This window comes from Mustela putorius, unplaced genomic scaffold (genome assembly GCF_011764305.1).
Source record: "Mustela putorius furo isolate JIRA1106 unplaced genomic scaffold, ASM1176430v1.1 tig00000095_pilon_pilon_pilon, whole genome shotgun sequence".
NCBI lineage: Eukaryota > Metazoa > Chordata > Mammalia > Carnivora > Mustelidae > Mustela > Mustela putorius.
The window spans coordinates 22,337,058-22,476,063 of NW_025421280.1; the positions used below are offsets into that span (position 1 = coordinate 22,337,058).

General features: G+C 45.8%; 7 protein-coding genes across 20 annotated transcripts; 6 read left to right on the forward strand and 1 right to left on the reverse strand.

Moving 5' to 3' along the window:
- The first annotated feature begins 366 nt into the window (after positions 1–366).
- NICN1 (nicolin 1) lies at positions 367–4,926 on the forward strand. The gene is made up of 6 exons (XM_004760650.3): positions 367–608; positions 1,779–1,955; positions 2,216–2,329; positions 2,771–2,842; positions 3,179–3,283; positions 3,358–4,926. Exons 1-6 carry the CDS (start codon positions 477–479, stop codon positions 3,397–3,399), a joined length of 642 nt encoding a protein of 213 aa, XP_004760707.1. The 5' UTR covers positions 367–476; the 3' UTR covers positions 3,400–4,926.
- AMT (aminomethyltransferase) lies at positions 4,888–10,184 on the forward strand. Of its 2 annotated transcripts, none has more exons than XM_004760652.3 (9): positions 4,888–5,025; positions 5,635–5,802; positions 6,299–6,379; positions 7,265–7,396; positions 7,807–7,885; positions 8,196–8,341; positions 8,428–8,608; positions 8,980–9,135; positions 9,236–10,184. In XM_004760652.3, exons 2-9 carry the CDS (start codon positions 5,689–5,691, stop codon positions 9,412–9,414), a joined length of 1,068 nt encoding a protein of 355 aa, XP_004760709.1. In that variant the 5' UTR covers positions 4,888–5,025; positions 5,635–5,688; the 3' UTR covers positions 9,415–10,184. The 2 variants fall into 2 exon arrangements, with proteins under 2 accessions (XP_004760709.1, XP_004760708.1); XM_004760651.3 differs by lacking the exon at positions 4,888–5,025 and adding an exon at positions 5,076–5,533.
- Positions 10,185–10,491: 307 nt separating this feature from the next.
- Positions 10,492–13,815, reverse strand: TCTA (T cell leukemia translocation altered). Of its 5 annotated transcripts, none has more exons than XR_001180848.2 (4): positions 13,390–13,815; positions 13,011–13,113; positions 11,244–11,902; positions 10,492–11,023 (listed from the first exon to the last, which is right to left on the reverse strand). XR_001180848.2 is itself a non-coding variant. In XM_013060681.2 (4 exons), the coding sequence occupies exons 1-3, from the start codon at positions 13,610–13,612 to the stop codon at positions 11,860–11,862; spliced, it is 369 nt and encodes a 122-aa protein (XP_012916135.1). In that variant the 5' UTR covers positions 13,613–13,815; the 3' UTR covers positions 10,492–11,388; positions 11,823–11,859. The 5 variants fall into 5 exon arrangements, 4 of the variants coding, with proteins under 4 accessions (XP_012916135.1, XP_004760712.1, XP_012916136.1 ...); XM_013060681.2 differs by having other exon boundaries at positions 10,492–11,388; positions 11,823–11,902; XM_004760655.3 differs by having other exon boundaries at positions 10,492–11,902; positions 13,011–13,065.
- Positions 13,816–14,041: 226 nt separating this feature from the next.
- On the forward strand, positions 14,042–71,470 carry RHOA (ras homolog family member A). 2 transcript variants are annotated; one of them, XM_045079925.1, is made up of 6 exons: positions 14,044–14,220; positions 19,164–19,241; positions 60,369–60,525; positions 63,350–63,470; positions 68,723–68,853; positions 70,222–71,470. In XM_045079925.1, exons 3-6 carry the CDS (start codon positions 60,370–60,372, stop codon positions 70,393–70,395), a joined length of 582 nt encoding a protein of 193 aa, XP_044935860.1. In that variant the 5' UTR covers positions 14,044–14,220; positions 19,164–19,241; position 60,369; the 3' UTR covers positions 70,396–71,470. The 2 variants fall into 2 exon arrangements, with proteins under 2 accessions (XP_044935862.1, XP_044935860.1); XM_045079927.1 differs by lacking the exon at positions 19,164–19,241 and having other exon boundaries at positions 14,042–14,220.
- Positions 71,471–72,508: 1,038 nt separating this feature from the next.
- On the forward strand, positions 72,509–73,660 carry GPX1 (glutathione peroxidase 1). The gene is made up of 2 exons (XM_004760658.3): positions 72,509–72,819; positions 73,106–73,660. The coding sequence occupies exons 1-2, from the start codon at positions 72,568–72,570 to the stop codon at positions 73,463–73,465; spliced, it is 612 nt and encodes a 203-aa protein (XP_004760715.2). The 5' UTR covers positions 72,509–72,567; the 3' UTR covers positions 73,466–73,660.
- Positions 73,661–82,658: 8,998 nt separating this feature from the next.
- Positions 82,659–134,983, forward strand: USP4 (ubiquitin specific peptidase 4). 7 transcript variants are annotated; one of them, XM_004760659.3, is made up of 22 exons: positions 82,669–82,828; positions 85,747–85,874; positions 90,312–90,442; positions 91,581–91,707; positions 92,777–92,922; positions 93,052–93,113; positions 111,013–111,153; positions 111,979–112,096; positions 116,870–117,043; positions 118,646–118,804; positions 119,614–119,838; positions 120,578–120,661; positions 121,747–121,841; positions 124,123–124,314; positions 124,975–125,063; positions 128,438–128,665; positions 129,804–129,874; positions 130,135–130,253; positions 130,610–130,759; positions 131,710–131,813; positions 133,773–133,861; positions 134,221–134,983. In XM_004760659.3, the coding sequence occupies exons 1-22, from the start codon at positions 82,728–82,730 to the stop codon at positions 134,380–134,382; spliced, it is 2,895 nt and encodes a 964-aa protein (XP_004760716.1). In that variant the 5' UTR covers positions 82,669–82,727; the 3' UTR covers positions 134,383–134,983. The 7 variants fall into 7 exon arrangements, 6 of the variants coding, with proteins under 6 accessions (XP_044935878.1, XP_004760718.1, XP_004760716.1 ...); XM_004760660.3 differs by lacking the exon at positions 111,013–111,153; XM_045079941.1 differs by lacking the exons at positions 82,669–82,828; positions 85,747–85,874; positions 90,312–90,442 and adding an exon at positions 90,643–90,763.
- Positions 134,984–135,135: 152 nt separating this feature from the next.
- On the forward strand, positions 135,136–138,917 carry CUNH3orf62 (chromosome unknown C3orf62 homolog). 2 transcript variants are annotated; one of them, XM_004760663.3, is made up of 4 exons: positions 135,136–135,491; positions 135,891–136,308; positions 137,210–137,301; positions 138,370–138,917. In XM_004760663.3, exons 2-4 carry the CDS (start codon positions 135,896–135,898, stop codon positions 138,633–138,635), a joined length of 771 nt encoding a protein of 256 aa, XP_004760720.1. In that variant the 5' UTR covers positions 135,136–135,491; positions 135,891–135,895; the 3' UTR covers positions 138,636–138,917. The 2 variants fall into 2 exon arrangements, with proteins under 2 accessions (XP_004760720.1, XP_004760719.1); XM_004760662.3 differs by having other exon boundaries at positions 135,136–136,308.
- Positions 138,918–139,006: the final 89 nt, after the last annotated feature.

Below are 139,006 nucleotides of genomic sequence, written 5' to 3' on the forward strand. Positions count from 1 at the left end.
CCAACCAGTCGCCCCTCGCTATTTATATTCTTTTGTGAATTATCTGTTCAAATCCTTTGTCCATTAAAAAGGGGGAGGAGTGTTCACACATATTTTTGCGATCAATGTCTGCCGGGCCCCATGCTCATTAGTGTTCTTATATGCTTTAAACAACCACCGCCCTGCACAGAGGTACTAACGGAGCAAGATTTGGCCCGCGGAGACTGACCAGGATCTCTTCCATTCCGCTACTCTCAGACGTTTCTGGGCAGGGCTCACCGCGCTCGAAGGCTCGCGCCATGATTGGCTGAAGGAGCACTTCCTCAAGCACTTCCGACTCCCGGCCGGCACAGGGCATCAGTAATTGGCTGGGCTGACCCAGCGCGAGTCTCTCCGGGAGTTGTAGTTCTTGGGGGGCTCTGCTGGGGACGCCGGGAAGGGCCAGTTACTGCAGGGGCCAGGAGCGCCAGTTGGGCTTGGTCGAGGCAGCTGAAACTATGTCCCGCGTGTCGGTGCCCTGCCATGTGAAAGGCACCGTGGCCCTGCAGGTGGGCGACGTGCGAACCTCCCAAGGCCGGCCTGGTGTGCTGGTCATCGATGTCACCTTCCCCAGCGTCGCGCCCTTCGAGGTGAGCAAGCCCCGTGGGCGCGACCGGGGCTCCTGGGCGGGGCTAACCTGGGAACTCGGGCGTGTTCCAGGCATTTAATTTTTTACCGAAAGCCTCTGCAGTGTCCTGGCCCTTGCAAATCAGTTAACCATTTATTTATTACTTCAGTTATCGCATATTTACGAGACTGCCGTTTTCTGTCGTGTTCTCTTCAACATCTCTTCCCCATGTCCAGAACAGGGCAAGCATAGAAGTGCCAAGGAAGTAGGATGATGGTGGAAATGCAATTGTGAACCAGAGAGAGGTGAAAGATCACTTTGTTCCTGACCACTGGGGTGGGGATCATTAGACAATGCTTTACCCCAAAACCTGCCTCTGGCGCGTTCCCTACAGTCCCTGCTGGAGGTCAGGTAAAGCGCATTCCTCATCCGGATCATCCCAATGGCTCCAGTTTCCAGTCTCCAGTTGCCGGTCCACATCTGCCGGCTGACACTACGAGAGTGACTGACACTACAAGATCTCAGCACAGAGGACAAAGTCCACTTTCTAATGGCTTGACATTTGGAGCCATTTGTGCCCTGCCTGCCTTTTGACCTCATGCACTTTGTCCTGTGGTGTGTGGTCCTCTCCAAGCTGTTCCTTACCATAAGCTTCGAAACTTCATTATAGGGCTCAACCCTGTAAATATTGATTCAGTAGGTCTGGGGTGGAGCCTGTACATCTATAGTAAAAACAACAACTTACTTGGGTTACTCTGATGAATGTGCAGTGATGAGGATTGCTGTAGTCAGGCTGAATCACTATGGTTTCAGGAGGGGCCAGGTTTTCTCAACCTTTGGTGCCCCTTTGCTTATGTTACTTTTACACTCTCTCTTTTCCGGTCCACTTGGTGAACTCCTCCTTCTTGAGGCCTCATCTGTACGTTTTTCTGCCTCCTCCAGAGTTAGGGTTCTGGCAGCATCTTAGACCTGTGAGAAGATTTACGGTCATTGATTATTTGCATGACCTGCTCCTTTGGACTGTGAGCTCTTCTAGGAGAGTGAAATTGTCTTTGGGCCCCAGTGGATGTTTGTTGAAATTGTTAGGTTGGTGGAAGAATACATTCCTAAGGGGAGGAGAAGATGGTATGTTTGAGCCTCTCAGGCCCTGGGGCTAGGTCTGATTTGTCATGGTGGGTTGTGTGCGCTCTAGTTACAGGAGATCATGTTTAAGAATTACTACACAGCCTTTCTGAGCATCCGTGTTCGCCAGCACACCTCAACGCACACCCCACCCAAATGGGTGACCTGCCTGCGGGACTACTGCCTCATGCCTGACCCACACAGTGAGGAGGGAGCCCAGGAGTATATATCGTTGTTTAAGCACCAGGTCAGCTGGGACTCAGCATGGCTGGGGAAGTCCAGAGAAGGGCTCACAGGAGGATTGGGGATGGGCCAGGATACCTGGAGGGAAGAGGGGAGGCAGGGCTGGCCTGGGCTTGCACCTTGGAGGGATTACTGGTGTTTTTTATTTTCCTTCCTAAAGGCCTGGGGAGGCAGCATCTTGGCTCCTTGCTGGTTGGGAGGCTCTTGGGCAGTGAGCTTGGGCCTTGCTGGGTCCTTGTGTGTGTGTGTGTGTATCTATGTCAGATGCTGTGTGACATGGCCAGAGTACTGGAGCTGCGCCTGATTCTTCGACAGCCATCACCACTGTGGGTGTCTTTCACAGTGGAAGAACTGCAGATTTACCAGCAGGGACCAAAGGTAAGTGACCAGCTCAGAGCTGTTGGTTGGCCCTTTCCCTAGAAGGCTCTTAGCTATGGCTAGGAGAGCTGGGTGTGGGGTCGGGAGTGGACAAGACTCAGAAGGAAATTAGCCAGGAGGGAATACTGGAAGCTAAGGGTGAGAGGAGAGGTCATGTCCTCATACCCCTGAACTTTTGAGGCTACCTACCTCTCTCAGAGCTTGAGCCTTCAGGTACTGGGAGATACTTCTGTTCCTGGGGCCTTCTGCATAGCAGAAAAGCTTAAGTAATCTCTAAGCTCTTAGGTAGTCTGATGGCCCCTTGGACCTCATGGACCTCTGAACAGGGTTTTCTCAGTATCTGAGGCTCAGGTGCCCTCTGTCTTCTCTGAGGACCAGGGAATCTGGTGTTTGGGCTTTTCCACTCTGTCTCCTTTAGGGGAGTATGCCTTTGCTTTGCAGAGCCCCTCCATGACCTTCCCCAAGTGGCTCTCCCACCCAGTGCCTTGTGAGCAGCCTGCTCCCCTCATTGAGGTAAGCCCTCATCGTGGGTCAGAACCTTGTGTGCAAAGCTCTTGTGTCCAGCACGGGCTCAGGTGGGCCTCTTTCTACAAGAATCTGAGGTTGGACCCAGAGCCCTTCATTCAGTCTGTGCCATCTTCCTCTTGGGTGGTCCATGGGCTTTGAGGCATCTCTCAGTGGGGCTGGGCAGCCTCCCGCACATTGGGCCCCAACCTCATGTTTCACAAGTCATCTGGGAATGTTTCTGGTCTCTCTTGGTGGGCCGCATAGCCCAACTTGGTCTCTCTGGAGCTTTAAGGGCACTGCTGGGGAGATACCCATGGCCACTGACCCCTCCTTCTGGAGCAGGGTCTCCCAGACCCCAGCAGGGTATCCTCCGAGGTGCAGCAGATGTGGGCGCTGACAGAGATGATCCGGGCCAGTCACACCTCCACAAGGATCGGCCGCTTTGATGTGAGTGAGTGCTTCCCTCTGCTTCCTTCCCGTTGCTCCGAGCGGTTCAGATCTCATGGTCTTTTGTGTTGCAGGTGGATGGCTGTTACGACCTGAACTTGCTCTCCTACACTTGAACCATGGCTGTTAGCCAAGACGTTGGCCTTCCGTGCCCACCCAGACCTGGTTTGGGCCACCAGAGGCTGGAGTGTTTTCCCTGTGCATTCCGAGTGTTGCCTGCATGTCCACTGGGTCTGGGCCATGTTCACAGATTCAAGATTCCTGGGGGCTCACTGTGTTGCTTCAGCATGAGCTCTCGGCAGGGGTGTACTCTGTCCTCATCCGACTGCAACCCGAAACTCCTTTTACTACCCTAAAAACACTTCAGTTCTACTTACTAAGATTCCCCTTGTGTCCTCTGCTCCTCCGGCCAACATGCACACTCCAGTCTCCTGCCTGCTGCTTCACCCTGAGTGCACTGGGTTGGGGTGATCTACTAAGCGTGTTCTCACTATTGCTGGAAGGCTGCTACAGCCTTTACACCCACTTACTTTGGAAACGAGATCAAAAACAGGAGCCCATTTCTTCTTTCTGCGCCTCTGCGCCCTCTAGTGGTCTTCTTTCCCTTTGTATTATGCCCCTAAGAAGAAATTTCTGGTCTTCACTCCTGCCCGCCTAGGGAGCAAAGCTGGAGATTTGGGCAGCCTGAACCCCTTGGTCTCTGAGCTGGCTCCTTGGTATGTGTCCAGATGGGTCTGCCTAGCCAAGCTGGGCAGATGCCTCTGGCAAGGCCGAAGTCTGAGAAGGAGTTCTGCGACCTTTGTGCCCAAAGTACATCCTTGTCCATTCTCCCACCTACCCCCTTCCAGGAATCATTCTCTAGGATAAAAGAGAGGTGTGGGTCCAGGTGAGCGCTGTCCCTGGTGTCTTTTAAGAGGCTGAGGTCTGCTACAACCCCATGCTTGCTGCTGAATAAGGCAGGCTGCCCTTACGAGAAAAACTTCCTTTTCCATTTTTTCCTGTCTTTGCCCCCAGGGGCTATGATGCAGCAGTGCTGTTACTTGTGCTAGACCTGGAGAGTTGGACATTTGTGTGGCTCAACAGCTTTCTGGAGGAAGATCAGATCCCTTCCGGTGGCCACTCTCTGCTCTTACCAGAATTTTTTTTTTTTTTTTTTAAGATTTTATTTATTTATTCGACAGAGAGAGATCACAAGTAGGCAGAGAGAGAGGAGGAAGCAGGCTCTCTGCTCAGCAGAGAGCCCGATGCGGGACTCGATCCCAGGACCCTGAGATCATGACCTGAGCTGAAGGCAGCGGCTTAACCCACTGAGCCACCCAGGCGCCCTCTTACCAGAATTCTTGCAGGTGTTGCCTGCAGGATCATTTACTTTAGCCCTGTTCAGTTTTTGCTAAGAGGGTAATGACCACAATCCTGTGCTCAGGGAGTAGCAGCCCTCAGAGAGAGTGCATGTGTGAGACTGAGAGAGAGAGAGAGAGAGAGAGTGTGTGTGTCTCAGAGAGTGGGGGGGGGAGGTTCCTGGGGATATAGTGTGTAAGAATGTGGGGAGGTCCCTGGGGTTGGTGGCAGGGACTGCACTCCACTGATACCCAGCACAGGCCCTAATGTGCAGCAAGATCAATAAATACTTGTGGAATGCGTGACTGCTGGCTGCCTGTGTCTTCCCAGTGGGAAAGCTGGAGACCCTCGCTAGAGGCGGGGTTGCTGAGGAGCTCAGCCTGCAAGGCTAGCTCCACCCTCGTGTATCCTCTCCACCCCCGTCCCCTTCTCCCATGTGACCCTACACTCCTCTTGTCCTGAATATGCAATTAAGGCCTTTTGGCCCTTTGTAGAACTTTGACCTTTTGGAGGCAGGGCTGTCCGCAAGGGGAGGCCTAGCCCCCAGCTCTGTCTCTGAGCAGCTTAACTGGTTTGGACAGCCTAATTGGCCCTGGAAGATCAACTAGAAGCGCCTGGGGCTCTTTCCCTACAGCTTTGAGTCCCTGCTCACTGCTCTAAAGCCCCGCCTGCCCTTGGGGCAGCCTGCCTTTGGGGCTACCCGCCCCTTCTGATCCCCTTTGTGGGAGAGAGACCTGTCCAAGCAGAGCTGGGACTACATCTCCCAGCGTGCCTGGCAGCGTGGTGGCCTCTGTGTGCCGGCCGCACCAGTTGCAGGCAACAATGCAGCGGGCAGTGAGCATGGTGGCCCATCTGGGCTTGCGGCTGCAGGCACTTCCATCGGCCCTGGGCCGTCCGTTCAGTTGCGCACAGGTGGGATCGAGGGTGCCGGGGGAGGGTGCCAGTTTTGGAGGTGGGGGAGGGAAGAGGGTGGAGGTCGGGACACTGGTGGCCCTTAACCCAGCCACCCGCAGGACGTACTCCGCAGGACACCACTCTATGACTTTCACCTGGCTCATGGCGGGAAGATGGTGGCGTTTGCAGGCTGGAGTCTGCCTGTGCAATACCGGGACAGCCACGTTGACTCACACCTGCACACACGCCGGCACTGCTCGCTCTTTGACGTGTCCCACATGCTGCAGGTGAGCCAGGGGAGCATGCCGGCTGCCCAAGTCAGGGCTTCCTCCCCATCTACAGTGGAGCAAGCCTCGGCTTTGTGGGGATCCAGATTCCAAGGGCCACCATCCTCGCAGAAGAGGTGGACGTCCCCGGTGTCCTAGACTGTGGCCCCCAGGAAATTAACTCAGAGGGTCTCTTGGTTGTCTCTTCTTTAATCTCTTTAGCCTGCTCCCACTCAGTGGCGTGCCTCTATGTCCTGGGTTCCCCAGGGCTGGCACCCATTCCCATCGACTCTCCTGGGTGTTGGTTTGGAAAAGGGGTAATTCAGGGTGGTGCTGGACCCTTTCAAGTTCCCTAACCTTCTCCATTGCACCCACTCCTGTATTGGGGGATGTAGGGGAGTCAGGTGGGGCTCTGCCACCTGCAGAGTTAAAGGACTGCTCAGGCGTTTTGGCTGGGTTGGACGGAACTGTGGGCAGTCCTTGCCCAGTGGCATGAGGTTTTTGATCTCTTTCCCAGACCAAGATACTTGGTTGTGACCGAGTGAAGCTGATGGAGAGTCTAGTGGTTGGAGATATTGCAGAGTTAAGGCCAAACCAGGTGGGCCCCTCTTCTCTTGTATTTCTGCTCAGTGTCTGTTCTCAGTCTTGAGCCAGCAAATGGGAGGGGTGGGGGTGCAGCAGTGGCTCAGACATAGCTTCCCAGGGCTTGTGGTCTTGGGCAGTGGGGTCCCTGGGTATGTCCAGACATCCAGTTATCTGCAGGGAGGGGGCTTACTCCATCCTTAACAGATCAGGCTGGGAAGCCAGAAACCCAGGTTTATGTCATTTTGTGGCCTTTCATGCTGTCAAACGCCTTGCAATGCAAAGGTAGCCCCTAAATTAGCGGCCTCACCATCACCAACAGCTTCTTAGGAATACACTCTCGGGCCCTGTTTCAGACCTGCTGAATCAGAACCTGTTTTAACAAGATCCCCAGGTGATTCATGTGATCTCTCAACCTCAGGCTCCTTCCATCGAGTGGGGAGGCTTGTGAGGCCGGCCTCAGTATTTTGGCATATTGCTGCGGCACTTATGGTATCATCAAGATGGACTTTGAAGTCTCCGTGTTGGGGTTTGGGGCATGGACTGAGTTGTCTCAGGTCTAGGTGGGATGAAGCAGCGAGTCCTAGATGCCCTGGATTAAGTGTGAAATGGCGCTCAGTATTGATTGGGGAAAAGTGCAGAGGCCCCATCAGATCAGGGAGGTCTCCAAAGATGGGGAAGGGGTAAAAAACTTTGTCGGTGCATGAAGATCCAAATCCTGGGCTGGGCAAGGGCCTGGGCTTACCTAGCCTTCCTGCTTGCCCCTCCTCCCCTCCCAACCCTTTGCCTGAGGGTTCACGAATTGGTGGTGGCTGGCTGTGTGTGCCCAGGAGTGAGTGTGACTCATACTTGACCTGGGCTTCCTGGACCTGGAGGCAAAGACGTTCCACTTTGGCACTAGGGGACACTGTCGCTGTTCACCAATGAGGCTGGAGGCATTTTAGATGACTTGATTGTGACCAGCACCTCTGAGGGCTACCTGTATGTGGTGTCCAACGCTGGCTGCTGGGACAAGGACTTGGCTCTCATGCAGGTACAGCCCGTCTGTTTCTAGGTACCCTGTCTTCTTTGCTCACAGAGCAGCATCCTTGCTGTCCAGGAAAGACCTGGCAGGGACAAGGGGCTTCGATCATACCTCTTTGAGTTGAGTGAACAGCAGGCCAGAGTGGGCCCTCCATGGAGAATACCAGGTTTCAGTGATGGGGGAGTAGAGCAGGCAAGACTGGCCACGGCTCCCAGGCGAGCATCCTCTGGTGAGGGTGGAAGCCAGAGCCTCATGTGAACACGGGCAGACCCGGGCTTGGGGCATTCCTACCAATTAGTTATATAACCTTGTAAGATGGGAACCAGCCTATTCTGCCCAGCTTTTCAGCTCCCAGCCCGCCGTAGGTGCTCAGTAAGCGGTCCCAGAAGCTGATGTGGTGTTTGTGTCTTTCCTTTCAGGACAAGGTCAGGGAGTTTCAGAACACGGGCAGGGACGTGAGCCTGGAGGTGGTGGAGAATGCCTTGCTAGCCCTGCAAGGTGAGCAGGCCAGGCTGGGGTTGGAGCCGACCTTTGCCTCGCTGGCTTTTTTGACTGTTCAGCACAGGGGCCATTCCAGAAGGAAGGTGTGGATGGTGTGCTATTCGTGGGCCATAATTCTAAGTTTGGAATTAGGCCTTCCTTCCATGTGCTGTGAGGCTCAGGGGCTGTGGGCAGGAGCATCTTCTCCCACCTTGAGCCCTTAGTAGGACTTGCTCAGGTCTTATTCTGGCCCCTGAGTAAAGGCTGTGGTCCAGCTTCGAGGGGAAACAGGGACCTGGACTCTGGGTCACTGGTTCCCTGGGCTCAGGCCCCACAGCGGCACAGGTGTTGCAGGCCGGTGTAGCAGAGGACCTGAGGAAATTGCCCTTCATGACCAGTGCTGTGATGGAGGTGTTTGGTGTGCCTGACTGCCGTGTAACCCGCTGCGGCTACACAGGAGAGGATGGCATGGAGGTAGGTCAAGAAGTGGGTATAGGGTAGGGGACAGGGGGACAGGTCTCTGGAGCCATTGCCCACCTGCTCTGTGGTGTCTCATGCAGATCTCGGTGCCGGCGGTGGCGGCAGTCCGCCTGGCAACAGCTCTGCTGGAAAACCCAGAGGTGAAGCTGGCAGGACTGGCCGCCCGGGACAGCCTGCGCCTGGAGGCAGGCCTCTGCCTGTATGGGAATGACATCGATGACCACACCACGCCTGTGGAAGGCAGCCTCAGCTGGACATTGGGTGAGTTGGGCTGGCACTCAGGGATAGAATCTTGGAGACTAGTGTGGCCAGCCCGTGACTGCTCCCAAGGCTGTGTACCCTGGAGCCCGTGACTCAGCCTCCCTAAGCCTCCTTTCCCTGAAGGTGCCACTACACCTTTGCTCATTACATGCTGAGGATCTTCAGCCGGCTGAGGTGGGCAGCACAGCCTCTAAGACCTGGGGACAGGACGTGGGTGGCTGACTGCATGGCAGGGAGGAATGGAGCTTTGGGGAGCCTGAGCAAAGGGGTCTCACTGCTGGATGGATGTTACTTTGGGGTCCCTGTAAGGAAGACCTCCTGTGGCCAGGGGTCTATGGACTGTGGCTTAATCCCAGTGTGTCATGCTTCAGGGAAGCGCCGCCGAGTTGCCATGGACTTCCCTGGAGCCTCAGTCATTGTTGCTCAGCTGAAGGGCAAGGTGCAGCGGAAACGTGTGGGGTTAATCTGCGAGGGGGCGCCAATGCGGGCACATAGCCCCATCCTGAATACGGAGGGCACTGTGATTGGTAGGTGGACCAGTGAAGTTGGAGAGCCCTTGTTCCTTCCCCAGGAGGGTGGGCATTGGACTGGCATGGTGATGCTGACATATGGCCTTTGCTCACACAGGTACTGTGACCAGTGGCTGCCCCTCTCCCTGCCTGAAGAAGAATGTGGCCATGGGTTATGTGCCCAGTGAGTATAGCCGGCCAGGGACCCCACTGCTGGTAGAGGTGCGGCGGAAGCAGCAAGTGGCCGTGGTCAGCAAGATGCCCTTTGTGACCACAAATTATTATACCCTCAAGTGAAAGTGGCTTGGGGCAGGGCCTCTCCCATCTAGGAGCCTGGACCTGGAGGACATTCTGTAAGGGTTAGTCACAAAACTGAGGTTGAATACACTGGGGCGGTGGTTGATTCTGGTTGTCTGGTTGAGGGGGGCCCATCCCACCAATCCTACCCCTTCGTGTGCCTCTCCAACTTCAAGATCCCATTTCTGAGCAAGGGACCAGCTCATGAAATGTTAACCTGTGCCCCCACTGACCCCATTCTTGTCTGCCTCCTGGAGGGTTACGAGAAGCTTTCTGGCATCTCTCCCTTCCACTCTGCCAGGTGCTGGCTGTGGAGCAGAGGCTGACATTTAGGAAGGGGATAGAGCCTGCCCAACCTACCTCACCATGGTTTCTCACGCTGCGGAGGGGTTATTACATTGGGTAGTGCCGGCCATCTTCTTCAGTTTACTTTCCATGAATGCAAACTGCTGCCTCTCCCTGGGTAGGAATGATTCCTGACTCACCGAGGGTTGGCCCTGTAGGGCTGCTGTGCCTGTGTAAACTTGGGGACAGCTGAGGAGGAAAAGACTCACTCTTCCACATTCCCAAGTTAGCCCAGCCTGCTGCCCAGTTGCAAACCATGCTGGGCTCACCACCGGTCCTGAGCCCCAGGGCTGTTGTAGGACAGGCAGGGCCTCCTCCTAGACTTGACTTACCCTGGCTGACCTTTGCCCCCGGGGCCCATTCTGGACTCTGCCGACTTCTTAAAAAAAAACAACAAACATTAAATGAGTTTCCTTTTCTTCTTGCTTGCTAGTCTCTAGCTTCATTGTCCTTTGGCCACATGGTTCCTGGGGTGCCAGGCCAGTGCCTGCTTGTCTGGCCTCTGAGGCAGGCTCAGAGTGGGTTCTCCCTGAGAGGGGCGGGTCTAGAAAAATTAATGAGGATAGTGCCCCTCCTGTCAGGCACTCACCACTGCTCCTCTAGGGAGCTGAGCCTCTCCACCTCTGCAAATCATTGCATCCTGGACGCTGAGTGGCAGTAGCCCCACTGTTCCCGCTCCAGTTTCCCCTGTGCACGCGCACCCTTGTCCTGTCTGAATAATCACACAGCCAGTGCACTTCCATGTTTAATAAGCCACATCCTCAGTGAAACCGGGGGTGAAACATGAGGCCCTGATTCTGTGAGGTGGTGTCAATGGGTAGGGCTGGGGCTGCAAAACAGTCATCCTAACCAGCCAGGAGGTAGCTCCCGAGTAAGTCCACGTATACCAGTTCAGTGTGGGCCTACGTCCAGTGCACCTCTGCTGCCAAAGTGGCCTAGCCAAAGGCTGCCAGATAGAAATGTGACCTCTAATAGAGAAAGCAGGTGGTGGGACACTGAGGTAGCTGGTGGCCCAGCAGAAGCAGGTTGGGAGTGTGGCCTTCAGGAAAGGAGGCAGTTCTAGCAATATGCTGCTTTTAGAAACTGCATTGTGCCACCCACACCTTTGGAAGCTCCCCTGGTCCGCTGTGTAGGTGGCAGGCCTGTGGCTCTTTCCGGTTGAGGGTTCTTGGGGGCTGAGATGGTGCTTGTGGGGAGGAGCTGAGCCTGTGGCTTCTTAGAATGAAGCTGCTTTAACTCCAGGTCAAGATGGGAAGCGATGTAGCTGCGGGGCACAGTAGCACAGGATCACTCCTCCTTAACTGCTCAGTATCTCCCTGGGAGGGGGCAGGGTATGACCCCATGGGCACTTTAAGCAGTGGGGGGTGGAAGGTCACCCCTCGAGGCTCAGCCTCTTTCAGGCACCCAGCTTGCCAACAAGGACTGAGAGGACTATGAATGAGTTCATATCCAGGAAGAGACCATTTCCATAGCCTGACTCACACCTGGAAAGCTCTGGATGGGCCAGGGAGGTGCATGTTTGGTGCCTCCAAGTCCGGGCAGCGCCAGCTCCCCCTGCCTTCCACTGGAATGGCCAGCTAAGTAACAACAGAGGATAAGGCTATGTCTAGTCCAGAATTCCTTGGCTCCCTGCCAACAAAACAAAAACAAATTCAAGAAACCTAGAGCTTAGGGGAAAATGGGCTTCCCTTACAAATTCCAGAGATGGTCAACCTCAGGTTTCCTCTCAGGACGAATTTCTATGGGGTCACATCCCAGGGGGATGGGAAGGGACAAGAACAAGCCACAGCAGAAAATGGACTGCTGGCCTCCCCAACCCAGACGCTTCTCCTGAGCTGACTCCTGAGAGAGGAGGGAGGAGCATGCCTTCTCCTTAAGGCACCCAGATCAGGGTAGAGGCAAACTTGACTGGCCCAATGCCTGGGCCTGCTGGAAGCAAGGCCAAGGGCAGTGGAGGCCCAGGCCTGTAAGCACTGGGGTACTCCCTGCCCCCAAGCCTGATCTCCCTGCCATTGTCTCTTGGGTCTGGGTAGCAGCAGAACCCAGTGTGGGAACCAGCAGACCCGGTGATGTCCCTGGAGATCCCTCTGCTGCCTTCCCTTATTCTCTGTGGGTTTTGAGAGGTTCATTTGCTGTTGTTTCCCTAAAAATGATGGAGAGAAGAGAGGAGTTATTCCACAGGCAGCCCAACAGTCCCTAATTGGCTCTTTCTAGCCCTTCAGTGGCTGAGGGGGGCTCAATAAGGCCACACTACAATCTAGACCACTCTACTGAGTTCCCATATCCCACACTGGTTCCCCTACCTTTCTCCTCTGACACGTTCTTCCTCCTAGTTCCTTGCCTTATCGTGATGTTCCTGTCTTTCCCCAGTTGCCCAGGACCTGGGCAGTGGCAGGCCTCTTAACTAGACTCATGCCTTCTCTACTGGACCCCATTTATTGGCATTTATAAAGACAGATTTGATCAGGCCATAGCCTTGCTGAGTCCTTCAGTAGCTTCCCAAGATTTAGGATAGGGTTTCATGGTCCCTTCACGTCTGACTACAGTGTCCCAGTCTTGTCTAGTCTAACTGTATGACACACTTGTTCTTGCCCTGGCTTTTGTGCTATCCATTCTTGGTCTGGTACACTTAACCACTCCCCAGCCTTTGCCCTCAGCTTAGCTGTTTTGGAAGAAAACTCTGACTGGCCTCACGCCCTGCTCTTCTGCCCTTCCCTTTTATTTTTTATTATCTATTAATTTTTTTTGCTGCCCTCCCTTTTAAATCTCTGGCTCCCCCTGTAAACAAGGCCTGAGTTGTCCTTTTCTTTGGACCTAGTGTGGCTGCTGTCATATGGTAGAAGCTCAGAGATTAGTTGAATGAATGCTCTGATTAGTGATTTGATGTTTTACAGATGACAAGGCTGACCCTGATGAGGCCAGTCAGTGCAATAAGGATAATGCAATAAGGACAGAGGCTCCTATCTTCCTAATTGAGGGGCCTGCAGCAGAGTGGAACCCAACAGACTTGCCACTTCATCTCTGAGATCACTACCAGTCTCACAGGTTGCTGAACAGGCTACTGATGGGCTGTTCACAAACTGGTGTCACTCAAAGCCTGAGCTCTACTTGCAGGCCTTGGAGCTTGCTGTAAAAGCCACTAAACTGGTGGACTCCTGCTCTGAGAACTTCCTGCCCCTGTCCCTGTTCCCAGCACAGGTGTGTCCTCTGCCTGCCAAGCATGGGGTTGCCATGGGCACATATGTACTCACCATGAAGTGAAATGCGTGGAGCCATCAGGTGTGGATCCGTTCTGGCCGCCCAGACCTGGGGGCAGGAACACATCCAGAGCTGCAGCAGGCAGGGGGTGGGGATCTGAGCAGGTATCAGCCCAGGTGAGTTTAGAGGCCAGTGGTGTTGTCTGGTGGAGTCTCGTGGGGGCCCTAAAGGGACTAGGAGTATTGTCTGATGGCGGTTCAAGGGAACAGTTACAATGTGATGGGTGTACCGCGGTTTCTGGCATGGAATGGCATGTTGGCAATGGGTCAGGGTACAGCGTTAAGTTGTGATAAGGTTCTTAGGGGACCAGTGGTAGTCTAGGGGGTTCTGGGGAGCCCAATGGTAAGGTCCGGTGGGGGTGGGGAGCCTCACCTGGGCGGTGATACAGCCCTGTCACCGTGCTCCCGTAGAACCCCCACGCCAGCTGGATGCCCAGGAGACTTAACACCAACCACAGTAGCAGCAGCTTGAAGAGAGTCACGCGCATGTCCTGCGCCTCCCACTCCCGCAGGAACTCGCTGCCCAGGGTGCCTAGCGCGCCTAGCACAGTGGTCGGCAGAGCCTGCAAAGACTCCCCAGACCAAGGCTCCGCCATGACTGGCCCATGCCCCACCCGGGGACTGTCATTGTAGTCCCCACTGCGCAGGCGTCTGGACTTCCGGGGCCAGGCCCATTAGTGCGCACGCGTAAAGCAGGCAAGGAGCGCCTACTTCGCTTGCGCGAAGAGTTGGCAGTTTGGGGAGGAGTACTAAAACCGCGCACGCGCACTAGCCCCACCCTGCTTGCTTAAAAGATGAGTGAGTCGGAGAGCATAAAATAGCAACCAGGTCTTTTATAGCCCCGGAGTTCCCGTGATGCCCCACGCGGCTGCAGTGATTGGTTGAGCGCCTTGCTTTTAGGGCGGGGACGCGCTCCTGAGCAATCGTGGCTGAGCTGTGAGTGCGCGCGCGTGCGCGAGGCCGCGACTGGGCCTGGCTCGAGCCCGCTGGCACGCGGGGGCGCGCACGTCGCTTCCCCGCCCTCCCGCCGCCGACCGCCCTCGCTCGCTCGCGCTCCCTGCTCCCCGCCCGCCGCCCGCCGTCCTCCGTCGGTTCTCTCGTTAGTGTGCTGCCGTCTCCTTAGCCACCCGCCCGTCTCCGAGCTTGCGACTCGCGGACAGGCGTCCTCGGCGCAGAGAGACCGGACTGCGAGTCGTCGCCTAAGGTAAGCGAGAGGGTTCCCTCCTGGCGCCGCGGCGCCCCGGGCCCGCCCGGCACTCTTCCGGCCGCCCGCCCGCCGCCCCGCCGAGGCCGCGCCCCACCTGCTGCTCTCAGCCGGCTGCCCCAGGGCCCCAGCCCTTGCCCCGGCCCGGGCCCCGCTCCCCAAAGCGGCGGCCCCGCCCGCGCAGTCCCCGGAAGCGCGCCCCGCGGCCTCCCGCGCCCCTTCCCCCGCCCGGCCAGGCCTGGTGGAGCCCTAGCCACCCGCCCGCGGTCCCCGGCTCTTCCTCTCTCAAGGCTGTGCCGGCCAGGGCGGGGGCTTCGAGCCGGGCCGGGAGACCGCGCCGTACTGCCGGCCCTGGCGAAGCGCGCGTGGCTGTCGGGAGTTGAAATGGGAAAGAAACTCTTTACAACTCCATCTTGGCTTTTTACATTGAATATGAAACATGGATCACCGTTTTATACAGGGTGAAGTCCAGTTATGTTTTGGGTAGATTTTCTTCTTAAATGAAGTATTCCCGGAGAGGTGTAAGTAAGGTAGTGTTGAGATCTTACGGGTTAGGATTCTGGGGTATTGAAAAGGGAATATTCCAGTTGAAAACATTTTTTTTTTCATGATTTAAACTGTGCTACATCGAAATAGAGTATTAATTTGCAGTTTTGCTTAGTATTAAGTTAGTACCTTGATAGGAATCACCTAAACAGCTGTCCGTAGTTACCGATTGAACCCAGTTACAAGCCGTCTTTATTAAATAGCACTGTTTGCACTCAAATCGATTTGGTCAAAACAATGTTTAATAGTTTATGGTGGAAAATAGGCATTTTTTTTGGCCTCAGAGTTAGTTTCACTTGTGTTTTTTAGTGGTCCTGATTTAAAATTTTTACCAATATTGGTGACTTGTTTCCTTCTCTTTGTGTTTTTAAGTTTGTCTTTGAAGTAAATGTTTCTTGCAGGTGTGCAGTCAGATCATAGTGCTCTCTGCCAGATCTGAAGGGAAAAAATACTTGAAAATTTTTCTTAAAAATGTTATATGTGGTGAGAGTTTTTCAGTCATTTAGTGTCAGATACCCGAATGTGTAACGTTTATATACCGTTTCATGATTATCACTTTAGATACGGCTAAGTTGATGGAGATACTGGTATGAACATTGGGTACAAGTGACATTGTTTGGCCTGGAAGTACAAGACTAATTTCTCATTGTGAAGGATAACTTATTTAAAGATCTCTTTTGATAAATTGTCTGGAGACTAGTTCCATCTACTTTTGTAGAGCAGTGGTGGCTCTTGGGGACATAACAAAATAGAAGAAAACTTGCTTTAAGTCAGACTAGTCCTAGAGTTATGGCTTCTGTCCTCATAAAAATTGGTACTGGATGGGGCGCCTGGGTGGCTCAGTGGGTTAAGCCGCTGCCTTGGGCTCAGTTCATGATCTCAGAGTCCTGGGATCGAGTCCCGCATCGGGCTCTCTGCTCAGAAGAGAGCCTGCTTCCCTCTCTCTCTCTCTCTGGCTGCCTCTCCGTCTACTTGTGATTTCTCTCTGTCAAATTAAAAAAAGAAAAAAAAAATTGGTACTGGAGGAAAGAAAAGAATAAGAATCCACCAACTTTTTCATAGATCCAGAATTTTAGACCCAAAAGGAAATTTTCAGGCCTTATGTGGCGCAGCCCCATTTGCAGATGAGGAAGTTGAGTCCCAGAGACTTGGTAAATTACCTAAGATGGTTTGTCTAGTCAGGTGCAGGTCAGAACTATTTTCTCTTCAAGGGATTCTCTTTGTACTCTCAAACAGCTTGCTTAGAGTTAGGTAAAATTCAGGACTTAACTTACTTCTAGTGTTTTCTTCTTTTATGTATTACTGATTTTATATTTGTTGAGTCTGAAAAATTCATTTTCTAAACAAATTTCAGTCTTTATCTTCACAACATTCTCCTCCCTGAAACTGGTTGGTTCTGCAGCAGTTGATTGAAATACATAAATGAATATGTAGGGTCCTTGGTTGCCTAGTTGTAGCTTTAGGTATTTGGTTTTTTGTTTTAAGATTTGGTTATCCATTTGAGAGAGAGTGAGTGTGAGTGTGGGGAAGGGTTGAGGGAGAGAGAAGCCTAGCAGACTACTCCCTGAGCTTGGGGCCAGCTTGGGGCCTGATCCCAGGACCCCGAGATCATGATCCGAGCTGAAACCAAGGATCTGATGTGTAACTGACTGCACCAGCCAGGGACCCATGGGTGTTTGGGTCTTCTTGAGGGAACAACTTCTTCCAACGGGAGGCCCAGACTCCCCTGTTCCAAATCCAACTAATTAGGTCAGGTCAAGATGTTATCATGTGACTGAGGGCTCTTTTGCCTGTTGATTTGAGGTGGGATGGAGAGAAACTGCACATATCAAGTAAATAGTTTCCTGTGCGTGTGGTGGTAGTTTGTTGGAGTGTTCTCATAGTCTGATTTTTATTAGGAGAGTGAAAACAGGTAGATCTTGAGGTGTTTCCTGTCCATGGAGTATAGTTCAGTTCAGGCAGTGACAGGAGGAGGAGTTGCTGCTTTGGGACTTCTTAGTTGTCTAGAGCTGAGAGATTTATGTTAACTCTGTCAGAAGAAAGACTGATACTTCAACTTCTAAAAAGAACTAATTTGGGCATGCTGAGCTTGTATGGACAGCACTTTGGGTTTAATTGCACTAGTGATAATGATAAATGGTACGTAATCACTGGATTTTAATCACATATATTTGTACTTGTGAAAGGTACCTAAAAGTTATTTTACCTTCACATACCACTCAGTTTATCCTTTATCTTTGGCCAGTGGAACTTAGTTGGCCTGCACCTACACCTTAATGTAACTAAATTTTAAACATGTGTTAATGTGTTTTACTATACTGTGCTCTTTGGGAATATGTTCACTGTTAAGTATTTATGAGATTAATAAATTAAAATTTCCAAGATAGTTTAAAGTTAGTAATTACTGTGAAATTCCTATTTCAAGTGTTTTTATTTCAAATGACTCATTTTTCATCTGTGGTGCTATAATTCTAAGTGAAGGCCTTATATACTCATAATTATGGTTGTCGTGACAGAAAATCAGATAGGCATTGAGGCTGCTCATTCTGTTGGTGTTGGTCTGAATTTATTGGCGCTTCCTCCAGATGATCCTAGTTAACATTTTATAGTTAATAATAGTCAAAATATGAGATAAACTCTGTTATATTGCAGCCAGTTTATCCCAGATTGAGTTTTTTTTTCTTTAATGAAGAGGGAGGATAAAGGAAATATGTTTAAGCATATTTATAATAGTGTCTCACTATTCAAGTGAAGGGAAAGAGAACATAACTGAAATGTTTGGAGTGGAGTAAATGGAGAAGTGGAAGGTAAAATGAAATTAGAGAGGTGGGTAGGGACCATATCATGCAGGGCCTTTAGGATATGGGAAGTTCTTTGGGTTTGTTCTGAAAGGAGAAATCATTGTTTGTTTTTTTATTTTCTTTTCTTTTGTTTTAAGATTTTATTTATTTGAGAGAGAGAGTACACAAGCAGGGGGAGTGGCAGGGAGAGGGAGAAGCAGGCTCCCCGCTGAGCAGAGAGCCTGGTTTGATGCAGGGCTTGATCCCAGGACCCTGGGATCATGACTTGAGCCAAGCTGAAGGCAGATATTTAACCAACTGAGCCACCCAGGCACCCCTCATTAGATGTTCGTTAGCCGAAGAATGATAGGATCTGATATTAAATAACTAGAATCACTCTCCAAGAGTAGGAGTAGATCTGAGTCCATGCTGACTTCAGAGAGTAAACTAATATATATATATTTTTAAAATACTAATTTGTATTAGTATTGTGCAGAGAGAGCACAAGCAGGGGGGAGTATTAGGCAGAGCAGTCAAGGGGAGAAGCAGCCTCTCTCAGCTGAGCAAGGGGCATGATGTGGTGATCTGGGATCATGACCTAAGCCCGAAGGCAGACGCTTAACTGAGCCACCCAGGCGTCCCAGCACTAAACTAATATTGATCATTTTTGACAACAATATTAAAAAATTATTTTTCTTGACCTAATGACTTTACCCTAAGTTTTTGAAGCCATTGATTTTCTGACAGTTGTCTTTCAGCCTGTAATTTCTCTGTAATGCTTTATTAAGAAGAATGTGTAATAAGATAAAACAAGTTATTCAGGGGTGCCTGGGTGGCTCAGTGGATTAAGCCTCTGACTTTGGTTCAGGTAATGATCTCAGGGTCCTGGGATTGAGCCCCGAATCAGGCTCTCTGCTCGGCAGGGAGCCTGCTTCCCCATCTCTGCCTGTCTCTCTGCCTACTTGTGATCTCTGTCAAATAAATAAATAAAATCTTAAAAAAAAAAAAGATAAAACAAATTATTCAAATGTTCATGGTAGTCTAGGAGGTAGGATTAGATGTGTTCATTTTAAGATTCTTTTAACTTTGCTATGTGGTTGAAAATTATATGTTGGAAAATTAATTTACATAGGATTCATTTGCTTTTGATTTTTGCTTTGAAAAGGGCAGTATTATAATATTCACAAGATAATGTTGATTGTGAGCATTTTATTTTATTTTATTTTAATATTATTTATTTATTTGACAGAGATCACAAGTAGACAGAGAGGCAGGCAGAGAGAGAGAGAGGGAAGCAGGCTCTGCGCTGAGCAGAGAGCCCGATGTGGGACTATCCCAGGACCCTGAGATCATGACCTGAGCCGAAGGCAGTGGCTTAACCCACTGAGCCAGCCAGGTGCCCTGTGAGCATTTTATTAACTGAGGGAAGCTATTACTTGTACAAATGTGATTATTTGGTGGTATATCAATCAAAAATTAAATTCTACACTTTTTCTCTCTCTTGGATTCTAAGTTACTTCACAGAACTTTGGGCAAGCCTATTTACACACTGTGGTTTTTTTTTTTTCCCTTGTCAAATGAATAGACATAATTACTGATATTTTTATATTTTTATAGTGCCTTTCATCTGAGAAGTTCAAGGCACTTGTAGAACTTCTGCCGCACAGGCCGTGGGTCTTGCAGCACATTTGTAAGGTATGTAAATAGACACCTCTTCTTTTACTCCCTTTTTCCCATGGAAGACAGATTATTATATAAATGTTAAGTTCTAGGGAAATGTGGTTGAATTACTGCTAATGATTCTCTTCACCAGTCTCGAATTCTTTATCTTATTCCATACCTTTTCTCTCTGGTCTTATTTTTTTCTCTCTCCATACGGTACTCTTCTAACTTCCCTTTTTACTTCTAAGTGATCTTTCTTTCTTTCTTTTTTAAGATGGGGTGGGGGAGGGCATAGGGTGAGAGAAAATCCCAAGCAGGCTTCATGCCCAGCACAGGGCCCAACACGGGTTTTGATCCCACAACCCCAAGATGATGACCTGAGCTGAAACCAGGAGTCAAACCTCAACTAACTGAGCACCCAGGCACCCTCAGATATTTCTTTTTTTCTTATTTATTTATTAAAACATTATTTTGTCAGGGAGGGGCGCCTGGGTGGCTCTGGGTTAAAGCCTCTGCCTTTGGCTTGGGTTGTGATCTCAGGGTCCTGGGATCGAGTCCCGCGTTGGGCTCTCTGCTCGGCCGGGAACCTGCTTCCTCCTCTCTTTCTCTCTGCCTACATGTGATCTGACAAATAAATAAAAATCTTAAAAAAAAAGATTATTTTGTCAGGGAGAGTGAGAGAGCACAAGCAGGGGGAGTGGCAGGCAGAGGGAGATGTAGGCTCCCCAGTGAGCAAGAAGCCCAATATGGGACTTGATCCCAGAGCCCTGGAATCATAACCTAAGCTGAAGGTAGATGCTTAACCTACTGAGCCACCCAGGCCTCCCAAGATATTTCTTTTTTAGATGAAGATACATTTCCTGAGGAGATGGACTCGTGTGTTATACACATACTCTTTTACTTCTGGGCCATTCCCATTTTACTCCTTCTGTTTTTCATTTTTAAGTTTTCATTTATTCTGTAGTCTGGTTATCATACAGTTTATCCAGAGCTTGTGCTTCAGGTTTATCTAATAATAGCAATTAGCTAGCTAGAGAATGAAGGTTAGAGGACAATCTTCCCTCTTAACAGGGGTCAGAGACATATTGGCTTAGTTGGGAGCAATGTTAACAGCTGGTATAAAAGCCCATCCAGGGGTTGTGTAGATATTTAAACTAATTACAAATGAAGGACATAGGAGTGTCTTTTTTTAAAATTTATTATTTTTTAAAAGATTTTATTTGTCAGAGATTGAGAGAGAGAGAGAGAAGGGGGACAGCAGGTAGAGGAAGAAGCAGGCTCCCTGCTGAGCAAGGAGCCCAATGCAGAACTCCATCCTAGGACCCCGGGATCATGACTTGACCTGAAGACAGACACTTAACTACCTTAGCCACCCGGAAATCGAAGTATCTTAATTGATACCATGATAAATATCTTGGCTGAGTACTTTTTTTTTTTTTTTAAGATTTTATTTATTTATTTGACAGACCGAGATCACAAGTAGGCAGAGAGGCAGGCAGAGAGAGAGGAGGAAGCAGGCTCCCTCCGGAGCAGAGAGCCTGATTCGAGGCTTGATCCCAGGACCCTGAGATCATGACCTGAGCTGAAGGCACCGGCTTAACCCACTGAGCCACCCAGGCGCCCCGGCCGAGTACTTTTTGATCAGCTTTCATTGTTCTCTTTGGGTCTGAGGGAACTCTATGTATGGAGAAGTGAGGTGTGAAGAGGATGAATATGTTTTGGTGAGATAGGCTACTGACCAGTGAAGGCATATAATAGTGGTTTTGGTTGGCTTTGAAATCCTCCTTGGCATGGTAAGAAGAATGGCCAAGTTAGGTTGTGGTTTTGTCATTCATTTGTTGAACAAGTAGTTCTTGAATAGCTATTATATGTATATGTCAGACACTGTCCTGGAACACATCTGAAGAAAACAAAGAGGGTTCTTGCTCTCTGGGTGTCTGACTGCCTCGGTTGGTAGATGCAACTCTTGATCTTGGGGTCATGAATTTAAGCCCCACTTTGGGCATAGAGCTTACTTAAGAAAATAAACTGTTTCACATAAAAAAAAAAAAAGTCCCAGTCCTCAAGAAGGTTTTTGTTTATTTGTTTTACAATATCTTTATTCCTAAAAATATGAACAGTTGGTTTGGAACTAAAAAGTCTATTGGTTTTGAATCTGACCTACTTTTCTCAATATCATTGGCAAGTAGACGAGATAGGGTGCGTTCAGGGTGGTATGGCCGTAGACGCCTGCCTATCATTGGCAAGTAGAAAGCACATCAGGTGTTAGTAATCATAAAAATATTAATAGTCCTGCTTTTGGGATTACTGTTCTAGTAGGGAAGTCTGGTGATAGGTAAAGGTTGGGCTTACCTTTTTTAGGGAACAGCAAAACTTAACTGGCCGGAGCCTAAAGAGCAAGTGCGAAGAATGGGAAGAAATAAACTTTTACTGATAGGCAGGGGCCAGATCTTGTAGGAATTGGGAATTTAGAGTTTATTCAGATTGTGTTGGAAAGCTATTAAAGGGTTTTTATGGGAATGGTAATAATGTCTGATTTTATATTTCTAGCTGATGTATAGAGAGTAGACTATAGGGTGGCAAAAATGGAAGGAGGGAGACCTATTGGAAGCTATTTATTTGAGAGAGAGTGCATTCTAGTGTGGAGAGGGAGAAAGAATCTCAAGCAGATTTTGTACTGAACTCAGTATGGGGGGAGGGGGGTGTCTGTCTCATGACCCTGAGATCATAACCTGAGTTGAAACCAAGAGTCAGATGCTTAACTGACTGTGCCACCCAAGCCACCCCTATCGGGAGCTTTTTAAATCCAGTGACAGGTTAGGAGCTTGGACAAGAATGGTAACAGTGGAAGTGAAGGGATTTACAATATATTGTAGAGGAGTGCTCATAGGCTTTGCTGATAAATTAGAAGATGTGGCTTCCTAATCTCTTGATCCATGACAAGATTAGCTCACCGCAGTTACTAGGCATAGGAAGACAACTAGCCCAGGACCCCTGGGTATGTACTCTATTGTTGTCCACAAGACTTGATTTCTCCTTTAAGTACTTTGTGTAATCCATTAGAGTGGTTTGATTAATGGCCTCCCCTGTAAGGGGGAAGACTATGTTTCAAAGTTTTCTTAACTGTGTATTTCTACATCATTGTATTTATATAGTGAACATGTGCTTTCAGAGTGACAAGGATTTTATTGGTAGGAAGCAAAAAGTTAACATGAATTTCTTTCTTTCTTTTTTTTTTTTTTTTAAGATTTTATTTATTTATTTGACAGACAGAGATCACAAGTAGGCAGAGAGGCAGGCAGAGAGTAAGAGGAGGAAGCAGGCTCCCTGCTGAGCAGAGAACCCGATGCGGGGCTCTATCCCAGGACCCTGAGATCATGACCTGAGCCGAAGGCAGGGGCTTAACCCACTGAGCCACCCAGGAGCCCCAACATGAATTTCTTTACTGCCACCTGACTGAATTAGGATAAACACAGCGTGTTTGGTGTTTGCATTTTCTTTTTGTTTGTTTAACTGTAGGAGTTAGTATGTTGGTACTTTGGTTGTAAGATTTTTGCCATCTTTTTTTTTTTTTTTTTTAGAGTTTATTTATTTTTTTGACAGAAATCACAGGTAGGCAGAGAGGCAGGCAGGCAGAGGGAGGAGGAAGCAGGCTCCCTGCTGAGCAGAGAGCCCGATGCGGAACTCGATCCCAGAACTCTGGGATCATGACCTGAGCCGAAGGCAGAGGCTTAACCCACTGAGCCACCCAGGTGCCCCTCCTAGCTACTTTAAAACACAAAGATTTAATACTTTTACTTTAAAAATTTGTTTTGACTTTAAGCATATGGTTGAAAATTCTACTTTTGTTCTTTGTTTTTTGTCTCTTTCCCTCTGCTCCTCCCCCTGCTTGTGCTTTCCCTCTCTCTCTCTCAAATAGATAAATAAAATCCTTAAGTTTATAATAAAAGATGAGAGTAATTGGCTGGCTCAATTAGTAGAGCATGTGATTGATCTGGGGACTGAATTCAAGCCCCACATTATGTGTAGGGGTTGCATTAAAAAAAAGGCAGGGGACACCTGGGTGGCTCCGTGGGTTAAGCCTCTGCCTTCGGCTCAGGTCATGGTCTCAGGGTCCTGGGATTGAGCCTTTTAACGGGCTCTCTGCTCAGCGGGAAGTCTGTTTCCCCCCTCTCTCTGCCTGTCTACTTGTGATCTCTCCTTCTCTATCAAATAAAATCTTAAAAAAAGTATATTCTTCCTACTCTAGAGCATAGTCCTCTCATTGTATTGCTTTCTTTGGGGCTTTAAGAGTATTTTCTTGGGGCACATGTCTGGCTTAGTTGCAACATTCAATTCTTTTTTTTTTTTTAAGATTTTATTTATTTATTTGACAGAGAGAAAGATTACAAGTAGGCAGAGGGGTAGGCAGAGAGAGAGGGGGAAGCAGGCTCCCCGCTGAGCAGAGAGCCTGATTCGAGGCTTGATCCCAGGACCCTGAGATCATGACCTGAGCCGAAGGCAGAGGCTTAACCCACTGAGCCACCCAGGCGCCCTGGAACATTCAGTTCTTGATCCTGGGGTTGTGAGCTCGAGCCCCGTGTGTAGAGATTACTTTTTTTTTTTTTTTAAAGATTTTATTTATTTGAGAGGAAGGGGGGAGAGATTGGAGGGGTAGAGGGGCAGAGAGAGAAGCAGACTCACTGCAGACCCAAAAGCCCAATGTGGGGCTTGATCCAAAGGTAGACACTTAACTGAGCCACCCAGGCACCCCAAGATTACTTTAACATTTTAAAAATATATATATTTTTTTAAGATTTTATTTATTTATTTGCCAGAGAGAGATGACAAGCAGGCTGAGAGAGAGGGAGAAGCAGACTCCCTGCTGAGCAGAGAGCCCGATGCGGGGCTCTATCCCAGGACCCTGAGATCATGACCTGAGCCAAAGGCAGGGGCTTAACCCACTGAGCCACCCAGGCGCCCCTTTAAAAATATTTTAATTAACTTATTTTGTTTAGATTTTATGTATTCGGGCTGCATGGGTGGCTCAGTCATTAAGCATCTGCCTTCGGCTCAGGTCCCAGGGTCCTGGGATCCAGTCCTGCATTGGGCTCCCTGCTCAGCGGAAGCCTGCTTCTCCCTCTGCCATTCCCCCTGCTTGAGTTCCCTCTCTCACTGTGTCTCTCTCTGTCAAATAAATTAGTAAAAATAAAATCTTAAAAAAGATTTTATTTAAGAGAGAGAATATTTGTGGGAGAGAGCACACAAGCAAGTGGGAGAGGAAGAAGAAGGCTCCCTGCTGAGCTAAGAGCTGGACTTGGGTGTTGATCCCAGGACGCTGGTACCATGACCTGAACTGAAGGCAGGCACTTAACCAACTGATCACCCAGGCTACCCCTAGAAAAACTTTTTAAAATATATTATTTTGGAGCAAGGAAGTTGATGAAGCATGTACATGAAATAGTACAAAAGGAGTGGGCATGAAAAATAAGCCTTTCTCCCATTTCAGCCTCCCTAAATCCTTTAGAGAGAACCTTCTGTTTCTTGTGCGTCCTTCTAGAGATACTGTGTCTGTATGTATGTTACATATTTTTCCTTTTTTTAGGTGCACACTATTTCACATCACAGCGTTAGAGATCTTATTCTTTCTCCTTAACAGTAGGTCTGGGTGATTATATGGCAAGATACTTAATAGGATACACTGTGGAAAATAGTTTGGCAGTTCCTGGTATAGTTTGTTTGTTTTAAGATTTTCTTTGTCAGAGAGAGAGGGAGGGAGAGCACACACGCAGGGGGAGTAGCAGGCAGAGGGAGAAGCAGACTCCCCACTGAGTAAGGAGACCGATGCAGGGCTCAATCCAGGACCCTGGGATCATGACCTGAGCTGAAGGCACATGCTTAGTGACTGAGCCACCCAGGTGTCCCTGGCAATTCCTCATACGGTTATATAAAGAGTTAACATACAACCCAGTAATTCCATTCCTAGATCTATATCCAAAGGATTTGAAAACATGTACTCAGACATGAGTTGTACATAAATGTTCATAGCATCACTATTCATATAGCCAAAAGATGGAAACAATCCAAATGTCCACCAGCAGATGAGTGGATAAATAAATGTGGTTATGTACAGAGAATAGAATGTATCAGCTGTTTAAAAAGATGAAGTACTAATACCTGCCAGAAAATGGATGAACCTTTAAAGTATTGTGCTAGGGGTGCCTAGGTAGCTCAGGAGGTTAAGTATCTGCCTTAGGCTCAGGTCATGATCCCAGGGTCTGGGATCAAGCCCCACACCAGGTCAGCGGGGGGGCCTGCTCCATCTCTCCCTGCCTGCTGCTTCCCCTGCTTGTGCTTTCTCTCTGGCAAATAAATAAGTAAAAGCTTTTAAAAAAAAATGCTAAATGAAAGAAGTCAAACACAGAAGGTCATATGTTAAAAGATTTCATTTATATGAAATATCTAGAATAGCAAATCTATAGAGACACAAAGCAATTTAGTGGTTGCCAGGTGTTAGGAGAGGGGAACTGGAGATGGATTGCTTAATAGGTATACAGCTTTCTTTTGTGGTAATTCAAATGTTTTGGAACTGGATAGACTTGGTTGTTGTACAACATTGTCAGTGTGCTAAGTATCACTGAACTGTTCACTTTAAAAAGGTGAACTTTATATTGTGTATATTTCACCTCAATTTTAAAAAAGAAAAAAAGTTTTAAATAGATGTAAGCCTCACCCTGAAGAGTTTTCAACTGCTAATCGTATAGAGATAGAGGAATAGAGATGTTTGTGGCAGAATGCAGGGTGTGTATTGTCATTGCTGAAACACCTAGGCAGCTGGACTACCTCTTGGTTTATTCTTCTCTGTATGGCAGGTCTCCAGACAGGCATTGTCTTGTAGGCAATGTGAGTGGAGGATTAGGCTGCACAACGTCAAATCCTGATTCTGCCCATTCATTTAAGGTTAACCCTGGAATATATACATTTTGAGGTGAATGGTAAGATGTGTTATTTAGGAAGCCAGATGTGTTATTTCCTCCAGCCCCAAAGAAGAATTTAAATCTGGTGTTGTTCTCATTTGGCCATGTATTACAGGCTTTGTGGGGTTTTCCTCTGCCTTTATGTGCCTTAGGCCTGGTGCTCTTCATCTCTAAAGGCCTTTGAACTGACATCAACCCTTGACAACTGCTTGATCAAGGTGACAAAACAGCGACAGTACCAGGCTCAAGGGCATTATGAAATGGACAGATGGTTTGAGTCTTTTTGCCAGAAGTCTCCTGTGTTGTCTGCAGGTTAAATAAATGGCTTTATGTTTTCAATTTAATTTCCCAGTGTTTAATGGTGTGGGTAAACCTGAAGTTGATAGGACAGGTTTCTACTCAGCACTGTGAAACAGTTCCAGTGTAGTGATTTTCTCTGACTTAATGAAGTGGTATGTATTCTGTTTATTTTAGATGTGGTGTTTTTTTTTTTTTTTTAAGATTTTATTTATTTATTTGACAGAGATCATAAGTATGCAGAGAGGCAAAGAGAGAGAAGGGTAAGCAGGCTCCCCCCTGAGGAGAGAGCCCGATGTGGGGCTTGATCCCAGGACCCCGGGATCATGACCTGAGCTGAAGGCAGAGGCTTTAACCCACTGAGCCACCCAGGCGCCCCTTAGATGTGTATTTTAACAAAGGACGAAAACAGTAAAATGTAAGGTATTGGAGAAGGGAGCGCCTGTGAAAATCTGCATTTGAAATCAGGTTTATTGTTTGAACAAAAATTAGATTTCTAATTTGGTTGTTACTTTTAGGGTTGTCAGGAGAAGTCTGTGTTTTGACCTTTATTTTCACTTTCATAATTCTAATAGCTTTGCTTCCAGAGAATACATTGTAGGACATCTTTTTTTTTTTTTTTTTTTAAGATTATTTATTTATTTATTTGACAGAGAGAAATCACAAGCAGACAGAGAGGCAGGCAGAGAGAGAGAGAGGGAAGCAGGCTCCCCGCCAAGCAGAGAGCCCCATGCGGGACTCGATCCCAGGACCCTGAGATCATGACCCGAGCCGAAGGCAGCGGCTTAACCCACTGAGCCACCCAGGCGCCCCTGTAGGACATCTTTTAAGCTTTAATGGGATTCATGTGTGTTTAGGTACAGTATGGGCCTTGTGGGAAAGTTGAGATTTTAAACCGCTGAAATTGTATCATTGTGTTCTAAATAACTGAAGCTTGCTTTCTTAAGCTTTAAATTTCATTTTATTTCTGGTTTTTTTCCCCTTCTTGCAGTATCTGGGACTTAAGCTTTGCTGTGTAATAATTGAGGTCTTTCCTTCTAAGGGAAAGAGTTTTTGAGTTCTGTCCTTGGAGTGTGTTGGCCTGCTTTAGGACTGGCCAGATTTGCACTTCTTTCGCTCCCCATTTTATACTTCTGAGTCTGATTTACAGGGTTTTCTGTCTCCTATGTCCTGTCATAGGCTGCACCTCTTTCTCACCCAAGCATGCGTTTTTCTAACTACTGTGAATTCAGCTACTGGCCAATTAGACTTATTTATTAAGAGTTATTTATAAAATAAGAGCAGTTGAGTTCATAGGAAGGACCTGAGTTTTAACACTCCTGTTACAGATAACTTAAATTTCTGATTTATGTGAGGGTTTTCTTTAATTCTCTGAGGGCAAATTCTTGAACTGGCTAATACAAGTGTCCTAGGAGATAACCTTACCACTAGTGTACACAGCTGATGTTGTAACTGTTTTTTGTTTTGTTTTTACTGTTTTCTTTTTTAAAATCTCTATTCAGCAAATTGGTTTTATAAAGCTTCTTTGCTCCTGGAAATGTATTTTTTCAGTTTTTTATTTGAACACATAACCACTGTGTGCTTACATCTGTGCTTATCTGACAGTGGTGAACAAGACAGATACGATTCTTATATTAATAGTTTGGGAGGAATAAACTTTGGAGGTATGTGATGAGGCAGAGAGAAATGTTTGGTGCTGGGGGAGTATCCGAGGGGCCTGATGTAAGTTGGGAGCTCAGGGAATCTCCTGAGAGCTAGTGACTTAGCCTAAAGTATGAGTTATCTTAGTGGGGGGAAGGGTAGGTGGGGTGCATTCAGGGCAAAGGAGAGAAGGAAGAAATCATGGCTTAATAGCTTGAGTTATAAGATATATTGTTTTGGCTAAGAGTGGTTATATTCTTTGGGTCTTATAATTTCATAAAACAGTGTCTTGGGATTTACAGATTTTCTTACTGCAATATGACATTTTGTGTCCAGGTTTCACCCAAAGTGTTTTTTGCATAGTTTGCATTGACACTACACCCTCTTGCGGAAACTGACATTGACAAAACCTGGGATTGGGAGGACGCTTTTTTTTTTTTTTTTTTTTTAAATTTATTTGACAGAGATCACAAATTCAAGAATTTGCCTATGGCAGAAAGAGGAAGGGAAGCATTCCCTGCTGAGCAGAGAGCCCAGTGCGATGCGGGGCTCCATTCCAGTACCCTGGGATCATGACCTGAGCCAAAGGCAGAGACTTTAACCCATTGAGCCTCCCAGGTGCCCTGTAGGATCATAATTCTTCTATGTGAAGTTCACAGGATTAAGTTTAAGACTGTACAACTTTTGCATTTGTAATAGTCATTAACAGTAACAGTACTGATTCATATGGACTTTTTTTTTTTTTTTTTTTTTTGTCAGAGAGAGAGAGAGAGAGCGAGCACAGGCAGACAGAGTGGTAGGCAGAGTCAGAAGGAGAAGCAGGCTCCCTGCGGAGCAAGGAGCCCGATGTGGGACTCGATCCCAGCACGCTGGGATCATGACCTGAGCCGAAGGCAGCTGCTTAACCAACTGAGCCACCCAGGCGTCCCCATATGGACTTATTTAGAGAGAGAAATAAGACATACTAGTTTTTCTTACCCACGGTTTCTGTTACCTGTATTCAACTGTGGTCTGGAAGTACTGATCCTCTTTCTGACATCTCTCAGAAAGTCAGTGGTAGCCTAATCCTGCATCACAGTGCCTACATCATTGACATCACTTCATCTCGTCACATAGGCACTTTATCATCTCACATCATCACACAAAGGGTGAGTGCAATATGATATTGTGAGGGGGTTGGGAAAGACTACAGTCACATAACTTATTACAGTATATTATAATTATTCTATTTTAGTTATTTAGTCTCTTACTGTGCGTAATTTATAAATTAAATTTTATCATAGGTATGTATATATGGGAAAAGCATAGTATATAGAGTTTGGTACCATCTGTGGTTTCAGGCATCCACTGGGGGTCTTGGAATTTATCCTTTGCAGAGAAGGGGTTACCACAGGATATAAAATTTCAAACTGGATTATATAATTGAGGCATATGGATGTTAAAAATGTAAGTTTTGTGAATTTAACTTCTCATCTATTGTGTCCACTGTTTAACGAGTACAGTAAAAAAAGAAAAAATTATGTTATGTCCAAAGCTGTGCTGTATTAAGTGCTTTTATTTCTTGGGTCGTTGAGAAATGGTAGAAAACTTGCTGTAATCATCACTGCTTCTTTTGCATAATTAGTTCCTTTGAAGAATTATGAGGTAAAATTATAATTATCTTAAGTATGCTAAATTAATCATTTTAAAGCTGTGATTATTTTATCTGCATTGAAATTTATTCATTATCTTCCCAAAATATTGTAAAGATCTTGATCCAGCAGAAGCATAGTTACGCAGTTGAATTATTTCTACTTCTGTTTCTTGGCTGGAGAACTGTTTTGTGCCTGCCTATAATGAATGTTTGGCTAATAAACATATAATACATGCATTGTAACCTAGTGCACCATCTGAAGCATCTTTGGTGGTTTCTTATCTGCCAAAAATAAGCCAAAAATTACGCACAGAGGCAGATTTACTGTGAGTCTAATTAAGTATTAGAAAATGTGTAGTCCCTGAACAAGTTACTGAAATTATTCAGCTAATTTAGGTTTTAGAAGTCAAATTACCGTCAGCCCTGAAGTTTGGTTTAAATGAACACCACACCCAGTCTCCAATTTACCTAATTTAAAGCCTTTTTTTTTTTTTTTTACAATTTCCTAAGAGAAAAAGCAGGAGGGGTCCAGTCCATTTCTCTGAGGTAACAGCATGTTTCAAGGAAAATCAGACTTGAGGGCATTAGAAAAGGTGCTTTAAAAGTGAGAAGAAGGTGATTGTGTGTGTATGTTTAAAACAAATTGGCATTGGGGTAAGGATTTTTTTTTTTTTTTTTTTTTTTTTTTTTAAGATTTTATTTGCCAGAGAGAGAGAGAATGAGCACACCAGCAGAAGAGAGGGTCAGAGGGAGAGGGACCCTGGGATCCTGACCTGAACCAAAGGCAGACACTTAACTGACTGAGCCACTCAGGCACCTCAAGGATTTTTTTTTTAAAGTTTATATTTATTTATATGAGAGAGCATGCTCAGTGCACAACCAAAGGGGAAGAGCAGAAGGCGAAGGAGAAGCGGATTCCTCTCAGAGCAGGGGGCCTGACATGGGGCTCCATCCCAGGACCCTGGGATCATGACCTGAGCCGAAGGCAGACGCTTAAGTGACTGAGCCACCCAGGCTTGCTAGGTTAAGGATTTCCATAGCCGCCTTTTGGAAAGTTATGAAAACCACAAACTCATTTGATGGCGAAACCTGAACTGATGAGAGGTTGTTTAGGCTTTATCTTTCTTAGTATAAATGTTCATTTATTTTACTGAAGTATTAACACACTGGGTATGTTAGGGAGTATTTTGCATTTGCACAGCATATTATCTTTCTAAAACCTGAAAATTTCTGAGTTTGGAAACCTCTTGTCCCAAGGCTTTGGATGAAGCATTGTGGGCTTGTAATTCCAGACAGTGAGAGATAAGCTAAATAATAATTTTACTTTTATCAGTAGGAAAGAAGAGGGTGGGATAAGGTATGGATGTGATACACGTACTTTGGGAAAACTAATTAAAGTTGACTTTTGAACAAATGGGAGTGCAGCTTGACTCCCTGAAAATGAAACTAGTAGCCTACATTGATTGGAAGCCTTAGTGATAGCATAAACAGTCAATTAAGACATATTGAGTATGTTAATACAGTATTATATATTGTATTCTTAGAGTAAAGTAAGCTAGAGGATAAAAGGATGCTAAAAAAATCATGAGGAAGAGGAAATAATACTCTAATGTAAATTTAGTACTCTAATGTAAATCTGCATGTAAGTGGAACAGTGCAGTTCAAACTCATGTTGTGTATGGGTTAACTATATTTGCTAGGTAGAAAAATTTAGGAAATTTTAGGAAGAACAACATTCTTTTCAGGTCAGGCCATAATAGTACAAGCTGCTCTTCACGTTCTGGACAGTTGGAATTTGGAGGAATTTGCCATTTATCCAAAATAAGACCTAAATAATAATGAGAAACATTTGTTGAACACTGACCTATTTTCAGTAGGTAGTCTGTTTTTGTCTGATTTAATCTTCATATGAACCCTTTTTAGAAGATTTTATTCTCCACTTGACACATAAGGAAACTCGTTGTAATGGGACATAAAGCTAATAAGTGATAGAGCCTGGATTAACTCTTAGGTAGTATAGCTTCTTTACCACTACTGTTAACTGGCTATTATCCAATAACTGTTGCTGTCTATAACTGAAATTAATTTCTAGAAGAATCTTTTCGTATGGCTTGTCTGGGACCTGTCCATATAATGAATATTTCTTTTTCTTTTCTTCTTCTTCTTTTTTTTTTTTTTGTAATGAGTATTTCTGATTTTACTGAGTGGTGCATTTGGTAGATGCTGTATGTTCGTTAGACACACATAGGATGGGACTCAGATTTTGAAACCCAAATACACTTTTTGGTCAAGTAAGGTTTTTGGTAGTGTTTTGGGTGGGGTAAGAATCATCTGGAACTCTTTGAGAACATGTGTCGGGTGGCCCCTCCTAGAATGTGTGGTTGAGGTAGGGATTGGAGTGCATGTGATGATCACATCTTCCTCTAGCTATAGAGAATAGTCAAGCTTATTCATTTACAAGTTAAGATACAGTGATTGTAATGCAGTTTCAAGGCCTTTTCTCTGCTTCTTGGAGACCCGTCCTAGAATACAAGAAAGGAATCCTAAAAGACCCTGAAAACACTTGTCCTTAGAGTTGCGTGGGTGGCCCGGTCCATTAGTGCCTACCTGCAGCTCAGGTCAGGATCTCAGGGTCCTGGATTTGAGTCCCAAGTCTAACTCCGTGCTCAGCGGGAAGTCTGCTTCTTCATTCCCTCCCCCTTCCCCACTTGTAGCTTACTCTCAAATAAATCAGTAAAATCTTTAAAAAGAAAGGATTAAATAGTTATTCACTAGATAGGGAAACGTTTCAGTTTTGAAAAACACCACTGTATTCAGGTAACCTTGAATTTGCTCTAATTTTCACTGCTTTAGCTATTAATAAATTATTTTTGATCTTCCATAATGAATCTCTTCAGTAGTTGAAATTGCTGCTCTACAGTATTCTAAGAAAGGGGCACCTGGCTAGCTCAGTTTGTAGAACGGGTGACTTTTTTTTTTTTACCACCCCCCCCCCCCAAGTTTTATTTTATTTGTCAGAGAGCACAGGCAGAGGGAGAATCAGGCCCCCTGCTGAGCAAGGAGCCTGGTGTGGGACTCAGTCTCAGGACCCTGGGATCATGACCTCAGCTGAAGGCAGATGCTTAAGACTGAGCCACCCAGGTGCCCCTGTCTTCAGCACTTTTTGCCATATCTAAGATGATAAGGCAGATATTTAGTCTTCTTCCCCCCCCCCCACCTTTATTTTGTTTCATATATGCACTTATGGGCTAGGGAGTTTTATATACAGTAGTTTATTACTTGTAAGTCTTATTTGAAAAGAAGTAACTTCCTACTTGAACAATGAGACTTAAGGCCAATTTTGAAAAGAAGGGAAGTGCTTAGAGGAAGTAAATTTGAAGGCTATTGTCTAATCTTAGTAACTTGAGATTTTGAAAGTTTTCTTTCAAAAAGTTAAATTAACTCTTTCTTATACCAATGCATTTTTTTCAAAAGTTTATTTATTTTTAGTAATCTCTACACCCAGCAAAAGGCTCAGGCTCATGACCATGAGGTCAGAAATTTCATGTTCTTTTGACTGAGCCAGCCAGGTGCCCCTACACCAGTGCAGTTTTTTTTTTTTTTTTTTTAAGATTTTATTTATTTATTTGACAGAGATCACAAGTAGACAGAGAGACAGGCAGAGAGACAGGAAGGGAAGCAGGCTCCCGGCCAAACAGAGCCCAACTTGGGGCTTGATCCCAGGACCCTGGGACCATGACCTGAGGCTTTAAGCGATGAGTCACTCAGGTACCCACCAGTGCAGTTTTTAATTCATGAATTTAGGAAGGCTAGGTTTCTTATCCTTGATTCAGTCAGCAAACACTTCTGTTAGGTGCTGGTTTTAACTTTGTCAGGTGTTATAGGGAATATAAAAATGAAGATACAGTCTTTTTTTTTTTTTTAAGATTTTATTTGTTCATTTGACAGAGATCACAAGTAGGCAGAGAGAGAGAGAGGGAAGCAGGCTTCCCGCCAAGCAGAGAACCCGATGCAGGACTTGATCCCAGGACCCCGGGACTATGAACCGAGTGAAGGCAGAGTCTCAACCCATTGAGCCACCCAGGCACCCCGAAGATAGTCTTTTTTACTGGAATTTACAGATAATAGACTCCAACAATTAAAACAATAGCTGTTGGGCGCCTGGGTGGCTCAATGGATTAAAGCTTCTGCCTTGGGCACAGGTCATGATCCCAGGGTCCTGGGATTGAGCCCCCACATTGGGCTCCCTGCTTGGTGGGAGGCTTTCCCTCTTCCTCCTGCTTGTGCACTCACAAGCGCGTGTGCTCGCTCTTTCTCCCCCCCCCCCGTGTCAAATAAATAAATAGAATCTTTTAAAAAGAATTTATTTATTTGATGGGGCACCTGGGTGGCTCAGTGGGTTAAAGCCTCTGCTTTCGGCTCGGGTCATGATCCCGGGGTCCTGGGATTGAGCCCTGCATCGGGCTCTCTGCTCAGCGGGGAGCCTGCTTCCTCCTCTCTGAATGCCTCTCTGCCTACTTGTGATCTCTGTCTGTCAAATAAATAAATAAAATCTTAAAAAAAAAAAAAAAGAATTTATTTATTTGAGACTGAGAGAGACAAGAGCCGGGGCGGGGTTAGGGGTGAGTAGCAGAGGGAGAGAATCTCAACCAGACTCTATGCTGAGTGTGGAGCTATGGGGCTAGATATCAACCTTGAAATGATCTGAGCTGAAATCAAGAGGCCTGTGCTTAACCAGCTGAGCCACCCAGGTGCCCCTCTCCTGTTTTTAGGTAGTACCACCACCTTTAGCTCAAACTTTGTTTCTTTTCCCCAGCTTTGCTGTCAAATGATGATCTTGCTTTTTATTTAATTGAGAAAATGGAAGCAGTTAGAAGGGTCTGCTGCTACCTCTATTCACTTGCCTATGTTTGGCTCTTGTGGTATGCTCCCTCTTCTGTTACAGTGGAGCGGTCCCTTAGGAATCGATAGTTCATATCTTGGGTCATCCCACCCACTTGTGTGCTAGATGTGTTCCCCTTAATCTCAATACTTTGCTGTAGCAGTTCTTCCCTCTTCTGCCCCAATTCGGCATACAGTCCACTGGCCAGACCTTAATGACCTCACCTAGATGTATCAGAGGTCAGGAAATGTAGTTTTTCTCATTAGGAGCCACGCGACCAAAAAGGAGCGTGATAGATAATGAGGCAGACAACAGATAGCCTCTGCCACATGTTCCAGACTATTTTTTTTCTTAATTAAAAAAAACTTTGTTGATAACAAGTTTTATGAGGTATAATTTACATACCATACACTTCACCCATTTAAAGTGTGTAATTCAATGGGTGTTAGTATATTCACAGAGTTGTATAATCAATTTTAGAACATTTTCATCACCTCAGAAAAAAACTTTATAGCTGTCATTCCTTTGTGTCTCCATCACTACCCCCAGCCTTAGGCAACCATTAATCTTCCTGTCTTTGCAGATTTGCCTACTCTGGACATTTCATATAATGCAGCCACATAATATTTGGGCTTTTGTGACTGGCTTCTTTTACTTACCATAAAGTTCCCAAGGTTCATCCATGTGGTAGCATGTAGCATGACTTTTTGAAAGAACATTTTATACCACCTTCTTGCAACCCTCATCTCCATCCAGCACAGTCTGCTACGCTTTCTTCATGGCCAGCTGAACACGTTTCCCATGTGCTGCTGGAGGCCTTTAGTTGCTATGTCTATGCCCTTTTACTAGCCATGGAATATGAACCCATTCCTGGAAATGTCTTCATCCTTTCTCTTTGTGCTGGTTGTCCTCAGAGCTTCCTGACTGTAATCTTTGGCTTCTTGATGCCTACCTTTTTCACTTTTCTAGTAGTCTGTATACATAGATCACTTCTCATTCCATACATTTGAGGGCTATGCAGTTTTTACCTGTAATTACAACTTAACCTGGGCTATAATCTTTCGGCTGGTTGGGAGTGGGGGATATGTCTGGGGTTAAGGAAAAGCCTGTAGGTTGTACTCCTTCCACCTCACCCTTTCATTAGGCTTCACTCTCCTCCCGGGCACACTCAAACCCTCACCATGGTCTTCTCCTCCCTATTCAGTTCGCCTCCTAGCCATCTGTCATGCTGCTGCAGAGGGTGTCTTTGTAAATTACAATCTGATTGTGCTGTTTCATTGGCCTTCCCTTGCTTACAGAATAGAATACAGGTTGCTATGCATGACGTTCCAGATCCTCCAGTCCAACCATAACTCTCATTTCTAGCTTCATTTTCTAATAGTCTCCTCTCTGAATTTTTTTTTTTTTAAGATTGTATTTATTTATTTGACAGAGAGACCACAAGAGAGGGGATACAAGCAGGAGGAGTGGGAGAGGGAGAATCAGGCTTCCTGCTGAGCAGGGAGCCTGATGTAAGGCCTTATCCTAGGAATCATGACCCAAGCCGAAGTGATTGAGCCACTCAGGTGCCCCTCCTCTCTGAATTCTTATATTAAGGGTCATTGAGGTTATTTGCTTGGGCTGCTCCTCACATTAGGAAGTATTCCTAAGCTGCTGTTAACTCTTCACAACTCCTTTCAGAGTACTTGATCTTATTCCTCAAGGTCTAGGTCTAGGTTACCTTCTCTGAAGCCCTCTGCAGAATTGCTTACTTTTTTCTTTATTCATACCAGAGAGGACGAATTTCTATTGTAGCACTTAATTACATTGTATTTTTTTCTCTAAGACTGTCTTCCAGATAAGGCTGCTCTTTAGCACCTAGAACAGAGTGGCCCATAGAATACCCATGGTTTGTGTTAGGCTGATCCAAGTGTAAGGGAATTGAGACAAGGCCACTGGACCTGGCAAGAAGGTGACTGCCATTGGACTGAAGTAGTGGGTGGGAGAGCAACTTGGAAGACGCATGAGGGGTGGGTGGAAGCGCCTGCCAGAATTTATCTTTAAGTGACCTGATAAAATGTGTTCTCAAAAATCTATAGAATGAAATTATGAGTATGTTTCCTTTGGCAGATCCTTGTAGCATGCCAAAAAAAATTTTTTTTTGTTTTAATAATTCCATGTCTGCCAAACAGCCTTGGGAGAATTGTTTAGAAGAGTGCTGTCTGGGAGACTGTGACAGTGGACCTGTTCAGTATCTGCCCTGTCCAGTACTAAAGTCCTGTGTGTCCGTGGACCATTTGAAATGTGGCCATTGGGCCCAAAGAAGTAAATTTCAAAATTTCAACTAATTTAAATATTAATTAAGAAATAGTCACATGTGACTAATGGCTACTATGTTGGGCAGTGAAACTGTGACAGTACCATCTCTGGGAGTGAATGCAGCCCAAACATTCTGTCTCTTGTGTTCAAGTGCTTCAGACAATGACTCTCCTCCCCATGTATGTGGGTTTTTGTTTTTGTTTCGTTGTTTTTTCACTTTTTTTGTGTTCCAGTTTGTAACTATCCTAGAAGTCTTCAGCTTCCTCTGCACTTACATATGATTCAGATATGAGGGAAGTCTTTCTTCACAGTGTTGAGAAGAGCTTCTCAACACTTCCTTTGAAAGGTGGATCGAAGTTAAAATTTTATTTCTGTATATAGCAGCCACTGGTAGATTACACAGTGGTTTTTTTGTTTGTTTCTGGTTTTGTTTTGTTTTTGTTTTTTCCATTCAGCAAACACATGTAGATAGCCTAATGGTGTCTGGCATTGGTAGTGTAAAGATGAATAATACTACCTTTGTCCTAAATCAGCTTTCAGTCTAGTAAAGAGTCTTGATTAAGTATAAATGATAAGTAAGTGTGAAAATATTTATGAAGTAAGTTGTGTGGGTTGGGAAAAGGAAATGGTAGTTATCAGGAAAGAAATGACTTGTCATTTTGAAAGGTAAATATTTACTAGATAGACAAGAGGTGGGGAGGTTTCCTAGGCAGAAAGATGTATGTAGGACCAAATATACCTTAATTTTATAAAATTGTATTGTGATGCTAAGATGATAATGGAATACAGTGAATTGGACCCTTTACCTGAAGACTTGGAGGTGACTTTAAACTTCAGAGAACTTTGTTGGAAAACATTGATTCTGGGTCACCTAGGTGGCTCAGTCGGTTAAAGCTTCTGCCTTTGACTTGGGTCAGGATCAAGCCCTGGGTCCGGCTCTCTGCTCGGCAGGGAGCCTGCTTCCCTCTCCCTCTCCGCCTGCCTCTCTGCCTACTTGTGATCTCTGTCTGTCAAAGAAAGAAGGAAAGAAAACGTTGATTCTGTAGTGCAGTCCTAAAAATGCAGAAGGTCTCTTTGTGATCTAGGTTTTTTAAAAAAATATTTTATTTATTTTAATATTTAATATTTTATTTATTTGACAGAGATCACAAGTAGGCAGTGAGGCAGGCAGAGAGAGAGGAGGAAGCAGGCTCCCTGCTGAGCAGAGAGCCTGAAGCAGAGGCTTTAACCCACTGAGCCACCCAGGTGCCCCTGATCTAGGTTTAAATTAAATTTCTGATCTTTGATCCTTGACCTTATTTTTTTGTCTTTTTTTTAAAACGTCTTTTGTTTTATTTAAAACTTTTATTTATTTACTTGACAGAGCACAAGCAGGGGGAGTAGCAGTCAGAGGGAAAGGGAGAAGCAGGCTGCCTGCTGAGCAGGGAGCCTGATATGGGGTTCCATCCCAGGACCCTGGAATCATGACCTGACCTGAAGGCAGATGCTTAACCGACTGAGCCACCCAGGCACCACCCTCCCCTGACCATCTTTCTTACCTAACTCTAGGTGAAGTTCTTATTAGCTACACTAGCTTCATTGCTTGGTAAAGTCAACTTTGTTGGCAGTTATTAGGGTTGTTTTGTTTTGTTTTGTTTTCAGATTTTATTTATTTACTTATTTTTAAGGATTTTATTTATTTGACAGAGAGAGACACAGGAAGAGAGGGAACACAAGTAGGGGGAGTGGAAGAGGGAGAAGCAGGCTTCCTGCTGAGCAGGGTACCCAATGTGGGGCTCGATCCCAGGATCCTGGGATCATGACCTGAGTCAAAGGCAGACGCTTAATGACTGAGCCACCCAGGCGCTTCTCAGATTTTATTTTTAAGTAATATCTACACCCAGCATGGTGCTCAAATCCATAACCCTGAGATGAAGAATCACATGCTCCACTGACTTGAGCCAGCCAGGCACCCCAGCAGTTAAATAGTTATTAATGATGGGTGTCTAAACATACAGAAGCAGGTACTTTGCATTTTCTGTCATTGAAATGGCTCATGAAGCCTGTAGGTTCCTAACTTTGAGCAGCTTTCTGTTCATCTTTGTTCCAGTTAAATTGTAATTAAAGTATGCTTTTTAAACCCCGAATGGCAGCAGTATTTGCAACAACTTGTTATCTGCACTTGTCACTCTGGGCTCTTTGAAGATGTAAATTTTTTGCTTTGATTCCGTTTTCCCCTTTGATTGTCTGTTCTTTCATATTGGTAACCATGTTTCCTTTTTTCTTTTCTTTTCTTTTTTTTTTTTTTAAGATTTTATTTATTTATTTGATAGAGTGCACAAGTAGGCAGAGGCAGGCAGAGGGAGAGGGAGAAGCAGGCTCTCTGCTGAGCAGGGTGTCAGCTGTAGGGCTCCATCCCAGGACCCTGGGATCATGAACTGAGCCAAAGGCAGCTGCTTAACCAGCTGAGCCATCCAGGTGCCACCTTTTTATTTATTCATTCATTCATTCATATCTATCTATCTATTTATTTATTTTAAAAAGATTTTATTTATTTATTTGATAGGCAGAGATCACAAGTAGGCAGAGAGGCAGGCAGAGAGATAGGAGGAAGCAGGCTCCCCGCTGAGCAGAGAGCCCGATGTGGGGCTCAATCCCAGGACCCTGGGATCATGACCCAAGCTGAAGGCAGAGGTTTTAACCCACTGAGCCACCCAGGCGCCCCTATTTATTTATTTATAAAGAAGCCCAGGTACCTGGGGCTTTATCTTTAAAAAATATATTAAAATAATGTTTTTATTTTTTATGTAATTTAGATTTTTTTTTTTTTTAATATATACAGTATACTGGTCTCTGGCCTTCAGAGCTCTCTTGCTGTACCAAATCATCTGTGTGGTGATGTTTCCTTATGATAGCACAAATGGAGTGATGCTGAACCCTCAGTATAAACTACCTTACTCTGAATCCTGGAAAAAAAAAATTTTTTTTAAGATTTTATTTATTTATTTGGCAGACAGAGATCACAAGTAGGCAGAGAGGGAGAGAGGAGGAAGTAGGCTCGCCGCTGAGCAGAGAGCCCGATACGGGGCTTGATCCCAGGACCCTGAGATCATGACCTGAGCTGATGGCAGAGGCCCAACCCACTGAGCCACCCAGCCCCCCCCCCAAGTTAATTTTTGTAATACAAATTCCAGTTTCTTTTGATTCTCTCAGGTAGGTGTAAGGAAGACTACTGGATTGTGATAATACATAAAGTGTGACAGGCTGGACTCTTTTCAGTTGCATTTGCATTTTATATAAGAACTTATAAAATCTAAGTAAACACCCTTATATGATTACTACATGAGAGAGAAACCTTCCTTGACTATTCCTTGGCCACTCTAAATAACTTAAATAGTTTGTGCTTGGGGAAAAGGAAAAGGCATGGGAGGTACATAAAAAAATAATAAAGAAAAAGACTAAACTCTCAAAAAGTCTTAAGATGTCAGAGGGAAGCAGTAAAGAAAACAATGGTAGGGCGCCTGGGTGGCTCAGTGGTTAAGCCACTGCCTTCGGCTCAGGTCATGATCTCAGGGTCCTGGGATCGAGTCCCGCATCGGGCTCTCTGCTCAGCAGGGAGCCTGCTTCCTCCTCTCTCTCTGCCTGCCTCTCTGCCTACTTGTGATTTCTCTCTGTCAAATAAATAAATAAAATCTTAAAAAAAAAAAAAAAAGAAAACAATGGTACATGAGGCACCTGGGTTGCTCAGTGGGTTAAGCTTCTGCCTTTGGCCTAGGTCATGATCTTAGGGTTCTGGGATCTAGCTCCACATCAGGCTGTCTGCTTGGCAGGGAGCCTGCTTCCCCTTTTCTCTCTGCCTGCTTGTGATCTCTCTCTCTCAAATAAATAAAATTAAAAAAACAACAACAGCACAACAAACATCCCCAAAGCTTCCCTGTGCCTTATTCCTATCGTAAGGCACTCCTGGGCTTGTTTGATTTCTTTCACTATTGATTAGTTTTGCCTAGATTTGAGTTTCTTTGGTGGATTTTATTTGGGCCTGGTTTATTTTAACAGTCGTTCAGAGATTCACCCAAGTTGCTTCAGGTAGCAGTTGGTTTACTTTTCACTGCTGTGTAATATTCTGCTATTTGGTACAACACTATGTCCACTCAGCTGTTGACTGATGATGATTTCTATTAGAAAATCTTGCACGTGCATTTGGTATATTTATTTACTGAACATTTCTGTGGGTTTATACCGAAGATTGAATGTTGAGCTTTAGTACACACTACTAAACAGTTCTGCAAAGTATTTGTACACTCCCACCAGCACTAAATATAAGTTCCAGTTAATTCATATCCAGCAGCACTTTTTTTTTTTTAAGAGTGAGAAGGGACAGAAGGGAGGAAGAATCTTAAGTGGGCTCCATGCCAACTTGGGGCTCCATCTCATGACCTTGAGATCATGACCTGGGCTGGAATCCAGAGTTGGACACTTAGCCGCCTGAGCCACCCAGGTTCCCCCAACAGCACTTTTTACATTTTAGCCATGCTGATGGGTGTGTGGCAATATCTCATTGTGGCTTTAAATTTTTTTTTTTTTTTAAGATTTTATTTTAGAGAGCATGTGTGCATGGGGGACGGCAAAGGTGAAGGAGAGGGACAAGCAGACTCCATGCTGATCATGGAACCTGACATGGGGTTTGATCTCATGAGCCTTGAGACCATGACCTGAGTGGAAATCAAGAGTCAGATGCTTAAGTGACTGGACCACCCAGATCCCCTTTATTGTGGCTTTAATTTGATATGATGACTAATATTTTTGAACACCTCTTCCTGTTTGTTGGCCATTTTAGAAAGCTGCTTTTGTGAAAAAGGATTACTTTGGACTAAGAAGTTTAATGATTGGGGAAGTAAGATGCCTATGAAATATACTAAGATGTAGATCAAAATTTTATAATAGAAGCCAAAAGAGTGGCAGAGTATCTCAGATGATCACTAAGAAGCAGATAAAAAGATTTCAGAGAAATTGTAAGATCACTCAAAATTAGCTTTGGGGGGCGCCTGGGTGGCTCAGTGGGTTAAGCCCCTGCCTTTGGCTCAGGTCATGATCTTGGGGTCCTGGGATCAAGCCCCACATCTGGCTCTCTGCTCAGCGGGGAGCCTGCTTCTTCCTCTCCTCCTCACTGCCTGCCTCTCTGCCTCCTTGTGATTTCTGTCTGTCAGATAAAAAAATAAATAAATAAATAAAATTAAAAAAAAAAAATTAGCTTTGGGTACCTGGTGATGGGTGCTTCATTTTACCTGTACAGTGAAGATACACATACAATAAATCAGAGGTTCTCAAGGTTGAGTACGAGTCAGAATCACGTGGAAAGTTATTTTATCTTGAGTATGAGCAGTGGGGAGGGGCAGAGGGAGGCAGAGAAGCAGACTCCCCACTGAGTAGGGAGCCCAATATGGGACTTGTTTTCAGGACCTGAGCTGAACGAAGGCAGACAGACGCTTAATGGGCTGAGCTACTCAGGCGCCTGGTGGGCTTGTTTAAACCCAAATTAATGGACCCACTTTCAGTACTTCTGGTTCTATAGATTTTTTGTGGGAGCTGAGAATTTGCATTTCTGTCAAATTGTCAGGTGACATTGATAGCACTAATCTGAGGACCACTTTGAGAACTACTGACTGGAGACTCAGGATTCTTAAGGAAATAGCTAGTTGAGGGGCGCCTGGGTGGCTCAGTAGGTTAGGCCGCTGCCTTCGGCTCAGGTCATGATCTTGGGGTCCTGGGATCGAGCCCCACATCGGGCTCTCTGCTCAGTGGGGAGCCTGCTTCCCTCTCTCTCTCTCTGCCTGCCTCTCTGCCTACTTGTGATCTCTACCTGTCAATAAATAAATAAAAATAAAAAAATCTTAAAAAAAAAAAAAAGGAAAGAGCTAGTTGAATTGTCGTGGATAGATATTTGCCTCAATAAGATTATTTTGTTAATTGAAAACTAATGATTGAAGGATTAAAAATATAAGGCATTAGGTCAGTCAGTAGTGCCATACAGTATTTGCTTTTTGTCCAGTCAGCAGTGCTTTTAATTTCCAGTCCAGTTAAGCTAGGAAGACTAGAATGCTGTGTACTAAACTCTAGGCTAAATGGACAATTCAGAAAACCCTCAAGAAGCTATTTAGACAAATATGAGTCTACATTATGGTCAGAGAAACATGAGAAAATCACCGAAGACTGCTGTGTGAAGTGGAGAGGACTGAATATTAATGCATGTTTGTGGTTTACCTGTTCGAGTGCAGGAAGCAGCCCCTCTTAACTGCCGTAAATGTCTGATGGACAGACCACTCCCACACTGCAACTAGATGAGCAAGGCAAGTAGGAGTGCAAATAGGCTGTAGTTAGACTACAGGAAATCATTAGACTTGTAAAAAGAGGTGTAAAAGGGTTGGCCACCACTTACCAGTCTTACTGTAGGAGAGTTTCCTGCAGTGCAGAAAGCCACAACCCTTCCTTGACATCATCTGTTCCCCAGTGAGAGTAAATAAACTTGAGACACTAGAGCCAAGAGTTGCTAACTTCATAGCAGCTCAAATATACTTTTGGTATCTGGCAACTCTGTCTTCTTCTTTTTATGTAAATGACATTCTAAAAAGAATTTGCAAGCAAAAAAAAAAAAATCACAAAAGGCTAGAAAACTGCCTGGGAAATGCCAAATAAAGGTAACATAGTTTTAAAATCCAAAGACTTTTTCTTTTCTTTTTAAGTAATCTTGGGGCACTTGGTTGGCTCAGTCAGTTAATCGTCTGCCTTTGGCTCAGGTCATGATCTTAGGATCCTGGAATGGAGCCCCCTCTCTGTGATCTCCCTCTCGCTCTCTCAAATCAATAAATAAAATCTTTTTTTAAAAAAAGATTGTTTAGGGGCGCCTGGGTGGCTCAGTGGGTTGAGCCTCTGCCTTCGGCTCAGGTCATGATCCCAGGGGCCTGGGATCAAGTCCCGCATGGGGCTCTCTGCTCAGCAGGGAGCCTGCTTCTCCTCATCTCTCTCTCTGTCTCTCTGCCTATTTGTGAGCTCTCTCTCTGTCAAATAAATAAATAAAATCTTTAATAAATAAATAAATAAATAAAGATTGTTTAAAAAAAATTTCTAATCTCTATCCGCAATGTGGGGCTTGAACTCAAGACACTGACATCAAGAGTTGCATGGTTTACCAACTGAGTCAGCCAAGTGCCCCCCCAAAACCTCAAGAAGAAATAATTGAGAGTAATCAGTCACCTTCAGTTACATATTAATTCATTGACTCTTTCACATTGTCACCAAGGTTTACTTGGGTAGCAAAGGCAAAAAGAACACTATAAGCTCTAGGATTGCTTTTTGACATTTGGGGGAGAGGAAGGAGGGTAAGAAAATGGAGTGTTTAGGAATAGGGGCTCTGGAACAGATTGCTTAATTAGTTAAGTGCCCAGTTCTGCCCCTTACTAGCTAGCTGTGTGACCTTTCGGTACTTCAGTTTCTGTATCTGGAAATGAGAAAACTAGGCTCTATCTCATTGGGCAGTTATGAGGATTAAACATATTAATAAAAAGTTTGTTAACAGCATTTTTTAAAAAAGATTTTATTTATTTATTAGAGAGAGAGAGAGGGAACACAAACAGGGGGAGTAAGAGAGGGAGAAGCAGGTTTCCCACCTAGTAGGGAGCCTGATGTGGGCCTCGATCCCAGGACCCTGTGATCATGATCTGAGCCAAAGGCAACCACTTAACAACTGAGCCACCCAGGCACCTTGTTAACAGCATTATTAAAGTGTTTACTATTTCTGGCATTTCCCACAAAGTAGTAAAAGACAGATTTCTCCACCTTAAGCTAAATGCCTATGGGTATAGGTATAAGTAGGAAAAAAACGAAGTTGTGGAGGAGAAGGATGAAAAAAAAACAAATGACCTAAATAAATAGAAAGGCATCTTGTCTTCATGGATCAGAAACTTAATACTGTAAAGGTGTTAGTAATCCTCAAATTGATCTGTAGATGCAATGCAGTCCTTACTAAAAATCTCAGTTGCCTTCTTTGCAGAAATCGACAGGCTGCTCCTAAAATTTCATTTGGTAATCCAGGGGACCCAGAATAGCTAAAACAATCTTGAAACAGAGCAGTTGGAGGACTCACTTCCTGATTTCAGAACTTAAGTACAAGAGTAATCAAGATAGTGTGTGGTGGGGCGCCTGGGTGGCTCAGTGGGTTAAGCCGCTCAGGTCATGATCTCAGGGTTCTGGGATCGATTCCCGCGTCGGGCTCTCTGCTCAGCGGGGAGCCTGCTTCCTCCTCTCTCTCTCTGCCTGCCTCTCTGCCTACTTGTGATCTCTGTCTGTCAAATAAATAAATAAAATCTTTAAAAAAAAAAAAGTGTGTGGTACTGGCATAAAGACAGACATACAGATCAATGGAATAAAATTGAGAATCAAAAAATAAGTCCTCACATTTAGAGTCAACTGATACTCAGTATGGTAACCAACACCATTCAGTGGGGGAAAGAACAGTGTTCCTAATGCTGGGATAACTAAATTTCCACATGGCAAGGTAATGAATTTGGACTTCTACTTCATATCATGTATAAAGATTAACCTAACATAGATAAAAAACCTAAATGTAAGATTTCCCATGACCTTGGATTTGGCAGTGGGTTTTTTGTTTTGTTTTGTTTTTTGACAGAGATCACAAGTAGGCAGAGAGGCAGGCAGAGAGAGAGGGAGAAAGAAGCTCCCCCCTGAACAGAGAGCCTGATGTGGGGCTCGATCCCAGGACCCTGGGATCACGACCTGAACCGAAGGCAGAGGCTTAACCGACTGAGCCACCCAGGTGCCGCTTGGCAGTGGTTTCTTAGATATGACACAAATCGACAGCAACCAAGGAGAATATTAGATAAAATTGGGACTTCATCAAGTGTTCTTCAAAGGACACCATCAGGAAAGTAGAAGCAGCCCAGTTCAAAAATGGGCAGTGGATTTGAATAGACTTTTTTCCCAAAGAAATATACAAATGGCCAATAACCACATGAAAAGATGCTCAGCATTATTAATCATTAGGAAAATGAAAATCAAAACCATAGGAGATGGGCGCCTGGGTGGCTCAGTGGGTTGAGCCGCTGCCTTCGGCTTGGGTCATGATCTCAGGGTCCTGGGATCGATTCCCGCGTCGGGCTGTCTGCTCAGCGGGGAGCCTGCTTCCCTTCCTCTCTCTCTGCCTGCCTCTCTGCCTACTTGTGATATCTCTCTGTCAAATAAATTAAAAAAAAAAAAAAAAAAAAACCATAGGAGATGCCACTTCACACCCAAATGGCAATGGTTTAAATAGTCTTGGCAAGGATGTGAAGTAATTGGAACCTTTGTACATTGCTAATGGGGATGTAAAATGGTACAGCAACTGTAGGAAACATTTTGGCAGTACTTAAGAAACAAAACATATAATTGCCTAATTATATAACAGTACTAGGGGTGTGTGTGTGTGTGTGTGTGTGTGTGTGTGTGTGTAGCTGTATACTTAAAGGAGTTGAAAGCAGAGACTTGGGCAGTACTCATAGGATGCCAGTGTTCATTACAACATTAGTACAGTAGCCACAAGGGGAAAGTAACGCCAAGCATCCACCAGCACGTAAATGGACAAACCAAATGTGGTATATCCACACCACGGAATATAGTTCGGCTGTAAAAAGGAATGAAATTTGGGGCACCTGGGTGGCTCAGTGGGTTAAAGCCTCTGCCTTTGGCTCAGGTCATGATCCCAGGTTCCTGGGATTGAGCCCTGCATTGGGCTCTCTGCTCTGCAGGGAGCCTGCTTCCTCCTCTCTCTCTCTCTCTCTCTCTGCCTGCCCCTTTGCCTACTTGTGATCTCTGTCTGTCAAATAAATAAATAAAATAAAATAAAATAAAGGAATGAAATTTGATACATGCTACAACATAGTAGAACTTTTTTTTTTTTTTTTAAGATTTTATGTGTTTACTGAAGAAAGTGAGTGAGAGAGAGAGAGAGAGTACATGAGCAGGGAGCCGGAAAGGGGCTTAATCCCAGAACTCTGGGATCATAACCTGAGCTGAAGGCCGGTGCTTAACTGACTTAGCCATCTAGGCACCCCATCATAGATGAACATTAAATGTTATGGTGTGTGAAGTTAGGCACAAAATGACAAATACTGTATGATTTCATTTATATGAGATAACTAGAATAGGCAAATTGATAAAGATTAGAGGGGTTTTTATCAGGGGCTGAGGGAAGAGAAGAATGAGGAGTTACTGCTTAATGGTTACAAGTTTCTCTTTGGGGTAGTGAGAAAGCTTTGAAAATAGTGGCAGTGGGGCACCTGGGTGGCTCAGTGGGTTAAAGCCTCTGCCTTCTGCTCAGGTCAATCCCGGGGTCCTGGGTTCGAGCTCCGCTTCGGGCTTTCTGCTCCGCAGGGAGCCTGCTTCCTCCCTTCTCTCTCTCTGCCTGCCTCTCTGCCTACTTGGATCTCTCTCTCTCAAATAAATAAAATCTTTAAAAAAAGAAAGAAAGAAAGAAAGAAAAAATAGTGGCAGTGCTTGCACAACATTGTGAATGTAATTATTCCCATTGAATTGTTGTAAAGAAAGAAACATCTCCTGTTTGTATCCTTTACTCTCAATACTCCTCTACACTACCTTCTACTTCTCACACTTTTGGTCACCAAATATTGGGGGGGGGGGCAGTTCCGCAACACTGACTGTGATTCTATTCAGTTCTGACACTATCTACCTGAAGTTAGCATCAAATCCTACGAGTTAAGCACTTAGTCCCACAAGTCTGCTCCACAGCCTCTGACTTCAGACCTCAGTAGCAAGTCCAGGTTATTTATTACCTGTGCTTCTGACTGACTGAATCCCAGGATCCCACAATCTCCTCCTGGAGTTCAGTTAATTTTTAAGAGCAGCTCACAGAACTCAGGAAAATATTTTACTCACTAGATTACCAGTTTATTATAAAATGATGTAACCCCAGAACAGCCAGATACGTAAGATATGTGGAAAGGGATATGGCGCTAGCTTGCCTGCCCACGCCAGGTGTTCCATTTTTTCAGTACCTGTACATGTCCACCACCGTGGAAGGTCTTTGAAGCCTGCCCTTTTAGTTTTTTGGAGGCTTGAAGTAGGCATGATTGATTAAATCATTGGCCTTTGGTGATTAGCTCAACCTCCTTCCCTCTTCCCTACCCTAGGTTGGCAGGGAGTGGCTGAAAGTTGCAATCACGTGGTTGGTTCCCCTGGCAACCAGTCCCCCCATCTTTAAGGGATTTTCCAAAGTCCCCTTGTTTACATAAACTCAGGTGTGGTTGAAAGAGGGTTAGTTATGAATAACAAGATACTCCTTTCACTTTGATCAATCATGCGAGATCTATTTCAGGAACTGGAGCTGTTTGAGGACAGAATATCAAACGTAAAAAGTTCTTCCATTGTTCATATAATTTGGGAAATTACAACGGTTTTAGGAGCCTTGTGTCAGGAACAGGGATTAAGACCAAATATATATAAGTCACAGTATCACAGTTTAATACTTGAAAAAAAATGGCAAGCTTTATAACATATATTTTTTTTAATTTTTAATTTTTTTAAAAAGATTTTATTTATTTGTCAGAGACAGAGGGAGAGAGAGGGAGCGAGCACAGGCAGACAGAGAGGCAGGCAGAGGCAGAGGGAGAAGCAGGCTCTCTGCCGAGCAAGGAGCCTGATATGGGACTCGATCCCAGGACCCTGGGATCATGACCTGAGCCGGAGGCAGCTGCTTAACCAACTGAGCCACCCAGGCATCCCAAGTTTTGTTACATATTATCACAACTTCTAAAAATAATGTAATATACTAAAACCCATTGAAATGTATACTGTTTTCTCTACTTTATTGAGATAAAGTTGACATAAGACATTGTGTAAATTAATGGTATACAAAGTGTTGATTTGATACATTAGCTAACACCTGCATCATGTCACATAATTACCATGTCTGTTTTGCGGTGAGATCATTTAAGATTTACTCCTTAGGGCTCCTGGGGTGGCTCAGTGGGTTGAGCCGCTGCCTTCCGCTCCGGTCATGATCTCAGGGTCCTGGGATCGAGTCCCGCATCGGGCTCTCTGCTCAGCGGGGAGCCTGCTTCCTCCTCTCTCTCTCTCTCTCTCTGCCTGCCTCTCTGCCTACTTGTGATCTCTCTCTCTCTCTCTCTCTCTGTCAAATAAATAAATAAATAAATAAAAATCTTAAAAAAAAAAGATTTACTCCTTAGCAACTTTTAAGTATATAATGCAGTATTAACTGTAATCACTGTGTTATACATGAGACCCCCCAGAATTGTATACTTTAAATTTGTAAATTGTATGGTATGTGAATTATATTTCAATAAAGCTATTTTTAAGAAACTTGTTGTATACCACACTTTAATAGAATAGCTTCTTTTCACATGTCTCCAAACCTAACCCCTTGTGATCAGTTAGGTATTCTTCCACAACATGTTTGCTGAGCAGTCCTGGCCTAGTTTATCTGTTGACTGGCAGAAATATAGGCTAATAGAGTTTAAGGATGATTGACTTGCACGCCTCTTTGGCAGTGAGTAAATCCTTTGTTGTCTGACCCAATTGCACAAGTTAGATTTCAGCAACATCTCTCAAAACAGATAGGAAACTGTGTGCCTTATGCCAGAATGGTTTTTTAGTTTGAAAATTAATGGTTTTTTTTAAGATTTTTATATTTATTTGATAGAGATCTCAAGTAGGCAGAGAGGCAGGCAGTGGGGGCGGGGGGAGCAGGCTCCCTGCTGAGCATAGAGCCCATGTGGGGCTCAGACCCAGGACCCTGAGACCATGACCTGAGCTGAAGGCAGAGGCTTAACCCACTGAGCCACCCAGGCACCCCTTACTGTGTTTTAATATACTGGTCTTAGACTCAGTAAATTCTAGTCACTAATCTTCCTTCCCTGTTGGTAAAATAGGAATGAATGATAATTATACCTGTCTCTGGCTAAAAAGTTCAGGATCAAGTAAGTTCCTGTCAGACGTATGGAATGAGCATGAGATACACAAGGGTGTAGGTATCATGGTCACTCATGAAGGTCCACACAGTTTGTTAGGATCTGTTGTAGCAGTTTTTGGAACTTCTGACACCATTTGTATTAAAGAGAACATCAGGAGAATGGTTAATATAGTGTGGTTTTGTTTTTTTTCTTAAAGAAGTTGTATGTCAGGTAATGGGCAGAAATGGAGTTGAGAGCCACAACCAGCCTATGATTAGCGGTAGGCATCACTATCAGACATGGCAGTGAAGTGTATCTTGTGGTTGCTGTGCTTGTCCCTCTGATGGGGCCAGTGAGGTATATGCTTTGGAAAGTGCTAAATCAGCAGTGGCACCAGAGGAGTCACCCTGAAAAATGAACGAGGCATTACTCCCAAGTACTTTTTTTTTTTTTTTAATAGTTTGTTCATTTATTTGAGGGAGAGCATAAGCGAGAGAGTAGCAGAGGGTGAATGAGAAGTAGACTCCCCACTGAGCAGGGAGCCCGGTATGGGGTTCGATCCCAGGACCCTGAGACATGACCTGAGCTGACAGCAGCCATTTAACCAATTGAGCCACCCGGGCACCCCAAATCCTGAGTACTTGTGACCATGTCAACCAGGATTTGCACATCATAAAAAAGGTATTCTTACCCTCTGTCCTCACTATTGTTCAGGGGAGAATGTTTATGTTCAGACAGCACTTACTTTCTCTAGTGAAAAGAAAACACAAGAGCATCATCTTGCCATTCATTCCCACAGCACTGTGCACCTCGGCAGCAGGGCTAATCCTATCCTTTTGAGTTCCAAGTAAGAGTCCATCTTTGATAAGTTTCAAGTCTTTGGGGGTGCCTGAGTGGCTCAGTGGGTTAAAGCCTCTGCCTTTGGCTCAGGTCGTGATCTCAGGGTCCTGGGGTCGAGTTCTGCATTTGGCTCTCTGCTCAGCAGGGAGCCTGGTTCCACCTCTTTCTCTCTCTGTCTGCCTCTCTGCCCACTTGTGATCTATGCCTGTCAAAAATAAAAAAAAAAAAAATCTTTAAAAAAGAAAGAAAGGAATAGGCTTTGGAACAGAGGGAAAAACTTGGGGTGGACAGAGAAGTGTTACTTTCTGGAGGAAGGGAGAAAAATGTTCAAATAAGGCATTGCTTTGAGCTGAGGTGGGAGAGTTTTACAAATCCAGTTAGTGGAATTAGATGTGTGATAAGGAATGGAGAGAAGATGGAAAGAGAAAATTAGAATTTTAGAGGACTCTAGGGGTAAGGCTGAGATGTCTTGACCTGATTGGGCATTGAGGACCTTTTTTTTTTTTTTTTTTTTAAAGTTATTTATTTATTTATTTGACAAACAATGAGAGAGGGAACACAAGCAGGGGTAGTGGAGAGGGACAAGCAGGCTTCCTGCTGAACCGGGAGCTTGATGCCAGGCTCGATCCCAGCACTCTGGGATCATGACCTGAGCCAAAGGCAGATGCTGAAAGACTAAGCCACCCAGGCACCCCAGCATTGAGGACTTTCTGAAGGGCTTTGAGCAAAGGCCTAATGGGATAAAGCCCAGGCAGGTGTGGGAATAGAAAAGTTGGCTGCAGCAAGCAGGGCAGAAGGGAGGTGAGACCAGTTGGATTTTTGCTCTTTTCCAGGTAGGCTTTACTGAGGACTGAGGACTTAAACTGGAACAGTGATTATGGGAAGTCAAAGGTGTGGGTAGTGGTAGTAGTGGAAGGGAGAGCCATGAAGGGGCAGAATTCCCCAGAAAAGAGAATTGTGTAACCACAGGTTTCTTTTTTCTCTTTTCTTTCCTTCTTTATTAGAGGGTGCGGGGCAGAGGGAGAGAGAATCTTAAGCAGGCTCCACGCCCAGTGCAGAGCCAGACTTGGGGCTCCATCTCACAACCCTGAGATCATGACCTAAGTCAGTTCAAGAGTTGGATGCTTAACCATCTGAGCCATCTAGGTACCCCAAACCACAGAGCTTCTGCAGTGAGTTTTTAGGGGTATAATTTTGTTTTCTTCACGAGGTTTGAGGTAGCTGGGAAGAGAAGATTGGACAGAGGTTGGGATGATGTCTGAAAGAGGTTGAATTTGGGATGCAAGTAGAGTATAGAATTGAGGTGCATCAGAAATTTTAGAACAGGGACTGGGTCAGAGAGAAATTTGGAAATGACATTCATAGAAGTGTTTTTTGAAGAATTTAGATGCCCAGAGATAGGTTGAGTATTATTGAGAATGAGGGGGAAACCCAGCCTTCCTGGGAGTGATTAGGTGTGGAGGCTGTAGCTGATGAGACAGATAACACATCAGCATTTTTTGTGAGGGAGATAAGTTACAACAAAAAATATCAAGGAGAGAATATGGACTGTATTTTGTGAAGGGAGGCCATTGATGATTTCTGAGAAAGTTTTGGTAGTTTGGACAGAAGGCAGGTTGGAGGTAGTTTAAGCAAGCCAGAAGGTATGAAGCAGCAGAAATGTGTACCTTTTCTTTGAAACAGGCCAGAGAGAGAACAGTAACCAGAAGAAAATGTGAACGTGGGAAGATTTATTATTTTATTTTTTGAAAGATTTATTTATTTATTTATTTGTTTGACAGAGATCGCAAGTAGGCATAGAGGCAGGCAGAGAGAGAGGAGGAAGCAGGCTCCCTGCTGAGCAGAGAGCCCGACACGGGACTCGATCCCAGGACCCCGAGATCACGACCTGAGCCGAAGGCAGCGACTCAACCCACTGAGCCACCCAGGTGCCCCGTGACTATATAAAATCTTGAAGTGAATTTCAGAGTGTGAGAAAAACAGTAAATAATTTACAAATCCTATCAAGATGTTAGCAGTTAGGGGCGCCTGGGTGGCTCAATGGGTTGAGCCGCTGCCTTCGGCTCAGGTCATGATCTCAGGGTCCTGGCATCGAGTCCCTCCCTGCTGAGCAGAGAGCCTGCTTCCTTCTCTCTCTCTCTGCCTGCCTCTCAGTGTACTTGTAATTTCTCTCTGTCAAATAAATAAATAAAATCTTAAAAAAAAAAAAAAAAAAGATGTTAGCAGTTAGACTGAACCTAGAGGAGTGATTTTTAAGAGGTAAATCCATTAATATCTGTGCCCTGGATTCTGAATGAGGTAATCTGCCTCCTTCTCATTTAAAAAATGTTTTTTGGTTTTTGGTTTTCTTGTATTTATTTAATATCTACTACATTCATGCCCACTAAAGTACCTAACTGCATAAGGCTGCAAAGAAACTTAAGATACATTCTTTGCTCTTAGGTGATGTGCAGTCCGGTTCAAGACAAAACACAAGTGAAACAATTACAGGACCTTGAGACAGATCCCATATCCATTAGGAATCCAAAGCGAAAAAGGAAAACAGAGCTGAAGGGGTGGCCAGAGTACTGGGCTATAGTTTAAAGGCTGATCTCAATACAGTACTGTTTTGATTGCATGCTCCTATTTGTTTGTTTGTTTGTTTGTTTAAAGTAGGCTCTAAGCCCAACATGGGGCTTGGACTTAGTGCCCTGAGATAAGAATCACTCGCTTAGCACTGACTGAGTCAGGCATGCACCCCTTCATCCTCCTCCTCTTTAAAGAATGATATCAAATCCATTTCCAGTTTATACTTATTACTGTACTTTCATTACTAGCATTATCCTTGATCTAATGCTTTTGTGCAAAAAATAAAAGACCTTTAAAAATCACTAGATCACTTTTGGGTTTGGTTAAAAGTTCATAAAGTCTGTGTATATACTTAGCTAGGCACAGACTGCCATACGTTAAGCATCATGAGAACTCATAAATGCATGATGGCAACACTGTGAGCCCTTCCCATTATGGAATCTTCTGCTTAGGAGTTTATGCAATTAAAATTTTTTTAAAAGATTTTATTTATTTATTTGACAGACAGAAATCACAAGGAGGCAGAAAGGCAGGCAGAGAGAGGGGAGGAAGCAGACTCACTGCAGAGCAGAGAGCCCAATGTGGGGCTCGATCCCAGGACCCTGGGATTATGACCCGAGCCTAAGGCAGAGGCTTTAACCCGCTGAGCCACCCAGGCGCGCCAGTGCAATTAAAACTTTAAAGCTAAAGTCCTTAGGTTTTCTGGACTTTACAAATGTGTTTCTTGTGTTTCTTTCATGTACCCCAGTGAATTATCATACCTGCTCCAGTTTGGGAAGCTTTCCCTTTAGATAGTCTGGTTTTGTGAGTAGGTGTTGTTGAAGATTAGTTTGACTCCAGGTAACAAAGACCTCAAAAATATCTTTTTTTTTTTTTCTCACTAAGCCACCCAGGCACCCCATAAAATTATCATTTGATCCAGAAATTCCACTGCTAGTTACATGCCCAAAGAATGCAAAGCAGGGATTTGAACAGGAACTTCCATACGGATGTTTATGCAGTAGTACTCATAATGGCCAAAAGAAACAACCTAAGTGTCCAATAATGGGATTAAAAATGTGATCTTTACATATAATGGAGTATTATGCAGCCTTAAAAAGGACTGAACCTCTCAGACATGCTACAACATGGATTATTGCAAACACACTAAGTGAAATGAGCCCATAGGAGGGACAAGCACTGTAGGATTCCTCTGATAGGGAAGACCCAGGGTAGTTGGTTCACAGGGACAGAAAGTAGCATGGGGGTTGCCAGGGGCTGGGGGGAAGGGGACAGGAGCAGTGACTGTTTAAGGAATATAGTTTTTGTTCCAGGAGGTGACCATGTTCTAGAACCGGATCGTGGTGGTGGTTGCCCAAACAAGGTGAAGGTACTCAATGTCACAGAACTGTCAGCTTAAAAATGGTTATGATGGGGGCACCTGGGTGGCTCAGTGGGTTAAGCCGCTGCCTTCGGCTCAGGTCATGATCTCAGGGTCCTGGGATCGAGTCCCGCATCGGGCTCTCTCCTCAGCAGGGAGCCTGCTTCCTCCTCTCTCTCTCTGCCTACTTGTAATCTCTCTCGGCTCCCCGCCCTGAGCCAGTCACTCACGGTTCCACACGGACTGCCTTTCGGACAGTAAGTCCATCTGATTCCTCCGGTCCCAGCAGCTGCCCCATCTGTCCTTCCTTCCATGCCGATCCACAACTCAGCACTGAACCTCCTTTGTACTGTTTAGGCGTACGTTCTTTTCACCCAGGGGTTCTGGCATGGTGGAGAGAGGAGGGAGACGGGTGACCTCCAAAAATATCATCTTAAATGAGACACTTATTTTTCACATTAAAGGAATGTAGACGTGTAGGCAGTGTGGGGCTGAGATGGCGGTTCCCAAGAGCAGCTAAGATCCAGGCTCTTTCTACATTTTTTTTCCTTCAGCTCCAGAGTGTGGCACTTACATACTTCATACACACATCCACATCCTCACATTCCAGGATGGCTGTTCAGAAAGCAGCCTTGGCTCCAGGTTTAAGCACCAGGAAGGGGGACGGGAATGGGGAAGGGCATGGGACTTGAAGGAAGACTTGACTTCACTCTAAGGAAGTCGTCTGGAAGTCCCACAGGCATTGCTGATTACACCTCATGGGCTAGAACTTTGTGCCTAGCCATACCTAAAGTAAGGGAGGCTAAGAAATTTTTTTTTTTTTTTAAGATTTTATTTATTTATTTGACACAGAGAGCACAAGTAGGCAGAAGGGCAGGGAGAGGGAAAAGCAGGCTCTCCGCTGAGCAGGGAGCCCGATGCAGGGCTCAATCCTAGGACTCTGGGACCATGACCTGAGCCAAAGGCAGCAGCTTAACTGACAGAGCCACCCAGCACCCCAGAAATGTAATCTTTTAACTAGGCAACAAAGTACACAGCTAAAAATTGGAGTGCTATTCTAAGAGGGAATGGTTAAAATTGGGAATTGGGGTAGTTGACCATTAAGTTAGTCTCTAACAAATGGAAGGATTCTGGGGGGCAAGGCCCTGGTTTGTTTTGTTTTGGTAACATCTTTATTTAAATACACTGCACATACCTTACAGTTTACCCATTTGAGTATATAATTCAATGCCATATAGTCATACTGTATAGTATATTCATAGAGGCGTGGCTTTGCGTCCATCTCATGACAGTTTCATCATCCCCAAAAGAAAACCTGACTAAATCATGTTCTTTGCTCCCTCCTTCAACTCCCTTAGGCACCCACCAGCCTACCTTCTGTCTCTGTATTTTCCTACTCTGAACATTTTATATATATATACACATACATACTTACATGCACATATTGTTTGTTTGTTTTTTAATTTTAGGGGTGCCTGGATGGCTCAGTCTTTAAGCATCTGCCTTCAGCTCAGATCATGATCCCAGGGTTCTGGGATCGACCGCCACATTGGACTCCCTGTTCATTGCTCCCCTTGCTTGTGTTCCCTTTCTCACTGTGTCTCTCTCTGTCAAATAAATAAATAAAATCTTAAAAATAAAAATAAAATAAAAGTTTAATGTGGGGCTTGAATTCATGACCTTGAGATAAGAGTCACATGCTCTACCAACTGAGCCAGGTTACCCTGGAAATTTTATTCAAATGGAGACACTCAGTTATGTGGTTCTTTGTGGCTAGCTTCTTTCACATATGTAATGTTTTCCAGTTTCATTCAAACTGTAGTATGTATCAGCACTTTTCTCTTTACTGCTGAACATTATTCTATTATATGGATATATATACCACATTTTATCCATTCATTAGTTGGATGTTTGGTTTGTTTCTGCTTTTTAGGGAAAAAAAAACCACAAGGTTTTATTGAGGTGCCTGGGTGACTCAGTTGGTTAAGCATCTGTGTTCAGCTCAGATCAAGGTCCTGGGGTCCTGGGATCAAGCCCCATATCTGGCTCCCTGCTTGGTTGGGGGTTGGGGCGCTGCTTCTCCCTCTGCCTGTCGTTCTCCCTGCTTATTCTCTCTGTCAAATAAGTAAAATATTAAAAAGGGAAAAGATTTTACTTATTTAGAGAATGCACGAGCAAGGGAAGGGGCAGAGGGGGAGGGAGAATCTTCAAGCTGACTCCTCTGAGTGTTGAGCCCAACATAAAGGCGTAATCTCATGACTGGAGCTGAAAGCAAGAGTTGGATGCTTAACTGACTGAGCCACCCAGGTTCCCCAACTATGATGAGTATTTTTTTTTAAGATTTTATTTATTTATTTGACAGAGAGAGATCACAAGTAGGCAGAGAGGTAGGAGAGAGAGAGAGGAGGAAGCAGGCTCCCTGCTGAGCAGAGAGCCCGATGCGGGACTCGATCCCGGGACCTCAAAATCATGACCTGAGCCGAAGGCAGCAGCTTAACCCACTGAGCCACCCAGGCGCCCCTATGATGAATATTTTAATGCTGCTGTGAATATTTATGTATAAGTATTTGTGTGAACATAGGTTTTCATTTTTCTCAGATGTATGTCTGAGAATGGAATTGCTAGGTCATATCTATTCAGATCCTTTGGGCCCCCCCTTTTTTAAGATTTAATTTTTTTAGAGAATGCATAAGCACAGAGGAAGGAACAGAGAGTGAGGAAGAAGAAGGGGGAAAGAAGCTCAAGCAGATTCTACACTGAATATGGAGCCTGACATGGGGTTTGATCTCACCACCTTGAGATCAAGACCTGAGCCGAAACCAAGAGTCAGATGCTTAACTGACTGAGCCACCCACACACCCCGCCAAAGCAACATCTTTATTGCAGTCTCATGAGAGACCCCGAGACAGACCGTCCACTTAAGCTGCTTTTTTAAGGGTTTTTAATGTATTCTAGATACAGATCCCTTCTTAGGTACGTTATCTGCAAACATTTGCTGCTATTCCGTGGGGTTATCTTGTTTTTTTCTTTTTTTAACATAGGCTCCACACCCAGAGTGAGGCTTTATTTAACTCAGGACTCTGAGATCAAAACTCATATGCTGAGCCAGCCAGGTGTCCCATGTCTTCTCATTTTCTGGAGGATGGTACCTCTTGACAAATGTATTAAAAATTTTGGGTGCCTGGGTGGCTCAGTCGGTTAAGCAACTGCCTTCGGCTCAGGTCATGATCCTGGAGTCCCACAATCAAGTCCCGCATTGGGCTCCCTGCTCAGTGGGGAGTCTGCCTCTCCCTCTGACATCTCCCCTCTTGTGCTCATAAAATCTTTTTTTTTAAAAGTTTTAAAATTTTGATGAAAATTCCCAATTACCTATTTTTTCTTTGGTTGCTAGGGATAAATATATCATTTTTTCTTTCTTTTTTTTTTTTTTTTTTTTTTTTTTAATTTATTAGAGAGCAGGCGAGCATGTGTGGAGGCATGGGCCAGAGGGAGAAGGGGAGAGAGGCTCAAGCAGACGCTGTATTGGGCATGGAACCTTAATTAGCGCTTGATCTGAGGACCCCAGTACCCTGAGACTACAACCCAAGCTGAAACCAAGAGTTGAACACCCAACCAACTGTGCCACTGAGGTGTCCCCAGTATATTCTTAAATATATTGTTCACAGTGGCTAAGAGGTGGAGGCTACCTTGTGTCTATCATTGGATCAATGGGTAAACAATGTAATATATATACATACAATGGAATGTTACTCAGTTTTAAAAAGGAAGGAAATTCTGACACATGCTACAACGTGTATGAACCTTGAAAACATTATGCTGTGTGAAATAAGCCAATCCCAAAAGGGCAAATGCTGCTTGATTCCACATCCTTCCACATGAAGTAACTAGTGGTAAAATTCATACAGAGTCAGAAAGTAGAATGGTGGTTGTCAGGGCAAGTGGAGAGAAAAGGGGAATAGGGAGTAGTTAAATGTTTTATGATTTTAGCTCTTACATTTGGGCCTGTAATCCATCTTTTTTAAAGATTTTATTTATTCAAGATAGAGCAAGCAAGAGAGAGAGCAGGAGCGGGGCAGAGGAAGAGGGAGAAGTAGGTTCTCCACTGAGCAGGGAGCCTTTTGCAGGTCTTGATCTCAGGATTACCCCAGCCAAAGGCATACATTTAACTGACTGAGCCACCCAGTACCCCGGGACTACAATCCATCTTGAGTTAATTTTTGTGTATGATTTGAGGGGTAGCTTTCTAACTTCATTTTTTTAACAGTGATTTTTTTTTTCCTTCATTTATTTGACAGAGATCACAAGTAGGCAGAGAGGCAGGCAGAGAGAGGGGGAAGCAGACTCCCCGCTGAGCAGGGAGCCCAACATGAGGCTCGATCCCAGGACCCTGAGATCATGACCTGAGCTGAAGGCAGAGGCTTAACCCACTGAGCCACCCAGGCGCCCCTCTAACTCTTTTCTCTTGTGTGGATCTATTCAGTTGTCTCAGAACCGTTTGTTGAAAATACTTTTTCCTCCATCAGATTGTCTTGGCATCCTTGTTGAAAATCACTTGACCCTAAATGTGGGCTTATTTCTGGATTCTCAATTCAGGAAGCCAGCTGGTATTTTGATAGGGATTGTCTTGAATCTGTAGAACAATTTGGAGGATGTTGCCATTTAACAGGTATTATCTTCCAATCCAGAAACATGAATATCTTTTCATTCATTTACATCTTTCTTTCAACAATGTTTTGGATTTTCAGAGTATGTGTTTTGTACTTTTGTTAAACATATCCCTGTTCTTTTTTTTTTTTTTTTAAGATCTTCTTTATTTGATAGAAACACAGCATGAGAGAGAACACAAGTAGAGGGAATGGGAGAGGGAGAAGCAGGCTTCCCGGAAGCCCAGCACCCCTGCAGGGCTTGATCCCAGGACCCTGGGGTCATGACCTGAACCAAAAGCAGATGCTTAATGACTGAACCACCCAGGTGCCCTGTCCCTATCTTTTTGAAGCTGTTGTAAATGAAATTGTCCTCTTAGTTTCATTTTTACTTTGTTCATTGCTAGGTTATAGAAGTACACTTGATTTTTTTATGTTCATCTTGTATCTTGTGACCTTACTGAATTTGTTCTAATGATTTTTAGTGGATTCCTTAGGATTTTCCATATGTGTGTATGAGATCTGCAAATTAAGATAGTTCTCCTCCTTCCTCTTCAATCTGAATGTGTTAATTCATTTTATTGCTTAATTACTCTGGCTAGAATTGCCATTATCATGTTGGATAGAAGTGGCAGGAGTAGCCATTCTTGTCTTGTTCCTAATCTTGAGGAAAAACTTTCAGTCTTTTTACCATTAACTAACATAACCATTAGTCTGGGGCTCCTGGATGGTGGTCAGTTAAGCATCAATTCTTGGTTTCGGGTCAGGTAGCAGTCTAATGGCCCTGGGATAGAGCCCTGCATCAGGCTTCACACCCAGCATGGAGTCTGCTAAAAGATTCTCCCTCCCTCCCCCTCACTCCACTCTGTCCCTCTTTCCCTTTCTCAAATAAATAAATAAATCTTAAAAAGAGAAAATTTAAAGTATAACCATTAGTTGTGGAGTTTTGATGTCAAGTGGAAAGTTGTACTAGCATTTTGTATTTGGATGTGGCTTGTGCCTGATGGTCAGAAAATTGTGTGTCATAGCCTGAGGCTATGAATAGCTTCTTTTGCTTCTAGATAACACCTTTGTCTCATGTTTCAGCATGGCTGCCATCCGGAAGAAACTGGTGATTGTTGGTGATGGAGCCTGTGGCAAGACTTGTTTGCTCATCGTCTTTAGCAAGGACCAGTTCCCAGAGGTGTATGTACCCACAGTGTTTGAGAACTATGTGGCAGATATTGAAGTTGATGGAAAGCAGGTGAGTACACCTAACAACTGGTTTCATTTTGCATCTTAGGCAAAGATGTTCTTAGAGCCTGTAGAGAGTTAGGCCATTTTGTCTCTTTAGTACACAGTATAATAACAACAGACGTGTGAATACAAAATCGATTCTGTTTCTGCCATCATAGTCCAGATTTGTTCATTTTTAACTGCTGTCATCTAGACTTTACTCACATCCCTGTTTATTTTACATGGAAGCCTTTTTATAGCTTTATGTTTGAAATTTAGTTTGTTGCCAGGTAGTTAATGCTAAAATCAATCTTTGTGTATGGATGAACATTCCCCCCTCCCCGGTTCTGTCATGATATTTTCACTCAGCGCTGAAGTAATATTACTAGGTCAAGAGGTCATTTTATGGATCTCAAAGGGGTATTCTGATCTACACCAGTCACCAGTGTGACTTTTTTTTTTTTTTTAAAGATTTTATTTATATTGTCAGAGAGAGAGAGAGAGCAAGAGCGAGCACAGGCAGACAGAATGGCAGGCAGAGTCAGAGGGAGAAGCAGGCTCCCCGCGGAGCAAGGAGCCAGATGTGGGACTCGATCCCAGGACGCCAGGATCATGACCTGAGCCGAAGGCAGCTGCTCAACCAACTGAGCCACCCAGGCGTCCCACCAGTGTGACATTTAAATAACATCCTCATATTTAATATTTTTTAACGGTTTTTTACTGTAACTTAAGTAGGCTGCCACCATTGCTTCAGTTACCTGTCACTGGCAACAAGGACAGTATTTCTTCATGTCTGTCCTAAAATGTCCATTGGCAAGACTGGAGCAAAACTCTGCTGGAATTAGAGTTTACTATATATATATATATATATATATATATATATATATATATATATATATATCTTAAAATATATATATGTATATGTGTGTGTGTGTGTGTGTGTATTTTTTAAGATTTTATTTATTTGTCAGAGAGAGAGCACAGTAGGCAGAGTGGCAGGCAGACAAGAGGGAGAAGCAGGCTGTCCACTGAGCAGGGAGCCCAATGTGGGGCTCAATCCCAGGACCCTGGGATCATGACCTGAGCCAAAGGCAGCTGTTTAACCACTGAGCCACCCAGGTGCCTCTAGGTTTTAGAATATATTTTTCAATTTTCTGTTCTCTTTTGTTATCAAAATAATGTCTTACCGAGCTCCTGTACAACTTTTGAAGAAGCATGAAATTCCCACTGCAGGTAGGTCAGCTGAAAAGGAAACTAGAACAAGGCCTCTTCTCCAATATATTCAGTCCTCTTGGGTATTTAGTCACATGTCTCATGCTGCTAGCACCTAATGTATTGGCCCTCATAATTCCATGTCCTTTCTTCCTTCTCATTTTCCTGCTTTACCTGTTATCCCTTTCTGTCCCAGTGCTACCTAGCTTCAGTTTGTGGTACCATGTATGGAAAGCACATTAAGCCAACTATTCAGAATTCTAGGGTCCCTGAAATAAAATTGCTTGATAGCAACTCAGTAGCCTCCAAGTTGAGAGTGTGCTGCCTAGGAATGTTCATGTAAGAGTGTACTGTAATAGCCTAGGAAACCATCCAAGAGTCTAGGTGATTGTGGTCCCAGGAACAGACATACTAAAGATGGAAAAGTCCTTTCCAAGAGACAGAGCCAACACCTTGAAGCATTTATCAGGAGATAGTCAGGGTTGGATGCGTCTGACTAAGCACACATGAAGCATGGAGGGGCCAAGTAGTGCGATTTGGTAGAAGGAATGAGCTATACTATTCTGAGGTCTGTTATGTTGTGAGGCTTGGGTATCAGTGTATTAGAATTCATATACCTTGGGGCACCTGGGTGGCTCAGTCATAAAGCATCTGCCTTCAGCTCAGGTCATGAGGGATCAAGCCCCACATTGGGGGCTTGATGGAAACCTGCTTCTCCCTCTCCCACTCTCCCTGCTTGTGTTTCTTCTCTTGCTGTGTCTGTCTCTGTCAAATAAATAAACAAAAAATTTTTTTTGAGATTTTATTTATTTACTTGACAGAGACAGCGAGAGAGGGAACACAAGCAGGGGGAGTGGGAGAGGGAGAAGAAGCAGGCTTCCTGCTGAGCAGGGTACCCAATGTGGGGCTCGATCCCAGGACCCTGGGATCACAACGTGACGGAAAGGGAAGGCAGATGCTAAACCGACTGAGCCACCCAGGCACCCCTCAAATACAGTGTTTAAACATTGGAGCAGAATGATAAGACCAAATAAGGAAGCAATTGAATTAGAATGTATTGGGGAAAGTTACTCAGGTCTGGTGTTTCCCTGTTATGTTTGGTACACCTGGTAGAATGTTGTTTACAATTCGACTTTTCCTTATTCATCTGCCTTTCTATTAGAATGTTGTTTATAATTAAATACTGTGCTTCTTACGAATTATATTTTTTACTTGGTATTTTATTTATTTACTTTTAAAGATTTATTTATGTATGTATTATTTGACAGAGAGATAGGGAAAGAACAAGCACAGGCAGGGGAGACGCAGGCTCCCCGCTGAGCAAGCAGCCTGACGTGGGGCTGGATCCCAGCACCTGGGATCACAGCCCAAGCTGAAGGCAGCTGCTTAACTAACTGAGTTACCCAGGCGCCCCTGACTTGATATTTTAAATTATGTACTGATTATGTACTTTATTATGTACTTCATGTACTCGATTCTTCTGAGAAATTTCAACCTAAAACAATTTGAACACACTCCACCTCAGGCTTCTTTTACTATTTTGGACAGTTTGCCATTTGAATGTTCTTTGGTGACTACCACTTCTTTTGAAAGTTGGGAGGATTAACCTTGCATTCTTGTGTTTATTTTTCCTATCACAGGTAGAGTTGGCTTTGTGGGATACAGCTGGGCAGGAAGATTATGACCGCTTGAGGCCTCTCTCCTATCCGGACACTGATGTTATACTGATGTGTTTCTCCATTGACAGCCCTGATAGTTTAGGTGAGTAACTCTACAGCCTGATGTTTGTCACTGTGTGTGTGCCTGGCTGACACCTGCTTTCTCAGGTCCTCTTTGTGCATGAAGTGGTTATAAAGCAAACATGAACTTAATAAAAGGAATCCTCAGTGACCAGAGTCCTAGAGCCTTGGGACTATAAAGCCTGGGCCCTGGATCACTTTTAGTAGGCAGGTTCCAGATACAGCCAGCTTTTCTTTTCTTTTTTTTTTTCTTTCTTTTTTTCTTTTTTAAGATTTTATTTATTTATTTGACAGAGAGAGATCACAGTAGACAGAGACGCAGGCAGAGAGGCAGGCAGAGAGGGAGAGGGGGAAGCAGGCTCCCTGCTGAGCAGAGAGCCCGATGTGGGACTCGATCCCAGGACCCTGAGATCATGACCTGAGCTGAAGGCAGCGGCTTAACCCACTGAGCCACCCAGGCGCCCTACAGCCAGCTTTTCAACTGTGTTTTGGGGAATGCTTTTTTGGGTGCTCACAACGTTTTTTTCAGTACCTCATATTGAGTGTGTTACTTTGCCATATCTTGACTGGTGATTTGCTATTTCCTGGTAGTGTGTGTGTTTGTTTAAAGGTTTATGTATGGGGTGCCTGGGTGGCTCAGTGGGTTGAGCCTCTGCCTTTGGCTCAGGTCATGATCTCAGGTCCTAGGATCTCTGCTCAGCAGGGAGCCTGCTTCCCCTCTCTCTCTGCCTACTTCGCTGTTTACTTGTGGTCTGTGTCTGTCAAATAAATAAATAATCTTAAAAAAAATAAATAAAGGTTTATTTATTTATCTGAGAGAGAGAGTGTGTGCAGGGAGGGTAAGAGGGAGAGGGAAAGAAGCAGACTCCGCTGAGATCAACAGTTGGATACTTAGCCAACTGAGCTACCCAGCACCCCTCCTGGTAGTATTTTTAAAGCCCCATTTTAGCGCTTTTTCTAAAGTATCTTAACTAGTAAGGAGAGACTTGAACATGGATTTTGAACTGCTTGACTAAGGTTATCCCTCCCAAGGCATTAAGCTGAGACTGAGCCCTCTGTGCAGTGACTCCCAAGACAGAGCAGGTACTCTCCGCCCTTGGTTCACTTCAGTCATTTTCAACAGTTGTTTCAGTATTGGTTTCTCAGACGAACCTGGCTTGCTTATTTTTTTTTTTTAAGATTTTTTTATTTATTATCTGACAGAGAGAAAAATTGATTGATTTCAAGTAGGCAAAGAGGCAGGCAGAGCGGGAGGGAGAAGCAGGCCCCCTGCCGAGCAGAGAGCCCAGTTTTGGGGCTCGATCCCAGGACCCTGAGATCATGACCCGAGCTGAAGGCAGAGGCTTAACCCACTGAGCCACCCACGTGCCCCTAAACTTCGTTTAACTTGATTGGATGTTATTAGACTATGGCCCCACCTATAGGTATAGGATAATAAGTTTGATCAGGAGTTAGAATGTTGGTGTGAAAGTTTCAGCTCTGCTGCCAGCCAACCCTGTGATAATTTTACGTTTTGAACCTCTGCTGTCTGGACTGGTAGTTGGTCTAGAGTCTATATTCTGGTTGAGATCTGGGGTAGCAGACTTGTAAAAGACCAAATAGTAAATATTTTAGGCTTTGCTGGCCATGTGTTGTACTGAACTTTGCCACAACTAGTCAATTCTGCTGTTGTATCACAAAAGCAGCCACAGAATATATATATATAATGAATGAGCTTGGCTAGGTTCCAGTAAAACTTGTTTATTTTTTATTTTTTTTTTTTTTAAGATATTACTTACTGGGCGCCTGGGTGGCTCAGTGGATTAAGCCGCTGCCTTTGGCTCAGGTCATGATCTCAGGGTCCTGGGATCGAGTCCCACATCGGGCTCTCTGCTCGGCAGGGAGCCTGCTTCCCTCTCTCTCTGCCTGCTTCTCTGTCTACTTGTGATCTCTGTCTGTCAAATAAATAAATAAAATCTTAAAAAAAAAAAAAAAGAGTCTTTAAGATATTACTTACTTTACGGGCACCTGGGTGGCTTAGTGGGTAAAGCCTCTGACTTTCGCTCAGGTCCTGGTCTCAGGGTCTTGGGATCGAGCCCTGCTTCGGTCTCTCTGCTTGGTGGGCAGCCTACTTGCCCCTCTCCCTTCCTCTCTAATTGCTTCTGATCTCTCTCTCTCTCTCTCTCTCTCTCTCTGTCAAATAAATAAAATCTTTTTTAGGAAAAAGATTTTATTTATTTTAGAGAAAGAGTGTTAGCAAGCAGGGGTAGGGGGAGCAGAGGAGGAGGGAATAAGAATCTGAAGCAGTCTCTGTACTCAGCACCAAGCCAGACATAGCGCTCATTCCCACCACTGGGATATCATGACCTTACCCAAAACCAACAGTTGGATGCTTAGCTGCCTGAGCCACTCGGGCCCCCTGAAGATTCTGTTTATTTATTTGAGAGAGAGAGCGCACACACATGTGCACACAAGCAGGCGGAGTGGCAGGAGGGAGAGGGAGAAGCAGGGAGCCCAACGTGGGACTCAATCCCAGCACCCTGGGTTCTTGACCTGAGCCGAAGGCAGATGCTTAATTGACTGAACCACCCAGGCACCCCTTATTTTTACAAGTTTTTTTTTTTTTTTTAAGATTTTATTTATTTATTTGACAGACAGAGATCACAAGTAGGCAGAAAGGCAGGCAGAGAGAGAGGAAGGGATGCAGGCTCCCTGCTAAGCAGAGAGCCCGACGTGGGGCTCGATCCCAGGACCCTGAGATCGTGACCTGAGCTAAAGGCAGAGGCTTTAACCCACTGAGTCCCCCAGGCGCCCCACAAGTATTTTTTTAAAAGTAGATTCCAGTTAAGATTTTATTTGCTGACCTCTGATCTAGATGGTAAGGATTCTTTCTAGTTTTCTGGAATTCCCAAAGGCCCTCCTGCAACCCCGCTGTAAATCCATGCAACGTGATATTCCTCAATGTGATCAGATTATTTTGGGGTGGGAGATACTGTAGGTGATTACCATCACTGAATTAAAAAATAAAGTTTTAGGGGTGCCTGGCTGGCTCAGTAAAGCATGAGACTCTTGCTCAGGGCTGTGAGTTTAAGCCTCATGTTGGGCATGGAGCCTACTTTAAAAACGGGGTGGGGGGGGTAACTTGTTTTTGATTTTTTAAGATTTTATTTATTTGACAGAGCAGGAGAGCACAGCAGGGGAGCAGTTGAAGGAGAGGGAGGAGCAGGCTCCTCACCAAGAGGCAGGGAGCCCAATGCGGGGCTTGATCCCAGGACCCTGGGATCATGACCCAAGGAGAAGACAGACACTTAGCCATCCGAGCCATCCAGGTGCCCCCCCAAAATTAAGTTTTTATGTTATTCATGATGAGAGAAGGCAAGACAGAGTGTCCTGAGTTCCAGGGAGTCGGGCAACTATTGAAGTAATAATTTCATATATTCAGGAAATATTACTGAGCATCTATTTATGGAAGAAACTTCTAGATTAAGGGAGACAGAAGAGAAAAAAAAAAAAAACAGTTGGAAAAAAAAAGCCAGTTAATCTGATAGCAAGAAATTTTACAACTAACAGTCTTAGGAGGTGGGTATGGAATGGGCCATGATAGTATTCTGTTTTAGAGGATGACCGTAGGATGGTCAGCAATCCTACTGAAAAGGTGACTTCTGGGAGAGACCTAAGGGATCTGAAGGAAGCCAGTACAGATACCTAACCAAAGAACCTTCCACGTAGGGGGAACAGGAGATGCAAAGTCACCAAGGTGGGAAGGCTGGAATCCAGTGTAGCATTAGAAGGGATGGGAGTGAGAGTTGCAAAGCCATATGGTTAATGGTATGGACTTTTCCCTTCATCATGAGTAAGATGGGAGCTCTTGGAAGGTTTGAGCAAGGGAGGGGTGTCTCACTTACCTTTTAAAGTGACCACTGTCACACCTGAACTGAAAGTGACCACATGTGCAAAGGTGAGAGCAAGGTTTGGGCTGAGGCTGTTTGACTTCGTTGTTAGATGGGTTGGCCCTTTATACTGTATTACTCTGTATTGTTCTGAGGACTGGAAACATTGTACTCCTTTGGGAAGCTCTTGGTTTCAGAATAAAACTTTTGAGTTTTAGGTTGTGACATTAGTGATACAGTTGACTCTTTTGTTGCTATAGCAAAGGAAGATGGACACAGTCAAGTGTCCATCTTATGTGCTGAAGAATAGAGCATTAAATTAATGTTTCTTGACCTCACTTACATAGCTTCTTTATCTGATGTGGTCTTTTAGCCAGAAGACAGAGCATCTTTCCATAGTCTATAAGTAACTCTTATCTTTTGGTAATTTGTATTGAAGTCAAAGAATGAACAGGTTTTTTGTTTTGTTTTGTTTTGTTTTGTTTTTTTAAGATTTTATGTATTTATGAGAGAGAGAACATGCACAAGCAGAGCTGCAGGGAGAGAGAGAAGCAAACTCCCCACGGAGCAGAGAGCCTGACATGGGGCTCCATCCCAGGACCCTGGGATCATGACCCATGTTGAAGGCAGATGCTTAACTGACTGAGCCACCCAGGGCACCCCTGAACAGTTTACTTCCAAAATATAGCCTCAGATTGCAAGCAGATCATTTAAATGATTGTCATTATTAAGTACTTAGTATGCATTGACTCAGAATAACCCTGTGTAAGGTACGTAATACTGTTACCCCATTTTACAGAATCACGCCTGACACTGCCGGTGCCCAAGACCATGGTTGTGGGCAGTTGAACATGGGCAACTTACACACCATTATGTATGTCCAACCTTTGTAAATTAGCGCAGTATTGGCATGAAGCTGGTTATTACTCATTTTCAGAAGTCATTCTTGAGCCATTTGAAATACCAATAACCTACATGATGGGGGTGCTGAAGGTATAGAGAGAACATGGGGACCCTGGGCCAGCTGTAGCACAAGAACGGAGACCCTTTCTGTAAGATGTGGTCACAATTATTAGCTAGCAGTGACAGAAATGGCCCATGGATATCTTCCTTCCTTGGGTCAGGTTGCGTCATGGTGGAGCCACCCTGTGTTCTGGATCCTTTGCTCCTCCAGAGGCTTTAACTGGGCCCCACTTCCATAGGAGCTGAGCTCCTTAGTGGGGGCTGAGGAAGAAGCTGGTGATTCTGTGCTTAATGGAAGGAGGTTAGATTTTGCCTTTTTCTGTGGTTTTGAAACTAGTGAGACTCCCATTAAATGTAGAGCATACTATTAAGACAGTTTAACTGGGACTCTTGGACATTCTTCAAAATAGAATTGTGCATCTCAAAATTTTGCTTTTTTCAGAAAATATCCCAGAAAAATGGACCCCGGAAGTCAAGCACTTCTGTCCCAACGTGCCCATCATCCTGGTTGGGAACAAGAAGGATCTTCGGAATGATGAGCACACAAGGCGGGAACTAGCCAAGATGAAGCAGGTATGGTCTGGGGCAGGCCTCTGTTTTCCTGTAGCATTCTTTTAAAGATTTTATTTATTTGACACAGAGAGACAGCGAGAGCAGGAACACAAGCAGCGGGAGTAGGGGAGAGAAAAGCAGGCTTTCCGCTGAGCAGGGAGCCCAGTGCAGGGCTCGATCCCTGGACCCTGAGATCATGACCCGAGCCAAAGGCAGGCACTTAAACGACTGAGCCACCCAGGCGCCCCTCTTGTAGCATTCTTAAACCCAGGGCCCACGGTTGGATGTTGAGGGAGCCCAACAGAAACTCCAACAAACCAGGCTATTTCAAAGAGTCCCAGAAGGCTCTCTTTCTCCCTGTCCCTCATTCATTGGGTCTACTCAGAGGGTCCTTAAGACCTCTTTTAAGGGGGCGCCTGGGTGGCTCAGTGGGTTAAAGCCTCTGCCTTCGGCTCAGGTCATGATCCCAGGGTCATGGGATCGAGCCCCGCATCGGGCTCTCTGCTCAGCGGGTAGCCTGCTTCCTCATCTCTCTCTGCCTGCTTCTCTGCCTACTTGTGATCTCTGTCTGTCAAATAAATAAATAAAATCTTTAAAAAAAAAAAAAAAAAGACCTCTTTTAAGAAAGGAGATGGGTTCCTCTCCTGTGAGGTAGTGCTGTGCTTCCAGGGATTGCCTGTCTGAGTGCTCGCTTCGGCAGCACATATACTAAAACAGGGATTGCCTGCCTGAGAAGGGAACATCAGCAGTACTCAGTGCTCCAAATGTAGGAACTTTTTATCAGGCTCTTGATTTCCCTCTCCTTTTACTACGTTGGTATATGTGAGGCGAAAAATTAAATTGGTGGCAGCTGAAGGATCAGGAAATCCTGAGGACAGGGAGTCCAGAGAGCCCTGAGGCCTTTATGAAAGTGGTGATGGAGTTTGCATCTTTGCTTCTGAGAAGCCAGCTGGCCCGATGGCAGGTCTTCCCCAGTGCAGAACAAGAGCTTTGAGGTCTTCGGCCCAAGTTCTTCCATTGAGCTGTCTCTCTGAATGTCAAGGTCAGGATCTGTTTCCTTCCAGAGGCATTTAATCCTCTGTGAAGCTAACTACAGGAAAACCCAAGTGCTTACCAAGTGGACTGAAAGCTTGAATCATTTTGCCCTTGATTCCTTCCCTAATCCATGGGGCTTCTCTGGCCTCTTCTTTCTCAAGTCCCAGAGAAGAGCGTGTTTGATAGGGATTTTATATTGGGGTAGGGAGGAGAACTGCATATGAATTTCATAAGACAGAACTCAAATCTGGTTTTGGCAGCTTTTAAAAGAAGTCTTTTAAGCTGAATTTGAGTACTTTGCACTTACTTCATATATGAGACACTTAACTGAAAGTGCTCTTTTCTCTCCGCTAGGAGCCGGTGAAACCTGAAGAAGGCAGAGATATGGCAAACAGGATTGGCGCTTTTGGGTACATGGAGTGTTCAGCAAAGACCAAAGATGGAGTGAGGGAGGTTTTTGAAATGGCCACGAGAGCTGCTCTGCAAGCCAGACGTGGGAAGAAAAAATCTGGGTGCCTTGTCTTGTGAAACCCTGCTGCAAGCACAGCCCTCATGCGGTTAATTTTGAAGTGCTGTTTATTAATCTTAGTGTATGATTACTGGCCTTTTTCATTTATCTATAATTTACCTAAGATTACAAATCAGAAGTCATCTTGCTACCAGTATTTAGAAGCCAACCGTGATTATTAATGATGTCCAACCCACCTGACCACCGGGGTCCTTCTGACACCGCTCTAACAGCCCTCCTCTGCTCTCCCACCTGACACACCAGGCGCTAATTCAAGGAATTTCTTAACTTCTTGCTTCTTTCTAGAAAGAGAAACAGTTGGTAACTTTTGTGAATTAGGCTGTAACTACTTTATAACTAACATGTCCTGCCTGTCATCTGTCAGCTGCAAGGTACTCTAGTGAGTCCCTACTTCAGAGCTTTACTTCTTAACAGATTTTATTGGCATAGCTCTGTGATGGGCATCCAGTTTTTTGAAAATGCTCATCCAGAAAGGCCCAAGTCTATGCAGCTGTGGCAGAGTTACAGTTCTGTGGTTTCATGTTAGTTACCTTATAGTTACTGTGTAATTAGTGCCACTTAATGTATGTTACCAAAAAATAAATATATCTACCCCAGACTAGATGTAGTATTTTTTGTATAATTGGATTTCCTAATACTGATATTTGTCATCCCTGCAGAAAGTGTATTGGTTTTTTAAAAAAGAAAGTGTATTTGAAAATAAAGTCAGATGGAAAATTCATTTTTAAAATTCCCGTTTTGTCAGTTTCTCTGATAAAAGATGGCCCATATCACCTGTTTTCGGCCCCACATATCCCAGTACCCCCTCCCCAGAGCTGGGCTAAATAAATAGGAATTTGGTTTCATGCCTGAGGCACTTAGACACTTCAGAAGGTGGCATGACCTGTCTCACCCGGACTGCAGGGTCTGGCTCTAGTTCACAGTGTCCTTTTCCTCACTGTATCCAGGTTCCCTTCCAGAGGAGCTTCCCGTTCTGTTGGGTGGCACTCACTTTCTCCTCTCCAGCTGACTAAACTTTTTTTCTGTACCAGTTAATTTTTCCAACTACTAATAGAATAAAGGCAGTTTTCTAAACTTCCTGTATCCTGGTGTTTGTGTTGCTCTCTCCAGGGCTGGGAGTGGGAGGATATATTCAGCCTAGCTCTCCTTGGAAGTATCCTTCAGAGTGTGAAATACCAGCTTTTTCCCCATTCTGAACCCCTCCCCACCCGCAGTTTGGCACTAACCTGGCTCCTCCTAAGAAGGTGGAAATGATGGTTTTGTGGCCTAGTGTGGGATTGCAGTGTTCAGAGGACACATGAGGGTACTCCAAGCAGTCATTCCTCTGGAGGAATCTCTGGAGTGTGACATTTTTTCTCTTCCTGTCCATTTTCCGTGTCTTTAACTTACAGGCCTGAGCCTCAGGTTAGGTTGATTAGGTATGGAGGTGGCCTGAAATTGGCTGGGGCCACTCCACAAGCCAGGGAGGTAGCTGGGCCTCAGTGGCTCCTTGGGAAAACCAGTGTTAATAAGGACAGTGCCACACTGGAGATACAAAAGGAGAAAGGAGATCAGAGGCCTGGATGAGAAGACATGCCAGGCAGCCCCAGAATGCTGGGAAAGGAGTTAGAGCTGCATTTTGGAGCCTGAGCCCTGGCTGCCCTTGGCAGTGAACAGTTCCTCCAACTTAACCTTCCTAGAGCCATAGGGCCTCGTCGCAGAGAAAACTTACCTTGGCAGCCACTGCCAACTGCACCACCACCCCACCACCGCGAGTCACAACTCGTTCTGTGCACCTGGCTACAACAGGGCAAGAGGAGTAATACGGCTTAGCCTGGGAGGGCTGTGGGGCCACGAGCGGCCCCCGCTGCTGTTGCTGCCCAGTCTCCTCGGACCCTGCCCCATCCTTGAACTGAAAAGCCTTTGAGAAGACCCAAGCCCTGGGGGGGGGGGGGGGACTCGGGAAAGCCACCAGTGGGGCGGTGGTGGTTACACGGCGCGGCTCCGCTCGGCCTGGGTGGTGCCCGCATCCGGCCAGGCCGCACCCTCCTACCCGGCTGCAGGGAGGGCGGAGGCCGGATGAGGCGGGGCTGAGATGGGTGGGAAGAGCGGCGGGGAAAGTCTGTGCCACGTGACTCCATAGTCCTAGCAGTTCCCCGCCACAGCTCCGCACTGTACTCGGGAAGCCAGCCATGTGTGCTGCTCCGCTCGCCGCTGCAACGGCGGCCTCGCGCTCCGTGTATGCTTTCTCCGCGCGCCCGCTGGGCGGCGGGGAGCCCCTGAGCCTGGGTTCCTTGCGGGGCAAGGTGCTGCTCATCGAGAATGTGGCATCGCTCTGAGGCACAACGGTCCGGGACTACACCGAGATGAACGAGCTGCAGCGGCGCCTCGGGCCCCGGGGCTTGGTTGTGCTCGGCTTCCCGTGCAACCAGTTCGGGCATCAGGTGCGCTCTGGGGGCAGAGCGGGGGCGGAGTGGCGGGGCCGGCGGGCGGCGGGCTTGCACCTGGGGCTGGGAGCGCAGACGGGGCGCCCGCCAGGCTAGCCAGGCGCAGGTCCTGGCTGCGGAGAGGCGGGCCGCCGGCGCTCCTCCCGGCTGGGGTTCAGGTCTGTCTCGGAGTTGTACGGGAAGGGCAAGATCCTGATGACTCATCGAGAAACTTGTCGTTTGCGGTCCGAACGTTTCCCCTCCCCTTGAAGCCCTGGGTTCCAGCTTCTTTTCCCTCCCGCAGGAGAACGCTAAGAACGACGAGATCCTGAATTCCCTCAAGTACGTCCGACCCGGCGGCGGGTTCGAGCCCAACTTCACGCTTTTTGAGAAGTGCGAGGTGAACGGTGCGCAAGCGCACCCTCTCTTCGCCTTCCTGCGAGAGGCTCTGCCTGCCCCCAGTGACGATGCTACTGCGCTCATGACCGACCCCAAGTTCATCATCTGGTCTCCCGTGTGCCGCAACGACATCGCCTGGAACTTCGAGAAGTTCCTGGTGGGCCCAGATGGTGTGCCTGTACGCCGGTACAGCCGCCGCTTTCCAACCATCGATATCGAGCCTGACATCGAAGCCCTGCTGTCCCAGGGGCCAGGCCGTGTCTAGGCAACCCTCCTGTCCCTGCTGCTTGGCAGTCACAGCGCTACCCTCTGGGGATTTCGTCCATGATGGTGTTGCCTCGAAATCTGCATGGAGGAACGCCTGATTTCCAGGAAAATCCCTCGAGCTGGGCGCTTCTTGGCCATCCCAGCACTCCCTCCCTAACAAGGATCCTCAGTAATAAAGTGTTGAGTGTCAGCAGAACTGTGTGTGTGTCCTGTGTCAGTTAGGGACATCTTCCCTGGGAACCGCATTGTCACAGGGCTGTGAGCTTAAGCCTCCACCCCTTGGCCTTTGTTTTAGTCAAGCCTGAACTTCCTGCGCTTTTGTATGCAGTGTCTGGAATCCACTCTTCCCTATGTGGAAAGCCTTACTCCCGTCCCATTGTTTTTCCCTCTGCCAGGATATTTTGTAGAGCCATCCCAAGGTCCTGTTAAAAGGGAAGTTCAGATTCCAAAAAGAGGAAGACAAGTCAAGAGCCAATTGCCTAATCCCAGCGGTAGGCCTCCTTTCTAAGTATTGGGCTAGGCAGGAAATGACATTTGTAAAAGAGAACACCATGGGTTCCCACTTACATTCGGAGTCTGTGGCTTCTCTAAGTGCCAGGCCCAAGCAATTTTGCAAATTTGTTCCCATTACTTTGTTAGATCTTTGCATGTTGCCACCCAGGCTTATTTATGTCTGCTCCCATGCTGCCCTTAACTGCTTGTTGCCTCTCATGTATTCAGAGTGAGAAGAGTATACAACTGGGCCTTCTGACCACGCCCTGCTTGACACTTAACGGTTGAAATTACCTCCAGCCCAGAGTAGGGGCTTATCTTGGAAGCAAGCTGCTGCTTCTCAGGTGCGGTTTGAATCTAACTTCTCTCTCCCTCTCTTGTGCCTGCTGCCTATCTTCTGAGACAGACCTGTAGCCACTTCCTATCACAGCGCAGGGGGTCTCTGGGCGGCTTGGATGCAGCTCCTGCTTGGGTAGACAAGGATGTGAAAACAAGTTAGCAGTGTCTCCCAGTGCAGAATGTGGGTTCATCATTCGGTCCTGTGTCATGCATCCTGTTGGCTGCCAGGAATGCAGTCCGAGGGACGGCCGAATGAGTATATAGTTACTAAAAGCATGTGCAGTTCTGAGGTAGTACAGGGAACTTGGAGAATAAAGAGCCTGGCCCAGCAGGAAGGATCATGCGTCCCTCCTGGAGGAAATGGCACTGAAGCTGAAGCGAAGTCAAGAAGCTTTCGGCGGCGGAATGAACTGACAGAAGGTGGACAGGCAGGGAGTGCAGAGTGCAAGGGTCGGAGGTGGGAAGGGGACATCGCCGACTGAGTTGGACAACACAAGGACAAGCAGGTTTGGGGAGAAGAATGTTGAGATTCAGACATCTTGCATGAGACATCCAGATGGGATATCTGGAGCAGGTAGTTACAAGAGGATCCAAAAAGGAGTGTGGGTGGGAGACAAAGATCTAGACAAGGGGACAGTAAGTAGCCACTGGAGAGTATGAGATCACCTGGGGAGAGTGACAAGAAATAAACCAGTGGGTGCCTAGGCCAGAGGCCTATGGATTCACAATCCTGGGTCGGCTAACAGGAACAGCTGGGGGAACGAGGATGGAGTCAAGGGGCCGTGAGAAGGGATACTTCATAACGGTTGCTGGGGCAAGTGCTTGCGGACTGAGTGTCCCTCATTCCTCAGCAAGTACGGTTTCGGGGGCGGGGGGTGGGAGCAGCTGAAGCTGAAGCCACATAACCAAGTGTCCGAGATGTGTCAGGTCCTCTTCTGGGGGCGCTAAGCATAGAGCCTCCAGCAATCACCAGGGTACTTGTTAAAGCTTATGTTCCATGGCCCTCACCCAGGGATACTGCTTTGGAAATTCTGGGCACTTAGGATCCTACTCAGCTACCTGAATGTGAGGACAGACTTTTTGCTCCAACTCTCCCCTTTCCTGTAAAGGGCCAGCGTGGCCCAGGCCCCATTGTCTGGTTAGGCTCTAAATGGGAACCCAGGGCTTTCCGAACTGACTTCAATCAACCTCTTCCCTCCGGAGCTGCCTGGTGACTCACTCTTACTCGCCCACTTTTTTTTCCTGTCAGTTTATGCCTGGGGTTGCCAAAGAGGGAACTTAGGAGTTCCCAATGTGGCTGCCCCTGGCTGGAGTATCTTCCTAAGACTTCAAGCGGCCTGCCTCCCTTAACCTAAAGTCATTTCCAACTCCCTCCTTCAGGAAGAATCAGAGTAAAGCCAGTTAACACTACCCCTTCCTCCCCAAGAAACTGGACATTTCCCCCCCAATACATGCAAACACACACTCCTACACATACACATTCCTTATCATTCAGCCATGAAACCGCTGCTGGCTCTGACCTGCACCTGCCCCACCCCATCGTGAATCAGCAGTTCAAGTGGCAAGTATGAGCAGAGGAATCCGGTGAGGCCGCCTGAGGTCCCAGTGTTTGGTTAAAGCGGCCACTGGGCATTGCTTGATTCTGGGAGCGGCAACAGCATTCAGGCCGCAGGCCTTCCGAAAAGGAAATGGGCCCTGCTGTTACTCAGTTTCGGAAGCTTTCGTTTTTGGAGTTCTTCCAGAAATTCTGGGTTCTCTTTTTGTTTTTAAAGCATTAAATCTCATAAAATTATGTAGAAGTCCATCAAATTACCATATGTACACTTTAAATATTTTAGTTTTATTGGTCAATTAACCCTCAATAAAACTGAAAAAAAAAATCTGATAAAAAACTGACACTTCTTACAGTTAGCTCTTTATCAGATGACTTCCTCATTCTGTCTCAATGTAGTTTCATAAACAACATTTAAACCTAGCTTTTTCTTTTTTTTTTTTTTTTTAAATTAAAAATAGGGGCGCCGTGGGGCATCTGGTGGCTCAGTCGTTAAGCAGCTGCCTTCAGCTCAGGTCATAATCCCAGGGTCCTCGGATCGAGCCCCAAGTCAGCCTCCACACTTATTGGGAGTCTGCTTCTCTCTCTTTTCCTCTCCCTCTGCCCATCCCCCTGCTCATGCTCTCTCTCTCAAATAAATACATAAAATCTTTTTTAAATTTTTAAAAATAAATGAATATATAAATAAATAAAACAAGTTGATTTTCTCAGAAGTATTCCTGACCCTATCAGTTCAATAAATTGCTTTATATCTTTTTTTTTTTTTTTTTTAAAGAGAGAGGCAGAGAGAGCATGAGCACAAAGGAAGAGTGGGGGGAAGAGGAAGAGGGAGAGGGAGAGAGAATCCCAAGCAGGTTCCACACCCATCACAGAGCCTGATACAGGATTTGATCCCAGGACCCTGAGATCATGATCCAAGTGGAAATCAAGAGTTGGACGCTCAGCTGACTGAACCACCCAGGCACCCCAGTTCATTAAATCTCTTTTAAGTTTAAACTTTTGGATAATACTAAGTAAAAACGCTGCCTAAAGATTTCCATAAGAGAATGCAGCATGGATCTATATAGAATGGGCAGTGAACCCTGAAGATGGTAGGTTTTTATTATATTGACAATCAACAAATAGGCTGGAAGGGCATACTTCCACGCATGGAGGTGTGGCACAGCTGGGATGACGCTAAATATAAAGCCTAGCTCCAGCTGGTCCCACAAGTTACCAGACACTTGCTTTGCATCAGGCACTGCTGGGCTGAACTGGTAGCTAGGAGCACAAACAAGAGAAGTTGTTTTTGTTTTTTTTTAATATTAAAAAAAAATTTTTTTTTATTTATTTGACAGAGATCACAAGTAAGCAGAGAGGCAGAGAGAGAGAAGGAAGCAGGCTCCCCACGGAGCAGAGAGCCCGATGTGGGGCACGATCCCAGGACCCTGGGACCAAGACCTGAGCCGAAGGCAGAGGCTTTAACCCACTGAGCCACCCAGGTACCCCACAAGAGAAGTTCTTGCCTAAGGAGTAAGGGCTCGTGGGTTTGGAGCCTAACCCTGCGAGTAGTAGAAAAGCAGACTCTGAGCCCCGACATCTTTTAGCTTTGACCTCATCAATAACTCAACTCCAGGGGTGCCTGGGTAGCTCAGCAGCTAAGGTCTGCCTTCGGCTCAGGACTGAGCCCCTACTTGTGCTTTCTATGCTCTATCAAATAAATAAATAAAATCTTAAAAAAAAAAAAAAAAGCTCAATTTCAGATATGTCATATGGGAAAGCAAAACAAAAATCACCAACTGTTAGTTACCTCCAGAGGCACTGAGACTGACCTGATATGACAGTGCTGTGCTAGGCAGAGATCCAGCAGCCTTTCCATCATCATCTCTCAGACAGAACACCTCCTCCCCAATGCCCCCCTCTCCAGGCCTAGTTTAATTACAGCCAGAAAGGCCAGAGTAAGAAACCACAAAACAGGCCCACTTCATCCAAATGCCTAGAGTCCAAGCAGTGTCCAGGGGAAGGTGTAGCCTGCCTTGGGGGTGTCTTACGATCCTACAGGCCACCTGGTTCCACAGGGAGGCATCCGAGTCTTCCTGCAGAGGAGCACCTGTTACCCTAGCCTCCTCTGTCGCCAGCACATAACTATGCCTGTGTCCATGAGTATGTGAATCCAAAGACACCCTGGTCCCATGGGCATCCCTTGCAGACTCATCATACGTGCCCAAACGCCCAGGGGGAATGTTAGCGTGTCTTGTTTCCCTATACCAGTTCCTTACATTTCCTTCCCAGCAAAGTGATTTGCAACACCACCCTCCATGTTCCTGGAGCACTTTGTCACACAACACACCAACTATAATTACTTGTGAAAACATCTTCCCCAACCATACTGGCTGTGAATCTCAGGAGGGTAGGGACTGTGAGTACCAGTATGTGATAGATTACCAGTCAAATGAACAAATGACTAGTAACTGGTATTCTTATATTCATGCATCTGAGAAATGCCTGTTGAGAATTTGCTCTGTACAAAGGGCAACCAACAAAATTAAAAGCTAAATACTTGTGTATTGGGGAGACATCGATGGTAATAGAATTAGAGGAGGAAGAGAAGACATTGGCCACACTGAGGCCCAGGAACCCACACACTCTCTGCCCAAGCACGGCTGGCCACCAACAGTGGCATTACCAGAATGGAATCTGTCCAACAGCAGGAGTCTTCAGGGTAGGAAAGGTGATCCCACTTCCTCTCGGAGATTTCTTCTGGTCTTTGCCTGTCACCTTCCCCAGTAATCTAACCCTTCTATAACAGAGGTGATAATCTCACTGATAAGATGTTTATTTAATTCTTCTGAAATGTACTTCTAGAGCCTTTTACTTTTTCATAGTCCCCTGGCCGAGTTAAAGGAGCACAGACAAGAAGGAAATAACAATAATTCTCCCCCAAAGAGAGCTGTAATCAAAAGCTGCCCAGGATTTGTGAACACTGCCACATGTGCTCTGTCACTGCTGGCCTAGTGTGGACCACTGCTGACCTTGGAGAGGCCAACTGCAGTCAGGTGTAGAGCAAGCCACAGTGCCAGCCAAGGCAAGAAGTTTATGATTTGGAACCAAATAAAGCTTAAAGTTCACACACCCAGACATTACAAACTCTCAATTAGGTCATTACAGTCCAAGATCAAGCAGTATGTGACCAATCAGTCAAACCTGTTTCCTGCAGCTCCCTTCATGCTTTCCTTCCTGTTCTTGTGGCCCAAGCTACCATGGCAATGGGTGGCTTGTTCAGCTCTGGGGTTTGGTTATGAGGCCAAGTGAGTGCCCTACTAGGCCTACACCTCTCCCTAGGGTAAAAGGCCCAACAGAGAACATGACCCTGGTGCAAGGGTGTCTCCTGAGCTGAATACCCATTTCCTCACAAACCCACAGGTCACCCACAACAGCAGGAACACACAGGCAGAGGTTCATTGTTTCCCCAATCTTTAACATTTTAATGAAACTCACTAAAAGCGTTCTATTTTTTAATTTAAGATTTCTATTTATTTAAGTCATCTCTGTACCCAACATGGGGGGCGAATTCATGACCCTAAGATCAAGAGTCACATGCATCTTGCAACTGAGCCAGCCAGGCACCCCATTAAACATGTTTTAATACCTTTGAAATGATTTTTTTTTTTTTTTTTTTTTTTTTTTTTTTTTTTTTAAAGATTTTATTTATTCATTTGACAGAGAGAAATCACAAGTAGGCAGAGAGGCAGGCAGAGAGAGAGAGAGGAGGAAGCAGGCTCCCTGCTGAGCAGAGAGCCCGATGCGGGACTCGATCCCAGGACCCTGAGATCATGACCTGAGCTGAAGGCAGCGGCTTAACCACTGAGCCACCCAGGCGCCCCTGAAATGATTTTTTTTAAAAGATTTTATTTTATTTATTTGACAGAAAGAAAGATCACAAGTAGGCAGAGAGGCAGGCAGAGAGAGAGGGGGAAGCAGGCTCCCTGCTGAGCAGAGAGCCCGATGCGGGGCTCAATCCCAGGACCCTGAGATCATGACCTGAGCCGAAAGCAGAGGCTTAACCCACTGAGCCACCCAGGCGCCCCTTGAAATGATTTTTTTTTTAATAAGATTTTATTTTATTTATTTGACAGAGAGAGAGAGAGATCACAAGTAGGCAGAGAGAGAGAGGAGGAAGCGGGCTCCCTGCAGAGAGCCCGATGCGGGGCTCGATCCCAGGACCCTGAGATCCTGACCCGAGCTGAAAGCAGAGGCTTAACCCACTGAGCCACCCAGGCGCCCCTGAAATGATTTTTTGATTACGAAGTTTAACCTTATTCCTCGCATTTTACTATTAGCACTTTGTGATCTTAGTATATATTTTTAAGGAACTACCTCTAATTAGAGCAAGATTTTTTTTACAGCCATTTAATAGCTGAAGAGATCCTGCCTTAGAAAGGTTTTCCAAAGTCTTCTTAATTATAATTAGGTTTTGTCCCCTTTTCTAGTGGTGCTGAGGATTTGTCCTACTTCCTTAAGACTCTGACCCATGCCATAAATGGTATAGGAGAAATTGTTAAAAAAAGAAGAGAGTAGACACCATCGAATGTAGGTTCTGAAGTCATGTCGATAACCCAGCTTTCTTTATCCATAAATAACAGGACTAAAGGTAGTGTTTCTCACTTCACAACGTTTTTAACACGTTCAGATAACTTTCACAGAAAGGCACTCAGGTTGTCAGGGTTGGCTTCCCAGATGTAGAATTACCATGTGGTGGTAACTCTTGTCTGCGGAGGATTAACAGCTATAAACTATAAGGTTATTCAGTTATTCAAGGCAGTTTTAATTCCTTTTCCTTTCATTTTCTTCTCCTATCTACCCAATTGCCAAGAGGCCCTGTGTTACCAGATGGTGCCCGAGGGGTGTCCCAGGTGGTGCAAATTTGATTCATGTTAATTTCAATTAGCTAAAACCACACATGAAAATAGTAAATCTGCTCAAATGCCCTACCACGCTTTAACCTAGTCAGTGCTCCCTCCTCCATCCCCAACACTCATGTTTCTCCTCTCCTCCCTCATTGCCATATTTCCAGTTAAAGGTTCTTAATAGGTCTCTCCTGGGCTTCACCAGTGTGGTATGAAGCAGCCTCAGCCATTTTGCCTCTGCTCCAAAACCTTTTACAGTATCTTTTATCTTAAAGCAGAATATGTGACCCTTCTGGCCTCTGTTTTAGCTTTAGATGGAAGGTTCTTTCCAGTAGTCTGTGCCCAGGTTAATTGGTGTAACCCTCACTCTTTGATTCTGCCCTTCTTGTTCCAGAAACTGATCCTGTAATTTCCCTTCCTGTAGCATGCACCACCATTTATTTCTGTTTCTTTCTTTCTTTCTTTCTTTAAGATTTTATTTATGTATTTGACAGAGATCACAAGTAGGCAAAGGCAGGCAGAGGCAGGCAGAGAGAGAGGAGGAAGCAGGCTCCCCGCTGAGCAGAAAGCCGGATGTGGGGCTCGATCCCAAGACCCTAGGATCATGACCTGAGCCGAAGGCAGAGGCTTAAACCCACTGAGCCACCCAGGTGCCCCAATTTCTGTCTTTTTAAAACCACGCTCAAATGCTACCAAGTCAAAGTCTGCCTTTCACAAGCTCAGGAGTCTACAGTCTTTGGTTCATACTCTTTAATGGAACTTACCTACTACACACTGCTTGACCCTGGGGTTATTTGTGGAGGATCTCTTCCCCCCATTAGATTGTTTGAAGTCACGCACTGTGACTTCTTCTTCTTCTTCTTCTTTTTTTAATATTTTATTTATTCATTTGACAGATAGAGATCACAAGTAGGCAGAGAGGCAGGCAGAGAGAGAGGTAGAAGCAGGCTTCCCGCTGAGCAGAGAGGCCGATGCGGGGGCTCGATCCCAGGACCCTGAGATCATGACCTGAGCCGAAGGCAGAGGCTTTAACCCACTGAGCCACCCAGGCGCCCCACTTTTGTGTGTGTGTGTGTGTGTGTGTGTGTGTGACTTCTTTTTGAGGGCAGGAACTGCTAGCCCAGCTGCTAGCCAGCTGCCCGGTCTCTTCCTTGCTCCGGGCTTACTTCCCACTCCATGAGGAGGGCTGTGCTTTTTGTATGTAGGGTCGAGTGGAAAACACAGTTTCAGGACAATGCATATTGTTGCTGCAACAAATTAAGCAGCACCTTGGGCACCTCCTTCCCCTGTTGCTATCGCCACTCAGCGGCTGCATGTCTCCCTGACAAGGCAAGTAGCTAGCTCAGTGTGGAGGGTTTGGGGAATTCAGTCGTGGGCTACGATTCTGGCGTCTATACTGTTTGAGAGGAGTGTTAATGACTAGATCACATCTTCGGGTCCCGGTCTCACGGCGGTGGTGCATCCAGCAGTCCCCCAAATCCCTGTAGGGCCTCCAGGGCAGGCACCCCGATCCCACGTTTGGGCCGCTAACGACTGGCCTAAGGTCTCCAGCTCAAAGCAAGAAGAGCTAGTTCCTTGGCTTCTCGGACCTGGCCTGGGTTTATCTAAGAGCAGGCTAACACCGCGGGCCCGGACGGGGTGCCCGAAGTGCCGAGGGGCCTGTGGTCAAGCGCTTAAAAGAGAGATGGCCGGGCTAGACGGAGAAAGGGGTGCAAAACAAACACCTCGCGGCTCCGCCCGCAAGGCGGGAGGAAGGGGCGGCTAGATTGCCAGCGCCCACCTCCTCTTCCGGTCCTCTCCGGGATCCGTCGCGCACCCGTGGGAGAAGGGCGGTGCATGCGAGACGGACGGGCGGGAGTTCCAGGCCGCGGCGCTAGGTGGGGCTAGGGCGCGCGCGCGCGTGCGTGCTTGCGTGCGTGCGTGGGCGCGGCCCACAGCACGCCGTGCGCGAGGCGGATGTCCGGGCCGGCTGGGCCGGGGCCGCGGACGAGATGGCGGAAGGTGGAGGCTGTCGTGAGCGACCGGATGCGGAGACCCAGAAATCCGAGCTCGGGGCCTTGATGAGGACCACGCTCCAACGAGGGGCGCAGTGGTGAGCACCGGACCCGCGTTTCCACTGCCCAGGCTCAGGGGCAGGGACTCTGGCCCTCAGACCGGACCCCTCTTTTCCGGCTTGGGTAGGGGCCGGGCGGGGGCGGTGTTAGTGACCCTGAGAGGTATCCTGAACCCTGCCTCTCAGGAGAATCTCCTAGGGGAAAGTGTGAGGGTTGTTTTGGCCCATTTGGAGCCCCAGAGGGCGGACCCAGTGGGGGCAAGGGTTGCAGGAGGGGGAGAAGGGGAGTGCTTACGGGGACCTTCTGGTTGGGAAGAGCCCTTTGCCTTCGAGGACTCGTTGTGTGACCTTGAGCGAAGGCGACCACACCTCCCAGACCCCGTTGCCTTACTGATAAAGCCAGGGTAGCAATATTTGGCACCCCCACCTTATGGGTTGAGGAGAAGAGATACTTTTGTAATTTGTAAACTGCCGAACAGATGTCAAGGTCAGAAGTTGGACAAATGTTTGAGAACTCCAGGTTATTTTGGTAGCAAATGTCAAAAATAATTGTGGCAGTAGCATTTTGGAGCGGGAGAGGATAGCTTAGAGCCTAGATGAAAAGATTAAAAGTACAAAGTTTAGAAAAGCAAGTCTGAGACATGAGGTTTCTTAACTGTTTAGTAGAAGGGACAATACTTTTACTAGTGAAGATGTTCCCGGGCGATATTATCATGTGAGAATAGAAAGCTAGGGCTTGGCTTTGCTTCGAATATGATTGAACATCCATCTTTTAAGAAATGATGGTGGTGTTGATAATGCCACTTAAGGTAACAGAGGAATTGACCAGGGAAAGGAAACATTGGGATTAGGAGGAACTCAGATAGGGCTGTACAGCTGGCCAAGCTGTGAGAGGCAGGGCAAGCAGAAGTTATCCTGCATAGGGGTGATATATGAAGAATATTCAGAGGAACCAGAGGAAGTTTGAGATAGACTAAGGTCACACACTAAAAGTGTTTGGAGGATATTGTTCAAGGGGTTTGGAGGGAAAAGAGCCTTTTAAAGGTTTGGATGTACTTATGGATCCTGTGGCCTCTGGGAAGCTGCCTGATTGCAGAGGTTTATTTTTTTATAAAAACTTAAAGGACTTGGGGTGCTTGGGTGGCTCAGTTGGTTAAGCATCTGCCTTCAGCTCAGGTGATGATCCCAGGGCCCTGGGATGGAGCCCCGAGTGGGGCTCCCTGCTCAGCGGGTAGACTGCTTCTCCTCTCTTCCTGTGCCTCTCCCCCTGCTTGTGCTCTTTCATTCTGCCTCTCCCACACTCTCTCAAATGAATAGATAGATAAAATATTAAAAAAAAAAATACTTAAAGGACTCACCAATATAAATGTTGTGCTTTTTTCTCCCAGAGAGATTTACTACTTCTTAGTTGTAAAACAGCATAGTGATTCTTTTATTTTTTTTTTTTCATTTTTCTCATAGGGATACTTTAAAAATATAACCAGATCAGGAATAACTAGAGGCTGTATATTTGTATAGTACCATACCTAGACACTATTATATGTGTGTGTACCTTTTTTTTTTAGCACTCATTTTTTTTTTAAAGATTTTATTTATTTATTTGACAGAGAGAGATCACAAGTAGACAGAGAGGCAGGCAGAGATAGGGGGAAGCAGGCTCCCTGCTGAGCAGAGAGCCCAACGCGGGACTTGATCCCAGGACCCCGAGATCACGACCTGAGCCGAAGGCAGCGGCTTAACCCACTGAGCCACCCAGGCGCCCCTAGCACTCATTTTTTTATAATGTCTTCTTTGGTACTCAAAGAAAACTTGAATTGTTTGGTGTTATTATCCCATTTTCAGAGAGAGAATTAGTTTAATGCTTTTCATGTTGAGCAGTATAACCAAACTTTCTGTTCTGGACAAGGACCTCTATAAAGATCATTATGAAAGGGGCAAACAAGGTTTTAGCCATAGGAGGACTTCACTTAAATAAGCATTTTGAAGCCAGTCATTTCCTTTTATTCACTCATTCCTTTTATAAAAAATTTATATATATATATATATATATATATATATATATATTTACTTATTTTATTTATTTGACAGAGAGAGAGCGAGAGATCACAAGTAGGCAGAGGGGGAGGGGGGAGCAAGCCCCTGCTGAGCAGAGACCCCCCCCCCCCATGTGGGGCTAGATCCCAGGACCCTGGGATCATGACCTGAGCCAAAGGCAAAGGCTTAACCCACTGACCCACCCAGGTGCCCCCTTATTATTTTTTTTTAATAAGTAGGTTCCATGCCAGAGGAGAGCCCAGCACTGGGCTTAAACTCACAACCTTGAGGTCGGGACCTGACCTGAGGCCAAGAGTCAGATGGTTAACTGAGCCACCCAGGCACCCCTTGTTCTTTCTTTCTTTCTTTTTTATTTTTTTAATTTAAAGATTTTATTTGTTGAGAGAGAGAGAGGGTAAGAATGCGTAGTTGGGGGAGAAACAGAAGGAGAGAGAGAGAGGAAATCTCAAGCGGACTCCATGCTGAATGAGGAGCCTGACATGGGGCTTGGTCTCATGACCATGAGATCATGACCTGAGCTGAAATCAAGAGCTGGACACCCAACCAACTGTGCTACCCAGACTCCTGTTGTTTAATAAAAATATTTATTTTTAAGTAAGCTCTGTGCCCAACATGGGACTTGAACTCCTGACCCCGAGATCAAGAGTTGTACACACACTCCACTGACTGAGTCAGCGGGGCACCTATAATCATTCTTTCAACATTTCACTTAATGGACTCTTGTCCTGGGCCAGGCTCTTTGTGCCATCTGAGGCCTAGCCCGGCTCTTGTTCTTAAAATGTGTTTCTGAATGGGACATGTGTGTTCTCCGGGTGAAAAGATCATTAAAAAAATTAAAGGAGCAACTGCAAAAACTTACAACCTCAGTTTTTCTGGTATAGTAAATTTTTATCTGTCTCTAGGTATCTTATTGATAGCCGGTGGTTCAAGCAGTGGAAGAAGTATGTGGGTTTCGACAGCTGGGATATGTACAATGTGGGTGAACACAATCTATTTCCTGGCCCAATAGATAACTCCGGACTCTTTTCAGGTATAGTATCCTGTTGCTTTTCTAACTGAAATACCCACCTAGGCAGTGACCTGAGGTCATGTTTATCAGTAACATGGGTGTTGTGAATCTGACTTTCTTGTTGTGATGGATAGAAACAAGTGTCCTTGATTAGCATCTGTACCAGAAGTCTTTGTAAGACCCTCTGGGAGGAATGAAACTACTTTTTCCCTAAACTACCTGCTTCACACAAGAGTGTGATTCTCGTATTTTTCTTTTTGGGGCTTAGGTTTTTTTTTTTTAAGGATTTTATTTATTTATTTGACAGACAGAAATCACAAGTAGGCAGAGAGGCAGGCAGAGAGAGAGAGGAGGAAGCAGGCTCCCCGTTGAGCAGAGAGCCCAATGCGGTGCTTGATCCCAGGACCCCGGGATCATGACCTGAACCAAAGGCAGAGGCTTTAACCCACTGAGTCACCCAGGCGCCCCTGGGGATTAGTTTTTTTAGAGCTGTCAGATTTTAGATTAGCATGTGGAATGGAAAGAAATAGGTTATCATTTTGAAACTGCATCTGGAGTCTGAAATTTGCGCACCAGAATTTTCTGTGTTACCTTTGCAGTGGAACAATTTGCAGACCTGTCTACATCCATCTAGCTTTCCTATGATGATTGTCATAGGAGTGTGTGAGGAGAGTAGAGTTATTATCACGGTCAGCTCCCATTGGAAGAAGTGATTGAAAAAATGATGCATGACATACCAGAGCTGGGCTTGTACCTGTAGATGCATAGATAAGACAATTGACCTTTCCCAGGCTGTGTTCTGCTTAGCTTCAGATTCTTTTTTTTTTTTTTTTTAAAGATTTTATTTATTTATTTATTTATTTGACAGAGAGAGAGAGAGAGAGATTACATGTAGGCAGAGAGGCAGGCAGAGAGAGAGAGGAGGAAGCAGGCTCCCTGCTGAGCAGAGATCCCGATGTGGGACTCGATCCCAGAGCTCTGGGATCATGACCTGAGCTGAAGGCAGCGGCTTAACCCACTGAGCCACCCAGGCGCCCCTTAGCTTCAGATTCTTTTGCAAGCAGAATGAGAGTGATCTGTTTGTTGATTGTGTTCAAAATCAGAGCAATAGGAAGACAGACATGTATGAGGTTTGATCCAAGTACTTAACATTAACCTGGGTGTTTTTAAAAATGGTCGGTGCTTCAGGTGAGACTTGTTTTAGGAGATGTCAGGTGACATCATAATTCATTGCTTTGTTTCTTGATGTAGGTCAGATGGTGGCATCACACCATGAAGCTGGCGTAAGAGAGCACAACAGCGTGTTTGCACTTTTCGTCCCCCTGCACCCCCCCACCTTCTTTTAAAGGAATCTCTAACCCCAGTGTGGGGCTCGAACTCATGACACTGAGATCAGGGGTTATATGCTTTACTGGCTGAACCAGCCAGGTGCCTCTCTCTCTCTTTTTTTTTTTTAATAGAAGATTTCTTAATGCTTATAAGAATACTAATGATAAGGGCTCGAGGAGCTTTGTGAAATCATTTGGATGACCTTCAGCTAAGGGAAAGCATTTCTTCCATCGTCCTCCAATTTAATGTCATCTGGCTTTTCCTTGAAACATTTGCTTTGTGCTTAGGAGGTGAGAAGTACGTTCTGTTCAGAACCTGCTTGGAACATTGGCAGTATAGGAATGACCTGTCTCTGGTGAATCACCCCCTTAGTTCCCAGGCTCTCAGTCACCTCTCAGTCCCAATCCAGCTACCTTTCACCTAAGGACATGGAAGTGGCTGGATAGGGCTCTTGGAAGTGTGGGAAGGATGGGGTCTTGCCTGTCCTTCCTTATGTTGTATGCAGAGCACCCCTTTTGTGCTTCCCACAGCTGCCTCTGCTGTATATCATATGAAATCCTTGTGCTTTGGCCAAGCTGTGCTCTCATTTTCCCCGTTTATTCTCCTCTGTGAAAGAAATTTGCAGAGACTAAATCCTCATTCCCAAACCTCTGTGTGATTTTGAGCATGATGCCTTTAGATTGGTCCTGTTTCAAGTGAAAGTCGTGAACCTCCTTGGGAATTCCAGTCATATTCCCTGCATTTGCACTGAGCGTGTAAGCTTGATGTGTGCAAAAATCATCATGGATCCTTAGAGGGGAAAATGGCCTGTGGAAATGATGTACTTGGGGTTGGTGATGCTGAAAGCTGTTGTTCCTTTACCACATTTAGAGATTTCTGGCTGCTGCTTGGCACAGTGTGTGTAGCCAGATCTGCTTAGTGTTAGAAACGAAGAAGCATATATCCTCAAGAAAGCCAAGAAGTAAATAACTTCAATGACTTTTAATTTATAAATCAGAGAAAAGTTGAATTTATGACTCAGAAGTTTAATTTATAAATCAATTGCTAGAAAAGTGTCAGTTTCAGGGGGAAGCTTTTGTCTCAAGCAGACTGATACCAGTGGATCATCCTTCTGTTCCTCAGCAGAAAAGGCCTGCTCTGTTAATAATCGTGCCAGACAGGCTGTGGGAAGTGATTGGCTCATCAATAAGGAGGATCCATCCCTTTTTTTTTTTTTTTTAATTTAGAGATTTTTTTTTCTTTGTTTATTTGACAGAGATCACAAGAAGGCAGAGAGAGAGAGAGGGAGAAGCAGACTCCCTTGTTGAGCAGAGAGCCCAATGTGGGGCTTGATCCCATGACCCTGAGATCATGACCTCAGCCCTTTTTTTTTTTAAGATTTTATTTTTTTTTAAAGATTTTATTTATTCATTTGACAGACAGAGATCACAGGTACACAGGTAGGCAGAGAATCAGACAGAGGAGGAAGCAGGCTCCCTGCTGAGCAGAGAGCCCGATGTGGGGCTTGATCCCAGGACTCTGGGATCATGACCTGAGCCAAAGGCAGAGGCTTTAACCCAGTGAGCCACCCAGGTGCACCCCCCTTTTTAATGGTAAAATACACATAATAGTTTATCCTCTTGACCATTTTTTTTTTTTTTAAAGATTTTATTTATTTATTTGACAGAGAGAAATCACAAGTAGATGGATAGGCAGGCAGAGAGAGAGAGAGAGGGAAGCAGGCTCCCTGCTGAGCAGAGAGCCCGATGCGGGACTCGATCCCAGGACCCTGAGATCATGACCTGAGCCGAAGGCAGTGGCTTAACCCACTGAGCCACCCAGGCGCCCCTCCTCTTGACCATTTTTAAGTGTGCAGTTCAATAGTATTAAGTATATTCACATTGTTCCGCAACCAATTTCCAGAACATTTTGACCACCCAGAACTGCAACCCCCTACCCATTAACTGTGACTCCCAGTCTCCTTTCCTCTGAGCCCCTGGCAGCCACCATTCTACTTTCTGTGTCTGAATCTGTCTACTCTAGACACCTCCCTTAAGTGGAATTGTTCAATATTTGTTTTTCTGTGACTCCCCTATTTTATTTAGTATAATATTCGGGGTTCATCATTGCATCATGTGTTGCAATTTCCTTCCATTTGAAGGCTGAATAGTGTTCCGCTGTGCGTATATACCCCATCATGTTTATCCGTTCGTCCATCTCACCTTGGTATTCCTGTCCTCCGCTGCTATTTAATTCCTTTCCTGTTCTCCCTCCAGATGAAAACGGCAGAGGTGGGTGAGGTCTGAGGCTTGCTGCAAGGAAAGGCAAAAGAGCTGATGGGTTGGGTAAAAACTGGTGGAGGGCACCGGGGGATGTGGTTGATGGGAAGCCCCCGTCACTTTGTGAATGCTGTTTACGGTTTTGGTTTTTAACATCATATGCCTTGAGTTACAGATAAGTTGCACTGCTCTGGATACTTGTGCAACCATTATGGCAGGAGTAGGTGTTGCTGGGCACAGGGAGGCTTCGTTGGTGGGAGGTGATCACTCTTCCCTTGATCCAGTTCCTTGGTCTTCAGCTGCGGGAGTGTGTTTCTGATCATGGATATCCACTCCTAGTCATGTTGCCTGCCTGTGGGGGTTGTGAGGTGCACATTGAGCACGTTAGGGTGTTAAAGACATTCCCCCCTCCATAAGAGGTTGTCCAGCTGGGTTTCAGCTTGGCCTTTGGAAAACTAAGAATTCTGAATAACTCTTGGTAAAATAAAGTTAACTCAATGATGTGTTTGTTGTTTTCTTAGTAAATCTTTCAGAAGATATATGACCTCAATGAAGTTTCCCTAAATAGGATATTATGTTAAAATGTTCATAATTAACAGTTTTCATTGTGGAATCTGGAAGCGTATTGAAAATGTAAACTGGAGTTTTTAATTCTCCCTACTCCATTTCGTTATAGAAGAAATACATGTTCCTATGAAGGCGTGGCTGAAGACAGTTGTCACTTCTGCTCTGTGTTATGGCCAGTGACAGAATTTTGGAATTTTGTACCCGTTCTATAAATAATTTTGTTTCTGAAAGTACACGAGAATCCTATAAAACAAATATTTCTGGGGAGAAGAGCAGTGAGTTATGAGGTGTTTTCTTTTTTCAGATCCTGAGAGTCAGACCTTAAAGGAACATTTAATTGATGAATTGGACTATGTTTTGGTCCCAACGGAGGCCTGGAATAAATTACTAAACTGGTATGGCTGTGTAGAAGGCCAACAGCCCATTGTCAGAAAAGTGAGTACACAAGTTGTCACAGCTGCTGGTCAGTGTCTGCAAGTGCTCCCTGGGGACACTGACTGGTATTGGTTTTCTGGGTTACTGGATGTGCCCAAGTGGTGGAATAGAGGTGTTTGAGGCCTTCTTTCTGGTTCTCTTTAGGGAATTGTGGTCGTGAGTGGTGGTGAGTGAGGCTGCTCACCTGAGATGTTACAGTGAGTGGCCTCCAAACATCAGAGCTGCCCATGGCTTGGGATGTGTCCAGCAGTGCCATGAGAGCACTTTCTGGAAGGCTCTATGAGAGAAAGTTTACTTGGGGTCATGTGGACATACAGTAATGTACTGCTTCTTGTTTATCTTACAACCTTTCTGAGACTGCTTTTTCCTCTGTGCTTATGACTCTTGGGCCACACTGTTGAATATCTCAAAAAGCAGGTGTTTATAAACCAGAGAAGCATAACCTCCTGAGGGAAAGCAGGCTGTGAGGTAGAAATCCAGATTCTTCACCCCACTGGTAGATGGGACTTAGTAGAAGACTCCCACAGTCGTTTGCTTGTCCTACCAGAGGGGGAATCACATGCCTGCTAAGAGGTAGACATTGGGTAAATTTCTTACTCTCCCTGGTATATAGTTCCCCTTCTCAGCATAGGAAAGATCTGTAGTCCTGAGGCCTTGCTTCTAACAGTCATTGTTTGAGGCCAGAACTACATTCTTTCTGTATCTGGAAACCTGGGCCCCTGCGAGGGGTTAGGGATCAAAAAGCTGGAGGTGTGCCAGTCTGGCAGATGTCCCCTAATGCCCACAGTGTTGCCATATGGTGAGTGTTCTGCTGCCCGAGGGTTTTAGCTACATTCTCTAGTTCTCTCATTCAACAAACCCTGCAAGGGAGACCTCACTATCCTGACTTAGAGAGATGAACAGTGACTTCCCTGTTGTGCACTGTTACAGCTAGCTGGTTCTCTTTCTTGTGAAGGGAAGAAAGATTTGAAACCCTTGGACAGATGCTGGTGGCTTTAAAAATCTGTCCTGATCCCCTGATCACTTAGGGAAAGTGATGATTGTGTGGATTCTGCCCCTTACCACTGATGAAACCTATTGTTTCCCAAACTGCCCGGTGTGGAACCGCTGCTGCTTCACCTGTGCCTCTTGTTTGCAGGTAGTGGAGCATGGCCTCTTCGTCAAGCACTGCAAGGTGGAGGTCTATTTGCTGGAACTGAAGCTCTGTGAGAATAGTGACCCCACTAATGTGCTGAGTTGCCATTTCAGCAAGGCAGACACTATCGGTGAGTAGCTGAGCTGGTGTCCCGAATTTCCGGGTACAGAGAGCGCGGAGCATTGTGGCTGATGGGAGTGAAGCCAGGCACCCCCTCCAGAGTTGTTACCCACATAGTCTCAGGTTGTGGTTACCAGCCTGACCTGATTCTTGTGGAGAGCTAGGCCTGGGAATCGTGTTTTACAGACTCTTGGACATGCTCCCTGACCATGATACATGATACTGTGATAAAGATGAGGAAATGCAGATTCGGGGAGGTTACACTTACTTATTAAAAAATCTCTGAGTGGGGGGCGCCTGGGTGGCTCAGTGGGTTAAAGCCTCTGCTTTCAGCTCAGATCACGATCCCAGGGCCCTGGGATCGAGCCCCACAATGGGCTCTCTGCTCAGTGGGGAGTCTGCTTCCTCCTCTCTCTCTGTTTCTTCCTGCCTCTCTGCCTGCTTGTGATCTCTGTCTGTCAAATAAATAAATAAAATCTTTAAAAAAAAAGATAATCTCTGAGGGGGTGCCTGGATGGCTCAGTTGGTTAAGCATCTGCCTTTGGCTCAGGTCATGATCCCAGGGTCCTGGGATTGAGCCCCACATCAGGCTCCCCGCTCAGCTGGAAGTCTGCTTCTCCCTTTCCCACTACCCCTGCTTGTGTTCCCTCTCTTGATGTGTCTCTTTGTCAAATAAATAAATAAAATCTTTAAAAAAAAATCTCTGTGAGAAAGTGGCAGGGCTGGTATTCGAAATCACATTTATCTTAACTTCAGAGGAAGGTTTTGTCACCTTTCTGTGTTGCTTGTGTGCTGTAAATGGGACCCACCTATTGAAGAAGAAGAAGCATAGGGAAGGTTTCTAAGTGTGTGAGTGCAGGAGGATGCCCATGGAAGACATTTGGCCTTAATCATCAAGGGGCTGAGGTCAGTCAGAACTTTCGTTCCAAAGCACCCTGTGACTGACGGTCCGAACAGGAGGGAGGATGAGCTTTAGCTTGCTACGGCTGTTACTAGCCTTGCATCTGGAGTGAGGTGAGTGATCCTTCCGTCCGTCTGAGTGATCTTCAGTCCTGAGTGATCCTTCTGTCCATCTCTAGCAACCATCGAGAAGGAGATGCGGAAGCTATTCAATATCCCTGCTGAGCGGGAAACACGGCTGTGGAACAAGTACATGAGCAACACCTATGAGCAGCTGAGCAAGCTAGACAACACTGTCCAGGATGCTGGGCTCTACCAGGGTCAGGTAGGAGGGCTCAGGCCATGCCCAGCAGGCTGCTCTGCCAGGGTGTGTGGCCAAGATATCTTCTGGTTCTGAGCTTGTCACCAGTGAGGTCTTTTGCATATTCCTTATTTGATTTCCCCTTTCACTCAGGTGCTAGTAATTGAGCCCCAAAATGAAGATGGCACATGGCCGAGGCAGACCTTGCAGTCAAAGTAAGTGACCATTTTCTCTCTTATGGCTGGGCACACAGGTATAAGAGAGACACTATTTTCTAAGGCGTTTACTTGTGCTAAGTAAAATTTTTTCGGGGTCAGAGGAAGAAGTGATCCATTTCATATTCAGTTTGATATCCAGAGTCTGTGATACTGGCCTTTGCTAAGCAGCATTTTGGGCAGCTGTCTGAGGAAAGCTGTCAGAGTGTGTGAACACGGTGGTGTGCCTCTCCTTGAGAATGAGAGAAGGAAGAGAAGGGGCCCAGATCTGGGAATGCTGCATACCAAGAGGCAGCTTTGTTTTTGCCAAGGGCTGTTATTTTCTCCACCTGTGGTTAGAAGCTCGGCTGGAAAAGAAGAGGGCTCAGGCATGGGGTCCTATATGACTTAAAGTTTGATCCCACACCACTTTTTACCCACAGGCCTATTATTGTTACCCTTTTTGCATACTGGGGGGATTATTCTGCCTTTAAACTGGGACCCCACCTCTGTCTCTGGAGAGGTTTGTGTGTGGTGTGGAATTGTGCATGTCCTGAGAAGGGGACAGAAGTGGTGATGATTTTTTCTTACAGTGCAAGGGCCGGGGAGGATTTTGTCTTTGTTCTGATAGTTATGGAGATAGTGTTGGTTTTTGCTCTCTTCCCTCAGTCAGTTCTTGGACAGTGATTGTTTGATAGTAATGGGCTCATACATAGCTCTTTTGAGAATCACGAAAGCTATGGGCTCTCTCTTGAGAAACATGTCGGAAGATATATTTTGTCAACAGTCTCAAGGGTTTTACAGATAACCTGAAGCCTAACCATGGACTCCAGTTTTAGAGATCCTGGTCACCAGTTCCTGACAGGATGCTATATAGCTGTGGTAGGGAGAATAATGCACCTCTCCATTTCTAAGTCCTGTTCCGCAGAACCTATGAATATGTTAGGTTCCATGGCAAGGTGATTAAAATGTGATTAAGGGTCTTGACATGGGGAGATTATCCTGGATTATCTGGATGGACTCAGTATAATCACAGGGTGAACTGGGGAGATAGGAGAATCAGGAGATGAGAGGACAGAAGCAGAGCCTAAGTGATGATAATGTGAGAAAGACTTCACTAGGCGACTTTCCAAGATGGCACAGTAGGAGACCTTGGTTTCATCGGGTCCTAGGAATTCAGCTAGATAGTTAATTAGATCGTTGTGAACACCTGCAAACTCAACCAGAGATCTAAAAAAAGCATTGCTGAAATGCTACAGATAGAGAAGTGATCACTTTCTGCAAGTGTGGAGAAGTGAATCTGAGGCAGTATATGGGAAGATAAACTGCGGCGGTGGGGGGAGTGCAGCAGTCAACATAGGAAACCGATACAGCAGCTGAGTGCAAAATCAGAACTTTTAGAAGTCAGCTCCGGTAAGGGATGTCCCTGCCTGAAAGGCACTCAGGTGGCAAAGAGGGGCAGAATCTTAGATGGGACAGTGTGGTCTCAGGATCCTTGGGGTCACAGAAACATCAGGGGTGCCTGAGTGTGGCAGAGTTCCCAGGCATGGGGAAGCCAGCTGCTATCATTGAACCCACAAGTGGGCTATCAGCTTGGTTTTGCCATAAACTGCAGACTGTGGCATGGTTGGGCAACTGTTCTCCAAGCAGGCGCCCAGCATTCCACTGAACCACGGCAAGACCCACCCCTTCTGGAGACTCGAAGCAGAGTCACGTGCCTGAGATAGAAATGCTCGGTCACAAGCTGGGTGAGCATGGAGTGTGGCTGGAGACCTGGGAGACAGGAGTGATCGGCTGCTTTTTTGTGAGGGCACACAGAGGAGTGGGTCCCCAGGCTCTGTTCCAGGGCCAGAGATTGGGAGGCTGCTGTTTTCATTCTCATCCTCTAAAGCTGCGCAGAAAGCCTTCAGGGAACAGAAGCCACAGAGAGCAATCTGGAGCTGCTTGCTCAGCTTGGCCCCTTGTCAAGGGCATGCAACTTCGCCCCTGCAAAGACACTTGAGCATCACCTCAGCAGGCCCTTCCCCCAGAAGATCAGCAAGAATATCTTAATAAGCTAAGACCATGTTTTTACCCATCATAGAGAACTCCAGAAGTCCAGCGATAGGAAAGAATAGTGTATAGAATTCATGGTATTTTTCTGATTGTTTAGTCTTTGAATTTTAATTTTTTTCTTTACTTTTCAACCAATTTCTTATTTTATTAACTCTTTCTTAAAATCTTAATTTTCGGGGCGCCTGGGTGGCTCAGTTGGTTGGGCAACTGCCTTCGGCTCAGGTCACGGTCCCGGAGTCCCGGGATCGAGTTCTGCATCAGGTTCCCAGCTCCATGGGGAGTCTGCTTCTCTCTCTGACCTTCTCACTTCTCATGCTCTCTCTCACTGTCTCTCTCTCAACTAAATAAATAAAAATCTTTTAAAAAAAAATCTTAATTTTCATTTTTACAGTTACATTCTATCCTTTCATTGTATTTCATTTTATTTTTATATATATGTAAGTTTTTCTGTACAGTTCTGGGATGCAGTTTCTTGTAACAGACAGACCAAAATACACCCAGATTCTAGTGTATTGCTCTGTTCTGTTCTCCTGTCTGATTATACTCTCTCTCTCTCTCTTTTTTAAATATTCTCTCTTTTTAAAAGTCTTCTTAAATTTTCATCTCTAGTTACATTCTATCCTTTCATTGTATTTTATTTTATTTATTTTAAAAAAGATTTTATTGATTCATTTGACAGAGAGAGAGATCACAAGTAGGTGGAGAGGCAGGCAGAGAGAGGGCAGACAGCCCGATGCGGGTCTTGATCCCAGGACCCTGAGATCATGACCTGAGCCGAAGGCAGAGGCTTTAACCCACTGAGCCATCTAGGCGCCCCCTTTCATTGTATTTTATTTCATTTTTGTATATATGTAAATTTTTCTTTCTTTCTTTATAGTTTTGGGATGTAGCTTCTTCAAACAGACAGACCAAAATACACCCAGAATATATTATATTGCTCTGTTCCATTCACTGGTCTGTTTATACTCTTTTCTTTTTTTTGTTGTTTTTGTTTTTTTTCTTTTGTCCTTTTTCATTTTTGTTTTTACAGTTATATTCTATCTACATTTCTTATATATAATTCTTATATTTAATTTTATATTGATGTGCTTAAGTTTAATTTTGTTTTTGTACATATGTAAGTTTTCCTTTCTTTACAATTTTGGGATTTAGTTGTCTAACAGACCAAAATACACACAGGATCCAGTGTATTGTTCTGTTCTGTTTACCTGTCTGGTTATATTCTCTTTGTCTTAAAGATTTTATTTATTTACTTTTTTATTTTTTATTTTGGGTTTCTTCTGATTTGTTTAGTATATATTTCTCTGGGGCTGTTATTGCCATTTTAGTATTTTGTTCTCTTGTTCATCTATTCTTCTCTGCACAGAATGACAAGATGGAAAAACTCACCTCAAAAAAGAGAACAAGAGGCGGTACTGACTGACAGGGACCTAATCAGAATGGATATAAGTAAGATGTTGGAACTAGAGTTCAGAGTAACGATTATAAAGATATTAGCTGGGTTTATAAAAAGCATGGAAGACTCTAGAGAATCCCTTTCTGGAGAAATAAAAACTAAAATCTAACCAAATTGAAATAAAAAAGGCTATTATTGGGGTGCAATAAAAAATGGTGGCTGTAACTGCTAGGATAAATGGGGCAAAGAATTAGTGATATAGAAGACAAAATGATGGAGAATAAGGAAGCTGAGAAAAAGAGAGATAAACAACTACTGGATCATGAAGGAATTCGAGATAAGTGATATCATAAAGCAACACAATATTAGAATAATTGGGATCCCAGATGAAGAGGAAAGAGAAAGGGGGGAAGAAGGTATATTGGAGCAAATTATAGCAGAGAACTTCCCTCATTTAGGGAAAGAAGCAGGCATTCAAGTCCAGGAGGCACAGAGAGCCCCTCTCAAAATCAGTAAAAATAGGTCTACACCTCGACATATAATAGTGAAGCTTTCAAATCTCAGAGACAAAGAGAAAATTCTGAAAGCGGCTCGGGACAAGAGGTCCGTAACCTCCAAGGGTAGAAACATTAGATTGGCAGAAGACCTATCCACAGAGACCTGGCAAACCAGAAAGTACTGGCATGATATATTCAGGGTGCTAAATGAGAAAAAAATTCATCAAGAATATTTTATCCAGTGAGATTGTCATTCAAAATAGAAGGAGAGATAAAAAGCTTCCAGGACAAACAGAAACTAAAAGAATTTGTGATTATTGAACGAGCCCTGCAAGAAATATTAAAGGGGATCTTTTAAGTGAAGAGAGAGTCCAGAAGTAACATAGAACAGAAAGGAACAGAGACAGTGTACAGAAATAGTGACTATAGGCAATACAGTGGCACTAAATTCTTACCTTCAGTAGTTACTCTGAATGTAAATGGGCTAAGTGCCCCCAATCAAAAGCACAAGATATCAGATTGGATAAAAAAGCAAGACCCATCAGTATGCTATCTGCAGAAGACTAATTTTTGACCCAAAGATGCCTCCAGATTGAAAGTGAGGGGGTGGAAAACCATTTACCATACTAATGGATATCAAAGAAAGCTTGGGTAGTAATACTTATATCAGACAAACTAGATTTTAAACCAAAGACTAATAAGAGATGGGGAAGGCCACTATATTGTAATTAAAGGGTCTCTCCAACGAGATTATCTAATAACTATGAGTATTTATGCCCATAACATGGGAACAGTCAATTATATAAACCAATTAAAAGCAAAATTAAAGAAATACATTGATAGTAGGGGACTCTTAACACCTCCTTCTATGCAGAAGATCATCTAAGCAGAAGATCAACAAAGAAACAAGGGCTTTGAATGACACACTGGATCAGATAAACTTCATAGATAAAGTCAAAGCACTCCATCTTAAAGCGATAAAATACACATTCTTCTCATGTGCACATGGAACTTTCTCCAGAATAGATCACATACTGGGTCACAAGTCAGGTCTCAACCAGTACCAAAAGATTGGGATCATTCCCTGTGTATTTTTCAGACCACAGTGCTTTGAAACTTGAACTCAGTCACAAGAGGAAATTTGGAAAGAACTCAATACATGGAGGTTTAAGAACATCTTACTAAAGGATGAATGGGTCAACCAGGAAATTTATTTTATTTTATTTTTTTTTTTTTTAAAGATTTTTTATTTATTTATTTGACAGAGAGAAATTACAAGTACACTGAGAGGCAGAGAGAGAGAGAGAAGGAAGCAGGCTCCCTGCTGAGCAGAGAGCCCGATGCGGGACTCGATCCCAGGACCCTGAGATCATGACCTGAGCCGAAGGCAGCGGCTTAACCCACTGAGCCACCCAGGCGCCCTCAACCAGGAAATTTAAAGAAGAATTTAAAAAATTCATGGAAACAAATGAAAATTAAACCACAACTGTTCAGAACCTTTGGGATGCAGCAAAGGTGGACCTAAGACAGAAGTATATGGCAGTACAAGCCTTTCTAAAGAAACAAGAAAGGTGTCAAGTATACATCCTAGGGATGCCTGGGTGGCTCAGTTGGTTAAGCAGCTGCCTTCGGCTCAGGTCATGATCCCGGCGTCCTGGGATCGAGTCCCACATCGGGCTCCTTGCTCCATGGGGAGCCTGCTTCTCCCTCTGACTCTGCCTGCCACTCTGCCTGCCTGTGCTTGCTCTCGCTCTCTCTCTCTGACTAAATAAATTAAAAAAAAAAAAAAAAAAAAAAAAAGCTTCAAGTATACATCCTAAACTTACAGCTAAAGGAGCTGGAGAAAGAACAGCAAATAAAGCCTAAACCCAGAGGAGAAGAGAATAAAGATTGGAGCGGAAATCAACAAAATAGAAACCAAAAGAAGAGTAGGACGGATCAATGAAACTAGGAGCTTGTTCTTTGAAAGAATTAATAAGATTGATGAACCTCTGGCCAGACTTATCAAAAATAAAAGAGAAAGTACCCAAACAAGTAAAATCATGAATAAAAGAGGAGAGATCATAACCAACACTAAGGGATCATGTTATAAGCAATTACATGTCAACAAATTAGGCAGTTTGGAAGAAATGGATGCATTCCTAGAGAAATATAAACTAACAAAACTGAAACAGGAAGAAATAGAATACCTGAACAGACCCATAACCAGCAAGTAAATTGAAAGGCTAATCAAAAATCTCCCAACAGGCAAGATTCCAGGGCCAGATGGCCTCCCAGGGGAATTCTACCAAAGATTAAAAGAAGAAATAATGCCTGTTCTTCTGAAGCTGTTTCAAAAAATAGAAATTGAAGGAAAATCTCCAAACTCTTTCTGTGAGGCCAGCATTACCTTGATCCCCAAACCAGACAAAGACCCCACCAAAAAGGAGAATTACAGACTAATATCCCTGATGAACATGGATGCCAAAATTCTCACCAACATACTAGTCAATGGGATCCAGTAGTACATTAAAAGGATTATTCATCATGACCAAGTAGGATTTATTCCTGGGCTTCAAGGGTGGTTCAACTTCCACATAGTAATCAATGTGATATGCTATATTAATAAAAGAATAAGAATCATATAATCCTCTCAATAGATGCAGAAAAAGTATTTGACAAAATATAGCTTCCTTTCTTAATTTAAACTCTGCACAGTGTAGAGTTGGAACATACTTCAGTATCATAAAAGCCATCTACGTAAAGCCCACAGTGAGTGTCATTCTCAATGGGGAAAAACAGTTCTATAAGATCAGGATGGGATGTCTGGCATCCCCCACAGCAGGGATGTGCATGATCACCGCTGCTCTTCAACATAGTACCAGAAGTCTTAGCCTCGGCAATTAGACCACAAAAATAAGTCAACTGAATCAGCAAAGAAGTCAAACTCTCACTCTTTGCAGATGACATGATAATTTAACCCAAAATTGCTGGAACTCATACAGGATTTCAGCAGAGTAGCAGGATATAAAATCAGTGCACAGAAATTAGTTGCATTTCTATACACTAACAATGAGAAGAAAGAGAAATTAAAGAGTTGACCCTTTTTGCAGTTGCATCAAAACCCATAAGATATCTAGAGATAAACCTAGCTAAAGAGGGGCATCTGGGTAGCTCAGTCAGTTAAAAGTCTGCCTTCCACTCACATCACGATTTCAGGATCCTGGGATTGAGCCCCAAGTTGGGCTCCTCACTCAGGAAGTCTGCTGCTCCCTCTCCCTCTGCCCCTCCCTGCTGCTCTTGCTCTCTCTGTCCCAAATCTTAAAAAACCAAAACAACAACAAAAAAACCTGGTAACCAAAGAGGCAAAGGATCTGTCCTCAGAAAACTATGCAACACTTATGAAAGAAATTGAAGGCACAAAGAAATAGAAGAACATTCCATGCTCTTGGATTGGAAGAACAAATATTGTTAAAATATCTGTGCTACTTAGAGCAATCTATATATTCAGTGTATTCCCTATCAAAATACCATCAACTCTTCACAGAGCTGGAACAAATAATCCTGAAATTTGTATGGAACCAGAAAAGACCCCAAATCACCAAAGAAAAGTTGGAAAAAACAAAACAAAACACAAAAGCTGGTGGCATCATCAAGGCAGTATGGTACTGGCACAAAAACAGGCACATAGATCAGTGGAACAGAATTGAGAACCCAGAAATAGACCCTCAAGTCTCTGGTCAACTAACCTTCAGCAAAGCAGGAAAGAATATCCAGTGGAAAAAAGAGAGTCTCTTCAACAAATGGTGTTAGGAAAGTTGGACAGCCATACGCAGAAGAATGAAACTGGACCGTTTCCTTACACTATACACAAAAATAGACCCAAAATGGATGAAAGACCTAAATGTGAGACAGTCCATCAAAATCCTAGAGGAGAGCACAGGTGGCAGTCTCTTTGACCTTGGCCACAGCAGCTTCTTGCTAGATACATTTCCAGAGGCAAAGGAAACAAAGGCAAAAATGAAGTAATGGGACTTCATCAAGATAAAAACTTTTGCACAGCAAAGGAAACTGTCAACAGAACTTAAAGACAACAGACAGAGGGGGAGAAGATATTTGCAAATGACATCCAGATAAAGGGCTGGTATCCGAAATCTATAAAGAACTTAACAAACTCGGGGCGCCTGGGTGGCTCAGTGGGTTAAGCCGCTGCCTTTGGCTCGGGTCATGATCTCAGAGTCCTGGGATCGAGTCCCACATCGGGCTCTCTGCTCAGCAGAGTGCCTGCTTCCTCCTCTCTCTCTGCCTGCCTCTCTGCCTACTTGTGATCTCTCTCTGTCAAATAAATAAATAAAATCTTAAAAAAAAAAAAAAGAACTTAACAAACTCAACACCTAAAGAACAAATAAGCCAGTCAAGAAATGGGCAGAAGACATGGACGACATTTCTCCAAAGAAGACATACAGATGGCCAAGAGACACATGAAAATATGCTCAACATCACTTGGCATCATTGAAATACAAATCAAAACCACAATGAGATACTGCCTCACAGCGGTCAGAATAACTAAAATTAACAAGTCAGGAAATGACTTGTTGGCGAGGATGCGGAGAAAGGGGTATCCTCCTACGCTGTTGGTGGAAATGCAAGCTGGTGCAGCCACTGTGGAAAACAGTATGGAGGTTCCTAAAAGTTGAAAGTAGAGGTACTCTGTGACCCAACAATTGCACTACTACTGGGTATTTACCCCGAAGATACAGAAGTAGTGATTTATAGCATCAATGTTGACCATAATCAACTATGGAAAGAGTTCAGATGTCCATCAACAGATGAATGGAAAAAAGATGTGTCATAGATAGATATGTAGATATAGATATAAATATAGTAGAATATTATGCAGCTATCAAAAAATTGAAATCTTGCCATTTTCAACAGTGTGATGGAACTAGAGGGTATTACGCTAAGTGAAATGAGTCAATCTGAGAAAGACAATTATTTGATCTCAGTCATACATGGAATTTAAGAAACAAAATAGGATCATAGGGGAAGAATAAAGTCGAAATCAGGGAGACAAACCATAAGACTTAATTATAGGAAATAAACTCAGGGTTGCTGGAGGTGGGTGAGGGATGGGGTAACTGTGTGATGGCCATTATGGAGGGCACATGATTTAAAACAAATAGAAAGGCTTTACTGGCCATGAGCCAGGGAATGTGTGTGGCCTCTAGAAGTCCCTAGAGCCTCCACAAAGAAACACAGCTCTTTAGCTCAGTGAGAATCATTTTCAATTTCTGACCTGCAAAATTGTTAAGACAATAAATTTCTGTTGTTTTAAGCCAGCAAGTTGTTGGTAATTTGTGACAGCAGCAGTCAGAAGGCTAGCCTAGATTGCTGACTCCCTTCTTGGAACTGGAAGTGCCACAGAACTGAGAGAAAATTACTTAAAAACTGTGAGGACCCCCCCCACCCCCCGGCCAGGGGAGACAGAAGGTGGGTCTGTGAGGTAGGGTTGACAACTTGGGAGTGGAAGAGGCTGGATATACTGGCCAAAGAAGACTGTTAGGTTCTGCCTTCTTTTCCCAGTGTTGCTTTGTCCCATCTCTTCCACACCTTGTGGTCTCAGATTCCAGTGAAGGGAGATAGCTTTTGGAAAAGAGCAGTGCCTCCTTGAATTTGCCTGAAGGTTAGATTCTTCCTGCAAAGTGTGTCCTGTGGCCAATGAGCCCAGAGCGAGATTCCTGAGGTACACTCTTCACTCTCCTAAAAGTTCCAGACACTGGTCTAGATACTGAGGATACAGTAATAAAGTTTCTATTCTCAAGGAACAGTAAGTAGACAAGAACAACCCACAGGTACAATGGTTTTTAAGTATTGTGGGAAAAAAATCAGGGAAGAAAATCAAGTGCTAGGCTTTGGGAAGGAGCAGGTTTGTGTTTGTTTGTTTGTTTGTTTTTTAAAGATCCTATTTATTTATTTGACAGGCAGAGATCACAAGTGGGCAGAGAGGCAGGCAGAGAGAGAGGAGGAAGCAGGTTCCCTGCCGAGCAGAGAGTCCGATGCGGGGCTCCATCCCAGGACCCTGGGATCATGACCTGAGCTGAAGGCAGAGGCTTTAACCCACTGACCCACCCAGGTGCCCTGGGAAGGAGCAGATTTAAGTAGGGTGATAGGCCTCTCTGAGGTGCCATTTGAGCATGGTCACAGCAGAAGTGAGGGACTCAGCAGTGAGTGGAATGATTAATGAGAATAAGATTGTGAGGCTGAGGTGCCAGCCACAGTGGACGTTCTGAAGCCAAAGCAGGCTTTGTTGAAGACTGGTGGGAGTTTGTTGGGGCTGATGGCTGGAGGGTTTAGGGGACAACGTGGGGAGCCCCATGGATCTTGTGAGACTCTGGATTCCATGTGTACCTTGGGGGTGGTGGTGGTAGAGAGTTTGTTGGAGGCAGTGCAGTGAGTGGAGGAGTAGTGTGGTCTCACTTGGTGAATAGCTCAAGGGAGCCATAACAAGTAGCTGACAGGTATAGTCGAATGAAAAGAAAATGGCTCATTGATGGCATGTGCTAGTGGGAGCATAATCTGTGCTCCCAGCCTCCTGGGAGCATGGAGTAAGCATGATGAGTATCATCAAGGAAAGCAAGTGGGGACATGAAACAGGAATAAGGAGGCATTCTTGGGACCAAAGAATTTGGGAGATGGGTTGAGTAGCAGAATGGATGTCGCTAAAGAGTGAAGAAGTTGGAAGGTCAGGTCTAAGAATTCTGTGCAGCATTAAGAGGGATAGAGAGGCGAAAGATAGGCGGAGCGAAGTGCTATGGAGGATGGAGTAGAAATGTCAACATTTGTGTAATAGGAATCTCCGAGGCAGAGAGGAAGTGACCAGAGGAAGGGGAGGAAAATGTCTGAGGTTATAATGACCCAGAGTTTCCCAGAAATCATGAAAGAGGAAAGGTCTGAAATTTAAATAATGCTAAACACAACAGATGGAAGGAAGAAATCCCACGCCTAGACACTACAGTAAAAACCTGACAACGAAGATGTAGAGAAAATTTCAAATCTTTTTGAAAGACAAAGTCACAGAGGAATAAGGGGACTAGTATCAAACTTGTCAGTAGCAATAATGGACCTAGGGGGAAAAAATATTGGACCTAGGAGAGACTTTTTCAGGATCAAAGTAAATAACTTGAAAAGCAGAATTGTGAATCCTGCTAAACTTATTTAAATGTAAAGTTGAAATACTTTTTTCCTTTAGCATAGCTGACATTGGAAGGTTTTCCACACCGGGCTCCTGAGTGGAGGAATTACTTTTAGAGCCCAGGGGCATGTGGTAGAATCAGTAATGTGAGAGAGAGCATGCTCATAAGGAAGTGTTCTGTTGGCCAGAAAAGCAAGGGCTTTGGGACTTCGGAGTGAGCAAAGATTTCTGACAGAAGACACAACACCAGAAACCTTGGAGGAGGAAATGGGTAGAGGGGTAACTGGCTTTTAAAAATGTTCACTAGAGAGTAAAAAGGCAAGCCATAGGGTGAGAAAAGATATTTGCAAGAATATGTCTGACACATTGCTTATCTCCAGAGGTTTGAAGAAACGCCTCCCAAGTCAGTAAGAAAAAGTTAGGCAACCCCATTAGAAAAGGGGCAAAACATCTTGAACATTTAATTTACCAAAAAGGATGTCTGGATGGCTAGCAAGCATATGGGGAGGTATTAACCTCTGCAATCATCCAGAAATGGCAAATTAAAACCATAACACAGTGCTCCTGCACACCCACCAAAATGACTCAGTGAAAAAGATGGATAGTACCAAGTGATGTTGAGGTGTGGAGCACCTTGGATTGTTGGACCCTGCTGTTAGGGGATATAAATTGATGTGGTGATTTTAGGAAATTTGGCATCCCTTACTAGAGGAAGAATTATGTACATATTCTACAACTCTGTGAACCAGTCCCAGGCATACAGCCAACAGAAATACATCTCGTGTTCACTTAAAGATATGTTCAAAAATGTTCACGACAGTACTGCTTGCTTGTCGTAGTCACAAACTGGAGTTAAACCAGATGTCCAAAAATAGAGGGGATAGAGACATTGTAGTGTATTCACCCCATGAGAGTCTGTAGGGACCCAGTAGTGTTGTATGTCATGAACAGTGTTGAATGAGAGAAGCTGGACACAAAACGTGGCGTCCTATGTTCTCTTAATATCAAGTTTAAGAACAGGCAAAACTTACCCAGGGAACTCAAGGTCATGGGAGTGGTTAGTTATGGGAGAAATCATGACTCACAGAAGCATGAAGAGGACACTTGGGGTCTAGGGCTGTCCTGTTTCTATGTCAGGGTACTGGTTATGTAGATATAATCATTTGGTTCAAATTTCTTGATTTTGACATTCATGATTTATGTATTCTCTATGTAGTACTTCAGTAAAAAGTTGAATAATAGTAAGGTAGGTGTAAGAAAGCAACCCATCTCAATAACAGCCCAGAAGTTAATTCTGACTAATGCCAACATGGAAGACAAGTGAGGAAATGAGAGGCAGTACAGAGCTGAGAGAGATGGGAATGTTACAAGTCTAAATAGTTGATGGGCAAAAATAAAAACAGTTACAGGTTCTAATAAGTTAATGGAGTAACTGCCAGAAATGTAAAAGTAGAAAATATATCTTTAAAATAAGCTGTGTTGATTAGAAAAGGTTTGAAGGCAGTTTAAGAAAGATGATGCTTTAAGTCTTTCTAAGAGGAATTTCTGAGGTATCCCTGGTGGGTCAGTGGGGTAAGCATCTGCCTTCGGCTCAGGTCATAATCTCAGGGTTCTGGGATCAAGTTCCGCATCGGGCTCCCTGCTGGGGGGTGGATGGGAAGCCTGCTTCTCCCTCTCTTCCCTGTTTATGCTCTCTCGCTCGCTCACTCTCTCTCTCAAATAAGTAAATAAAATCTTGAAAAAAAAATTTCTGAGGCGGGCGGTCCAGTGCTGGTATCATTAGAAACCCAGCCGCTCTGTCATGTTATTCTGCTATGTGTAGCTTCTGCTTCAGAGGTTCTTCCGTCTGGGTTTAGGATCCTGAGCTGTTTGGTTACACCTGCATTCAGGTGACAAGGAGGAGGAAGGAAGGAAAAGGAGGGACCTAACCCTTCATTTTAAGGAAATTTCCCAGAAATCATACATAAAACATCTCTTTGCTTCTCTTTGGCCAATGATATGATCATACCTGGCTTCAGGGGAGCCAGAAAATGCCTTTTAGCAGGGTTGCAAGGTGTCTGGCTAAAAATTGGGTTTCTTGGGGTGGCTGGGTGGCTCAGCCACTTAAGTGTTTTCCTTCAGCTCAGGTCATGATCCCAGGGTCCTGGGATCAAGCCCTGTGTCATGCTCCCTGCTCAGCAGGAAAGTCTCCTTCTCCCCTTTCCTCTGCCCCTACTTGTGATCTTTCTCTCCCTCTCGCTCACTCTTTCTCTCAAATAAATAAATAAAATCTTTTAAAAGATTAAAAAAAACTGGGGTCCTAAGGAAAAAGGTTAGAATAACTTACTGGGAGACAAAATGGGGGGACCCCTCTTTTTCTTCTCTGCTCTACTGGTACTCGCCACTACATGTGTGTAGGTTTTTCTTACACCATCCAGTTCTCTGACACCTGTTGTACAATTTCACTCAATTCTAGCACAGTCTACCTGGAAGTACCATCAGATCCCACAGGTTAAGGTCTCAGTCCATCAGAACTGGCCCAGTTCCAAGTCCAGGTTGTTTCCTTTGCTTGGGATCACCGGCTATTAATCAGAGGTTCCTGTGATCCCTGCTTGGACTTGAAAATTTGCCAGAACAATTCACAGAACTCAGGAAGACCAGTTTGTCAAGAAAGGCTATAACTCGACAACAGTGAGATGGAAGAGGTACCAGGTGGGTATAGGAAAGGGGTGAGGAGCTGCCCTCAGTCATTCCAGCATTTTGGCACCTCCATATTTTCACCAACCTGGAATTTCTCCAAAGTTCTCATACTGCAGGGATCTTTGTGCAGGCCTCTTTAAGTAGGCATGGTTGATGAAATCATTTAGTCATAGTAACTGAACTCAGATTTCCAGCCCTTCTTCCCTCTCCAGGGGTTTGGTGTTGGGCTGCTACAAGTTCCAACCCTCTTATCACATGGTTAGATCTTCTGACAAGCCCCATTCTTTGTGACTTCTTAAAAGTCATTAATGTAGGGGCGCCTGGGTGGCTCAGTGGGTTAAGCCGCTGCCTTCGGCTCAGGTCATGATCTCAGAGTCCTGGGACCGAGTCCCGCATTGGGCTCTCTGCTCAGTGGAGAGCCTGCTTCCCTTTCTCTCTCTCTGCCTGCCTCTCCATCTACTTGTGATTTCTCTCTGTCAAATAAATAAATAAAATCTTAAAAAAAAAAAGTCATTAATGTAAACTGAGGTGGTTGAAAGGGGTGTGTTGGAAATAAAACATTCCTTTTGCTTTTAACACTGAAGCTATTTCACGAACCAAGGGCAGAAATGCAAGGATAACAAAGGATGCTCCCATCACTCATTACTGAGGAAATTACTGAGGGACTGTGTGCCAGGAATTTTGGACAAGACCAAAATACATATTTCTTATTATTTTTTAAAAAATACATATTTCTTATAAATTACAGTACCAAAGACAGCTAGGAAACTGCCACACCTAAGAAGGGAAATCGAGGGCAGGAAGTAAAAAAGAACAACTGAGAATTGGTAATTAGAAAACATGAGATAAGGAGGCTGAATTAAGGACAGCTTGAAAAGTGATTAAAATAACTATAAATGGGTTAAAATCATTCATCAAAACTCTGATTGGATTTTTTTTTTTTTTTTAAGATTTTATTTACTTGGGAGAGAACATAAGTGGGGTTTGGGGAGGAGAGGGAGAGGGAGAAGCATGCTTCCCACTGAGCAGGGAGCCTGATGCGGGACTCAGCCCCAGGACCCTGGGATCATGACCTGAGCCAAAGGTGGATGCTTAACTGACTAAGCCACTGAGGCAACCCAAGATTTTAGAGAGAGAGAGCACAAGCAGAGGGAGGGGCATAGAGAGAGGGAGAAGTGGGCTCCCTGGTGCCCTTGGTCCCATAACCCTGGGATGATGACCTGAATCAAAGGCAGACACTTAACCAACTGAGCTACCCAGGTACCCTTTTTGATTGGATTTTCTTAAAACAAAAAAACAAAAAAACAGCAATGCATCTGTCAAGCAGACACAGGTTAACCTTGAGGGAGTGGTAAAATGTGACAAGCGAATTTGTTATTCAGGGGAAGTCATTGATTGGCCTATCCCCCCCCCCCCTTTTTTTTTAACCCACCTGTAGAGTAAGTTTAATGTGTGTTGTGTTAGGAGAACAGCATAAATTGTGTTCGGCTCTTTTATTAGTGAGGGCCATCTTGTAAATTCTGAACATTTTAAGACGATCTTCTCTTCCTAGTGGATTGTGCAAACCTTTGTGTTCTTGCTTCCAAAGTTTTTTGTAGAGCAGGCCTTCCTTCCCTCTCTCTCTCTTTCTGACTCTGTCTCCCTCTGACTTTACTTGCCTGAGGTCTCTAATTCCTGGTTAACTGCACCATGGCCCCCTTTTGAGGCTGCCTGCCCAGAAGTAGAAGAGGACAGTATTCTTGAAGTGGAGATGTGGGAACATGCTGACGAGGGTTAACAGCATTGGTGTGGGGAGAGCACAGCTTAGGGTGTTGGGTGTTGTGAAGGCAGTGAGGATTCCAGTAAGAGTTACCTTTTTCTTTCTTTTCTTCTTCTTCTTCTTTTTTTTTTTTTTTTAAGATTTTATTCTTTATAATCTCTACAGCGAATTTGGGGCTCAAACTCAAAACCCTGAGATCAAAGTTGAATGCTCTACCAGTAGAGCCAGCAAGTTCATTGTTACCACTAGCCAACCAGTTCATTGTTATCTTAATGATAATGCCAGGTGCTGGTCTCTGGTTACTTGAGGTCATCTCTAAAGGGTGGGCTTGTCTGCAAGAGCAGCTTTCAGCCTGGAGAACATCTGAGAAGCATGCAGAGGTCAGTGGAGCAAGTAGGGGAGGCATGAGTGTGTTACAGGACCTGGATCTTGGGTTCAGGGTATGTTCTAGTTGTGACTGGTAAGGACTAGACATGCCCAGAAGCAGGAAATAACTGGGTGAAAAGCTACTGAGAGATGTCTTTTAAAGGAGCAGAAGCATCCTTTGGAGTTGTAGCCTCTGTTTTCAGAGTGTTCGTGGCATGAGACCCAGTGAGGTCTTGCCTCAACTAATCTGTACCCTGGAGCTTAAGATGCTTCCCACCTGGGGCACCTGGGTGGCTCAGTGTGTTAAAGCCTCTGCCTTTGGCTCAGGTCATGATCTCAGGGTCCTGGGATCGAGCCCCGCATGGGGGTCTCTGCTCTGCGAGGAGCCTGCTAACTCCTCTCTCTCTTTCTGCCTGCCTCTCTGCCTACTTGTGATCTCTGTCTGTCAAATAAATAAATAAAATCTTTAAAAAAAAAAAAAGATGCTTCCCACCTGCGGTACCCCAGAATGTGTTCTAAAGCTGCCTGATGACAAGTGCCAATTGCCCAGGCGTTTCCTAGATAGTCACTTTTCTGCACAGAGGTCTTTTGTCTGTCAGGGGTGGAATTTAAGAAAAATTTGGTCTTGTGGCGTATGGGTGGCTCAGTTGGTTAACTGTCTGACTCAGTTCAGCATGATCTCAGGGTCCTGAGATAAAGATTCCCCCACTCCCACCCCTGCTCTGCATTTAGTGCTGAGTCCACTTGTCCCTCTCCCTCCCCTTCTGTACTCCCCCCACCTGCTCACTGGCTTTCTCTCTCTCTGAAATAAATAAATGTCTTTAAAAAAGAAAAACTTTGGGCGCCTGGGTGGCTCAGTTGGTTAAGTGACTGCTTTCGGCTCAGGTCATGATTCTGGAGTCCCAGGATCAAGTCCCGCATTGAGCTCCCTGCTCGGCAGGGGCATCTGCTTCTCCCTCTGACCTCCCCCCTGCTTCTTGTTCTCTCTCTCTTTCTCCCTCTCTCTCTTTCTCATTCTCTTCCTCTCAAATAAATATATAAAATCTTAAAAAAAAAAAAGATTTTCTTATGTAAATTTTCAAGCATATAAAAAGACATCCTTATGTAGTCATCATTGGATTTCTTTTGACTGAATTTACTCCGAAAACTACTGGCAGTATTTTCTAGAACATTTTAAACAAATGTCAATTAAAATTTTTCTTTGTTTCCTTTCATTTCAACCAGAAATGTCTGTTAAGGAATTGACAGATTTGGTTATGGCTTCTGTGGATCATAATCATATTTTGTAGTCTAAAAATAACCCCAAATCAAGAAGGAAAATCACAGTTATACATATTTGAAACAGAGCAGAATGATCCACTTTCTTCTACATGTTCTTATACAGATTTTAGTAGAAAATTGATAAAAAATCATACCAACTTAATGTTTGGGATGGCACTTGCATTTATTAATCAGAAAGTTGGTATAAATCTAAAATAAGAGATATTGTGAAAAATATTGAAACATAAGTTTGAAACAGAGGTTACTCACATTTGATAAATTTGAGGAAGCAAAACCAATTCTCCTTGAATAGTGTAGTAAAACCAAACTACCATTTTCCTGTTCTAGTGTACTCAGAGCCAGCTGCTCATTTCGGGTCAAGTATTTTGGGGATTTTCCTCTCTTTTTGCCTTTTTGTCTTTCACTGGTAACTCTTATTAGAGAAGCTTATGATTCATAAATCAAATCAGGATGCCCTAAAGACCAACTTTGTGGTTTTTCCTACTGAGAGATTGGGTGGGCGACCACATGGATGAATGAGACCAGGAAGACCAATTAATTTTTTGATTCACTTAAGTAAAATTAATCTTGAAGTACTATGACAGTAGGCCTTTGGCAATTTATTTTAAATAACTGGATATGGAGAACATTTATTTCTTGAAAAGAGACCTAAGGCATTCTGTAGCGCTTGCTTTTTGCAAAAAGTCAGTAGCGTTGTCTCTGCTTCTCTCTCCCAGATCAAGCACTGCGCCTAGCAGAAATTTTCCTACCTCTCCAACATCATCAGCAAGTCCCTATTCCTCAGTGTCTGCCTCTCCCATTGCAAATGGTGATAGCACTAACACCTCTGGGATGCACAGCTCCGGTGTCAGCAGGGGGTAAGAGCAGGCCTTTTCACTTTGCTTCCCTCCCTCTGAGTCCTTTTCTAGCCTGTGTCTGGAGAGCTCCTCTGCTGCAACACTAAGCCTAGTTAGGCTTCCCTTTGGGAACATGCTGCATGTGTTTTCTCTCTCCATTTCATATCCACTGTAGAGTATGTCTCCTGCTTCTCACTTACATTGCTTGTCCTTAGATGAGCTGCTGTTTTGCACACAGCCTAAGTCACTGGTGGTCCTGGGGAGGGGTCACCACTTTTCGTGCAAAAGGATGGTGGCTGTATCACAGCACAGTAATAGCGCTGAGGGAATGGTTCTCCGCTGAGGGGGATCCCTGCCTGTTTCCCCCTCCTTTGTGCGAGCATCTCATGAGCGCCTGCCACATAGCACAGACTGAATGGAGGAGGAGGAAAGTGAGGTGAGAGTGTGCGTGAATACTCAGGCACAGTTAGGACAAAGTGTGGCCTGGTGAGTGGTAGCAGGTGTGAGCTCTTAATCTTGGTAACCACATGTTCTTCCGTGAAGTCACGTGGCAGTTAGCCTTCTAGAGGGAAACATAGTTAGCATTTGCCAAAAGCCTGAGAGTAGAGAACTCGGATAGCATTTCTCCCCTTAAGGATGTACTTACCACCTGCTGTCGTGTCAAATCAGGGGCAGGGGTGGGAGAAGGAGAGTGGCTGGAGGGCTGGCTAGGGGTGTAGGAAGAACTCGTATCATGGAATTATTACCAGATAGGGATTGCAGAGGCCCTGGAGGAGCCCCACAAGGTTTCCTGAGGGCATGTGTGCAGCACTCGCTTTTATTGCTGATGTGGCTTGTGTTTTCCAGTGGATCTGGCTTCTCTGCTTCGTATAATTGTCAGGAGTCGCCATCGTCTCACATTCAGCCTGGGCTCTGCGGACTTGGAAACCTGGGGAACACCTGCTTCATGAACTCCGCTTTGCAGGTAGAGGGGAGAACTGTCATCTCAGTAACACTGCTTCTTCACAGGACTGGGGCGTGATTAGGAAAGGCATGCTGAAATGTTGGGGGGACCCTTTACCAGGGATCCCTGCCTACCCTTTGTTAGTACTTCAGGAATCCCTGTCAGGGTACCTCCCACTGGTTAGTACAGAATGGCCTTTCGCTGTTAATGGCCCTGAATCAGTCCTGGGGTTGGTTTTACAGAAAAAGTATTTTGAATTTTGTTGGCCACTAGGGATGATCTCCCCAGAAAATATCAGAGTACTTGCCCAGTTGGTTTCTGATGGGATGAGAATTCACTGCACCAGTGATAGCTATCTAATCTCATGCCTCTGATTGTGCAAAATCCTAAAGTCCTTCCTTTGATACTTCATTTGTTTGTTGATCAAATATTTATTGGGGACATTCTGTGTGACCAAACTGTGGTAGACGTGGGCTGGAGTTAGAGTCCAGCTGCAGAGTTAGGAGGGCAGAGTTCCCAAGACTGCCTTCACTTCTTTTTTTTTTTTTGGATGCAATCAGCAAGAGGTTCTTTATTGTTACGCAGGCACCTGCGGGTGGTCAGCAGCTCCTGCTAGCTGAGCACCTTTTTTTTTTTTTTTAAAGATTTTATTTATTTATTTGACAGAGAGAGATCACAAGTAGGTAGAGAGGCAGGCAGAGAGAGAGGAGGAAGCAGGCTCCCCGCTGAGCAGAGAGCCCGATGTGGGACTCGATCCCAGCACCCTGAGATCATGACCTGAGCCGAAGGCAGCAGCCTAACCCACTGAGCCACCCAGGCGCCCCGACTGCCTTCACTTCTGATCCCAGCTGCAAGTTTGGGAGTCCCCAAGACTGCCTTCAGTTTCAATAATTTGCTATTATATATATATTTTTTTCTTTTTAAAATATTTTATGTATTTATTTGACAGACAGAGATCACAAGTAGGCAGAGAGGCAGGCAGAGAGAGAGGAAAGGAAGCAGGCTCCCCGCTGAGCAGAGAGCCTGATGCGGGGCTTGATCCCAGGACCCTGGGATCATGACCTGAGCCAAAGGCGGAGGCATTAACCCACTGAGCCACCCAGGCGCCCCAATAATTTGCTATTATATTAAGTATTACATTATTTAAGTCAATAATTTTTTATATTTATATTTTTAATTTTAATAAAATAATATTTAATATTTTACATATATTTTAAATAAAGATGTTAATTTTTTTGGAAATCTTTATTTAAATAAATAAAACTATTATACTCACAGTCGTAGTTTATTATAGGGAAAGGATACAAGTTAAAATTAGCCAAAGGTTGGAGCAAATCAGGAGCATCCGGGAGGGTCCCCAGTGTGGAGCTTCTGTTTTTCTCTCCCTGTGGAGTCAGGATGCATTACTTTCCTGGCATTGATGTGTAACAGTAAGCATGGGGTATTGCCAAATATGTAAACTCACCTGAGCTTTGGTTTCCAGAATTTTTTTTCTTTTTTAAAGATTTTATTTATTTATTTATTTATTTGTCAGAGAGAGAGAGAGAGAACACAAGCAGGCAGAGTGGCAGGCAGAGGCAGAGAGAGAAGCAGGCTCCCCACTGAGCAAGGAGCCTGATGCGGGACTCAATCTCAGGACCCTGGGATCATGACCTGAGCCGAAGGCAGCAGCTCAACCAACTGTGCCACCCAGGCATCCCGGTTTCCAGAATTTTTATTGGTGATTTATCACATGGCATGATTAATTAATTGCCCAGGTGGTTAAACTCAGTCTCCAGGTAGACTAATACCATGTGACCCAAGGCCCCCCCACCCTCATCCCCTGCTTCCCCAGGCCACGGTGGTGGTTTTTCTCGAGAGGCTGGTTCTCACCCTAAGATGACAGTGTAAGTATGGCCACCGCCCCCCAACGTGAGATTCTCCACAACACTGGAATCACAATATTAGATTCTCCAGTATGACTGATGACCTCCAGACAAACAAAGATATTCCTGTCAGGGATAACATTCCAGGTGTCACCAGAGTACTTTCCAGAAGCCAAGGACAAGGGGCACCTGGCTGGCTCAGTTGGTAGGGCATGTGACTCTTGATCTCAGGGTGGTGAGTTCAAGCCCCATGTTGGGTAGAGCCTACTTTAAAAAAAAAAAAAAGATAAAAATTGTACAAGTACAGAAGCCAAGGGCAAGAGCCAGCCTTTCTCTTTGGGCAAGGTGATGCTTTACTATACATAGAGACTCAGTGGTCAGCAAATGAGACATGGTTTTTGTACTCACAGAACTGACAATCTAACTTGGAAGTTTCATGGAGTAGAAAGGAAAAAATAAAAACATATGTAAAAAAATAGTTGACTCTTAGGTTTGGAAATTATTTTTTCCCACTGTGGTGAGATGAGAAGAGCAGAGTACTGAAGAAAAGAAACTTGAGATTTGGCTTTTCATGGGTAGGTTTTTCTCAACTCTTTGTATCCTCAATTACCCTCAACTATTAAATGAAGATAATGATAATGAGGATGTCTATAGCTCTACATGTAAATTTTTGGGGAAAATGATTAAATTCCATCATTTAGGTTTTTTTAAAGATTTTATTTATTTATTTGACAGAGAGATCATAAATAGGCACAGAGGCAGTCGGAGAGAGAGGGGGAAGCAGGCTCCCCACTGAGCAAAGAGCCAGATTCGGGGCTTGATCCCAGGACCCTGAGATCATGACCCGAGCTGAAGGCAGAGGCTTACCCCACTGAGCCACTCAGGTGTCCCACCATCATTTAAGTTTCTATCTCTTAATGCTAGGGAAAGAACAAATGAAACCCAAATGTAGTGGGAGGGGGATAATAGAAGAGCAGGAATTAATGAAATACAGGGGTGATTAACACTGTATGTAGCCAAATGTGATTCTTTGAAAAAAAAAAAGAAAAATACTAATAAAACTGCCGTAAATGCTCAGGGTAACTGATGAAGAGGAAAAGAGAGAAAATATAAATGACTAAAGCTAGGAATGAAAGAAGAATATCACTACAGACCCTGTAACCATTAAAAAGATTAGAGGATAGTAAACTAAACCAGTATTGCAGTTTACGTTAAGTAAGTAAAATCTGAATACAATTAAATTAAGTTTTTAAAAAATTTTAAAAGATATGAACATAGCAAAACATCTTTATGGCAGTAAGATGGTTTAGATGACAAGTTTGGACAAGTTGCTTAGAAAAGCATAATTTATCAAACTGAGGAAGAAATAGAAAATATGAATAGTCCTGTATTTGTTAAAGAAATTGACTCAGTAATTAAAAGCTTTACAACAAAGAAAATTCTTGTTCTGGATGGCTTTATTGGTGAATATATTCAAGGATTTTTTTTTTTTAAAGATTTTACTTATTTATTTGACAGATCACAAGTAGGCAGAGAGGCAGGCAGAGGGGAGGGGGAAAGCAGGCCTCCCTGCTGATCAGAGAGCCCGATGCGGGACTCGATCCCAGGACCCTGAGATCATGTCCGGAGCCGAAGGCAGAGGCTTTAACCCACTGAGCCACCCAGGCACACCATATTCAAGGATTTCAAGCAAGAAGTGGTACCAGTCATATAAACTCCTTCAGGAAATGGGAAAAGAAGGACAGTTCCCTAAATCATTTTACAAGGCAGCATACTCTGATACCAAAAATTGACAAGGAATCTTTTTTCCCTGAAATTTTATTTATTTATTTATTTTTAAGATTTTATTTATTCGACAGAGCACAAGCAGGGGTAAGTGGCAGAGAGAGGGAGAAGCAGGCTCCGCACATATCAGGGGGAGCCTGATGTGTTACTTGATCCCAGTACTGTGAGATGATGACTGAGCCAAAGGCAGTCACTTGACAAACTGAGACACCCAGGCGCCCTCTAAAATTTTATTTTTAAGTACTCTTTACACTCAGTGTGGACCTTGAACTCACAACCCTGAGATCAAAGAATCATGTGCTCTACCAACCAAGCCAGTCAGCACTTGCGACAGGAATTTTTAAAAAAGGAAAATTTTTGATGGTCATATCTCACTCATTATTGTAGTCACAAGTAATGTAAATGAAAGTTTAGCAAATCAAAGTCAATGATGTTTAGATGAAAGTGTAGAACAAGTACGATTTGTACCAGGAGAACTGTTAGTTTGACGCCTGAAAAATTGATGTGTGTCACTTAGCCAAGTCACAGACAGAATAAAGGAGAAAACCATATGACCATCTCAGTAGATGTAGGAAAAACACTTGGTCAAACTAAGTTTTTGAATTTGAAGAGTTAAAATTAATATGTACACATGCATACTGATGTTATTCATTATTCCTCTGCCTTCGGCTCAGGTCATGATACCGGGGTCCTGGGATCAAGCCCCACATCGGGCTCTCTGCTCAGCAGGGAACCTGCCCCCCCCACGTACTTGTGATCTCGGTCTATCAAATAAATAAATAAAATCTTTTAAAAAAAATCTCAAAATCATGATGTTAAAAATGAACCATCCTTCATTGAATAGAAAAGTATTCTATCGGGCACTTGGGCCATTCAGCTTTTGCCCTCTGGTAGTTATTTCAGAGACAGTTCTTAGACAGTGAGCGTGAACCCCAACACCATGTCCTTGGGAGGTTAGCTGCAAGGCAGGCCACCAACTTGCACTTTTGGGAGGCTGTCCCTTACAGTTGTGAGCCTTGTGGAGAGTCTGCGGAAAACTTCCATTTTGTTGGGTGTCAACCCTCATTGGCCCTTAATAACTTGGTTTATCTTCATCTCTGTGTGCTTCAGAAGGGGTGTGAGCTCTGATCCTGTTCTCTTTCAGTGCTTGAGCAACACTGCACCGCTGACTGACTACTTTCTTAAAGATGAATATGAGGCTGAAATCAACAGAGACAACCCTCTGGGAATGAAAGGGGAGATTGCAGAAGCCTATGCAGAGCTCATTAAACAGATGTGGTCTGGAAGGGACTCTCACGTGGCACCTCGCATGTTCAAAGTAGGTTGCTGTAGATACTTCCTTTATTCCATTTTGGGGAGAGTGATTTGGTGTTATTCCATTTGCATTTTGGAGTTAAGATGGGGGTCCGAGATGAAAAGCCCCACTCAAAGAGATCCTCCTTTTCTGTTGACCAGGCATTTGGCACATGGTTACTCTAAGTGACCTCAGCCCCCACCTGTGGGCTGGGGCTGCTGTAGAGGGCATTTGTAGGCTGGTTGCTCAGAATGCTGTGTTCTGTGGTGCCAGTTTTGAAGTAGGAAACATCCTAAGCCAGGGTGTAACAGTTCAGTTTAATTTCCAGTATTATCTGAAGGGTACTCCCAGGTTCTCTGAGCCTGGACCCTATACCCACTGTGGGCCGCCTAAGTCAGGAACTGGGTTGGTACTCCAGGAGTGTGGTGTGAAAGTCAGTTCTCACTTGGATCCCTTGGCTAGGAAGAGTGGGTGAACTGCAGTGGGCTCTTGGAGCAACTTGGGCTTTCCCTTGCCTTAAATATTTTTTCCTATTGAGGGGAAGGATTTTGCCTTCATATTTTGAAATCTGAGAGACCCTGTTTAGCCTGCATCAGTGGAGTTTAAGGAACCTTCATGAAGCTCGTGGTAGGAAAAGAGAGGCTGAATTTTTATTCAAAGGAGAGGGGGGTTGTAGCACCTTGGCTCAGTAAGAAAATTTAAATGGTTTATTGAAATTAAAAACTAATTCTTTTTACCCCTGTGGTCACATTAATCCGTGGGAGATACATGTAAATTACTGTCCCCATACCATGAAGTCAGAAAGAGACTAGAATCAGGTTAGGGTTCTTGATGATGGACGTTTTTCCTCTCTGCACTGTCTGGTATGGCAGCCAGGCAGCCTCTTGAAATGTGGTTCGTGTGGGAAAGGAACTGAATTTTTTTATTGTATTTAATTTTAATTTCAACAGTCACATGTGGCCTGTGGCTGTGGTACTGGGCAACACAGGTGGGAGAGCATGGATCGTCCAACATCAGGATTCATCGGAACCTCTGGGGGAGGGGGGCTTGTTAAACCCAGACTACTGGACCTGTCCTCAGAGTTTCTAATTCTGTAGGTCTGCACTGGGCCCAAGACTGTGCTCTCCTGGCAAGTTCCCAGGAAGCTGGTGGTGCAAGTTGGGGACCACACTCTTGAGGATTGTGGATGCAGAAGAGTGCAGGGCAGGCAGTCATTTAAGGACAGGGGGGCTGTTAGGTACAGGAGGATTCCTCTGGCTGATGTAGATGCTGTTTGTGAAGTTCTCGTGGAGATTCTGAACCAAAGAAGGACATAAGAGAGGGATTTGTGTCGGTCCTTGCAAGGTGTTTCCCCCTCGGGGTGCCCCCCTTCACTTACTCTTCTTTTAGGGGAGTGGCCCAGGGGCCAGGTCCGCTGTTGTCCTGGCTTTTGATCTGAGCCCTCTCTCTGGCGAGAACTACTGGCCTCCTTTAGGCTCTGAGGAGTTAATTGGGCCGCTCGGCCAGAAGATGTTCTCCCTTACTGTCCCAGCTGACCCTGCAACGTTATTTTTGATGGCAGGTTCTCATCTGACTTCACTGGTTCTTTAAATCTTATGCCTTCTGATGTGATTGCTTTTGTTGTAGACTCAAGTGGGACGTTTCGCCCCTCAGTTTTCTGGCTACCAGCAGCAGGACTCTCAGGAGCTGTTAGCTTTTCTTCTGGACGGACTACACGAAGATCTGAATCGAGTAAAGAAGAAACCCTATCTGGAGCTGAAGGATGCCAATGGGCGGCCAGATGCGGTATGATGTTGAAGATTTTTGAACAATAACTTTTCATGGAAGTTGCCTCCTACCGAAAGTTGCAGGGACATTCTTTTGGTCTTTGAGTATTGGTGCCAGGGCCCTGGTTGCCTTTTGCTGTTGATGACATGGACACAGGCTCTGGTAGAGAAATGCATTTCAGGTCAAAAAGAGGCAAACTCTAGTTACTCCTAATTCTCCTGCTTGGGGCTCTTGAAGTCAGTGTCTGTTTGTGGAGTGTAATTCCATTGCTGAACCAGAAACTAGGGCAGTCTGAAAACCAAAGTGACTCTAGTGTGGGCCTTGGGAGTGTCACTGCTCTCATTAAAATACATACATTATTATTAAAATAGTTTATTATTAACATTATTAAGGCACTGATTTTTTTTGCTTCTACTTTCTGATCTATGGAAAGGGAATTTCGTATTTAACTTTACCCTATCACATTGGGCTTAATCATATGAAAACTTTAAAGTTGTATTTATAGCTTGAAGGAAAGACTATGAGTTGACTGAATTAGCTGAACTATAGTATAAATTAAAACCTCACTGCAGGGGTGCCGGGGTGGCTCAGTGGATTAAAGCCTCTGCCTTCTGCTCAGGTCATGATCTCAGGGTCCTGGGATTGAGCCCCGCATCGGGCTCTCTGCTTGGTGGGGAGCCTGCTTCTCTTCCTCTTTCTGCCTGCCTCTCTGCCTGCTTGTGATCCTGTCAAATAAATAAGTAAAATCTTTAAAAAAAAAAAGGGGGGGGATAAACAACTGAGGTGTGTTGAGAATGTCTTACTTATCTTTATCTTTATCCTTCCAGGTGGTGGCGAAGGAAGCCTGGGAGAATCACAGGTTAAGGAATGACTCTGTGATTGTGGACACGTTCCACGGCCTCTTCAAATCTACTTTGGTTTGCCCAGAATGTGCTAAGGTTTCTGTGACCTTTGACCCATTTTGCTATCTAACTCTGCCACTGCCCCTAAAGAAAGATCGAGTCATGGAGGTCTTTCTGGTTCCTGCTGACCCTCGCTGCAGACCTACCCAGGTAAGGGGATCTGCACCCTAATGCTACCCCTCACCGTGGGACTCTGAGTGTGGCTTCTTCTGCCAGCTGCCTCTGAATCCCTGTGGCACTGGCCTGAGTGTGTGCCCCTGGCCTCCGTCAGACCTTTTTGTGATCCTCTGTCACTCAGGGAAGGTTGTGAAGGTTCTCTGGGCTTCTCTGTCACTGCCCGCCCCTGCTCCATTCATTCAGCTAAGATAATATGACTGATCTGCTGAGTGGTCCTGGCATCTGTATGCTGGGAGGCAGCAGCAGGGTACTTCTTGGTCAGTCAGCCCCGAGAGTCTACTAGAACAGAAGGCCAGATGGTTGGCATGGCCCCCGGCTCTTAGTGTCCCGCCCTGCTGCAGGCTTACTGGAGGACTCTACTGCTTCGTCTCCTGGCTTTCATATCTTCACCTCTTATAGATGCCATCATGTGGCAGTCTGTAGAATTTTCCACCATTCCTTAAAGGAGGTAGTAGATGACTGCCGAAAGTGAAGACTGAGAGAAAGCAATATATAGAAGGGAAAGAGATGGCCGGGCTCCTCTGCTGCTGCCCAAATATGGAGGAGGATGCTGAGGCAGAGGACTTGCTGTTTGCTTCTGACCACTCCTCAGGGCCCTGACCGCATGTGACTCATAAGAGGTCATCTTGCACTCTGTGATGCCTGCTTCAACCAGTTCATATCCACCCTTTGCAGAGCACCTTTGTCACCCCTCCCATCTTTCTTTTTGCAGTACCGTGTGGTTGTGCCACTGATGGGGGCCGTGTCTGACCTGTGCGAGGCTCTCTCCCGGCTGTCCGGCGTTGCTGTGGAAAACGTAAGGCGGGGGGGTAGTCAGTGGCGCTCAGCCTACTGGGGCCATTTCATAGTCCTTGGGAGTGTATTTTCAAACTTGGAGCCATGTTTAGGGGGGTAGTTCTTATTGGCCAACACAAACATGATTATGTATAGATGCCTCAGACCTCCTGGCCCTCACTCACTGTGCACACTGTGTCTGAGATTGTCCCTACAGCCACGGGGAACACTTTCTCCTCCATTGATGGCACACTAGTCATGATCAGAGGGCCAGGAGTAGGGCTCTGCTCTTAGCTTTCCTGCCCCTTTGCTCATGACCTTTTCTGTGGTATGAGAAGCTGGAAGTTCTTTCCTGCCCTCTTGATAGAAATCTTTATTTATTTATTTTTAAGATTTTATTTATCCATTTGACAGAGAGAGACAGCGAGAGAGGGAACACAGGCAGGGGGAGTGGGAGAGGGAGAAGCAGGCTTCCCGCTGAGCAGGCTCGATCCCTGGACCCTGGATCATGACCTGAGCTGAAGGCAGATACTTAATGACTGAGCCATCCAGGCGCCCCAGAAATCTTTATTTGAAAGCACCTGCCCTCGCTGGGCTTTCCGTGAGGCTGGCCCTGTGTGGAGGTGGGGAAAGTGAAGATCCCTTCCTCCATCCTCCTGTATGCTCTGAGTCCCTCCCTTGTCCCCGTGCTGGTCAGTGTCCTTGCTCAGCCCCACTCTCCTGGAACCCTGCTGGTTTTAGGCAGTTGTATAGTTGGGGTTTGGTGTGTTCAGCTATGTGCTGAGGATGGTTTCAGAGACTCCTGGCCCCGGGGACACTCTGAAGATTTCTGGATGACTACCAGTCTCTGGTCAGCACTCGTTCCCCACCATCCCTACCACTTGAGGGCAGATCCCATTGTAAACCTCAGGACAGATGTCACCAGCCTGTTTTCTGCTGGTGGCAGTCATGTTGTTCTCCCTTGGGCCTTGGCCCCTGAGTTCTGGGGCTGGTGGCCTGGCGGTCTCTCTGGAGGTCACACTGGCAACACATTGTTTTCATTTGCTTCTGGTTGTACGTAGAGGCTCTTAACCATCTTGTAATTTTTCTGTTACTGTTGATTCTTAGATGGTGGTCACAGATGTATATAATCACCGGTTCCACAAAATTTTCCAAATGGATGAAGGTTTAAACCACATCATGCCTCGGGATGACATTTTTGTGTGAGTACTCAGTGGCTTCTGCTGCAGGGTTGCAGGAAACATTCTAGAGGCTTTGCCTTGTAGGTGTCTCCAGAGCAGAAGATCTGGTAGTCAGTGCTCAAGTGGCTTTCCCCTGACTCCCTGGCATAAGGGATGGATGTTCAGAGAACTGTGGGCAGCCGTCAGCGCTAAGCACCTCCTGGCACTTCAGAGCTGGGCATTCCAGATAATTCTTTTTAGCACGGACATAGCCTTTTGTCAACAGTTACTACCTTTTAAGAAGACCTGTGTAATGGTTCTACAGGTGGACTTTCTGCCAGAAATGCTTTTCTCAAGAAGACTTAGAGCTGTGCAAGGGGCCATGGGAAGTTGAGAGAAGGGATGTGGTATAGGCAGTGGCCCCATGGACAGGTGGTTTCAAGAATGACAGGGAGGGTTGATAGAAATAGCCTTTTCCCATTCTAACATTCTGTAAGCTCTGAGACTTAGTTTTCTCATCTGGGTGGGGATAGTACACTGTCAGCTCTAGAGGCCTCCTGGACCCCTTCCAAGTCCCCTTACTTCAAGGCCCTGTAACTGTGTTTGTGTTCCTCTCCCAGGTGGGGTGGAGTGGAACATGAGCTTGCCCGAGCTCCCTGACAGCCACTTGCTTGGGGAAGCTCAGATGTGGACCACACCGATGCTTTTTCTCCCTCATTCCCTCTCACTGGAAACTTGAAATTTTTAGGATTGTTTTGGTTTGTGTTTTGGTTGAGGAATTGCAGTACGCAAAGGAGGTCTTTCCTTCCCTTTAAGTTTTCGGGCCTGCAGCATCTAGATCACTCTAAACGGAGTACTTGACCACATCCAAGATCCTGGTTCTGTTCACACTTGTGTACTTGTGCCTTCCTGCTCACAGCCATTTTCGCTCACTTTACAAACGGAGGGCACCAGGGCTCATGTTGGCCATTGGGCTAAGGCTGTCCATTTCTGAGCCCAATTCTGAACAGCGTCTCCCCTCAGTTCTAGAAACCAGTGTTTGCACCAGAGCTTAGAGGAACTGGGGCATTTTCATGTGGGGAGCTTGGCAAACCACCACCAATGAAAGAATTTGTGGAGGCCCAAGTGCTAAACATAAGGAAGCAAATTGTTTTAAAGATGAAGTCGTAATTGTCATGAAAATACGCTAGTACTGTGAATATTTTTTGAGCATGTGGAACACTGTGCTGCTGGGTTACTGAAATCTCCCCACTGCCCTCTAAGGTGGGTAATCCCATTATTCACTGAGTAAGCAGAATCAAAGGGGAGCAATTAGCTCTGTTACAGCAGCCAGAAAGTGACAGCGTCAACATGGGATCTGGGCCAGCCTCGCGCCCAAGACCTGGTTCTTGACCCTAATGCTGGATGGTAGGGCCTTTACCTAGAGCACGTCTTAGACATTTTTATGAGTTGTTCTTAGAACTCCTCCTGCACATACTTCATTTAGGATCGTTTGCCAGGCATCTGGGGAGGGTTGTGTGTGTGTGTTTGTATTTATAGTTTTCAAAAATTGAATCAGTAAGTTTGTGTCTCCCCCTATAGGAAGAGGGAAAGACTACAGTCGGTTGCCAGCAATTTTGGTAACATCTGTTCCAGGATAAAACATCTATAAATCTCCTCAATCCCATGTATTCACTAAGTAAGACACATTTTTCAAAATCATTGATTTGTATTTAGCATTTTCTTTGGTTATCTCTAATTTTTAAAAAAATAAATATGATTCTTTAATTTCAATGTTTTTGAACAAAGATGGCAGTAAGTTTTAGAAATTTGCTTCCTTATTTGAAATAAAGAATCTTTGCCTAATATTCTGGGTATACATTCTTGTATGATATTTGGTTTTATTAAAGGTCAGGGCATGTAGGAATAACCTTTTTAAAACTTGAGCTCCTTGGTTACAAAAGATGATGAACTTGGTGGCCAGGCACCGCCCCCTCCCCCCCTCCCCAGGGCCTCTATGTCTACAGTGATGGTCCAGATGATGATGGCTGTCATCTGTGTTGAGTTCCATTTGAAGGACCACAGAGTCGAGGCCATGGTTGGGGGAAGAGAATCATGTTAGCCCCGAGTCCCAGGTTGTGTAGGTTCACGTTTTACTGACAGTGACCCTTGGGATTGCTGACCCAGCTTCTAGAATCATCTTGGAAATGATTTATCCACCTTTTATACTGAGGTGTGGTTTGTCCCAGCAACCACAGTCCTGGCCACCACGTAGCTGCAGCTCAGATCTCTGCTGCTCGTAGTGGCCCACTGCTGAAGGTGCCTTCTTGTGTGATTGACATAGGTACGAGGTCTGCGGCACCTCTGCTGATGGCTCTGAGTGTGTCACGCTTCCAGTCTACTTCAGGGAAAGGAAGTCCAGGCCGTCGAGCACCTCGTCTGGGGCCGTGCTGTACGGGCAACCACTGCTGGTTTCTGTTCCCAAGCACAAGCTGACCCTCGAGTCTTTGTACCAGGCTGTTTGTGAGCGGATCAGGTGGGTTTCAGGAACGCTTTTTGCTTGTTACCTAAAATCGCAACGGGCCCAGCCACAGTAGTGACCCGCACACCACCACTCCCCACCCCCCACCCCACTCCAGCCCCGCACTGGGTGCCTGTATTGGTCCTGTGAAAAGGTAGTTGGGCCTGCCCCCTGGCAGCGCCAGGACAGGTGCTGTGGAGACAGGGCGTCTGACACCTCTTAAGCGCCGTGACACTGGGAACCTCAGCTTCCTCTGTGGTCCCTGGAATTGTGTCTGTTGCACTTGTCAGTCTTTGGGTTTAGGCCGTCTAGTGCTTTGATGTCAGTTTGTGTTTGAATACAGTTTCCACAGTACTTCGCTATCATTTTGAAGCTGGCGATTAATGTTACTGAGAAATATTTCTTTTAATGACGGTGCCACGTGACATTCGTAGAAGACTCGAAACAGACATTCACAGATGATTCAGAGTCTCCAGTGACTTGGTATTTAAACATCTTTTGGGTTTGTCTCAGTTTCTTGAAGTACTGAGCCATCCCTCGATTTTAAAGTCCTTTTAGTTACCTGAATGGCTCTGTGAATGGCTGTATGTCAGTTGTAAACCATGTTTAGCTGAGTAGTGGAGAAAAACAGGTAAATGTTATGGCTAACAATAATTCCTTTTCCTTTTTTCGCAGCCGCTATATAAAACAGCCTTTGCCTGAGGAGTCCGGCGGCTCACCCTTGGAGCCGGGGGCATGCAATGGCTCCAGGGGCAGCTGTGAAGGTGAGCACTCGCCACGCAGTCACTGACCAAATCCCTCCTGACTTCCCTCTTCTTCCAAAGGTGCACACACGGGAGAAGGAGGCTGTAAGGCTGGGTGGGCGCTATGGCTGGAGAGGAGGCCTGGGAACCCCCTCGCACCCGCTCCACGCTGCCAGTGCCTGTTGTACAATTTGGGCGCCTCGTGGAATCTCTCAGACATGTAGGCTGGCTTTCACCTCAGGTGGAGCTAGCCTGACAGGACTGAGTGACTTACCCAGAGTCACAAGGCCAAGTCAGGAATTGATTCTGGTCCATTGGTGCTGGCAGAGTGGGTGCTTAGCCAGGCCTTGACGGCCTCCATGACCTGGCTTCCATCGGAAGAGTTATCATGTTGGCCTTTAGCCGTCACTCTGGTGTGGCAGCGCCACTGTGAAGGACAGGAGTCCTGGCCAGCCAGTCAGAGGGCAGAGACAGTTTCTTGAGTGTTTCCTTCATTCTACCCAAGAAGCTACCTGTGATTGGTGACTTGTGATAGCCCCCGCTGCGGGAGCAAAGCAAGCCACCGTGTGCAAAGCGGCCGGCCAGGCTGTTTGCAGGAAACCCCGAGCGCTCGCTGTCCTCCCGTGGCTAAAGGCTCACAAGCTCATCTCTGACAGGGAGCTGTGTCACTGCATCATGGTTGCCACCCTTCTTTTTGGGGCCTCTGTGACTTAGTGGGTTTATCACTATAAAACCACAAATGTCCTCCAACTTATTGCTATAACTTTTTAGCTGCAAATCCAAATGCTCAGATTTCTCCAGGACATGCACAGTCTTGGAAAGTGAGAGTTGGTATTGGAAAATGCCCATAAGGCTCCGTCCTCACGGGATATTGCAAATGAGAAGTAATTTAGCTTGAGCGTTTAGTATAGTCCTCTGTTATTCTTTTTTTTTTTTTTTTTTTTTAAGATTTTATTTATTTATTTGAGAGAGAGAGAAACCATGAGAGGGGAGTGGTCAGAGGGAGAAGCAGACTACCCGCCGAGCAGGGAGTCTGATGTGGGCTTGATCCTCGGACTCCAGGATCATGACCTGAGCCGAAGGCAGTTGCTTAACCAACTGAGCCACCCAGGTGCCCCAGTCCTATGTTATTCTTACCCAAATATCATGTTCTCCCACTAGGGATGAAGAGGAGGGTGTTTTCTGCTCAGGCCTCACATGCTGAGATGGCAGAGTAGCCATGGCAGTGTCCGAGCAGACCTGGGGTGACTTGTGGGTTCTTGGCAGTCAGGCGGTTCAAGCACTGTGATTCCTAGCTTAAAGTAAGTGTAGGGTGGACTTCAACAAGTCACTTCATTCCTCTCAACCTTGGTTCACCCATCTGTAGAATGGGATGATAATATCTTTTTCACATTGTCGAGGTTACAATTTAATGAGATAATGTGGGGTAGAGTACCTGGCACATAGTAGATGCTCAGTTAATCATCACACCATGGAAGTATTTGCTGTTGTTACAGTTAGCCTTGCTTTGTAGACATTCTATCTCTTACTGCTATTGTTGCAAATACTGCTTTTGAATCCTTTAATGGAGTCTTGGTACATAGACTTCAAACTCTGTTCAGTGCTGAAATACTTCTGCATCTTTTTTTTTTTTTTTTTAAGATTTTATTTATTTATTTGACAGAGATCACAAGCAGGCAGAGAGGCAGGCAGAGAGAGAGGAGGAAGCAGGCTCCCTGCCGAGCAGAGAGCCTGATGCGGGACTCGATCCCAGGACCCCGAGATCATGACCTGAGCTGAAGGCAGCGGCTTAACCCACTGAGCCACCCAGGCGCCCCAATACTTCTGCATCTTTACTGCCATGGCTCCTTGTCAGGCCTGTGGTGCCTGTCTCCTGCTGATTCTCTGAGTGATCTGGGGTAGCTGCTTTCAGTGGACTCTGCTTGCTTTTCTCATCCATGGTACCTACTCCTGCGCTAGCATTAGTTTCCTAAGGTTGTCCGAGTAGCTGGCAGCCAGTGGCATAGCCAGGAAACACAGTTTTTATAGTTCCAGGACTCTGTTTGTTCACTGAGTGGGGCGGAAGCAGGCTTTGGCTGTATCCCTCTTAGCAGGAGAGCAGGTAGGGAAGGGGGCAGGCTCACCTGGGCAGTGAAAGGGGCGGTGCAGCTGTCTCAGGAGCCAAGTGAGCTGGTTGGAAAAAGAGTGTCCGTGAGGGCCAGGCTTGCTGTCGTAGGCCAGCTCGCTGTTGGGAACGGTGCCCCTGGGGGTCCATGTCACACCCTCATACGTGGCTGTGCTGTCCTGAGACCTGAGAGGAAATTGCTGCATTGCCCTGAGCCTGACTTCGTTCCTCAGGAGCGCTCTCAAACAGATTGCTCTAAAGCAGATTGGCTTTAGAAAAGAGGATTCTTATGTTAGAACGTCCTCTTTTTCTCAGAGTTTCCATGTCTTACTGCTATTTCCCGAGTATATAAACTTGATACTTTAAGTATTTTCTTCTCTTACTTTTACATCACCTTTTGGAGTTGTCCCATCTTTGTTCAAATTACTTACCCAATACCCTGCCTTTCCCCTTTTCCTCACAACAAAGAGTACCATGGCTATGTTTATGGATCATTTTACTGCCGCCACACATACCAGTTCTCTGGAAAGACCTGGGAAATGGAAGTGTATGTCTTCAGAATGTCTGTTAAAACTCCTGAGGGACACCTGGTTGCTTAGTCGGAAGAGCATGCGACTCTCGATCTCAGGATCTTGAGTTTGGTCCCCATGTTAGGTGTAGATTACCATGAAAAAAATCAATAAAACAAAATTCTTGAAACGCAGCAATCTCAAATGAATAATGAGAAAAAAAAGAAAAGATAGGGAGGGTGCTGTGTGCTGTGTCACCGGGACCCAGCCTGGCATCTACATTTGAGAGACACTCACCGACTCCTTATTGAAGGGACAGTCAGCATGTTTCTTGTAGAGGAACTGAAGGCTTTTGCTCAGTATTTGTGATCATAGTAATATTTTTAAAAGTGACTTTTAAGTTATGTTTCTTAACCCTTTGGTCCCTTTCTCTCTGTGGGTCAGATGATGAAGTTGAACACGTCATAGGATGTGGGTTGAAGCCCAGTAAAGTACCAAGTGTAGAGGGGCCCCCATTATGACAGGTGGGCCTGCTAACTCACCCTCGGGGGCCTTGGTGAGCTTCCGTGGGCCCACGCTCCCTCATCACACGTTAGCAGGGCCCCTGTGTGTGTCTCACAGCCTCGTGGTGAGGGTGAATTCAGGTGCCTTGTAGGGGCTAGATGGAGGTTCACATACACGGGACAAACTGTGGCAGGAAGCACCAGAGTTAGGTATGAAGTAAAATTGTTAACATTGAAGCGGTGGCAGACTGTATACACTGGTTTTTGTTTGTATGCCAGGGGAAGACGAAGAAGAAATGGAGCATCAGGAAGAAGGCAAAGAGCAGCTTTCAGAAACGGAAGGCAGTGGGGAGGATGAGCTGAGTGGTGACCACGGTGAGACCACCCAAAAGAAGGTCAAAGGCCAGCCCTGCCCAAAAAGGCTTTTTACCTTCAGCCTCGTGAACTCCTATGGAACAGCTGACATAAATTCCCTTGCAACTGATGGAAAACTACTTAAACTCAACTGTAAGCACTTTCTGTGACCTTTCACACTGGGCTTGGTGAGGGGGCTGAGAATCTGTCTGAAAATCTTGTTTGTACCCGGTACTTGCTGCACTGGGCTCTCGCCGTCTCCCTGGAGCTCCATGAATAGACGCTTGTGTGGGCCTTGGCTTAAATCTCCCTAAAGACTGTTCCCGAGGCCCGAGTGCCTGCCCTTGCCATCTTGCCAGGCTTGTCCCTCTGGTCCTTTCCCTCCACTGCCACCACCCTTGGGGCCTCTGTGCTAGGTTGATAACACTTCTTGTGCGTGGCAGCGGACTCCTCTTGCTCATGAGACTACGTGCCTGTTTCTTCTGTTCCGTAAGACTGCTCAGGACATGTAACCCATCTAGATGATGGTCCTGGATTTCATGGGCTGTTCATTAGCGGGAGCCTGTGACGCGGGCTGCTGAGCCCACGGAAGAGGCCGCGCAGGACGCGCGTGGTGTGGAGAGCACGAGAGGTCGGGGAAGACCCCTGCCCGGAAGCATTTCTGTGTCTCCTTCACTGGAAAAGACATTAGCTTTCCTTTAATCCCTTTCTTTTTTGTTGGATCTCTTTAAAAATGTGTGTTGTTACCAGCTTTATTAAGGCCTTCTCAGGTCTCTCTCTCCCTGTCTCGGCAGCTCCCTCCTCTCTGTGAGGCCTCCTCCTCTTGTCAGTGCATTGCGGATTCTATCTCCTTCCCCGTCTCTTGCACACTGCGGCCTGGACAGTGACTGCAGGCAGTAGGCTGGGCCCTGGGGGCAGCACCTTTTTTGTTTTCCTTCTCTCGGGGATCAATCGAACTCTTCCTCTGCCCCGTACCCCTCCTCAAAACAGTCTTTGCTTTTGGGTCAGGTTTTCTCATGAGTTAAGGCGGGAGGGTAAATCTGGTCGCTGTCACTTCATCTTGACCTCATCTTCTTCGGTATCGTATATGGTTAGTGCTTCTGGAGTTTACTGTGGCACTAAGGGAATCTTTGCCAAAGGACGTTGGGGGCTGGCTCAGGGCAGAGCATCGTCTTGCTGTGGCTGGTGAGTGGGGGGCAGGAGTTGATGGCGCAGCCTGAGTGTTTTCTTCTCACTCCTTCCCCGAGTGCTGGCCGTTAGTAATGAGTGACATTTGGGTCTTCCTCCACAGCTCGATCCACGCTGGCCATCGATTGGGACAGTGAGACCCGGAGCCTTTACTATGATGAGCAGGAGTCTGAGGTAGCGGACTGGGGACTCCTGGTCCGGAAGAGAGCTGGGTTCTGCCCTTGCTGTGCACTTGGGTCAGTCTCACCGGTTCCCCAGCGATTTAACAAACCCTGGGTCAGACTGATAATGGAAAGCACTGAAAGATTTTGTCATTATATGTTCAGAGGCTCCAGAAAATACATTATATCCTGGGCGTAGGAGCTTGGGAGGCTGTGGCTTTACCTGGGAAGAACTCATGTCCCCACTGGAAGTCAGCACTTTGTCCCCCACAGGCCTATGAGAAGCACGTGAGCATGCTGCAGCCTCAGAAGAAGAAGAAGACCGCCGTGGCCCTGAGAGACTGCATCGAGCTCTTCACCACCATGGAGACCCTTGGAGAGCATGACCCCTGGTACGCAGCCCCCCAGTCTGTGGGTGGACACCTGTGCAGCCCGGACTGAGATCTGCTGGGTCCATCTATGTACATAAAAACCCTTTTATGGGGCCAGGGAGATATGTCACTTTTTGTTACTTCTTTACGACTGACCCTCTACCGCAGTCTTTCTGTACCAGTTGTTTTCCGGACCGAGAAAGCCATCTCCCCCAACCCCCGTTTCAGAAGCTGGTTTAGAGCAGACCCTGCCTCTCCAAGCAGCCATGCGGAGGGCAGGAGAGGATGTTGTGGGATTGTGACTGCGCCTCCCTCCGTGCTTGGGGGCCCTGGTTCGCCGCCTCCCCGCTGAGTGGAGGTTTCTCTTTCCTCCGCAGGTACTGCCCCACCTGTAAGAAGCATCAGCAGGCCACTAAGAAGTTTGACCTGTGGTCCTTGCCGAAGATCCTGGTGGTCCACCTCAAGCGTTTCTCCTACAACCGATACTGGAGGGATAAGCTCGACACAGTCGTGGAATTCCCGGTCAGGTGGGTCCCCGAGCTTCGGAAAATTAAAAAGTCGGCAGGAGACCGGGGCACCGGCCGGCTGAGAGTTCTGTCACCAGAGATTCTCCTGCATTAGGATGTGTGTTGCTGGGCTGCAGGCAGTTGGACTTCGGCTGACCCCCCCCATCCTCCTACCCCTGGGGAAAAGATTGTTCGGCAGAAGCGCTTCCCAGGCTCAGGGTATCCCCTTAACCGATCTGGGCCTACCATCTGTCATGGGTCCAGGGGGCCTGGGTTCAGCCGGATGGTGCAGACACACAGGGCTGCTGCTCCAGAAACCTGGATGACTGGGGGCAGCAGCAAGGGCGCAGAGCCACCTGTCCGGTCCCTGGGGCAGAGAGTGAGACTGGCTGCCTACTCGTGTCCCCAGGTCCCAGGACGCAGAGTGATGGGCCCAGGAAAGTAAGTCCACCAAGTAAGAGTTTGTCCACAAAGTGCGGATTTTAAAATGCTTCCTGGGGGGTGGGAGTGGAGGTAGAGAGATGGATAGAGTGTAGACGTTCGTCTAAAAATGTGTTCAACTTTTCTGTATGTTCAAAATTTTTCAAAATAAAATGTTGGGGGAAAAAGTGTTCTGGGACCTGTTTTGGCATTTAGCTGAGGTTTTTATGGCTCCAGCTGTAATTTTGATCCTGCCAGCCAGGATCCGCGTAGCGGCTGTAGCCCTCTTGTCCATGCCCAGAGCCTGTCCTCACCGCGGGGTGCAGGGCCGGAGCTCCTCAGGCAGCTTCTCTGCAGCCTGCACGGGCCAGTGCTCAGCCCGAGCCAGTGCTTGGGCCCCAGCTGCCACGGCCTCTTCATCCGCTTCTGCCGTGGTTTGCCTTCGACAGCTCCCGTGTTCCAGCCTCCTGCATTAAAGGGGTTGCTGGGTTACTGCCGCTTCTCTCTCTGAGTTTAATGTATTAAAGACCATTTTTGTGTTTTGTGCTCAGAGCTCTGAACATGTCGGAGTTTGTGTGTGACCTGTCAGCGAGGCCTTATGTGTACGACCTCATTGCCGTGTCTAATCATTATGGAGCCATGGGGGTTGGCCACTGTAAGTACTGGCGTTGCTGCCTCTGACGTGTTGACGTGCCCTCCGCCAGTCTCACTGGCCCTTTCCTGTGTGCCGGGCCCTGCCCTAAGCGCCTTACACAGCGCCTCAAGCCTGTAGTGTCAAGGTGTCAGGCTTTGTTGAACTGCTGCTGGTACTGCTTCATTCTCTCTCTCTTTCTCTTCTTCTTTTTTTTTTTTTTTTTTAAGATCTTAGTTTTAAGTACTTTCTCCTCCCTACACGGGCTTGAACTCATGACCCCAAGCTCAGGGGTCTCATGCTCCACTGTCTGAGGAGCCAGGCATCCCTGGTCTTCATATTCTTTTTTTTTTTTTTTAAAGATTTTATTTATTTATTTGACAGAGAGAGATCACAAGTAGGCAGAGAGGCAGGCAGAGAGAGAGAGGAGGAAGCAGGCTCCCTGCTGAGCAGAGAGCCCGATGCGGGACTCGATCCCAGCTCCCTGAGATCATGACCTGAGCCGAAGGCAGCGGCTTAACCCACTGAACCACCCAGGCGCCCCCTGGTCTTCATATTCTTGAATCCAATAGTCCCGCCTCTGGGAATCTATGCTATGGAAAGTACTTGATATTGGGAAAAAGCTTGAAGCACAAAGATTCAGCTATTGTAGTGAAAAATTAGTAGCTGCATCAGTGACCCAGCAGTTGGCACTGCTCTCCACCTATGTGTTGGAAGAGCGCGCAGCCATTGCAAAAGAAAATGAATGATAACATGGGGAGTTGCCCAGAACATGTTAAGACTTGTGTCATTGCAGAAGCCAGTATCACAGCTATGCTAAAGCAGAAAGCAAGGAAACTTTCTCCTCTTTACCTTATCTTCCAGAATGTCTGGAATGTGTAGGTTTTTGTTTTTTAAATGATTTATTTATTTAAGAGAGGGAGAGAGCAGGTGGCCAGTGGGGAGGGGCAGAGGTAGAGGGACTATAGGGACAGGCCCTCGGCACCTTCTCCTACATTCTTCAACCCTGGGGTAGGCAGTGCAGTGAGGGATGAAGAGCTGGCCCAAAGTCAGTGCAGCCGGTGGAGACAAGCAACCAGTTCTCCATTAGAGTCCGTCATTTCGTAGAGTCTGGAAGGGACAGGAACTACTCATTGTTGCTGGGATTACTGTTGTAAACACATCTTGCTGGGGAATAGTATAAAATCAAGACAAAGTGTTTGCTGTGGGGAATGCTAGGCCCACTGTGAGGAATTGTTACCCAGCCTCAGACTTTTCACGGTTTCAGAGAAAGATACATTTAAAGCGTCTTGTCCACATCCCAGCTCTGCAAAGCCAAACGCCCAGTTGTCCCTCACCGGGATTACCCTGGAGGATACAGAGGTAGGAAGAGGCAGTAGTAACCATCTACTGGACCAAGTGAAGTTTAACTTGACCGGTTTTTTTGAGAGCCATTTTTGCTAAAATCTTAAACTGTCAGCTTCCTTTGTGGGTCCCTTGGCTCTGGATGATTACTTATAGCCATCCTGAAGATTGATATTGGATTTCTCTATTCTTTTGATTAGTTTCGCAAAATTACAGCTTAAAGCCTTGGTCCCTGACAGCTCCATTCTTACCACCACGCCGCCTTTTTTTTTTTTTTTCCCCAGGGCAAGAGAGAGAGATTATGGGAGGGGGAGAGATGATCTTATGCAGGCTACACACCCACATGGAACCCAGTGAGGGCTCAAAATCACAACCCTGAGATCATGACCTGAGCTGAAATCAAGAGTCGGATGCTTAACCGGCTGAGCCCGCCAGGGTCCCCATTTTTACCCTTTTTGAGGAAGAACAGATTTCAAAAAAAGAGGAGTTATCTTTTAGTTGTCACCTGCAAATTACTTTTAATTTCAGGGCCTTTGTTTTTTGTTTTAGCGTTTTATTGTTGTTTAGTGCAAGCCTAATAAACTAGCCAGATGAGTTCTCTGGTGATTGCTAGAGGTATTTTCTTTGTTGACTTGGCAGACACTGCATATGCGAAGAACAAACTGAACGGGAAATGGTATTATTTTGATGATAGCAACGTGTCCCTGGCCTCTGAGGATCAGATAGTGGTGAGTAGGCTCTAGTGCTGGATTCCCCCTCTTATGTGATGGATTAAAGCTGAGAAGGGTCTCCCGGGCCATCCTAATGTGACAGTGGAAGCTAGGAGTGGTAGACAAAAGAGTTGACTGCCATTCTTTCCAGAACCCTTGCTAAATGAGAAACTTCACTCTCCAGGTTTGGTCGCAGGCACTGGCCCTTCCCCACTCTCTGGGCAGGGTCACCTTCCTGGTTGCCTCTGTGCACGGTTGCACAGGGCAAGATGGCAGAGCCCCGAGAACAAAGCCCTGTTTCGAACAGTGAGCGAAAAGCTGGGAGAATGGGTGATCATTCCAACCGGTGAATGAACTTTTCCCCTCTTGTGTTTTAGACAAAAGCGGCTTATGTGCTATTTTACCAACGTCGAGATGATGAATTTTATAAGACGCCTTCAGTCGCTGGTTTTCCTGGATCCTCCGAGGGAGGGACAAGCCCAGGCAGCTCGCAGCAGGGCATGGGGGATGACGAGGCTTGCAGCATGGACACCAACTGATGCTGCCTCCGAGACCCTGCTGCCCCTCAGCACCAGTGTAATCCCCCAGGAGAACATCTTTGACACTCTGAAGACTACTAGTGTTCCGTCTAAAAACCAGATGAGGAAATCCCCTGCTTTTATGAGCAGAAGAAAAAAAAGACCCTGTTTGCTCAGAAGGGTTATGTCAAGAGGCTGAATTATTTTTCTTTTTATACAGGTGGTGAGAAATTTCTGTAAGACCTGTGGAGCTGGAAAGTGGGGGGGGTCGGGAGGGGGGTGCACAGTGGAGTAAGGCCGAGGAATTCCAAAGAATCGAGAGGAACACTGTCATTGAGTGCGGTGGCCACGAAGACCCACTGCAGGCCGCCCTGAGTTCCTGGATTTCTCATTCTGGTGCTGGTTCCTGGTCACGCCAGCAGTCTGCCCACAGTAAACCAAGCCTCCAGTTCACTTGATGTTGTCCCCTTCTCCCTTGCTGTGCACTGACATGGGTTTATAATTCCCTCAAAATTGGTCCCTGAAGCCCATTTCTGTTTCCCTTTGAGCCATCTTGGAATTTCCAGCTTTCTTCCCTGTAATGAAATGAAGATATTTGGTGTTGGGGTCTCCCACCCCTCAATCTCGTGTGGAACCTAGCAGTTCTGTTATGTCCCTCACCATCCTTGATGAATTGAGACGGTTGGAGACGGGGTGGCGCGTTTATTAGATATCACTTTAAAAAAGTTGGTACACAAAACTTCTGGGTCCAGTGGCCCATCCAGTTTCTCTCCACGTTGGCTTGAGAATGGGAACCTTTCCCTTCTCGCCGACTTTGGTAAGAAATGAAATTATGCCCCCCCTCCCCCAGCGGTTTCTGGTTGGTCTTACCCCCGCCCCCCTTCCCTAACCACCCCCCACCCCCCCACCCCCGCGCATCCGGCAGTGTCCCTCGCTGGTGGGGGTGGGGGGGCCCTCGCTTCCGCTGCGCTGAGTGGGTTTTAAGAAGAGGTGGTCAGTCCGGGCATTCTTGTCTGACCTTTAACCTTGGCGGGGGTGGGGGGAGCAGGGAACGCCATTCTCGGGCACGCGACCGGCTGGGACGTGCGCGGCGACCGTTGGCCCCGGTGGCGGTGTGGCCGCGCTGGCGGGTGAGGACACGCCTGCGGACCTTCCGCCCGAGGGCCGGCTGCGGGCTGCGGGCTGCTGGAGAGGGCGGAGAGGGGTTGCAGAGGCGGTTGGGTTGGGCTGGGCCGGGCAGGGCGGCAGGGGCGGGCGGGCCCGGAGCCGGGGAAGGCGGGGCTGGGCGTCCCTGGGGCTCCAGTCCGACCGCTGGCTCCTCTGGGAGATCCGCGGGCCACACCCGCCACCTGGGCAGGAGGGCGACCGGAGTATGGGTTCCTCTGCCGTCTGGCCGGTGGCGTGGATCAAGCTCCGGGAGATGCGCTCTTTGGGGGTGGTTTGGGACTTCGTCTGTAACGTTATTCTCGTGTTGCTCTTCCAATGTGCATTTCCAATGTGTTACATAATAAAGACGTGGTCGCTTTTAGGGGAAATGTCTGAAAAACTGCGAAGATGCAGGAAGGAGCTGACTGCGGCCATTGACCGGGCCTTTGAAGGCGTCAGTCATTCCCAGGAGTGCTCGGGCCGGCCGAGGCTGGAGCTGGACGCCGCGCCGCTCTCCTTGCCCCTCCCCGTGCACCGGCTCCTCTGCAGGAGGCACCCGCAGGCGGCCTGCTCCTCCTCCGCGGCTCCCTTCCTTCCAGTCCCCTGCGCTCCTGAGAACGAGAGCCCAGCCTTTGCGCCCAACCATGCCCCAGTGAATGCAAAGCCACAGGCTTCATGCCCGAAAAGAAAACCTCTGACCAGTAAGGAAAACGTATTGATGCATTCCTCCATTTTGGCACCGGAAAGACAGTTCTGGAGAGCCGCGGGAGACGGGGAGAACTGGAGAAAAGACAGCCTAAGGTGATTCCAACTTGACAGTGTAAAAAGTTACCGTCGGGGGGCCCTCGTTTCTGAAAATGTGCACGTTCTTGAGTTGAGTGCAGCACCGCTTCTGCCTGCCCCTAGGATTGCCAGACCCTTCCTAGAGACCACTCTGCGGGTCCCACAATGGTAGTGAACGTTAGAGATCCTGATTCTAAGTCACTTCGTTTTTCATACTGCAGAAAGGAAAATCTTCATTCCAGTGTCCCTGCTAGGGAGAGGCCAGATGGGTGGCTGGTCCCTACTTCCTGCTTTCATCCTTGCTTCTGCGGTCTTCACCCCCCTCCCTAACCTACGCCCCGCTCCCCACCTCATGAGGTCTTAGACCTCACGTTAAGATCTCCCTTAGACCTTTTTTTCCCTGATAGCTTCAAAGATTCTCTGTTTACATGAGGTCTATAACGTGGGGCTCCCTCACCACCCTGAGACCAAGAGTCACATGCTGTTCTAACTAAGCCCGCCAGGTGCCCCTCTCCCCAGTAAAGTTTAAACTGCCTGGTTTTAGGCACCTTGAGCTGGAGCAAGGATGACCCTATGGGCTGGAACTTCAGGGTCCTGCCATCTTGGCTGCCCTGGAAGCAGCAAAGGAAGAAGCCATTGGGTGGGTTCCATTCTGACATGTGAATATGGGCATCTGTAGGCAGAAAGGCACCGTCACAAAGGTGCTGTCACCAGTGCGCTGTCAGCGATGCTCGTGAGTCGCGAGGATATTATTAGTTGACATCACTGACTCAGCAGTTTCCAACCGTCTCTGTAAATCACAGCATAGTTACCAGTATGTTTTGTTTTTAAGATGAACACTGAGTTCCCCACAAGGTTTTCTTTGAAGAGGCTCTAACCCTCCACCTTTTCTTCTTTTTTTTCTACTTGGGGGTTGCAGGAAAGATATGGAGAAAGATTTGAAGGTTGACTCAAACATGCCACTCAGCAATTCTAGCCAAGAGGTCACAAAAGATCTGCTTGATATGATCGGTGAGTACAAAGGGCACACCTGTCCCCTCCTTGGGAGGACAGGTCCTTCACGCAGGCCCCTGAGTCGGCAGGTGTCTTTAAAAAACAAAACCACTCTCTCAGCTCTCATCCGTCTACGTGGTGCCTCTGTTTTGCCCGCGGCAGGCTCTCTGCACCGGGCCCTCATGCAGCTGATAGCCGGTGGAGTCGCACAGGAATCAGGTCATTTCATAAATGTCTGGTTACAGTGAATCCCTGGGCATAAGGGACAGTCGTCCCCAGGGCTTGGCGGTTGAGCTTAGTTCTGGAGACAGGACATAGGCAAAGATGGGGTGTGGGGGTGGTCCCCCAAGATTAGAAGGAAAGTTAGAAACTCACGTCTCCCCTGTAATGCCAACACCCAGAGAAAGCCAACGTTAACCGTGCTGGAGATCTTGCCAGAGGTTTTTTCCTACACATCTGTACATTTTGTGTGGGAACTATGTATTTTTTGTTTGCTCTTTTTTTCCAAATGACTCACACTGCTCAGTGGACAGACAGCCCCAGTGAAAGGCACTGCCTGAACCTCTTGGCTCTGGAAGGGCCGCCAGGTTCTAAGAGATGAAGAGAGGCCTGGTGGGAGGAGAGGCTCCCCTGAGGCCACGGAGCAAGACACCTACGGAGCCACTGGGCGAGTGGCTGGTGTCTCCTCTGGGGTAGCCGCAGAGAGGAGTCCGAGTCCTCTGCCTCCGCTCACCATCCCCCACACTCCTCGCCAGCCCTGGGCAGCAGTCTGATTTTGCTGAAGGCTCCATTTTTCTCACAGGATGTGTTGCCATGCCTGCAGGTCAGGGAGTTCCCTAAGATCCAAGACAAGCCCAGACATGTCTGAGTCGTCCTTGCTGGGGGACCAGCAGGTCGTTGGGCTCAATAAACGCAGAGCCAGAGGGGTGGGCACCAAGACCACCTTAGCATCTGGGGCTCAGTTTGGCAGCCCGCCTGCCCTGACGTCCCCGGAGAGGGCTGCCCGTTGTGGGTTTTCACTGGTGCCTGAAACGTCTCCTGAAACATCTCACTGGAATCGTAATGCTGAATGTTCTTATTTTTAAGACCATACGAGCATCCGAACTATTGAAGAGTTGGCTGGGAAACTAGAATTTGAAAACGAGCTGAACCGTGTGTGTGGCCGCTGTGGAGATTCGCCCTTCAGGGAGGAGGCCTGGGCCTTGCTTGTGGACGAGAGCCCTCAGAAGGGCCCGGAGAGCGACCCCGGCAGCCTCAAGCAGGCTTTCGACGATCACAATATCGTGGAGACTGTGCTAGACTTGGAGGAGGACTACAATTTGATGAGCTCTTTCAAGTACCAGGTTGAGTAAGGACAGCTGCCTGGAGCTTTGGTTCTTTCCAGGAGCAGGCTGCCGTTCGGGCAGTGGTCAGCGTCCCGGGGGCCTCTGCCACGTGGCTGGCTGGATCCGAGAATGCCACACCCTTTAACTTGCACTTGTGTCCCTTTTTGAGCTGAAAGCCCAATTTTTTTATTCTGTTGTTTTGAATTGTTTCTCACTGTTGATTTTTTTTCCACTTTTCTTGACAGCTAAACTGTGTTTTTGATTGGTATTTAATACAGCCAGTACCCAAGGCAGGTGCTGGTCGTGGCCTCTGCTGTGTCTCCTGGTGTTCTTTTCCATGGGCCCCTGAAGAAGTACTGGGACCACAACCAGGGTGGGCTTTGTGTACCCCCTGGGAG

Excerpts from the sequence above, each read along its gene's own strand:
- AMT (XM_004760651.3), top strand. The coding sequence starts at position 5,444 with ATGCAGCGGGCAGTGAGCATGGTGGCCCATCTGGGCTTGCGGCTGCAG. Across the intron at positions 5,803-6,298 it reads ACGTGTCCCACATGCTGCAG|ACCAAGATACTTGGTTGTGA; the intron begins GTGAGCCAGGGG and ends TCTCTTTCCCAG. Across the intron at positions 6,380-7,264 it reads CAGAGTTAAGGCCAAACCAG|GGGACACTGTCGCTGTTCAC; the intron begins GTGGGCCCCTCT and ends CTTTGGCACTAG.
- RHOA (XM_045079927.1), top strand. The coding sequence starts at position 60,370 with ATGGCTGCCATCCGGAAGAAACTGGTGATTGTTGGTGATGGAGCCTGT. Across the intron at positions 63,471-68,722 it reads TGACAGCCCTGATAGTTTAG|AAAATATCCCAGAAAAATGG; the intron begins GTGAGTAACTCT and ends TGCTTTTTTCAG. Across the intron at positions 68,854-70,221 it reads AACTAGCCAAGATGAAGCAG|GAGCCGGTGAAACCTGAAGA; the intron begins GTATGGTCTGGG and ends TCTCTCCGCTAG.
- CUNH3orf62 (XM_004760662.3), top strand. The coding sequence starts at position 135,734 with ATGGGTTCCTCTGCCGTCTGGCCGGTGGCGTGGATCAAGCTCCGGGAG. Across the intron at positions 136,309-137,209 it reads TGGAGAAAAGACAGCCTAAG|GAAAGATATGGAGAAAGATT; the intron begins GTGATTCCAACT and ends TGGGGGTTGCAG. Across the intron at positions 137,302-138,369 it reads AGATCTGCTTGATATGATCG|ACCATACGAGCATCCGAACT; the intron begins GTGAGTACAAAG and ends CTTATTTTTAAG.
- TCTA (XM_013060681.2), bottom strand. The coding sequence starts at position 13,612 with ATGGCGGAGCCTTGGTCTGGGGAGTCTTTGCAGGCTCTGCCGACCACT. Across the intron at positions 13,114-13,389 it reads AGGGCTGTATCACCGCCCAG|ATCCCCACCCCCTGCCTGCT; the intron begins GTGAGGCTCCCC and ends ATACCTGCTCAG. Across the intron at positions 11,903-13,010 it reads TCCACGCATTTCACTTCATG|GGAAACAACAGCAAATGAAC; the intron begins GTGAGTACATAT and ends CATCATTTTTAG.
- USP4 (XM_004760659.3), top strand. The coding sequence starts at position 82,728 with ATGGCGGAAGGTGGAGGCTGTCGTGAGCGACCGGATGCGGAGACCCAG. Across the intron at positions 120,662-121,746 it reads CCGGCGTTGCTGTGGAAAAC|ATGGTGGTCACAGATGTATA; the intron begins GTAAGGCGGGGG and ends GTTGATTCTTAG. Across the intron at positions 129,875-130,134 it reads ATGATGAGCAGGAGTCTGAG|GCCTATGAGAAGCACGTGAG; the intron begins GTAGCGGACTGG and ends TGTCCCCCACAG.
- NICN1 (XM_004760650.3), top strand. The coding sequence starts at position 477 with ATGTCCCGCGTGTCGGTGCCCTGCCATGTGAAAGGCACCGTGGCCCTG. Across the intron at positions 609-1,778 it reads CCAGCGTCGCGCCCTTCGAG|TTACAGGAGATCATGTTTAA; the intron begins GTGAGCAAGCCC and ends TGTGCGCTCTAG. Across the intron at positions 2,330-2,770 it reads TTTACCAGCAGGGACCAAAG|AGCCCCTCCATGACCTTCCC; the intron begins GTAAGTGACCAG and ends TTTGCTTTGCAG.